We start from the raw sequence: 144,179 nt of genomic DNA, 5'->3' as shown, positions 1-144,179 counted from the left end.
TTTAGGCTCAATGAATATTAATGATCTCATGATGTGTTTAGTCGCACTGATTGAATAATTCCTATAGGCTAATCAATAAAAAAAGAATGATAATACAATTAAAAAATGCTTCTGAACTGAATCGACGGGCATAGATTTCATTTATAAAAACTAGCCTATTTTGTGGTCACATGGCTATTGTAATGTCATCAGAGTCGCATATCTCCATATTTCATATGATGCTGGAAATATGAAGTTCAATCACATCATACAGGCCAAAAGCAACCCAGTTGCAGCTGCAAAATGCAGGAGTAGCCTAGATATGAATCATCTTAATATGGGATCGCCTGTGTGCAGGTGATCCCATATTAAATTGCTTAGATGTAGTAGGCTGTATGACCATTTCAATTCCAACCCAACGTCAGTCTCAGCTCCGTTGCGCACACGGCACCGTGCGCTTTGGAGACGTTTATGTAACCTTTTTATGCCGGTTTAGTGATATTTCTCCACTCACTATTCAGCTGCAATCGATCAGCGGGGTCAAACAACGTAGGCTACTTGAGAGCACAAAAATGAATATATAAAAACATATTCCAAAGTGGTAAGTAGGGCTTATTTAAAATGTAGCCTGCAACAAGTGCAAGGCTTTAGTCCTTGATTAATTCAACATTACAATTCGTGCTCCTTCCTAGATGGGAAACTCGTCCAGAAAGGGGTTGGCCATTTTTCCAAACTGCTGATTCGATTGGTTCGTGGGCGGTGTATTTAAGGTCTAATCTTATCCTTGCAACTTAACCTGCTGCGGACCAGGTTAAGTGTGAAGCATAAGTTGCTATGGAAATATATGTCGGTAAGAAGTTAACTTGCTTTGTAGTACGGCTAAACCAGGGTTAAACCTGAAGTTACCTCGCTAAACCACTAATCTTGCTTTGTAGTACAGGCCCCTGGAGTGCCTGAGACAGGCCCAGAGTTTGTTGATCAGGTTTTAGTCTGGCCAGCTAAGCTTAACAGTGCAGCTTTTCAAGACAAAATGTCTAATAAGTTACTGAATTGCCCTAAAACTTTACATTTGATCTTCATATTTTTGTTATAACCCAGTAAACCATTTTGTTTAAACAAAAAGCATAGTTACACTGATTGAAACTTTAGTATAGCACACGGGTGGAAAATAGCATTTCTGCTATAACCTGGTACGATGCATCTCTCCCTATTTTATAGGGTTAATGTTCTTGTACACTGTCCCTGTATTAAAAATAAAGAAAATTCAAATTCAATTCAAAGCTTTATCACCCTTCCTAGAATCTGAGTGTAGTACTGACCCAAAGTCGCGCACACTTCGTAACTTTAGGCATACGAACCAAGGGATTTCATCCACCATTTATTTTTTTCATAGACTATTTGTAAAATGCTTTTTTTTTTTTTTTGCTTTGTCAAACCAAACGATTCAGCGATATTTAGAATCACAAGAGACCATAGAATATTTCACTCTCACAAAAATATATATATTTTTTTATAGATTTCCATACAGTAGTAATGTGTTGAATTTTGAGTTCCTTTTCTTTCTCCTTGTCATTCCAAACAACCTGTAGTTGTTTTCCTCCTGTTAGCCTAATTCAGGAGAAAGTAGTGAAATGCCAGATTGTGGCCATTAGCTTAATGATGTAGTAATTACCAAATGTATTGTTATGAATATTATTATTGTTGTTCTTGTTATTATGATTATTTGCTTGATAATACTACTGTATTTAGATCTGCAATATTTTCCTTTAATATTTGTATAGGGGAGGACATCCAACCATTTCAATCCACTGAGTCTTGACCAATTGGAATGGCTTCCTGGATCCTGTGTTTAAAATAAAAAAAATGTATATGCACCACATCAGATGTTCTGTGACTGTGTATTTTGAAATTCTAAATGTCTAAACTTGTGTGTATTTGCTTTTGTTCTTTTCCTGCCCTAAAAGTGTGTGCAGTAGCGCTGGAAGTACTTTTAGGTAGGGGTGCTGTAAGGAAGGGACTCTCGACGCTGCCCGCAAGAAAATTTGGAGTTTTTTGGACTTTCATCCATATTTAGAAGAATATTTAATTTTAAATTAACATTAGGATTATACTATTGTGATGTCATTATTCAGTATCTTCTCCTTTTCTCACTCACTTTCATGTAAGCACCTGTTCTCCCTTTAGTCATTTTACACCACAACAGACAGCAACACAGGCATAAACACTGAACTTATTATTATTATTATGGAAAACCAGATTATGATGAAAATCAAACACTTTTGAAGAGAGAGCGTATGAAATAAGATTAGAGCTGGAAAGCACAAACTGTTTTTTTAATGCATTTTGTTGGTGGTATAAACACAAGACAGCCAAATCCAACAATTATGACAATCCCATTTCTTGCCACCAGAGGGTGGTGCAGCACCCTCAGCACCCACCTTCCAGCTCCTTGAGTGTGTGGATCTCAGAAACCATATGCCCCACATCACCCACCTTTCCACATAGTTTCAAGACATCACCCACTACTCAGAAGAAAAAATTACACCAGATGGTAGTGCTATAACAGCCAACCACCACTACTACTACTACTGCTGCTGCTGGTACTACTATTCTTAGTACTTCTGCTGCTACTACTGCTACTATTAGTACTAGGCCTACTACTGCTACTACCACCACCACCACCACCACTACTGCTACTATTACTTGACTGACCACAACACCCTGACTGACCACAATGCCGTGACTGACCACAACGCCCTTAGTGACCACAACACCCTGACTGACCCCAACACGCTTACTGACCACTACACCCTTACTGACCATGCTTGGACCCCGCATCGCCGCTTGCGGCTATATTGTCTATTTGTTTTTCTTCTTTTTCTGCCCTAAAAGTGTGTGGATCTCAGAAACCATACCCTCCACATCACCTAAACTTTCCACATAGGTTCAAGAGGTCTCCCCCTACTCAGAAAAAAAAGAATACACCAATCCACCAGATGGTGGCGCTATAACATACCATTTCACGTTATGGTCCATATCTTCTGAACCGTGTGTCCTATACTCAAAAGTTCACTTCTCAGGGATTCCTTGGATCAAGATGCATCTATCCAGATAGGCCACGCCCATTTGCGTGTGCCTAGATTTTCCGCCATTTTGAATTTTATCAAAAACCTACTTTTGTGAGCTCCTCCTAGACCGTTTGGCCAAATCACACGAAAACTTTTCGGGGTCATCTATGGACTAACCCGACCTAAAGTTATTAAAGGATTTTGGATACTTGAATCCGTTTTGAAATGATAAATCTCTAAACTTTTAATGAAACACACCCCGACACTAAATTGCCCACAACTCATTAACCAGTCAATTACAACTAGTGCTGCTACTACTGCTACCACTCTTACTACTACTACCACTACTACTACTGCTACTACTACTACTACTACTACTACTGCTTGGAAACCATCAGGTCACCGGATCTCAACCAAACTTTGTTTACTTGCACATACCAACTCTGAATAAATGTGCACTATTCAGTGTCTATATTATCTGACATATACCCCCCAAGTCACCGGAAGCTTGGACCCCGCATCGCCGCTTGCGGCTATATTGTCTATTTGTTTTTCTTCTTTTTCTGCCCTAAAAGTGTGTGGATCTCAGAAACCATACCCTCCACATCACCTAAACTTTCCACATAGGTTCAAGAGGTCACCCCCTACTCAGAAAAAAAAGAATACACCAATCCACCAGATGGTGGCGCTATAACAGACCATTTCACGTTATGGTCCATATCTTCTGAACCGTGTGTCCTATACTCAAAAGTTCACTTCTCAGGGATTCCTTGGATCAAGACGCATCTATCCAGATAGGCCACGCCCATTTGCGTGTGCCTAGATTTTCCGCCATTTTGAATTTTATCAAAAACCTACTTTTGCGAGCTCCTCCTAGACCGTTTGGCCAAATCACACGAAAACTTTTCGGGGTCATCTATGGACTAACCCGACCTAAAGTTATTAAAGGATTTTGGATACTTGAATCCGTTTTGAAATGATAAATGTCTAAACTTGTGTGTATTTGCTTTTGTTCTTTTCCTGCCCTAAAAGTGTGTGGATCTCAGAAACCATACGCCCCACATCACCCACCTTTCCACATAGTTTCAAGACATCACCCACTACTCAGAGGAAAAAATTACACCAATCCACCAGATGGTGGCGCTATAACAGCCAACCACCACTACTACTGCTGCTGCTGCTACTACTACTACTACTATTCTTAGTACTTCTGCTGCTACTACTGCTACCACTCCCACTACTACCAACACTACTACTACTACTATTACTACTACTGCTACTACTACTACTACTAGTACTGCTTGGAAACCGTCAGGTCACCGGATCTCAACCAAACTTTGTTTACTTGTGCACATAGCAAGTCTGAATAAATGTGCACTATCTGACATATACCCCCCAAGTCACCGGAAGCTAGGACCCCGCATCGCCGCTTGCGGCTATATTTAGGGGTCCAAGCACGAAGTGCGTGGATCCCTATTGTATCTGTTCCGATTATTTATTTTTTTCTTCTTCTCCGGTAAAACTGTATGTACAGCAGAAACTGTAATGCTCAGCGTAGCCAGACTGGGCACATAGATTGTAAATGTGCCTCACTACTCAGAAACAAAAAATTACCCATATCGGCCAGATGGTGGCGCTATAACAGACCATTTCGCGTTATGGTCCATATCTTCTGAACCGTGTGTCCTATACTCAAAATTTCACTTCTCAGGGATTCCTTGGATCAATACGCATCTATCCATATAGGCCCCGCCCATTTGCGTGTGCCTAGATTTTCCGCCATTTTGAATTTTATCAAAAACCTACTTTTGCGAACTCCTCCTAGACCGTTTGGCCAAATCACAAGGGGATTTTTCTGGGACTTCTATGGACTACCCCGACCTAAAGTTATTAAAGGATTTTGGATACGTGAAACCGTTTTGAAATGATAAATGTCTAAACTTTTGTATATTTGCTTTTGTTCTTTTCCTACCCTAAAAGTGTGTGGATCTCAGAAACCATACACCCCCCATCACCCAAACTTTCCACACAGGTTCACGACATCACCCACTACTCAGAGTAAAAAAATTACACCAATCCACCAGACGGTGGCGCTATAACAGCCAATTTCACGTTTGTCGGTCCATAACTTCTGAACTGCGAGCTGTAGAATCAAAATTCCACATCTACTGGTTTCCCTGGAGCATCATGTATCTAACCCACTAGGCCACGCCCATTTCTGTGTGGTTGATTTTCCGCCATTTTGAATTTGATCAAAAACCTACTTTTGCGAGCTCCTCCTAGACCGTTTGGCCAAATCACACAAAACTTTTTCTGGGTCATCTATGGACTACCCCGACCTAAGGTTATTAAAGGGTTTTGGATACGTGAAACCGTTTTGAAATGATAAATCTCGAAACTTTTAATGAAACACACGCCAACACTAAATTGCCCACAACTCATTAACCGGTCAATTACAACTACTGCTGCTACTACTGCTACCACTCCCACTACTACCAACACTACTACTACTACTATTACTACTTCTGCTACTATTACTACTACTACTACTACTACTACTACTACTACTACTGGAAGTTGGAATGTAGCATTTTGGGTGGGGTTAATGTGTTTTGGGGTTCTGCATCTGCTGTAACATAATACACAGTTGGTTTAGATGTCACACAGTAATGCCCGATCCACAAAGACTTGACACCCACGTTTGAATAAAAACAAGTTTATGCCATAATAAGGTTACATCCGTGCCTCATCATTGCTGTGGAAGGATGGTGTAGGGGTAAAGTAGCAGACCCCAAAGCTGGAGGTCCTGGGTTCAAACCACGGCCAGGTAACTGTTTTATTTTTTGAAAATGTAGAATAAAGGTTAATCTGGATATAATTATGTATAACGCTGCTGAATACACACTGTGTACATAGCAGAATAACTGAATATGCCTATTCATGGTAATGTCATATTTCGACGTCATCTTGACATTCCTGTGTAGATGTCTAAATGATCCTCAAATCGGCTGTGATTTGGCCTAGTCCTGGACGTCACTGAAAGATGATATCAGAACATCATCATGATGTAATTGTGTTTGCTGGGAGCCTTCTTTCAGATGAGAGAGGAAAAACATTCCAATACATTATTGTGTCTTCACATGTGAAAGGTCCAAAAAGAGAATTCAATCTGAATTATCCTTGTCACTCATGTGCTCATTGTAACAGCACAACCCACACCAATTAGTTCAAACACCTCCATTCAGGGCATACTTTTAATGTAAAGTGGTGCATTATGTGTGTAATACAAAAATGTCCTTAATGGTAAATGGACTGCATGACAAGCTGCCATGCAGGGTGCTGGCTATAGTCACCAAAAGCAATTTCAGGGATAAACCCCATCAACCTTCTGTAGTGGACGCCACTACGCCCTATGGTTTGATGTGTGTGTGGGAAAGACACAATGACAACTGAAAATTCTGATTTCAGAACACAAAAGCTCCATCATGAGACAAGAACTAACCTCTCCTGTTGCAAAACACGTTCTTGAACACAGCCACGCAATCTCCAGCTAACATTTCCAAGATATTGAAAAAGTTCATGAAACACCGCAAAATAAGGAGGCAGCATGTGGGGTTTTAATTACTGTTACTGACTTACCTGTCTGAAGTTGAAAGTTTTTCATCCCACGTGGGGTTTGAACTTTGAGCAGCAATGGTCTTTAGTTAGCATAAGTGATGTGCTTTACCAAGTGAACTATCCAGACTGTTGTATTTAACTTTGTAGACCATATTATATGTATCTGCAGAGCCAGAGAAGTACTTGTCGTATTGACAGTATGTTCTACCCAAATACCACTTTCTGTCCAGATACTTAAAGGGATATTGTACACAAAAACTGCTTTCTATCCAAGTACTACTTCAAGTTTCAAGACATCACCCACTACTCAGAGGAAAAAATTACACCAATCTACCAGATGGTGGCGCTATAACAGCCAACCACCACTACTACTGCTGCTGCTGCTACTACTACTACTACTATTGGCTACTAGTGGCGGCTGTGGCTCAGGAGGTAGAGTGGGTTGTCCACTAATTAGAAGGTTGGTGGTTCGTTCCCCGGCTCCTCCAGTCCGCACGTCGAAGTGTCCTTGGGCAAGACACTGAATCCCAAATTGCTCCCGATGGCTGTGCCAGCACCCTGCGTGGCAGCTGGCCGCCTTCGGTGTGTGAATGGGTGAATGTAGGCACATTGTAAAGCGCTTTGGATAAAAGCGCTATATAAATGCAGTCCATTTACCATTTACCATTTACTATTCTTAGTACTTCTGCTGCTACTACTGCTACCACTCCCACTACTACCAACACTATTACTACTACTGCTACTACTACTACTACTAGTACTGCTTGGAAACCGTCAGGTCACCGGATCTCAACCAAACTTTGTTTACTTGTGCATATACCAAGTCTGAATAAATGTGCACTATCTGACATATACCCCCCAAGTCACCGGAAGCTTGGACCCCGCATCGCCGCTTGCGGCTATATTTAGGGGTCCAAGCACGAAGTGCGTGGATCCCTATTGTATCTGTTCCGATTATTTTTTTTTTTCTTCTTCTCCGGTAAAACTGTATGTACAGCAGAAACTGTAAGGCTCAGCATAGCCAGACTGGGCACATAGATTGTAAATGTGCCTCACTACTCAGAAACAAAAAATGACCCATATCGGCCAGATGGTGGCGCTATAACAGACCATTTCGCGTTATGGTCCATATCTTCTGAACCGTGTGTCCTATACTAAAAATTTCACTTCTCAGGGATTCCTTGGATCAATACGCATCTATCCATCTAGGCCCCGCCCATTTGCGTGTGCCTAGATTTTCCGCCATTTTGAATTTTATCAAAAACCTACTTTTGCGAACTCCTCCTAGACCGTTTGGCCAAATCACATAGGAATTATTCTGGGTCATCTATGGACTACCCCGACCCAAAGTTATTAAAGGATTTTGGATACGTGAAACCGTTTTGAAATTATAAATGTCTAAACTTTTGTGTATTTGCTTTTGTTCTTTTCCTGCCCTAAAAGTGTGTGGATGTCAGAAACCATACACCCCCCATCACCCAAACTTTCCACACAGGTTCACGACATCACCCACTACTCAGAGTAAAAAAATTACACCAATCCACCAGACGGTGGCGCTATAACAGCCAATTTCACGTTTGTCGGTCAATAACTTCTGAACCACGAGCCGTAGAATCAAAATTCCACATCTACCGGTTTCCCTGGAGCATCGTGCATCTAACCTACTAGGCCACGCCCATTTCTGTCTGTTAGATTTTCCGCCATTTTGAATTTGATCAAAAACCTACTTTTGCGAGCTCCTCTTAGACCGTTTGGCCAAATCACACGAAACTTTTTCTGGGTCATCTATAGACTACCCCGACCTAAAGTTATTAAAGGATTTTGGATACGTGAAACCGTTTTGAAATGATAAATCTCGAATCTTTTAATGAAACACACGCCAACACTAAATTGCCCACAACTCATTAACCGGTCAATTACAACTACTGCTGCTACTACTGCTACCACTCCCACTACTACCAACACTACTACTACTACTATTACTACTTCTGCTACTATTATTACTACTACTACTACTACTACTACTACTGGAAGTTGGAATGTAGCATTTTGGGTGGGGTTAATGTGTTTTGGAGTTCTGCATCTGCTGTAGCATAATACATAGTTGGTTTAGATGTCACACAGTAATGCCCGATCCACAAAGACTTGACACCCACGTTTTAATAAAAACAAGTTTATGCCATAATAAGGTTACATCCGTGCCTTGTCATTGCTGTGGAAGGATGGTCTAGGGGTAAAGTAGCAGACACCAAAGCTGGAGGTCCTGGGTTCAAACCACAGCCAGGTAACTTTTTTATTTTTTGAAAATGTAGAATAAAGGTTAATCTGGATATAATTATGTATAAAGCTGCTGAATACACACTGTGTACATAGCAGAATAACTGAATATGCCTATTCATGGTAACGTCATATTTTGACGTCATCTTGACATTCCTGTGTAGATGTCTAAATGATCCCCAAATCGGCTGTGATTTGACCTAGTCCTGGACGTCACTGAAAGATGATATCAGAACATCATCATGATGTAATTGTGTTTGCTGGGAGCCTTCTTTCAGATATATGAGAGGAAAAACATTCCAATACATTACTGTGTCTTCAGATGGGAAAGGTCCAAAAAGAGAATTCAATCTGAATTATCCTTGTCACTCATGTGCTCATTGTAACAGCACAACCCACACCAATTAGTTCAAACACCTCCATTCAGGGCAGACTTTTAATGGAAAGTGGTGCATTATGTGTGTAATACAAAAATGTCCTTAATGGTAAATGGACTGCATAACAAGCTGCCATGCAGGGTGCTGGCTATAGTCACCAAAAGCAATTTCAGGGATAAAACCCATCAACCTTCTCTAGTGGACGCCACTACGCCCTATGGTTTGATGTGTGTGTGGGAAAGACACAATGACAACTGAAAATTCTGATTTCAGAACACAAAAGCTCCATCATGAGACAAGAACTAACCTCTCCTGTTGCAAAACACGTTCTTGAACGCAGCCATCTCGAGCTAACATTTCCAAGATATTGAAAAAGTTCATGAAACACCGCAAAATAAGGAGGCAACATGTGGGGTTTTAATTACTGTTACTGACTTACCTGTCTGAAGTTGAAAGTTGTTCATCCCACGTGGGGTTTGAACTTTGAGCCACAATGGTCTTTAGTTAGCATAAGTCATGAGTTTTACCAAGTGAGCTATCCAGACTGTTGTGTTTAACTTTGTAGACCATCTTATATGTATCTGCAGAGCCAGAGAAGTACTTGTCGTATTTACAGTATGTTCTACCCAAATACCACTTTCTGTCCAGATACTTAAAGGGAAATTGTACACAAAAACTGCTTTCTATCCAAGTACTACTTCAAGTCACAAGTACTTATGTGACCACAACACCCTGACTGACCCCATAACCCTTTACTGACCACTACATCCTTACTGACCTTGCTTGGACCCCGTCATCGCCGCTTGCGGCTATATTGTCTATTTGTTTTTCTTCTTTTTCTGCCCTAAAAGTGTGTGGATCTCAGAAACCATACCCTCCACATCACCTAAACTTTCCACATAGGTTCAAGAGGTCACCCCCTACTCAGAAAAAAAAGAATACACCAATCCACCAGATGGTGGCGCTATAACAGACCATTTTGCGTTATGGTCCATATCTTCTGAACCGTTTGTCCTATACTCAAAATTTCACTTCTCAGGGATTCCTTGGATCAAGACGCATCTATCCATATAGGCCACGCCCATTTGGTGTGCCTAGATTTTCCGCCATTTTGAATTTGATCAAAAACCTACTTTTGTGAACTCCTCCTAGACCGTTTGGCCAAATCACACGGAAACTTTTCGGGGTCATCTATGGACTAACCCGACCTAAAGTTATTAAAGGATTTTGGATACTTGAATCCGTTTTGAAATGATAAATCTCTAAACTTTTAATGAAACACACCCCGACACTAAATTGCCCACAACTCATTAACCAGTCAATTACAACTAGTGCTGCTACTACTGCTACCACTCTAACTACTACCAACACTACTACTACTACTGCTACTACTAATACTACTACTACTACTGCTTGGAAACCATCAGGTCACCGGATCTCAACCAAACTTTGTTTACTTGCACATACCAACTCTGAATAAATGTGCACTACTCAGTGTCTATATTATTTGACATATACCCCCCAAGTCACCGGAAGCTTGGACCCCGCATCGCCGCTTGCGGCTATATTGTCTATTTGTTTTTCTTCTTTTTCTGCCCTAAAAGTGTGTGGATCTCAGAAACCATACCCTCCACATCACCTAAACTTTCCACATAGGTTCAAGAGGTCACCCCCTACTCGGAGAAAAAAAAATACACCAATCCACCAGATGGTGGCGCTATAACAGACCATTTCGCCTTATGGTCCATATCTTCTGAACCGTGTGTCTTATACTCAAAATTTCACTTATCCTGGATCCCTTGGATCAATACGCATCTATCCATATAGGCCACGCCCATTTGCGTGTGCCTAGATTTTCCACCATTTTGAATTTGATCAAAAACCTACTTTTGCGAGCTCCTCCTAGACTGTTTGGCCAAATCACACAAAAGTTTTTCTGGGTTATCTATGGACTACCACGACCTAAAGTTATTAAAGGATTTTGGATACGTGAAACCGTTTTGAAATGATAAATGTCTAAACTTGTGTGTATTTGCTTTTGTTCTTTTCCTGCCCTAAAAGTGTGTGGATCTCAGAAACCATACGCCCCACATCACCCACCTTTCCACATAGTTTCAAGACATCACCCACTACTCAGAGGAAAAAATTACACCAATCCACCAGATGGTGGCGCTATAACAGCCAACCACCACTACTACTGCTGCTGCTGCTACTACTACTACTACTATTCTTAGTACTTCTGCTGCTACTACTGCTACCACTCCCACTACTACCAACACTACTACTACTACTATTACTACTACTGCTACTACTACTACTACTAGTACTGCTTGGAAACCGTCAGGTCACCGGATCTCAACCAAACTTTGTTTACTTGTGCACATACCAAGTCTGAATAAATGTGCACTATCTGACATATACCCCCCAAGTCACCGGAAGCTTGGACCCCGCATCGCCGCTTGCGGCTATATTTTATTATTTATTTTTGCTTTAAAACTATTTTTTAATTTTCTGCTTAAAGTTCATGAAAAAAAGTGGCATTCTTGTTTTTTCCCACAATAATTTCATAATACCATTTGTAATGCCACCGTTGTAGTGCTGTTGTTCAAAATTAAAGTACATTTTCTCAGATTTATTGGTGTCTTTCTAGTCACACAATTTAATAGTCAGTGTTTCCCATACACTGATCTATTTGTGGTGGTACACCCTACATAGATTTTTACCCCCACAAATACTGCCACATATTAATTTCAACTAGTTGACTGCAAACTCCTGCTTTAGTGCTTACAGTATATTATTATCTTGTCGGAATATTATTCCAGCCAATAAGTTAGGAAGTTCCCTTTTGATTTAATTTTACTTTTGTTTTGCCTACAAAGCAAAATGTTACTTTACTTGAAACTTCCCTGAAGTGATTTTGGTATTATTTATGCAAGCATAATTCTACCATATAGTAACCTGTATGCAGAATATATATAGTATATATAGGGAAACAATTATTTTTTCATTGCTGTAAAACCACAGAACGGTAAAGAAGATATTGATGTGTGTAGTTCTTCATAGATCTAGTCTCTTCATTTTGATCTCAAAGTGCGCCAGTTTGATCCATTTTTACTTGAAACTGTACAAAATTTTCTTCCGGGGGGGCATGCCCCCGGACCCCCCTAGGGGTTCAGTTATTATTGCCAATATTGGAGTCAATGTCAATGTGTATCCTCTACTGAGCAATTGGCCCTGTATGCAAACTGCATGGGGTCCATAAGGCTTTGAGGTAGGAGAGGACCAGACGGTCAAATGTTTTCAGAACCACAGAGGTGAGTCCAACCGGTCTGTAGTCATTCAGGCAGGACATTTAACCACAGAGGTGAGTGTAACCGATCTGTAGTCATTCAGGCAGGAGATTTAACCACAGAGGTGAGAGCCACTGATCTGTAGTCATTCAGGCAGGACATTTAACCACAGAGGTGAGAGCCACTGATCTGTAGTCATTCAAGCAGGACATTTAACCACAGAGGTGAGAGCCACTGATCTGTAGTCATTCAGGCAGGACATTTAACCACAGAGGTGAGTGCAACCGATCTGTAGTCATTCAGGCAGGAGATTTAACCACAGAGGTGAGTGCAACCGATCTGTAGTCATTCAGGCAGGACATTTAACCACAGAGGTGAGTGCCACTGATCTGTAGTCATTCAGGCAGGAGATTTAACCACAGAGGTGAGAGCCACTGATCTGTAGTCATTCAGGCAGGAGATTTAACCACAGAGGTGAGAGCCACTGATCTGTAGTCATTCAGGCAGGACATTTAACCACAGAGGTGAGAGCCACTGGTCTGTAGTCATTCAGGCAGGACATTTAACCACAGAGGTGAGAGCCACTGATCTGTAGTCACTCAGGCAGGACATTTAACCACAGAGGTGAGAGCCACTGATCTGTAGTCATTCAGGCAGGACATTTAACCACAGAGGTGAGTGCAACCGATCTGTAGTCATTCAGGCAGGAGATTTAACCACAGAGGTGAGTGCAACCGATCTGTAGTCATTCAGGCAGGAGATTTAACCACAGAGGTGAGAGCCACTGATCTGTAGTCATTCAGGCAGGACATTTAACCACAGAGGTGCAACCGATCTGTAGTCATTCAGGCAGGAGATTTAACCACAGAGGTGAGAGCCACTGATCTGTAGTCATTCAGGCAGGACATTTAACCACAGAGGTGAGTGCCACTGATCTGTAGTCATTCAGGCAGGACATTTAACCACAGAGGTGAGAGCCACTGGTCTGTAGTCATTCAGGCAGGATATTTAAGTAAATGTAATATCAATGGCAGCTGAATTGAAGCAGGTGGGGAGTCTGCATAGGTTTAAAGACTAGCTGAAAATGTCTGTGAACACTGACTGGAACCAATATTTATATATATACACATCAACTTCACTATATACAGTATACATTCATATATATAGACATCAACTTCACTATATACAGTATAAATTCATATATATAGACATCAACTTCACTATATACAGTATAAATTCATATATATAGACATCAACTTCACTATATACAGTATACATTCATATATATAGACATCAACTTCACTATATACAGTATACATTCATATAGACATCAACTTCACTATATACAGTATAAATTCATATATATAGACATCAACTTCACTAGTCATACAGTATAAATTCATATATATAGACATCAACTTCACTATATACAGTATACATTCATATATATAGACATCAACTTCACTACAGTATAAATTAATATATATAGACATCAACTTCACTATATACAGTATTTGTCTAAGAAACCCATTTCAAGCATTTAAGCAGAAGCCTTTAGATAAAAATGGCTTCAGGGCAGGGGCGGTTCTAGGCCTTTTTTGGGTGGGCTTTAGCCCACCCAAAAATAATCTCAGCCCACCCAAAAAAATAGAGGCAAAAAAACTTTTTTTTTTTTCTCTCTCCAAATCCATGGTGCAAGACAGATATTTAAACAGCATTGTTTGTGTACAGTACCAGTGGCATGGTAGTAATAAAAAGGGATTAAGGACCAGGACCCCTGGTGGTCAGTAAGATGGGCTGGTTGAGCCAATGTTAAAATGATCTTTATTTATTATTTATTTTTGCTTTAAAACTATTTCTTAATTTTCTGCTTCAAGTTCATGAAAAAAAGTGGCATTCTTGTTTTTTCCCACAATAATTTCATAATACCATTTGTAATGCCACCGTTGTAGTGCTGTTGTTCAAAATTAAAGTACATTTTCTCAGATTTATTGGTGACTTTCTAGTCACACAATTTAATAGTCAGTGTTTCCCATACACTGATCTATTTGTGGTGGTACACCCTACATACCGTCCCTCAGCGGTGCACCGTCTAATCTCGCCATGTACAACGACAACTGCAGTGACCCCGAGTTCCTCCTAATCGGGGACTCGATTATTAGGTTCGTCAAGTTACCGAGGGGTATCACGTATTGCTTCTCTGGTGCTAAAACCTCGGACATCACGGAAAACATCTTACCGATCTTGGAGCGTCACCCCACTGTCCACACTGTCATTGTGCATGTAGGCACAAATTACACTATTCTTAGACAGTCAGTAAAACTCCAGACGGATTTAGAGTCTCTTGCCTATACCATTGAAAGTCTGGGTAAACAGTGCATTTTCTCCGGTCCAATCCCCACACTGAGGAAAGGGTGTGAGAGGTTTAGTCGCCTCTATGGTATTAACCAGTGGCTGCAGAATTTCTGTGTTGCTACTGGCTTCAACTTCATCAGTCACTTTGACACCTTCTGGACAAAGAGTGGCCTCTATAAGGCTGACAACCTTCACCCTAACAGGAAGGGCACAAACCTCCTGCAGTCTGGGCTTACTGCACATGTCACAGGGCAGAGAACTCCCTATTGTTTTTGGGAGTTTCTGCCTGGACTGCTGATTGCGCAAACTACAGACACCTGGGGCAGGGGAATGGACACGGGGGAGCCAATGGGCGAGCAGAGCGGGGCAGCATTTCCCCTTATTAGGAAGATGCAAAGGACTGGAGGGGAGAGCGAGCCACAGCAGACAGAGCCAGCCAGCAGCCGACCGAGACAGCCACGTCCCCGCCAACAGCCGACCGAGACAGCCACGTCCCGCCACTGTGACCCAGGACCCCGGCCGAGGAGGAGCAAGCAGCCGACACACTATAACCCAGGCCGGATTGCCATTCTGGACGAGGCTGGAGCCTGGTCCAGGGCAGTGTGAGTAGCTCACGATTGTTATAGTGATTGTCGGTCTAGCCGGGAGTTCCTGAAATAGAACAACAGTTACGTTAATTTGCAAGCACAGTATTATAGTGCTACTGCTGTAGGACCGCGACAACACGTACTCGCCAGCCTTTTGTCTTATAGACGCCACCTCCGAGGGAGTGGACGGCGGAGCCGAGACAGGACGGAGCGGAGCCAGAGCGCAGTGGGAAGGACTGCCTGAACGTTGGTGCGGCGCTGTTGGGCGGCTGACTGGGACCATCGAACACACGGGACTCTATCTGGACTTTTTAGTTGTACATTTTTATTCCATTTTTATTCCCTGTATTTTAGTTGGCTTTTAAAGCCCCTAACCCCATTTTTACCCCTTGTTTGAAATGCCCAGGTTTTAACACCTATTTATATTGTAGAAAATAAAAGGCATTTGTTTTGGGTACAGCTGTTTCCGTCTCTGTCCTTGGGTCTAGTTACACTGCTCTCCCTTGTATACAAAGAACCTACCTGGTACATTTGGGTCCACCTTTAATAGAGTTCCTAGGCTCTATCCAAACAAACCTAGGTGGCGTTGTCAGGCAAGCACCACCACTAAAGTCAAGCCGTTACATTTGGCGTTGGTCGGCAGGATACGAGTTGGGAGCAGTGTTTTTTACCCAAGGTTAGAACAATGATGATGCCAGTTTACCCCGGTGCACCTTGGATGCCCAAGTTTAAAGGCCCAGACAGTGATGTTAAATATGGCGAATGGAAAGAACAAATTCAGGGTTTTATAAATGCCCAGGAATTGGTAGAGGCCAGAAAAGTTGATATAATAACGGGTGCCTTAGCTGGGGAAGCAAAGCGGCAAGTTGGTGTATTGGGAGCGGAGGAGCGTGACACGGCCCGCAAAATTTTTACACATTTAAATTCCCTGTATGGCGACAACACCCCTGTTGCAGTATTGAGAACACAATTTTTTGGCTGTATGCAGAAGCCAGATGAGTCACTGAAATCATTCACCCTGCGGCTGAGGGAAATGTATTGCAGGCTACAGCGACGCAGCCCCGACGACTCTCCCTCCGAGGCCAACCTGAAAGAACAGATGCTGCTGGGGTTGCGAGAGGGGCCGCTGTCTCAGTCGCTGAGAGCCTATGTGCGTCGCAACCCAGAGGAGGAGTTTGCTGCAGTACACCGGGAGGCCTTACTGCTTGAAGAGGAACAGGGTGGACATCGAGGATTGGAAGCTACCTGCTTTGCAATGGGTGAGTCTACACACACTAAAACATCATGTGGACCTGACTGGAAAGAGGCTCTGAAAAGGGAAATTATGAACGATGTAAAGGAACAGATGAAAGGGCTTGCACAGGAAGTCATCAATGAAATTAAACCCCTCTTGCAACATACAGCTGACGCCCCTCCCCACCACCATCATCCAAGGTTTGCTCCAAGACATCCTAGTTACACTAGTAACACCTGGACTAGTGATGGTAAACCCATATGTAGACGCTGTAACCAGGCTGGACATATGGCTAGGTTTTGCCGGGGCACTGCAAACTCACAGCCGCAGTTAAACTAACTGTCCCTGCTGCTGAGGTCCAGGCAGTGGGGTTGGCCGGCGAGGCAAATAACCAAGGGCCCACCACACCATTCATCGGACAATGCCCAACAATAGAAGTTTCTATAGAGGGAGTAAAATTGGCTGGGTTGCTCGACACAGGCTCCCAGGTGACTTTAATACAGCAAACACTAATGGACACATACTTCTCCCAAGTCGACAAAGGTGGCGCCCCCTTGGTGTTTAACCTAAAAGCTGCAAATGGCCTCAGCATACCATATTCAGGGTACGCCATCATGGACTTTGACGTTGACGGGGTTAAAATCCCACAGAAAGGAGTTGTGATCGTGAAAGATGATTGTTCCACCCATCCTCTAATTTTAGGAATGAATGTCATTGGTGCATGTTGGGATGCTGTTTTTAAACATGAGAAACCAGTTTCATCTCCCCAGCATTGGAGGTCTAGACGGGCCTGGAAGGAGGCTTTTGCTGTCTGCCGGAGGACCATTGCCACCACAGCTGAAGATGGGTTTCTAGGCTACATCCGCCCCACCAGCCGGAGAAAGGTTCAGGTACCCCCAAATAGTGAGATTTTAGTGTGGGGCCGTGCCTGCAGAGGGCCTGGGGGGGCAGATTACTCTGCATTGGTGGAGGCTCTGCCAGAGGAAGAAACCTGGGGGGTGGCTAGGACTGTGGCTGTGGTGAAAGGGGGAAGGGTCCCGGTCAGAGTGTGCAATCCTCATCCCTATGCAGTTTCCATAGGACGCTACGACAAACTGGGCCGCTTATACCAAGTGGATGAGGCTGACGTCCAGGGGGCCCACGACCTTAGCCTGACCATGGACACAGATGGTGTTATTGAAGTGGGCGTGGTGGAAATCACGAACGCAGGGACGGGGAAGGAAGACGGCCCCAATGAAGAGGTGAGGAAACTAATGGGCCGCACCAATCTAACCCAACCACAACAGATGGAGCTACAGGCCTTGCTGGAGAAGTGGACAAAGGTGTTTGCGGCTGACGATGAGGATTTTGGGAGAACAGACCTGGTCCAGCACACCATCCACACAGGCGATGCAGCTCCTATCAAGGAGAGACACCGACCGTTGCCACCGCTGATGTATAAGGAGATAAAGACTTTGCTGGCAGGTATGTTGGAGAAGGGGGTTATTCGAGAGAGCTGTAGTCCCTGGGCGGCTCCCATAGTATTGGTGAGGAAGAAAGATGGCAGCTGGCGTTTTTGCGTCGATTATAGAAAACTCAATGCAGTTACTCATAAGGACGCTTTTCCCCTGCCTAGGATTGAAGAGACACTGACATGCTTAAGTAAATCTGAATGGTTCTCCACACTCGATCTTGCCAGTGGTTACTGGCAAGTAGAGATGGATCAGAGGGATAGAGAGAAGACGGCATTTACCACTCCTGTGGGACTCTTTGAATTTGAACGCATGCCCTTTGGGCTGTGTAATGCCCCCGCAACATTTCAGCGTTTAATGCAGCACTGTTTAAACGGCCAGATAGCAGATTCCCTTCTAGTATACCTCGATGACATCATCATATACTCACCTGATTTCTCCTCCCACTTGCAGCATTTGGAGGAGGTTTTCCAGAGACTTTGGCGACACGGGCTGAAGCTCAGGCTGGATAAATGTCACCTGTTTCAACACCAGGTGAAATTTCTCGGACATGTGGTTGACAAGACTGGGGTAAGACCAGACCCCGAGAAAATCTCCGCTGTCAAAGACTGGCCCATTCCTACCACTGTACGTCAGGTAAAGGCTTTTCTGGGCCTGGCCGGCTATTATAGACGTTTTGTACCTGGATTTGCTAAACTGGCCCGCCCTCTGAATGCCCTGACAACCGGTGTGCCAACCAGTAAAAGATCCGCGACGGTGAAGGTGAAATGGTCCCCTGATTCTCAGACTTCATTTGAACAGTTAAAGGCTGCCCTGACACAAACTCCTGTTTTGGCCTATGCCGATTTCGCCCTGCCTTTTGTAGTATACACTGACGCCAGTAATCAGGGCCTTGGAGCAGTTCTGGCTCAAGTGCAGGAGGGCCGTGAACATGTGATAGCCTACGCCAGCAGAAGCCTGCATCCTACAGAAAGAAATGATGCTAACTATAGCTCATTTAAATTGGAGCTTTTGGCTTTAAAGTGGGCTATAACTGAGAAATTCAAGGACTATTTAACAGGGACCAAATTCACTGTCTACACTGACAATAACCCGGTGGCGCATTTACAAACAGCCCGGCTGGGGGCAGTCGAACAGCGATGGGTCGCACAGATGGCCTCTTTCGACTTTGAGGTAAAATATCGGGCTGGTAAAGAAAATATCAATGCTGACGTCCTTTCTAGGAATCCCATATGCCCTCCCACAGTAACAGAGGCCAATTGCCAGGTGGCCCAGGTGACTGGCACAGCAGCTCCGACCCCTCAAGCCCATCTACCAGAGCCCGAACTGCATATGGAGGGCTGGAAAAATCTGCAGGAGGGCGATGTGGCCATTCAGCTCGTCAAGAGGTATGTGGGAGAGGGAGCATTACCCAGTGGGCCAATACGACAGGCTATGCCTCTAAGGGCCCGTAAACTGTTGCAGCAGTTCAAGAAGCTTCAGCTCAGTCGGGGTGTGTTGTGTAGGAAAGTGATTGACTCAAACACCCAAGAGATGCGTCTCCAAGTGCCAGGAGGTCTGGAAGAAGTACCATGAAGCGACAGCCCATGCAGGAGTCGAGAGGACCCTCTCCCGGATCCGGCAGTTCTTCTACTGGCCCAGCATGGAGGGAGAGGTGCGTCAGTTCCACCTGGGTTGTGTCGCTTGTAGCCTGCAGAATAGAGGTGAGCCTAAGGCCCCGCTGCATCCCATCACAGTGTCCTACCCCCTTGAAGTTATAGGTTTAGACTTCCTTTCACTTGGTAGACACACTGACCGATATCAAAATATCCTGGTGATGACAGACCTATTCACACGTTATGCCTGGGCAGTTCCCACTAAAGACCAGACGGCCCCAACAACAGTGCAGGCTCTATGGTCACACGTAATCCAACCATTCGGCTGCCCAGCCAGGTTACACTCCGACAGAGGTGCTAACTTTGAGTCAGCTCTAATGTATCAACTATGTGAGCGTTATGGCATAACCAAGAGTAGGACAACCCCCTACCATCCGGCTGGCAATGGTAGTGTCGAGCGGATGAATCAGACACTGCTTAACATGCTCAGATCCCTAGAAGCAGAAAAACAACATCGTTGGTCAGAATATCTACCAGAGTTGCTGCAGGCATACAACAACACTTCCCATAGTGCAACAGGCTATGCCCCCTCCTTTTTAATGTTTGGTCGACACTTGAGGCAGCCAGTAGACATGGGATTAGGTGTGGGCCCACAGCAGCCATGCTTGGACACAGGGGGGTGGGTGCGGGACCACCATCAGAAGCTTTCTTATGCCTATGGGCTAGCTAGACTCCAGATGGCCAAATCTGCAGCCCACAACAAACAGGTCTATGACCGGAAGGCTCACGCCTTGCCTTTGGCATCAGGTGAAAGGGTATGGGTAAAGGACAGGAACAGACAGGGCCAGGGTAAGCTACACCCAGGCTGGAACCCAGAACCTTATGTTGTGCTTGGACAGGTGGGTGACACTGGTGTTGTGTATAAGGTACAACCAGAGAAAGGCGGTCGTGAGAAGACACTACACAGGAACGCTCTGAAGCTCTGTATTGCCCCTGTAGCTGGAACCCCCCAGCAGACCTTGGGAGTAGACCCAGGGGCAGGGACGGAAACAGAACCCCCATTTTATTTTTTTTGGCCTACCCCTCCACATCCACCCGGTGTAGAGGAACCTAGACGTTCTACTCGAGCCAACAGAGGGCAACCCCCCAACCGGTATAGGCCGGATGACAGTTGAGGTGTCAGGGACTGCCACCCTTTAACTAGGGGGGGATGTCACAGGGCAGAGAACTCCCTATTGTTTTGATTTATTTATTTTGGTTTATTTCTATTAGATGTGTCCTTTATTATTACTTTAGATGTGGCATTTATATTACATACTTTTGCCTTAATACATTTTGCTTTAATTATTTTGCATGTTTCAATTTGGTTTGGTTTGGAGTTGGAGTGTATGTGTTTTTGGGAGTTTCTGCCTGGACTGCTGATTGCGCAAACTACAGACACCTGGGGCAGGGGAATGGACACGGGGGAGCCAATGGGCGAGCAGAGCGGGGCAGCATTTCCCCTTATTAGGAAGATGCAAAGGACTGGAGGGGAGAGCGAGCCACAGCAGACAGAGCCAGCCAGCAGCCGACCGAGACAGCCACGTCCCCGCCAACAGCCGACCGAGACAGCCACGTCCCGCCACTGTGACCCAGGACCCCGGCCGAGGAGGAGCAAGCAGCCGACACACTATAACCCAGGCCGGATTGCCATTCTGGACGAGGCTGGAGCCTGGTCCAGGGCAGTGTGAGTAGCTCACGATTGTTATAGTGATTGTCGGTCTAGCCGGGAGTTCCTGAAATAGAACAACAGTTACGTTAATTTGCAAGCACAGTATTATAGTGCTACTGCTGTAGGACCGCGACAACACGTACTCGCCAGCCTTTTGTCTTATAGACGCCACCTCCGAGGGAGTGGACGGCGGAGCCGAGACAGGACGGAGCGGAGCCAGAGCGCAGTGGGAAGGACTGCCTGAACGTTGGTGCGGCGCTGTTGGGCGGCTGACTGGGACCATCGAACACACGGGACTCTATCTGGACTTTTTAGTTGTACATTTTTATTCCATTTTTATTCCCTGTATTTTAGTTGGCTTTTAAAGCCCCTAACCCCATTTTTACCCCTTGTTTGAAATGCCCAGGTTTTAACACCTATTTATATTGTAGAAAATAAAAGGCATTTGTTTTGGGTACAGCTGTTTCCGTCTCTGTCCTTGGGTCTAGTTACACTGCTCTCCCTTGTATACAAAGAACCTACCTGGTACATTTGGGTCCACCTTTAATAGAGTTCCTAGGCTCTATCCAAACAAACCTAGGTGGCGTTGTCAGGCAAGCACCACCACTAAAGTCAAGCCGTTACACACACATCAGTAGTCCTCCATCTGATTGACTATCCATGCAATCTCCCAGTTTTCACCGTAGCAGGGGCGTAAACAGTACTTCACTTACAAAACCTATCCTCCTCGCTGCCCCCTCCCCCCAGCCGTCCGCCCTTAATGTAGGTCCCCTCTCTCCCCCACCCCCCACCTTTCATGTTCCACTAGTAGTGAGCTTATACAATGGGTCCCTCTCATACCATATTAGTTCCCAACCCACCCAACCTGCTTTTATCAATGAGCTTACTCTAGTTCACTGGAATATTAATGGCTGGACCACCCGCAACTGCGAGCTGAGGAAAAAGATTTTATTGGACCATAATCCTGATATCATTTCCCTTAATGAAACTCACTTGAAACATGACGAAACCATTGATTTACAAGCCTATACCTGGTACGGTCATAACCGAGCTAAACATGTAAAAGCAGTAAAAGGATCAGGAGGAGTAGGATTCTTATTAAATAACAATTTGTTGGTATCATATGAAATTCAGGTAAGGGATAAATCAATAGAAGGCATACTGGCATTACAACTTAAAAATATAACCTCTGGATACTGTTTTGTTATTTTCACCTGTTATTTACCGCCTGAAGGCTCCACTAGAACTGCAGGGTCCAACTCCTTTTTTGGGTCCTTAACAACCCAGTTACTGTATATAGTTTGTCTGGTGTGGATGCCGTGTTCTTATGTGGTGACTTTAATAGCCGTATTGGTAAACTTGAGGATTATATAAGGGATGTGGATAATATCCCCATTAGATCCAACTTAGATACCACAGTAAATAACTATGGGGAAACATTAATTGAATTTATGAGAGATGTAAAATGTTGTGTACTCAACGGAAGAATCCCTCTATGCAAGGATAACTTCACCTCAATCTCAGGTAAGGGAAAAGCAGTTGTAGATTATATTGTTGTACCACATGGACTAAATAATTGTGTTAGCTTTAATGTTTTCACTCCAAACGAGCTAATTGAGAGAGTGGGAGTAGAGGGTTTCTCTCTACTGGGTGACAGATGTAAACTGCCCGACCACTCTCTTTTGGTTGCAAAGGTTTTAGTAAGTCCCTATGTGGCCAAGGATGAATCACATCCACCATATAATTCAAAATCTGCACCAGTGAGGCAACTTCCAGATTCTTTTTTGGCCTCTAGCCAATACAATACCATACTGGGGGACCTCATCAAACAACTGGGCTGCACTAAAGGCAACCAAAAGGGTCTGGACACCTGGTACGATAATCTGTGCGGATGTATCTACTCTGCTTTGAACAACTGTACCAGAAAGAAAGGTAATAACCATAAGGGTTTTAGAAAAGCTTACAAACCTTACTGGAACCCCGAACTACAGAATTTGTGGGTTAATGTAAGAAAAGCTGAGAAACTGTTTTTAAAATGTAGCCTACGGATAAAAAACGGAGGGAGGAGCTGAGAGTAAATTTGAAAGAAAACCAAGCCAAATTTGATAAAAGGTTGCGCACCATAAAGCGCAAATTTGATAGAGGCCTTTCATTACAGATCGACCACCTGCAAACTCATAATCCTCAACAGTTCTGGAAGGAAATTAATAGATTAGGCCCTAGAAAAGCAAATAAGATACCTATGGAGGTAACATTAGAAAATGGTGGCTGTAGCTCTGCTTTAGGAGTGGTACTATTAAAGTGGGAGAAGGATTTTGCCGATTTGTTTTCTGTCTGTAATCATTCTTTCGACGGAACTTTTTTGTTGGAAATAACTAACAGAAAAGAAGTAATGGAAAATAATATGATTACTAATATAAACAGTTGTAATAAGTACCTAAATGTAAATTTGTCTATGGACGAGATAAAAAATGCAATAGTAAAATGCAAAACGAAAAAAGCGACCGGAATTGATGAAGTTACAAATGAGGTGCTGAAGTCGCCAAGGCTTTTTAATGTCTTATGTGAGTTATTCCAGTTTTGTTTTGATAGTGGCACCATTCCGACCCAGTGGCACAAAAGTATTATTGTACCTATTCCGAAATCATCAAAAAATGATCCCAAGCTGCCTCTTAGCTATAGGGGTATAAGTCTTCTTAGTTGCGTATATAAATTGTATTCCTCATTATTAAATAGTAGACTTACCGAGCATCTTGAGAGGACGGGGGTGCTTGTGGATGAGCAAAATGGATTTAGGAAAGCCAGAGGCTGTATTGACCATACAGTCAGCTCTATTATACGTGCACGAATTAAGGAAAGGACGTCGTCTTTTGTTTGTTTCATTGACTTTCAGAAGGCATTCGACTGGATAAATAGAGATCTTCTTCTATATAGGTTGTTAGACTGCGGGGTCAATGGGAAATTCTATAATGCCATTAAGTCTCTTTACCAAGCACCTGTAGCGCGTGTTCAACTTAACGAATATTTCACTGGATGGTTCCCCCAACAATCCGGCGTCAAACAAGGGGATGTTATGTCCCCAACCCTATTTTCAATCTTTGTCAATGATTTAGCCCTTCAAATTAAGGCATGCAACAGGGGAATTAAAATTGACGACCAGATTGTGAGCATATTACTGTACGCAGATTATATAGTCTTGCTCGCTGAGCATGAAAACGACATGCAGATCATGCTGAACATTGTTGCTGATTGGTGCAGGAAATGGAGACTTTTGGTGAACCAAGACAAAACACAAATAGTACATTTTAGACCCACATCAAAAGTGAGGAGCTCTTTTGTATTTAACTTTGGTTCTATAGTACTTTCATATACGGAACACTATAAATATCTAGGCTTGACGCTAGATGAGCATATGACCTTTAAGGAGGGAGTCAATGTCCTAGCTCAATCTGCGGGAAGAGCATTGGGTTCTGTACTAAACAAAGTTAAACACTGCGGTAATCTAGGTTTTCATACTTATACACAATTGTATACCTCATGTGTCTGTCCGGTGTCAGATTATGCTTCTGGTGTTTGGGGTTCCCGTGAACACCCAAGCTGTAACTCTATACATCACAGAGCCATCCGATATTTTCTAGGAGTCCATAAACTCAATCCAGTTTTGGCCATTAGTGGTGACATGGGTTGGGAGCCCCCAAATATCAGACACAAAGTTCAAATGCTCCGACTCTGGAATAGACTGGTGAGAATGTCTGACCAGAGATTAACTAAAAAGATCTTCAACTGGGACATTGCTCATGGTCATCCATGGGCAAATGAATTGAAAGCCTTGTTTTACTCAAACAATCTGTCATTTATTTTTCATAACAGGTTAATCTGTGACACACGTGTGACCATGGCCGTAACTAGCTATGAGGACGGGGAAATCCGGACCTCCCCTAATATTTCAGAGGGAATTTTTTTTTTTCTTTTTTCTTTTTTTTCTTTTTTTTTAAATAAAACAATCTGCATGGAAAAGCATGAAAAACACGGGATCGCTTTTATTTTGAAACGAAAGGCAGGTCAGGCAGGAAGTCATCTGATGCCGCGTCCGCGGTAACTTGATTCCGAGAGAGCAGCAGCATGGTGGTGAGTGATGACTGTCTGTCTGCCTGGCGAGATAATTGAAGGTGAGCGAGCTGCGAGACAGTGAGCGAGTGAACGACAGACAGTGAGTGACACTGACAGATTTTTTAGCAACAACCAAGAAAGTAAGTGTCTAGTCTGTCTCTTAACTCATTCATGGCCAGTTTAGGACTGCCAATATTTAGCACAGGCCAAAGATTTTCATAATTGTTGGTCATCTTTCAAGACCCACAGTAAATTATCTATTAGCACCAAAGTGATTTGCAATACCTCAAAATGAAGATGTACGTCTCTGGGTTCACCAGGAAAAAAAAGTGAGCTTTTAGCATGTTCTGTACTCTACTTATAGCCATTTATATACACCCTGTTTTCACCAAAAAGGTCTCTCTGAGAAGACAAACAGGAGAAAAGGCCATTTTTGTAAAAGACACAATCTCAGGCAGAACTCGCTCTCAATTCTTTTATTTTGAACTGTATTGACATCAGACATGTAAATATTATTCGTTATGACACAAATGACAAAAATATATATATATATATATATATATATATACATGAAGTGCTTTTTTTACATTCAACAATACAGTTTACTCAGTGTGAGTGAGTGTGCAGACAGACACACAGACAGACAGACAGACAGACAGACACACAGACACACAGACACACAGACACACACACACACACACACACACACACACACACACACACACAGAGAGAGAGTTCTGTCCACAGCTGCTGCTGGATCGCACCTCTTCCCAGGGAACACTACTGATCGCCCCGCAAATTAGCATAGGAGGGGAACACCAAACTGGTCTAAGATCAGCGTCTAGCCTCCTCTGCCTCTGCATCGTTTTCCTCCTCTCGTTCGGGCTGGGACGAATGCTGCGACACAGGAACGGGGTCGGCTTGGCTTTGGGACCAGGCGCTGGAACCGGATCGATCATGTTGGTTTGATTACCATGAACAACTCAATCCAGGTTCGCCCTGCAGCAGAGGCGACCAGCGCAGCGCGCCGAGGGGTGTTTCAATGGCGTTTCTCCTCTATGCAACAGGCAGCGTTTCTCCGTTTTCTCCTCCTCTTCCATTTCAAAACAACAGCTGCGGTATGTGTAACGTGTTGTCGCCTTGTCTTTGAGGCTAGGGACCTGATAACATGTCACAGGCTGGGGAAGTCTTTGAACTACGCGCTGTACTAATAAAAACAAAAACACGTCAAACACGTCTTTGGCGTGGATGGCTATTACTGATAACACGTCAAAGACGTCTTTGGCGGTGAATGAGTTAAGTAATGTTACCTGTGTGACACGTTGGGATGCTACTGGCTAATCATGCATGATGCCAATTGCCAAGCTCCCGAAGTCAGGTATGCAGGTGGCTATATGCATGGGTTCAGTTTCATGACCCAATAAGTAACAAAAAGAGGTGGTGTAAAGTTAAAAACAACATAATATATTTTATTTTATTTTTCAATCGTTCCTATCAGGAATAAATAAATGTCCCTCTGTATGTTTTTTTTTATTATCGATGATGACTTTGTGTGTTGTGTACGGCTTGGGTTGTGTACCTGTGTTTGTAGGTGTCATTTTGATATGAATTTGGCTAAAACAGTTTGTGTTTGTTAGTTACAATTATGTTGACAGGAGAGCTGAGCAGGTGGTGACATGAAAGAGAATATACTGAATAATGACATCACAACAGTATAATCCTAATGTTGATTTAAAATGATATATTACTCTAAATATGGCTAAAAAAGGGGGGGAAAAACCCTCAAATTTTTTCCGGCGGCACCCTTGCGGGCGCCACCGAATCCGCCTCCCCTTGCTGGACCTCCCCTATTTCGGAACCCTGGTTACGGCCCTGCGTGTGACTATGAATAACATGTTTATGCTGTACAAAGACAAATGGTCTGCCGACCTATGGCATAAACCAAAACTAAGAACCTATCGCCTCATAAAAGATAGTTACTGTGTGGAAACAGATGTGAAATTTGACTTAAACAGACGAAAAAGATCTCTGTGTGCACAGTTACGCTCGGGGACTCTTCCCTTAGCACTAGAAACTGGTAGACTCAAAGCTATCCCTGAAGAAGATAGACTTTGTCTAGTATGTGAACTACAGGAAATTGAAAACGAGATTCATTTCTTGTTCTACTGTACTGCTTATGATGAGGCAAGGGTTGTACTTTTTAGTAAAATGTCTTCAATTTATGCTGACTTTTTTGAGTTGGACGACTATGAGAAACTCGAGCTATGTTTTAAAAAAGGTATCTTTTTCACTGCAAACTTTATCTGCCAGGCATGGGAGCAAAGACAAAACATTTTGTTTGGAGAATGATGTACGGATCTGTTTTTGGGGGTCTGAGCAATATGTTGCTCCGCGTCTTATGTTGTTTTGAATGTATTGGTGCTGTGACGTTTTTATTGTATTGTTTTATACATTGTTCTTACTGCTGTATTCTCTGTGTGTCCTGCAAGCCCATGTGGGCTGGGCACAGCAATGTGTATGACACCTTAATAAATCAATCAATCAATCAATCAATCATAGATTTTGACCCCCACAAATACTGCCACATATTCATTTCAACTAGTTGACTGCAAACTCCTGCTTTAGTGCTTACAGTATATTATTATCTTGTCGGAATATTATTCCAGCCAATAAATTAGGAAGTTCCCTTTTGATTTAATTTTACTTTTGTTTTGCCTACAAAGCAAAATGTTACTTTACTTGAAACTCCCCTGAAGTGATTTTGGTATTATTTATGCAAGCATAATTCTACCATATAGTAACCTGTATGCAGAATATATATAGTATAAATCCAAACAAGTTCATTTCGTCTATCTATTATTAACTATTAGAGTTTTCTTATTGAAAGACTGTGTGTATTTTGTTATACCTGACAGTTACCCGAGAAGAATACCGTATGAAGATTTCATTTTAGCAACGGAAATAGCATGTCAAAAAATACAAGATCAGGGAAAGAAGGCAGAACTACGAAATGAAATAGCGGGCATCCTGAAATCATCAAAGCTACCACCCACCAACATGAATAAAGAAGAATGGGAGGCCATGCAGGAGATGGCGAAAGACAAATCCATCACAATCCTACCAGCAGATAAGGGCAGAACCACAGTAGTCATGAACACAGAACAATATGAGCAACAAATGGAGGCAATGTTAGGAGACAGTAGCACATTATGAAGTCCTCAAAAAGGACCCTACAGAGGAAAAGAAAAAGAAACTGAAGGCACTACTAAAACCATTAGTAGATGAAAACAAGATAGACAAGGACATGTACAACCACCTGGTACCCACAGCCAACATCACGCCCCGTATATATGGCACACCCAAAATCCATAAAACTGGAACCCCGCTTCGCCCAATCGTAGATAGCATAGGATCAGTCACATACAACCTGTCAAAAGCCCTAGTCGAGCTAATAAAACCGCTCCTAGGCCTAACTAAACAACACTGCAAGAACTCCAAACAGCTGGCACAGGACTTGAGTAACATAAAAGTAGAAACAGACGAAATCCTCATATCACACCTGAAATCTCGGCCCGAGCCCTCCCCGGCCCGTGACATGCAGGCCCGTGCCCGACCCGGCCCGGATGAGTCATGAAATTAATTGGCCCGAGCCCGTTGCGAGGCCCGACATCAATATCACGATATGACGACACATCTCTCTCTCCCTCTCTGTGCATGCTGCCGCGCTGCTGAACTCGTTGGTACAAAACGTTGCTAGACTGTGTTGCCTATGAAGACAAACACTGCAGCTTTCTCTCTGTCTCTCTCTCCCCCTCTCACACACGCTACCGTGGCCTATCAACATCCACACATGTCTCGAGAAAGAGAACGTTAGATCGTTTAATTGCCAACAGCAACAATGCCCACAAACTGAAACATTATGTCACTCAAGCATATCGAAATTAAAACAGCAGACTTACCGTTTATAGCTGCATTGAATAACGTCACATTAGTGTCCTCACAATGTATGGTAGATGGGTTCATTTTGAACAGGTTGAAATGAGCTTTCCCTACTGCAGTGGGGACTGTTTAACTCTCCCCTCGCAAACTTTGTTTTATGTCCATCGATCTTATTTCTCTCTCACGACACGGACACGGACACACGCGGCTTGTTTTGTTGTTGTTTTTTACGCTGACGGAGTGGCAGACTACGTCACGGTGAGGGTGTGTGTGTCTGTGTGTGTGTGGCTGTGGCTAGGCGAGTGTCTGTGCAGTGTGCGCTCCTCCTCTTTGTGTGACTGCTCTGCTGTGTAAAATCAAGCGAGTAATACAACGTTATTTTATTTAATTATTGAAAAACGGCCCGACCCCGGCCCGGCCCGGACCTATTAATTAAAAAAAAAGAAAAAACGAGCCCGGCCTTGGCCCGTATTGGCAGGCCCGAGGGGCCCGCGAGGGTACCCTTGGGTTTGCAGCACTCTAATAGACATCACATTAAATATAGTACAGAACCGGCTCAGAGCAGACAGGACACTACGCAAACGCACAAATCTAACAGTGGAAGACATAGCCAACCTATTAACTTTTGTAGCCAAATTCACGTATTTCCAGTTCAAGGGGACGACCTACAGGCAGAAGGAGGGTTTTGCTATGGGTGATCCATTGTCAGCCATCATGAGTGGATTCTTCATGGAAGATCTGGAAGAGAAGGCCATTGCAACTGCCCCCGGCCAATGCAGATTGTCTCTCTGGAAGAGATACGTGGACGAAATTTTGGAAAAAATAAAAACGGGACACACACAGGAACTCACGGACCATCTCAACTCTATTGACACCACTGGCAACATCAAATTTACACACGAAGAAGAGACAGAGCCATAGCCTTCCTGGACATGAAAATTCAACACACACAAGAGGGAAACATAAAAATAAAGATATACAGGAAACCAACACACACACCTACTATGGACATCAGAGCACCCCACAGCACACAAATTATCAGTAGTTAGAACCCTGTATGACCGCACCAGCATCATCACAGACCCAGAAGATAGACAGGTGGAAGAGAAACACATAAAACATGCACTCACCCAGTGTCACTACCCAGGTTGGGCCATAACAAAGGGAAAGGAAGCAGTCCAGAAGAACATAAACAAAGGGGAAACAAAGAGGAAAAACACAACCAAGCCAGAAAGCCTGGGCATGGTCACCCTTCCCTACATCAGGGGGCTCACAGAGCGAGTACAGAGGGCGATGAGAAAACACCGCATAAGCACACCGGTGAAGCCGCACACCAAGCTACACCAGATGCTGGTGCACCCCAAGGACCGCATTGATCCCACCAAGAAGTGTGACGTAATATACGAGATCCCATGCCTATCATGCAATAAGACTTACATTGGAGAAACGGGCAGAGCATTTGGCACACGCAAGGAAGAACACCAGAAAGAGTGTGAAAAGGAAACAACTGGAGCGCGGCGCGCGCACACCGTCACACGTGCAACAAAACAGAAAGCAGACCAGGAGAATCTGAAATCAGCCATCTTGGATCACTGTAAAAGAGAGAATCACATCATGGACTGGGAGAAGGCCAAGGTCATCGGATCGGAAAGCAACAAATACCACCGTTGGATCAGGGAAGCAATGGAGATACGGAAACGTGCACCCCGGACTGTGAACCGGGATGGGGGGGCCTACATGCTATCCCACACCTGGGACACAGTCCTCCTCCATAAACTACCGGCCAGCAGGGGGCATGGTCATCCTACCTATCCAGGTGGGATGGCCAACCCTTCATAAACCAGCCATACAGCACGTCACAACAACATCACGTGACGTCTCTGAGGAAGACTGCAGGAAGCAGCAGTCGAAACTGTCAGGTATGACAAAATACACACAGTCTTTCAATAAGAAAACTCTAATAGTATAGTATATATAGGGAAACAATTATTTTTTCATCTCTGTAAAACCACAGAACGGTAAAGAAGATATTGATGTGTCTAGTTCTTCATAGATCTAGTCTCTTCATTTTGATCTCAAAGTGCGCCAGTTTGATCCATTTTTACTTGAAACTGTACAAAATTTTCTTCCGGGGGGGCATGCCCCCGGACCCCCCTAGGGGTTCAGTGGTCCATGACAGCCCACCCAAAGCTCTGATGCTAAAAGGGTAATGAAAAATGAAAAAGGGTAATGAAAAATATAGTAGATTTAATCAGTTGTGTGTCAAAACGTTTGACTGGTAGTGTATGTTCATTAAAACATAAGGTTTGACTGGTAGTGTATGTTCATTAAAACATAAGGTTTGACTGGTAGTGTATGTTCATTAAAACATCACGTTTGACTGGTAGTGTATGTTCATTAAAACATAACGTTCATTAAAACATAACGTTTGACTGGTAGTGTATGTTCATTAAAACATCACGTTTGACTGGTAGTGTTAAAACATAACGTTTGACTGGTAGTTTATGTTCATTAAAACATCACGTTTGACTGGTAGTGTATGTTCATTAAAACATAACCAACCAACCAATTTACACTTGCTGGACCCTATGGCCTCCGGTGTGCACTGCCCTTTCGCTCCACATGTGTCCCTTGCCACAGCCTGTCTGAGTTGAGCCCGGGGATTTTGGCTAACGGACCGCCTGTCTTTGCTAAACAAAAAGCTCCGTCTCTAATGCATTTTAGAAGCCCTCGGCTTTTGTGGGCTTAGCCGCGTTTAATCGGAGAGCCCTGTTTGTGTTGTCTGTCCCTTCAGCTTTGGGGATCCCCTCCCCTCCTCTGTCTCGTCCACCCCTCCTCTGTCTCGTCAGGGCAGTGTTACCAAAAGATCTTTATGATTGTGACTGGGGAGCCACAGTAGATTAAATGTATGTGTGTGTGTGTGTGTGTGTGTGTGTGTGTGTGTGTGTGTGTGTGGGGAGGGTGCAGAAATGTGTGTGTGTGTGTGTGGGGGGGGGGGGGGGGTGCACAACTGTGTGTGTGTATGGGGGGGGGGGTTAGGGTGCATAAATGTGTGTGTGGGGGGGGGAGGGTACATAACTGTGTGTGTGTGGGGGGGAGGGTGCATAACTGGGTGTGTGTGTGGGGAGGGTGCATAACTGTGTGTGTGTGGGGGGGGGGGGGGTGCACAACTGTGTGTGTGTGTGTGTGTGTGTGTGTGGGGAGGGTGCATAACTGGGTGTGTGTGTGTTGGGGGGGGTGCACAACTGTGTGTGTGTGTGTGTGTGTGTGTGTGTGTGTGTGTGTGTGTGTGTGTGTGTGTGTGTGTGGGGGGAGGGTGCATAACTGTGTGTGTGTGTGTGGGGGGGGGGGTGCATAACTGTGTGTGTGTGTGTGTGTGTGTGTGTGTGGGGAGGGTGCACAACTGTGTGTGTGTGTGTGTGTGTGTGTGGGGAGGGTGCATAACTGTGTGTGGGGGGGGGGGAGGGTGCATAACTGTGTGTGTGTGTGTGTGGGGGGGGGGGGGGGGAGGGTGCATAACTGTGTGTGTGTGTGTGTGGGGAGGGTGCATAACTGTGTGTGTGTGGGGGGGGGGGGGGGAGGGTCCATAACTGTGTGTGTGTGTGTGTGGGGAGGGTGCATAACTGTGGGGGGGGGGGGGGGAGGGTGCATAACTGTGGGGGGGGGGGAGGGTGCATAACTGTGGGGGGGGGGGGGAGGGTGCATAACTGTGTGTGTGTGTGTGTGTGTGTGTGTGTGTGTGGGGAGGGTGCATAACTGTGTGTGTGTGTGTGTGTGTGTGTGTGTGTGTGGGGAGGGTGCATAACTGTGTGTGTGTGTGTGTGTGGGGAGGGTGCATAACTGTGTGTGTGTGGGGGGGAGGGTCCATAACTGTGTGTGTGTGTGTGTGTGTGTGTGGGGAGGGTGCATAACTGTGTGTGTGTGTGTGTGTGTGGGGAGGGTGCATAACTGTGTGTGTAGTAGTGCCAAGCGTCATTCAGCTGTTGCGAGGGTTTCTTTAGCACCACAGGTGTCTCATGGGAAATGTGAGAGCACATTTGGGCGAGGGTGTAAAGTCCTGACACAGCGTTCCACATCCGAGAGGCTGATTTCCACCAGGAGCCGAGAGCCCCGGAAAACAAATGATGGCCGCAAGTCTACGTGTACATTCTACAGAAATTAATAAAATAGCTAATGTGGTTGACTATTGTGGAATTACTGAATGAATAATGATTTAATGATTTATTGGCTGATTAGAAGTTGTGTATTGCTATGTGCCTATACACCCACAAGTGTACATGATGTACAAGTATGGAACCAGACAGTGTAGGTGCATGTGAAGGACCAGACAGACGCATAATGGATTCAGTATAAATATTTAAAATATTTTATACAGCATAAAAATCTCTTGACACTCAGAACAAAACCATCCATTAAAAAATCTTACAAAAGACCACCCCCCCCCCCACCCCCAGTCCGTATCAATCTCAGTATCAGCCAAAAAAAGTACAAAGACATCATTTCAAATGTTGACAATACATTTTGACTTCTAAAAGTTGCATGCAGGTTTTCTGTCCGACTCTTTCTTATTTTAATAACAGTGACCAGCCTTGTGTGCACGTGGAAGCCTTTTGTAGCGTCAGTCAGAGTATTTGTGAAAAATGTTAGTTCAACGAAGACGTAAGAATCCCTTACAGAAAGAACACTGTTAGTGACAAGAATACTGGAATCGTACTGTATTTACAAGCACAACATTTCACATCGCTCTCAGAAAATTTCTTGGCAAATTTTCATCATGGCAGTCAACACTTAGGACTATTATTGCACACAAACTACAGCATTAAGACAATAGGAAGTTAATCACTGGCAGTTTTGGCGAGGTTGATACGATTCATAAGGCTTTTGACACTTTTTTTTTTTTATTATATAGAACTGACTCCAAGAGCAGGTGTATCCTGCTGTGAGAAAGACAGACTGTAGCTAGACATTCACAGTTACAAATTAATACACCACTTTGCCTGTAGGTCATCGAGGTGGTGCAACACTAACGCTATAAAAAAAAGTTGTAAATGTGAGTTATTATCAACGTGGAGTGATATAATTGATGATGTCTATGAAGTGTAAGGATGACTCTAGATACCAATAGAGACAGTCCGCATGTCTGGGAAGGCCCATACAGGCTCTAGGAACGCCCACAATAGACGCTGGGTTAGCTGGCTCAGCCTTGCTGGGGGCGGGGTCAGGGTGGGGTAAAAACCCCCGTTCTATCCATTCAACAAAGTTAGAATTTAGCTTGATAGCCCAGCCCAGGCAGACACGATCGGGGATTTAACCACCGCAGTAAACGCACATCTGAGCAGACGTCTTGTGTTTTGCTCTAGAACCCCCAAACCTGTAGTTTAGAGCCCCAGCACCGTCTTTTGGTGAGTCAGCCCATGAGATAAATCGGCGGTTTTACCCCACTCGCACGCCAGCCGTTTAACATTTTGTGGGCATTCCAAAACATGCGGACTGTCTCTATTTCTATGTTATGTTGATTCTAATGGGCGCTACTGCCACACAAGCGCATGACGATCTCCCGCTGTGACATTGAAGGTAATGAATGATGCTGTGAGGTAACAGATGTTGAACCCTGTTGTTTACTGTAGAAGTTTTGGTTTTTCAACAAAAATAAATAAATAGTGCTGTGAGCATCTTCATCCACACAGCATTGAGGATATAGTGCCGGCTGGCTGGAGGTTAGTGGGTATCTTTCACAGAGAGAGACAAAAGCATTCACGTTGACAGTAAATACACCTAATTAGTGTAAGGGTGAGGGGTCAGGGTCTATGTAAGGGTGAGGGTCAGGGGTCAGGGTCAGGGGTCAGGGTCTATTAGCTGGTGTGAATCAGTTTCCGCCTCAGTTTGGAATCACTTACAGCAATATTATTACATAAGAGAGTATTACATCTCTCACTCAGTCTATAATACAGTGTGTGTGTGTGTGTGTGTGTGTGTGTGTGTGTGTGTGTGTGTGTGTACACGCCTTGTTCTCAAGGCCCATATTACGACATGCCTGCACTGTATCTGGGACACAGCGGGGTTTTAGTCATTGCTGAGGGATCTGTATCACATCTCATCTTCTCAGTGTCACTCACCTCTTTATTACACGATGAGAGTGGTAACCGATTACATTTCTTTGACTCCCCACTCAACCTCATGTCTTTCTTTTTCATTTTTTTCATTTCATTTTTTTTATCAACTTTATCAAAAAAAAGGTGACTCGGTCACGATAAAGGGACAGTTCACAGTTTCAGAAGGCCGCTCTGGAAGACCACTCCAACTTACATTACACAAGTTGTGAGGGGCCCTGGTGGTCAAAATGAGTCTTTTTTTGTCCGTCTCTGTTGTTTTGCTATGTGCCTCAGCAGAGAGTCTTGAGTGCACCTGAAGCACAGAGCCGTGTCTGCATGGGGTAGGGGGGCGGAGACACCACCTCCTCCACCACCTGCTCCGCCCGGAAGGTGAACGGCTGCAGCTGGACCTTCTTCTTCAGAAGCTGCCCGATCCCCATCGAGGGGAACTTGCTGCTGCGGTGCGTCGGGCTGTCGGGATCGCTGCTGCCCCCCCCGCCGGAAGAAGGCGGGCTGAACGCCGAGGAGGGGTTGAGGGGGCTGAACGCCGACTTGGGAGGACTGAACGCCGAGCAGCCTCCTCTGGGGCTTCCCACGGTGCTGGGGGGGCTGCCGCTGGTGTCGGACCAGTCCGACGAGGTGGTCTTCTTGTTGGGCTGCGGGTTGACGATGAGGACGGGGGGACTGGGGATGGTGGCCTTCTTCAAGTAGGACGAGTCGGGCTGGAAGGCGGAGACGTGGCGCGGGGGGGAGAAGGTGCCGTTTCTCAGCTTGTACCAGGGCGCGGCGGGGGCGTCTTCGATCTGCTCGGCTTTGGAGAGCGAGTCGAAGGAATGCATGCCGATCGGCGACGGCGCCGGAGGAGCGGGGATGTTGTGCTCTGGGCTGGTCGGGCTGTGGACTTGTGGCAGGGTGGCCAGGCGCCGGCGTTGCTGTGGCGTGTTGGGAAAGTGAGGATGGATCTCGAGGTACTCCATGGAGGAAGACGCCACAGTGCCGGGTGGAGCCAGAGGGGAGTTACGATGGCCACCGGTTATGGCACGGAGGAGACCTGAGGGAATACGTTAAGATAGGCATTTTTGGATATAGCCATTTGAATTTCCACTTCCCCAAAACACCAGCAATATGAGACTGAATAAAAGGTAACCATCAGCTACACAACATTTAAGACTTAGTTTGTTTTTCACTTTAAAAATCTAATCTTCCAACAGGCAAGTCTGTTATAGTATATTTGACAGTACTCAAAACCATTAACTTCACATAGAAAATGGTATGATTTCTCTCCATTTTATAATGTTTAATAACACCCCCGTCACAGTAACATCACTTGGTAGAGGGAACACAGGGACCCTGCATTGATAATTATTTCTTAAGAAGTTTATCAAGTCAGTCGGGTGAAGTCCAGCGACAGGAAGTAACCCACAGTTCGCAGGACATCAGCACCCCTGATGTTGAGGCAGGTCCTAGCACCGAGGAAAGCAGAGAGGCCAGCCAGCCAAAGAGGGAGAAGATTAGTGGTCAGAAGCCTAGAGTTAAGTGGCCAGGTGCAGCGGAAAGTAGGAAGTGGGAAGATATCAATAGTGATTTGGTTAGGATGTTAGAGAAGCTTAAAGGAACTGCTGAGAGTAAGTTGGAGAAAATGGGAGATCGTATTTATGATTATGGTAAGGAAAGGTTTGGCGTCTTTGAGAAAAGGAAGAAACTAGTGGGTGAGGTAGTTAAATCTAGGCGCCAACAAGAGATAGATAGACTTATCCAGGAGAGAAGACAGCTTAAGAGGCAGTGGAGGAAAGCTACAGAGGTTGAGAAGGAAGGCATTGATTGCTTGCAGTCAGATGTGAGGGAGCGGTTGGCAGTTTTAAGAAGAGCAGAGAGCATTAGGAAAAATAGGAAAAAGAAAGAGAGAGCTAGAATAGCATTCTATAAGGATCCATTTAGATTTGTGAAGTCATTGTTTAGTAAGGAGAAGAATGGTAGCCTTATGGTACCTAAGCAGAATCTTGAGGAATATTTGGAGGAGGTTCACAAATATAGGGAAAGGTTTAGAGAGATGACAGTCCCAGCTGATATTCCACCTATCGGTGAAATAGAGAGCCAGTGTGATGATAGCCCACCAAGGTGGAAAGAAGTTCAAGAAGTAGTGAGACGTGCAAGGGCCTCTTCAGCCCCGGGTCCTAATGGAGTCCCCTACCGGCTGTATAAGAGTGCTCCAGATGTGTTGCAGTTTCTATGGAAGCTGATGAAGGTAGTCTGGAAGAAGCAGGTTATTCCTAAGGCGTGTCGTAGAGCAGGGGGTTATCTTCATTCCTAAAGAAAGGGACTCGTTAGAGATAAGTCAGTTTAGACCTATCAGTCTACTTAATGTTGAAGGGAAGGTTTTCTTTAGTGTTGTGGCACAGAGGCTGTCTAGTTACCTAGAAAAGAATAGGCTAATAGATACTTCGGTGCAAAAGGCTGGAATTCCCGGCTTCTCCGGGTGCTTAGAGCACACCAGCATGATCTGGCACCAAATCCAGTCAGCTAGGCGTGAGAAGAGAGACCTGCATGTAGTATTCTTGGACCTGGCTAATGCTTTCGGGTCAGTGCCGCATAGTCTGTTATGGGAGGCCTTTGATTTCTTTAGAGTGCCAGGTAGTATAAAGAGCTTAGTTAAAGCTTACTTCTTAGATTTTCAACTCTGCTTTACCACAGCAGAGTACACTACAGCTTGGCAGCAGCTGGAGATAGGCATTATGGCAGGGTGTACAATTTCCCCATTAGCTTTTAACATGGCAATGGAGATCATTATTATGGCTTCAAAATGGGTAGTGGGTGGAGAAAGGCTGCAGGGAGGGCTGCGGCTCCCTCCAATTAGGGCATACATGGATGACATGACGACTATGACGTCAACCGCTCCATGTACTAGCAGATTGTTGGATAAGTTAAATAGTAATCTGCAGTGGGCTAGAATGAAAGTGAAGCCAAGTAAGTCCAGGAGTAGTTCAATCATTAAAGGGAGGGTAGTAGGTAAGAAGTTTGTTATAAATGATGAGGTGGTGCCTACAGTGTTAGAGAAACCAGTCAAGAGTTTGGGAAGATGGTATGCTGCAAGTTTCAGTGATAAGGGACAGTTTGAGGAGGTGAGGCAGGAAATGATTCAAGGTATTTCAAGTATAGACAAGTCAGGGCTCCCAGGAAAGTTAAAGTTGTGGTGTTTGCAGTTTGGATTGTTGCCTCGGTTGATGTGGCCACTGACAGTGTATGAGGTTCCCCTTTCAAAGGTAGAAAAGCTAGAAAGGATGATTAACTCATTCATTAGAAAATGGCTCGGAGTCCCACGCTGCCTAAGCAGTGTAGCCTTATATGGGAAAGGCATATTGGAATTGCCATTATCTAGCCTGACAGAGGAGTTCAAGGTTAGACTGGAAATGACTCTGACTCAGTCAAAGGATCCAGTGGTTAGGAGTGTCACACCCACAGTTAAAACAGGGAGGAAGTGGAACCCAAAGGAGGCAGTACAGCAAGCAGTCAGCTCTTAGGTGCAGCATGGGCGTGGAGGCTTAGGGTTGTGCATAGGGAAACCTGTGTGGAACAAGGCATCAGTAATAGAAAAGAGGAAGATGGTAGTTGAAGAAGTACATAGGCAAGAGGAGGCAGTAAGATGTACTAAGGCAGTGTCGCAGGCAAAGCAAGGACAGTGGGTGAACTGGGAGAGTGTAGAGAAGAGAAAGTTGAAGTGGAGAGAGTTGTGGAGCATGGAGGCCAGCAGAATTAGATTAATTCTAGGGGCTACTTATGATGTGCTGCCATCTCCCCAGAACTTAAATCAGTGGTTGGGCGAGGATGGTGCCTGCCCGTTGTGTTCTAGTGTATGTACACTGAGGCATATACTGTCAGGGTGTAAGGTCAGTCTCTCCCAGGGGCGATACACCTGGCGTCACAACCAGGTGTTGAAATGTTTGGCAGCTGCAGTTGAGGAAAAGCGGCTAGAAGTAAATTCTCTAGTTGCTAGCAAAGAGACTAGACAGATCAAATTTGTACGTGAGGGAGAAAAGATTAGACCAATTAAGGTCAGGCACAAGTTAGGGCAGCTAAGTGTAGGTGGAGCCTGGGAAATGAGGGTTGACTTGAATGAACAGCTAGTCATCCCAGCATATATAGTTAGCACCCGGCTACGTCCGGACTTGTTACTGTGGTCTGAGGTAGAGAAGATAGTTTATTTTATCGAACTCACAGTCTCGTGGGAAAATCGAGTTGAGGAGGCTTATGAGCGCAAGAAAGCTAGGTATGCTGAAATGGCAGCAGAGCAGAGCAGCGAGGTTGGAGGGCTCGAGTGCGGCCTGTAGAGGTGGGCTGCCGTGGTTTTGTGGCAAAGTCCGTTATTGCCCTACTAACTGAGTTGGGCATTCGGGGACGGAGCCTGAAACTTGCGGTTAGCAACATGTCTCAGGCAGCAGAACGAGCAAGTGAATGGCTGTGGCTAAGGAGGAAACATGCTAGCTGGGGAGCTCGCTAAGGTAAGATTGATTGTTTGTTGTTGGTCATGATTGACGGTCCGCATCAACAGGGCTGAATCATTGACAGTGGTGGTGTAGTTAGGAAGGGGTCATCCCTATGTTCCCCGGGTCCTATGTTCCCCGGGTCCTATGTTCCCCGTTTTTAACACTCTCCGTAACATTTGGGGTGTCTATCCGCTATGCCGACCACCCGCAATGCCGACCTTAGGTTTAGGCGTGAGGGGTGGGAGAGGTTAGGTTTTGGGTTAGGGTCTGGGGGAGGTTAGGAAGGGTTCTATGTTCCCCGGTCCCACAAAAACGGGGAACATAGGACCCGGGGAATATAGGACCCGGGGAACATAGGTACGCTCCCGTTAGGAATGTCATACCAAACCGACCTGGATAGCTAGGCTTAGATAGTGAGGTAATATGCAGTTGTGCGTTGGTAGCATGGAGGGGGGTGTTTCCAGGACACTGGATTACACCGTTAAGCCTTCTTGAGGTGTCGTGGGCCTAACTTAACGAAACATCGGTGTAGGAAGGTGCCCACTTGAAAACCCCAATGACATGCTTCATACTGCTGTTGGCTAGGGTAGGTAACTGGTGATTTGTGTCTTGTTTATTGGTTTGTTAGCCTGTTAGCTTGTTTTATTCTGGATTGGGCTTCTAAATGTGTTTTTCCTCGGATTTTGGCACAAGGGATAGTAACATCTTGTCCTGTGTATTAATTAATACTTGAAGGCCGGAAATCAGGCATGGTGCCTGAGAACTTTAATAACTCATTATGTCTAAAATATTGCTGATCCATACTGCATAGGGTTAGCATCTGTGTCATAGCTGATTCCTCACCTGTCCTGTGTTTCTTCTCCTTGCTGGGGCCCTTGCTGACAGCCAGGTAGACGGGCGTCTGTTTGGGAGGGATTGTGACCTTGTCGACATGCTTCCTCCACTGGGTCTGGAAGTATTCATTTTTCTCACTCTTTTTCTCCTGGTACTGCATCTCCTGAAACAGCCACAGGGGAACACAACTATGTTACAACAGCTCTTGGCATTAGAAAAGCTTGTGGTGTTTAACCTCTTTTTCAGCCAATAAAACAAATTCAAGTTTGCCTTATTCCCCCCAAAATGTCTCATTGCTCTTTCTTGCTTGGTGTCTTTTTATAGAGCAGATTGAATCTTTATTTCAACAAACTCTTTGGAATGTTTTAAAGCACGCTGCTCCCTTTGGTCTTTGTATTTTAAATTGGGTTTCTTGTAGAGCCCGACCGATACTGGATTTTTGAGACCGATACCGATATTAGGGAGTAAAAGAAATTCTGATATCGATATATCGGAAGATATTCTTTTGTAGTATATCATACATAAACACATTTTTTGCAATGATCCCTCAAATATCAAACACTTGTGACAAAGACATGGAGGCAGGATATTTTACAGTTCAATAAAATAAGCAAAAATAAATAAACATTATCATCCAAAATTACATCAGTGCACTGAAACAGTAAATGTCACTAAGAATTAAAAAATTATATATATATATATATATATATATATATATATATATATATATATATATATATACTGTATATGTATATGTATATGTATATATATATATATATATATATGTGTGTGTGTGTGTGTGTGTGTGTGTGTGTGTGTGTGTGTGTGTGTGTGTGTGTGTGTGTGTGTGTGTGTGTGTGCAGGGGTTTTGAATGAGGTGCTGTAGTTGTCAGCTGGGATCCCCTCCCCTCACCCTGTATTCCTTGGAGAGTCTCTTCATCTTGTTGTTGAGCAGGAAGTAGACGGCCAGGGTGTGACAGGCACGGTTGGTGAGAACAGCACTCAGCACCTCGCTGTGCTTATAGCCCATCCTCTCCGTCATATGGAGCAGCACCATGTGGTTGATCTCCTCAATGTGGATCCTGAACACAGACAGGGGAGATGGAAGGAGAGACCGGGGGGTTAAAAAGCGCTTTGAAATGCTTTTATAGACCTTTTTTGGTCAGCTGACAGAAACCGGGCTCTCAGCTGTCAACTGTCAAACCTCCTGTTTACAACTTGCAGCAACCAGCAGCCAGGCGCTCTGGGAGAGCGCGCGCTGCCTCTTATCACTGATACAAATCAAGGGGTCCACCCGCTATGCACAAATCAAGTCAAAGAGGAAAAAGACGAGATCAACAAAAAGAAAACAACGCAATGGGCAGTTAACAGCAACACACTGAGAGACGTCCTTGTACAAAACATACCTGGACTCCAACATACTGAAAGCAGATAGTTTTCACTCTACTCCTGCCTCGCGCCATTTACGTCTTAAAGACCCGCAGACGTTAACGCAGAGAGTTCTCTCTGCATGTCACCACATACAGCCCCCGCTGCTCTGTGTTACTTCCTGAAACTCGATCGCTCTTAAATGTTAATATACTTGGCCAATACGTATCTATCATACAAAATAAAGCAAGCTGCCAAACGGTAATGTCTTCATTTAATGTAGAACGCAAAACATCGTTAAACCCGCATTCCTGTGATAAAGTTAACGTTTGAGTCGGCTTTAAAACGGAGGGTGGTGGAATAGTGGGAGGGACTATTTTATTTCGTGGAAGACTGATTTACAGTATGAATAACAGACATTTAGCCATTTAGATTGCTTTATTTATTACACATGGAAATATAAATGACTGGTCTTATTGTTTTGTTGGCAAGTGACCATGGTATAAGCGGGTTAATGCACTTCGAGGTGTACATTATCACTTTTTAAGGGACTTCGCGGAGGCAACCATCCTCGGCTTCGCCTCGGACGGTTCACGCCTCTCGCGTCGTCCCTTAAAAAGTGATAATGTACACCTCGTCGTACATTAACCCTTACATAAATGGTCGGGTGTCGGAGGGCACACTGTCCCATGCTTTTTGGTTTTGCCCTTCACTATCAGGATTCTGGGCCAAAATATTTGACTGGTACTCTAAGGCCTACAAAATAACCCTCCAACTGGAGGCGGAACTCGCCATCTTCGGCTGCTCGGAGTCCTCTTTGCTCCTCCCAACGGCCGTGCAGCAATCTCTGACACAGGGAATGACAGTTGCCAAGAAACTAATTTTGAAGGAATGGAAGTCCTCCTCCACCTTCTTTTCAGCTGTGGCTGACAGACATGATCTCAGTTATACATATGGAGAGACTCAGATTCCAGAGGACAAATTCTTTAAGGAAATTTTTTATTTGGGACCCGTTCCTGATCTATTTCGATCAGGCTAAAAGCGGTAATTGAGTTTCTTTTGGATCCTTTGCACACTATTTCTTTTTTTTATCGTTTTGTAAGCCATTTTTTTTATGACTGGTAGCACCATTTTTTAGCATTGTAATGTTGAATGTATGTATATACCGTATGTTTTTTATTTTCTTTTTTCCTGTTCTTGTTTTATTTTCTTTATGTTCTGAAAAAGTAAAATAAAATATAAAAAAACAACAACAAATCATCTATAAATGGACAATGAGATTTTCTTTCTCCTCTAGAAAACACAGCATACATTTCTCACATGATTCACAACCGGTGTCACTTTTAGTCTAGAATAGGCTATTAAAGAAAAGATTTGTTTTGGAATTATTTTGTGTTCTTTTTTTCTTGGGCAGCCCTCAATCCAATGTTGGGTCCCTAAATTGGCCCTCAGTCATCAAACCTTACATACTGTATAAACCCCTGCTTTATGGAAAGCCTCACATAACACAGTGCTGTTCAGAAAAGGACAAAGAAAAATACTGTTCAGTCTTTGCAGTAATATGTAGCTGATGGCTAACAACACCATTTGTATCCTTAAATGTCCTTCTGCGATGTTGATCCTCTAAGTTTATTATCGCGTATGATTTATTAAGTTCAATTCAAGTGTTTTGTGTGTGTGTGTGTGTGTGTGTGTGTGTGTGTGTGTGTGTGTGCGTCCTCACCTGTTCAGGTACGGCGCGCCTGTGTTTTTGTTGGCCAACTGTAGCCAGGAGTCGGCCATCACCTGGTGGATATTGGGCCGCTTGTTGGGGTCAGGCTCAAGAAGCTTCTTCAGGAGACAAATGGCAGCTGAAAAAGAAACAGAGAGGGAATACATAATAAACATTTGAAACAAATATTATAAAATATATGTTGACATACTGTAGGCTGCATTGAAACATTCTTATTACATTATACGTCTTTTATTTCATAAGTGTAACTGCTCTTTTATAGGACCGGATATGAAGCGTTTGCTCATCACAAAATGATTTATGAGTGCCACTTCCATGGAAGCGTGGGTGTGATGACAACTTGTTGTGGATTCAGCTTCAGGCAAAAAAATAATCCCAACAACAGAAGTGTAGCCAAACTGCCTGGGGGGTTGGCCTGTACTTTTCCACTGCTCTTTACTATCGGTACAGTGAATAGGAGTGGGACGCAAATGATTCAATTGCAGTCTTGATTACTTAGAGGCACAGAGTTTTATCTCACTGACTCATACTGGTCTATAGAGGCTATGTAGAATCAATAACCTGTCCCAATGCTAAATATTCAGTTAGTCTTGTGAATCTGTTGTAAATCTGCATGTGCATGTATATCGTTAGCCTACATAACTACAGATTCTATGCCTATAGAATGTAAACTGAAATTAAAGCTTGAACGTAAGTCTTGTCTTTTCTTTCTTTTTTTTCATAGTCATAAGCAACCTGATAGTGACTGACAGGTTCTATTACGTGTACATTTTGGCAAGATCCATTTGAGGCAAATGTCACTGTCAATTATGGATTAACAACCAACTGAATTCTTATGCTTGATTGACACGGAATGCTACCAAAGCCAGTTTAGTCAGTATGCCTCTTTGTACGTTCCATTTTGCACGTTTCCTTATTCCATGTGCACAATACATCTTTCCTCTCTCTGTTTTATCTGGCATATCTTGTGCCCAGTGCACGTACATAAGAGGGTCTAGTATTCGTATGGAGATTTAAATAAATAAATAAAAAATAAATAAAATAAAATAAAATAAAATAAAATAAAATAAAATAAAATAAAATAAAATAAAATAAAATTAAATGAAAATCTACAAATCAATCAATGAATATCCTGTTTTGAACTGTTTATACACCTTGTAGGGGAATTATTACCATAGGTTTGTCATTTAGTATCTCTAAAATATTAATGATGGACTTGTGTTACATAGAGAGCCAAAGTGAAACATCACGTCCTGCTTTCTACCTGTACCAGCGCTGCGAAAAATAGGAATGGCGGTGGACGGAGAATAAGGTTACATTTTTGATCCCGTTTGAATTGTGTCACGGGGTGCCAACGCTAATTTTGTAAATTTAAAACGTAACTTTGCATGTCAAGAAAGTCGCAGTCTGTCGCCAAACTGTTGCACTAGAAGTTATAAATCAGAAAGACTACATACACTGTCGCCTAAGTGATGTCACTTTCTCTACCGGCAAAGCTGAAGACCGGCGACATGCCACGAGCTTCCACGAGCTATGTAGTTTTTATACGAAACTAACCCCTACGTTTCAGTTTGACGACAAACTGTGACTTTCTTGACATGCAAAGTTATGTTTTAAATTGACAAAATTAGCGTTGGCACCCCGTGGCCCAATTCAAATGGAATCAAAAAAGTAACCTTATTCTCCGTCCACCGCCATTCATATTTTTCGCAGCGCTGGTACAGGGAGAAAGCAGGAAGTGACGTTTCACTTTGGCTCTCTATACAATTCATTACAAAGTACCTAAATACGTTTTTAATTTTCATCAAATTTAGTTTCATGTTATCAAAGTATTTGGCAACCCCCTCCCCCCCAAAATGGCTTGTTCAAAGGATTCTTGTTTTTTCCTCTCCTGCTTGGATACTGAGGGTCTAGAATTTGTACTGTACCATGCTACAATTACACCACTTAGCTCTTCCTTTAATGTTGCACATTCATTTATATGCCGTAGATCTGAGCATGAATGGTGTGATCTGTTTGATGTAGCGCTACTACAACAGTTCAAATTAGGCTTTTTTTTGTTGTTGTCTGCGAGGCACACGCCAATGCAGTAAGGGATCATTTGCATATAAGGTTTGAAAGGCATGATGAAACATAAACCTGTTTGCCAAAATGCGGTGAAGATGTTCCTCACAGAGGTGGTTGTGGTGGCTGGCACTGAACTGAACATGACACAGTCAACAGATGATCTGTTGCTCACACATGTTTATCACCATTGAGCCTTTTGATGTGCTGCATATGACTTGGACTGCACTGACTGCCTCATTTCTCACTGAACTCACTGTGCTGTTTGCTTGATTTCAGCTAAGGGTGATGTGTCTTTGTTCAAAAGTCAAAATGATCGAATAAAGACACAATTATTCCTTCATATAGGAACCCCTCACCAAAACATGCAATATCCTGGTTGCTAATGTGGTTCCTCCTCTGGTCGTTAAGGGCGCCTGTTCGGAAGGGAGGGAAACTGGTTGGAATAGCGTGAACCTCCCACGGGCTATGTCCTTCCCCTGTCAGGTGAAAAGAAGCGGCTGGCTAAAGGTCTCATTATGCTTTCCGCATCAGCAAGGAACGCAAGTGTCCGCGCGGAAAAGTGACGTCAAATCAGCAGACACGCCCGCAAGGCTCCGTGCGGATGGTTTTCGACCGGCCGTGCGCACGCCGAATTTTGTAACTACGCGGACGCGGATGGGCGGACAAAGTGGAGTTTTCAAGACTCGCGCTCAATTCCGCCTGTAGAAACCCACACAGAGTATACAAGCTCCACACGTTTCCTCGTCGGATTCCGTGTCTCTCATTTCCGTGCGGCCGGCCAAAGCGTCAAGCATATTCCAGGCTTAACTGCCCATGTCTCGGAAGAAGCATGGAGCCAGTTTCGGCTCTCCCCAGATCGGCAGATGGTGGAGTAGCAACCAGGGTAAATGAATTAAATTAGCACTAATGGGGGATAAAAATGGGATAAAAAAATCGAGAGAAAAAAAATACAATTATTATTATTATTTTTACGTGGCTGCCTATTCTTTATGTCGAGCTGCACGTCCAGTCTTTTTTAAGGTGGAATTGACCAAACAGCTCCTAAACTGTACTGCTGAAACAAGACAGTGAATGCAGTGAGAGCCATGTTCAGAGACAGGCAGCCAGCCAGTTGGACGGACAGACAGAAAGTCATGAGACAGTAATAAGGAAACAAACAAGGGCGTCCTTGATGAGTGATTAACGGGGAGTACTTGACACTGGTATTCAATTCTTCCCTGAGGGACGATCGTGTGCTGCTGTGCACGTGAATGAGTCGGTGTAAGTGCTTTGGAGGGTGTTTCTGTACAGCACATAGGCATTTGAATACTGTAGGTCATTGGAATGAATAAGCAGGTGTACAGGTGTTCCTAATAAAGTGCTCGGTGAGGGTAGTATTTACCTATATAAAGACAGGTGTGTGTTTGTGTGTGTATGTACCTGTAGAGAGGGAGGGAGGTAGAGGGTTCATCTCCTTGTCCACCATCTTCTGGTGCAGGGCTCGGAGACTGAAGGGTTCCACAGTGAAAGGCAGGTTTCCCGTCAACATGGCGTACATGTTCACCCCACTGGATAAGCAAAATACATACACACTTCAGATTCACTGGATAACCAAAATACATACACACTTCAGATTCACTGGATAAGCAAAATACATACACACTTCAGATTCACTGGATAAGCAAAATACATACACACTCCAGATTCACTGGATAACCAAAATACATACACACTTCAGATTCATGGATAACCAAAATACATACACACTTCAGATTCATGGATAACCAAAATACATACACACTTCAGATTCACTGGATAACCAAAATACATACACACTTCAGATTCACTGGATAACCAAAATACATACACACTTCAGATTCACTGGATAAGCAAAATACATACACACTTCAGATTCACTAGATAACCAAAATACATACACACTTCAGATTCACTGGATAACCAAAATACATACACACTTCAGATTCACTGGATAAGCAAAATACATACACACTTCAGATTCACTAGATAACCAAAATACATACACACTTCAGATTCATGGATAACCAAAATACATACACACTTCAGATTCACTGGATAACCAAAATACATACACACTTCAGATTCACTGGATAACCAAAATACATACACACTTCAGATTCACTGGATAACCAAAATACATACACACTTCAGATTCACTGGATAACCAAAATACATACACACTAGGGGTGTCACAATATATCGTCCCACGAAATTTCGCGATAGTAAAACGTCACGATATGTATCGTTGAGATGAAATCTCATATCGTGAAAAAAAAAAAAAAAAAAAAAAAAAAAAAAGTTTTTTTTTTTTTTTTTTTTCAAAAGTAGACAAAGAAACGTCTTTGTTTGTTGAAGTTCAATGTGCGGAAAGTAGTTCAGTTGAACAAGTCTCTGAAGAGACACATGAGAAGTTATACAGGAGAGAAACCATTCAATTGAGTTTCTGGCAAAACTGTTTACTTGACAGGAAAAACTGAAGATGCATAAAAAATAGACTAAGAAAAGTCTTGTTGTTTGAGTTTGAAGAAAAACTGAAGATGCATAATGAGAATTTATACTGCTGAGAAACCTTTTAGTTCAAAGTAAATCTAAGTGACGGTGTAACTCATTCTATTTCAAGATAAGCCTTATCTCCAATCTCATGTTTTTTCTAGTTGTTATTGTAATAACAATTTCCCACAACAGCATGTTTTGTATTTGTGCATTTCAAATAAAATACTACTTTTCCAGTCATATATTGTCATTATTCAAGTTTAAAAAAATATTGTTAAAATCGTATCGTATCGTATCGTTATCGTGAACCCAGTATCGTGATACGTATCGTATCGTGAACTGAGTGTATCGTGACACCCCTAATACACACTTCAGATTCACTGGATAACCAAAATACATACACACTTCAGATTCACTGGATAACCAAAATACATACACACTTCAGATTCACTAGATAACCAAAATACATACACACTTCAGATTCACTGGATAACCAAAATACATACACACTTCAGATTCACTAGATAACCAAAATACATACACACTTCAGATTCATGGATAACCAAAATACATACACACTTCAGATTCACTGGATAACCAAAATACATACACACTTCAGATTCACTGGATAACCAAAATACATACACACTTCAGATTCACTGGATAACCAAAATACATACACACTTCAGATTCACTGGATAACCAAAATACATACACACTTCAGATTCACTGGATAACCAAAATACATACACACTTCAGATTCACTGGATAACCAAAATACATACACACTTCAGATTCACTAGATAACCAAAATACATACACACTTCAGATTCACTGGATAACCAAAATACATACACACTTCAGATTCACTGGATAACCAAAATACATACACACTTCAGATTCACTGGATAACCAAAATACATACACACTTCAGATTCACTGGATAACCAAAATACATACACACTTCAGATTCACTGAATAACCAAAATACATACACACTTCAGATTCACTGGATAAGCAAAATACATACACACTCCAGATTCACTGGATAAGCAAAATACATACACACTTCAGATTCATGGATAACCAAAATACATACACACTTCAGATTCACTGGATAAGCAAAATACATACACACTTCAGATTCACTGGATAAGCAAAATACATACACACTCCAGATTCACTGGATAAGCAAAATACATACACACTTCAGATTCATGGATAACCAAAATACATACACACTTCAGATTCATGGATAACCAAAATACATACACACTTCAGATTCACTGGATAAGCAAAATACATACACACTCCAGATTCACTGAATAACCAAAATACATACACACTTCAGATTCACTGGATAAGCAAAATACATACACACTTCAGATTCACTGGATAACCAAAATACATACACACTTCAGATTCACTGGATAACCAAAATACATACACACTTCAGATTCACTGGATAACCAAAATACATACACACTTCAGATTCACTGGATAAGCAAAATACATACACACTTCAGATTCATGGATAACCAAAATACATACACACTTCAGATTCACTGAATAACCAAAATACATGCACACTTCAGATTCATGGATAGCCAAAATACATACACACTTCAGATTCACTGGATAACCAAAATACATACACACTTCAGATTCACTGGATAACCAAAATACATACACACTTCAGATTCACTGGATAACCAAAATACATACACACTTCAGATTCACTGGATAACCAAAATACATACACACTTCAGATTGGGATGCACTCAAATCACTATGAAAAAACATAAGATATCCAAATATGGTGATGCCACTGATATAATTCAAGAGGGGGAACTCACATGGACCAGACGTCCACCTTTGGCCCGTACTTCTTCCTGGACAGTAGTTCTGGGGCGGCGTAGGCCGGGCTGCCACACTGGGTGCTGAACGGGTCCGAATAACCCAGGATGCCGGCACAGTTACTCAGGCCAAAATCTGAAGGACAGGAGAGGCAGGGTGAGTGTTTGTGTCTGGGTTTATGGCCTTCGTATCTGCCTGATTGAAATACGCTCTTTCAACAAAGAGCATTTCTTTCTATTTTCACACAACTAGAGGTCTGAATCAAGAGTATGAGATCTAACATGGTCGCCGGTGCTAGAATGGATCTGCCGGAGGGACGCCTCTGCCTCTGATTGACAGCCTGATATTTTACCCTAACCTTAACTAATCGTCAACTCAGCCAATCATGACTCTTTGTGCCTAAATCCAACCTCCTCCGGCCGATCCATTCTAGAACCAACCATCAAACATTTTCTCGAAAATAAAATAAAATGTAGTATCATGATGGCTCTCCCTACATTTATAGGTCTTTTTTTCTAGTCCCTGACCTACATTTGTCAAAAATAAATGTTTAATTATATAAATACAACAGCCGTGTATTTTTCCTTATTGCGATTTGATCTAGCTGACTTTTTCTCGAAGGGTGTTAAGACCCAATTTCTGCACATGAATTAAGATTTCTTCTGTTTTCCCCCTCTAGCTTAATACAATATTTTTGAATGTAGGTGATGTAGATTCTGATATATGGGATGTTGTATCTGATATTATGTTTATACATGTATGTATGTTTGATATTTTTGAACTATGGCTTTTGTATTACTGCCCCCCCTTCCCCAATGTACCTGTTTCTATGTACTTTATCGAACTGTTAATTATTTTTGGATGTTTATCACCCTGAGTGGTTTGGATGGTTAACCACACCTGGCATCATAGAGCTCATCAGCCTATGGGTGCATGATGTATGAATAATATGGGTGTTGTTTCCATTTTTCAAACATTTTGACTTGACGAAGATCCAAGTAGGATCGAAACGTTAAAGTCATTATTGCACTTTTGTGGCATGGAGCAAGTGTGCAGGCATTACCCCTTCTTTCTTCATCTCTGCCTACCCATCACACTTAAGGTCATTAAGTGAATGGCCTCGCCACACAAACAGAAGCAGATCGACACTATGGTGAGAGCTCGTTAGGGTCTTAACGGGATATTGGATTTCGCTTAACTCCGCACCACATGTGTGGGACAACGTGACACTCTACCTTCCTGCTCTCCTTGTCCTACTCGCTCTGCTCTAACCAGTGTTGGTTGGGAGGGTTACTTTTAAAACATATTCCACTTACAGATTACTGAATACATGCCCTGAAAATGTCATTTGTAACATATTATTCTAAATACTTTGGAATACGTTTGGAAATCTTCAAAATCGTCATGCTGAGCCAATTTATCTGTGTGACTGACACTCTGAATGTAATTAACACTTTGCTTACATGGATGGATTACTAAATGGGCCAACCGGGCACAGGTCCAGGGGCCCCTGAGCCAAAGCCTGATACATGATGATGCTGCAACTAACTTTACATTTACCCTTTAGCAGTAGCCTAAAGCTCTGTATTATTGTCCAAAGGCTTTGTGATGCTTTACCAAGACCCCAAAATGTTGTTTTCCACTCCTGATCTGTCAGACTAGGGCCCACTGACTCATACACCATGCAGCTGCGGTGTGGCTATACGTCGATTTTGGAGCATTGCAGGCAATCGGAGGCATTTTGCACTTTAAAATATGTGTTTTAGAATAATGTGAATTTTAGAGCAAATAAAACAAAACAAACAAAGTAATCCCTTAAACTAAGCTATTTTTAAAGACAGTAAGGGCCCTATCGTCGCAACGGCGGTAATTTTGCGTCAGCGCCCGTTTTGCGCTGGAATAGCGCCGCGCAAAGCCCTAATTGTGGGCGTGTCGGCCCGCTGCGCTTCACCTCGTCATCTCGGCGCAAACCTCCATAGGCGTGTTTATGCCCATAATAACAGGATTCACAAGGTGAGATCACTCCCCTTAAAAGCCAAAGCGTCACCGCCTTCTTTCTTGCTGAGAGCAAGCAGAGAAACAGAGAGAGAGAGAAAAGAGAGAGAGAGAGAGAGAGAGAGAGAGAGAGAGAGAGGAGGGGGGGAGAGAACGAGAGAGGGAAGAGAGAGAGGGCCGCCGCGCAATTACGCAGTGATGTCCCATGGGTCGGTGCCCTGGGTGTTTTGGGGCGGCCATGGGGCTCACAGGGTGGGGAGAGCCAACTTGGCACAACACCGTCACAACTTTCTCAAAAGCAATCTACTGTTACCTCACACCACAAAGCTGTATGGTCGGGAATTATGTAGCCTAATAAAACCATGACAAACTCATTCTAATTTTTAAATCAAGGTGTGTTTTTTCTGCAATGTAGGCTATAGTTGAAAATCAACGTGGCATTCCGAGGAGAGAAGAGTGTGTGCAGGCGTCCATGCCGTGCGTAAAATGTATCCAAGCAAGGGGCACGGTGGCTCAGTGGTAGAGCTGTCGCCTCACAGTCAGAAGGTCCTGAGTTCGATTCTCGCCTGGGACACTGTGGGCGCTGTGGTTGTGTTCCCCCCATATCTTCAGTGCCTACTGCCCAGGTGGGGTATCTCGTCGTAAGGGCCTTTCTCTCTGTGTGGAGTTTGCATGTTCTCCCCGTGCTCCCCCAGGGGGTTCCTCCGTATATAACCCCCCCACCAAAAACATGCAGAAGATCAGATCGTCATCGTCATCCGACCAGTGACGACAACACCCGAAGTTGGTCCCCGGGCGCTGTACGAGAAAGCGACCACTGCTCCTGGCCTGCCCTCCGGAGGAAAGGACATGCCTGGATGGGTTAAATGCAGAGGACACTTTTCACCGGCCACCGTCAGCATGAGTGTGTTGTGGCCGCATGCATGTGTTGTGGTGTTCGTGTGACAATAAAAGACGGGGCTTGTCCCGTTACGAGAGTTTTTTTATTTTTTATTTCCTGCACTGCCCGGAGAATACTGTCTGCGCTCAGGCGTACGCCTGGTGTAGTGGGGGGGGTTTTGCGCTAAGACCAGCTATTTGGTGGCGTTAAAATTGAGAGCACCCAAGGCTATTTTTTCTAACCCATTGCGCTGGAACGCCTATTTTGGCATGGTCAACGCCCAAACCTCTCTTTGCGCTCGGAACATACCAACGGTATCTTCATCAGAGTGCAAAATGACACTTGCGGGAGGGAGATGATAGGCTAGAGCAGTGATACTCAACTTGCGGCCCCGGGGCCAGATGCGGCCCTCGATAGGGTGTAGAGTGGCCCTCCGACCATTTTCTAATTCACAATGAAAACTAATAAAGTCTGACTCGGCTCCAGCAAAACTTTCAAATATCGCAGCCTGCTTTGCTTGCCACCCAGGCACTTATAGGTTATACTTAACTAACTTAACCTAACTAATCTAAGTATCCTGTGTGCACAAAGTAGACCTGTTTGGTTACTTTTCTTTTTGAGAGAGATCCTTTATTGATTTGTTTGGCAAGAGGGTTTACTCTGAACATCATTTGAGAACTGAACTCAATTGAAGTGAAGAGCCTGAATGTCTAACTTTTGTTATTTATTGTTTTCATTATACAGGCACCTGCAATACACTGGATATTGTGTTTGCTTTCTCACTCTGATTATTGCTTGTTTACATTCTGCTTGGTGGTTCAGATTTATGCTATGTGGTTTCATTCCGGTTGGCACCCCAAAAACCTACAATCCACTAAAGAAAAATTATTAATATTATTAAGGTTAATTTATTAACTGGACCCTGGCATCCTGTCACTTTGCAAAAGTGGCCCCCGGGCAAAGCAAGTTGAGTACCCCTGGGCTAGAGGGCCACGGACACGCCTGGGCCACGCCTACACCTGTGTCTGGACGGTGGAGGCAGATGATAGCTTAAGACGCTGGGAAGATAGCAATAAGAGGCGCGCAAACGGCAGCGCAAACGATAGCGCCGTACGACAATAGGGCCCTAAGTGTATTCAGAATACATATTTTCTTGTATTTTAAATAGATGTTACTCTGTTACTCCCTGAGCCTTTTTTTCTCAGTTCACTGGTTAAATCCTTATCTCGCTCTCTGCTGTGGGAATGGACCCCTGTGGATCGACTATCCTTCAGAAAGCCGATGTGAGCTGGGCGAATGCGAGGGGCTATTGAGTTACCTATGAGCTTGATGTTGTCCTGTGCATCCAGCAGAAGGTTTTCAATCTTCAGGTCCCTGCAAGACACAAGAGACAGAGATATGTCAATGCTCTGCACTGCTTTACATTAGATCACTTATCAAACCACTCATCATCATACAATGCACAAGCAGGGTGGGAGGGTGAAGGGGAGGTTAGTGGGTGACCACCCCCCCGACAAAATTGGGAGGGGTGGAGTCCACCCCCGCCACCCCCCCAATGCATACACACACACACACACACACACACACACACACACACACACACCCTTGCAATGTGGGTCACGCTGGCTGATTTTCAGGATCTATTGTGTGCCTCACATGTCCCCAGTCTTATAAATCCTGTTATACAGTTATCTCCATGGGCCATCTCACCATCTCACCATGCATCGCTCTCAATACCACACAAACTGAGTTCCCAGGCTTTGAGCGTGACGGAGAATAGCAAAGCTCTTGGGAAAGCTTTGTGAATTGAAATAAAAGGGTTATTTTAGTCTAGGAAATTGACTGAGAGATACAGCATTATTTTGTTTTCCTCGAAGTCAAAGTTGATGACATTTGATGATAGTGCTGAAGTATTTCTGAGAAACAAATGTATTTGCTTAAATGTATTTGCTCAGTGAAGGGTAAGCCAAACCCCTTCCATCAAATAGTATAATATTAGTCATGAAATAATAATGTAAGTGTTCTGTGGGAAAGCACATCAGACTCATCAGACTCATCAGCCATTGAGTCCATGGCTCCGGACATGTGGATTAGTAATGTGCACAATAAGGGCTTAACCCACACTTGTGTGAAAGGGGATCATGTCTGCCTCAGAGATCTTCTAGTCAGCTTGACCCTACAAACAGCTAGACATGGCATATGTCAATCCTTTGCTGAGACGTTTAAACTAATGATACTGGTAAGCACTGGAGATCAGAGTGTGTGTGTACTGTATGTTTGTTTGTTTGCGTCTGTCTGCCTTCGGCATTTGTCAGCCTTAAAGTCAAACTGAACCCAAAAATGACTTTTCTTTTCTTTTAGTTCAAATACCTGGGTATGCAGTGCACCTATTTAATAATGTATGCAAAAAAAAATCACAAAAATCTAATTTCTTTAGTTTTTCACACTTTTTCACATCAAAAGTTCATTTTTCAAGATTTCATTGATAACAGTAATCTACAGTTTGCTGACGTCACCTAGTACAATCAAATTTCTACCCCATTTCAACCAATCATATCACGACATGCAGCTGTCAATCAAATCTTCATTTTAGGATAATTTTCTCTTCCAAATGAAGTAGAAAATGGCACCTAGTGCCTGTCATCTGGCAGAATTCCTATCCCATAAACTAACTAGTAACTTGGCCAATTGTTAGAAACATGAACAAAAAACAAAAACTATAATCTCTAAGAATGCAAAGAAATGTAACTGGCTCGTTAAAACGCGCATTCCAGGGATATCGTATTTACAGAAATAGTGTAAAAGGCGCACTTTTGAGAGCGTGGTTGTCAGGGGTCTGCCCTCGGAGATTCCAGGCGGGCGGGCAGCACCCATGCATCTGATTGTCCGCTCGCTCCGCACGAAGCAGCTGGCTCCCTGGTACTCCGCGTAGCACGACAACACGCTGAATCCCACTCGATTTGTGGGTGGAACACGCCATGATTGACCAATGCCAAAGCCAGTCGACAGAATTGTCAAATCAAATCATGATGCCTAGTCCAATGTCCTCAGTGCCTACGGCAGTGCCTTTCTGTGTGGAGTTTGCATGTTCTCCCCGTGCTCCTCTGGGGTTTCCTCCAGATAAGAACCCACACTAAAAACATCATGTAGATGTGGAGATAACAGGAGAGAGTGAAAGCTATGACCAAGTATATGCACTACATTCTCTCCTTGGGCTAACTTCCAGTCATTGAAATCATAGTGAAATTGTTGAGGATAATTTATAATAATTAATTTGATAATTTGATAAATTATCCTCAACAAAATCACACAATGTCTCATTTTGCTGGGGGCTCCCCTAGGGACCTCCTCGTCAAGCTGACGTTCGAGTATGTATGTCTAGCCTCAACTGGTATGTTGTAGTATGTTTCAGCCTCTAGTATGTTTGTGCCCCCTCCTCCTCACCTGTGCACCACCCCGGCCCTGTGCAAGTGCTCCACGGCCATCACCAGCTGCCGCACGTGCTTCTGCGTCTCCCTCTCGTCCAGGCGCTTCTTGTCGTAGATGCGGTTCATGAGGTTCCCGCCGGGACACAGCTCCATCACCAGGTAGTAGCTGTTCTCCGTCTCCAGGATGTCCAGCAGCTGCGTGATGTTGGGATGACGGATCATCTGCTGGATGTGGCCCTCCCGTCGCAGGTTCTTGGTCACGTACGAGTCCTTCTTGGCCTTTCGCTTGTCGATCACTTTCACCGCCACCTTGGGAGGATTCGGGGAGGAAAGACGAGAGAGAACAGAGGAGATGGGGGAGAGAGAATAAAAGAGAGTGAAGGAGGAGAGGGTGTTATTTTAGCCAGCAAGAGTTTGACTTTTGAACCTTGTGAGATATGATATTGTGAAGAATCCCCCAGTGGAGAATAGAGCACTGCTGTAGCTCAGTGGGATGTATGGGAGGGAGAGGGAGAGTTGTAGTGGAACAGGTGATGGGCTGGTCAGTCTTCATTGCGAGGGAGTCGACACTGACCTCTCCCTCGCAGCTGCTCCCAATGTGGAGCAAACCCAGGCGCTCTCAGTCACTATAGGACCCTACGGCTATGTGTGTGTGTGTGTGTGTGTGTGTGTGTGTGTGCATAGCCAAGTGTGTGTTGGAGGGGTTTACTGAACTGAACCACCATAAACCGGGGGGAAAGCAAATGTTACCCTATCTCTCACGCAGGCACTGAGGCCAAATGGGCCGTTAATATCCCCCCTCCCCCCATTTGCCACATAGTCGCCGTTATAACAAGACAAACACAGTCGAGGAGCGGCGACAAATGTACGCCAGAGTGAGTGTGAGGTGGAGTGAGTGTGAGGCGGAGTGAGTGTGAGGTGGAGTGAGTGTGAGGCGGAGTGAGTGTGAGGCGGAGTGAGTGTGAGGTGGAGTGAGTGTGAGGTGGAGTGAGTGTGAGGCGGAGTGAGTGTGAGGCGGAGTGAGTGTGAGGCGGAGTGAGTGTGAGGCGGGCTAAATTAGCGCTAGGCGTGGGCCGGTTTCTGCTTTCACGGTATATTTGAAAAAGTCACGGTTCTGAAACCACCTAATATGTCTCGCCGTACCATTCCGATGGTATCGGCTGCTTTTGACTGGCATTACTTTTTCTTTTTTACCCAGAGATTTTTACAATAACACATTTTAGAGGTGCGCGATAATGTGATACCATGAAACCATGAGGTTCTCAGTTCTCACACCGGCACATGCCTAATTATGGCCCGGCCCGCTCATTTTCCACCGACAGATTCCCTCAACTTTCATATCCCAGCTTCACAGAAGAAGAAACTCATATCCCAGCTTCACAGAAGAAGAAACTCATATCCCAGCTTCACAGAAGAAGAAACTCATATCCCAGCTTCACAGAAGAAGAAACTCACAGAATCTCCACATAAGTCGCAATTCATCTAATCTGTACCCCCCCCCCCCCCCCCCCCCCCCCGCCCCACTCCCTGATTCACACAAATTCACCTGACAAACTTTATGTCCTCTGCACACACACATCTCAAACACCTGACGTCCCTCTTTAGCTGATTACACTTGAATAGATAGCAGCGATGTAGCCGGCGTCGTCCGTCGCACGCATCGCCTTCCCTTCCATTAATGTGAGTTCAAGAGCATGGCTTCCCTAGCTCGCAAATCATCTCAAGGAGAGAGCACAGACACAATAAGGCATAAGCAGTCGAACTCATCACCATATCCATTAGAGTAATGATGAGGGACAGAGTGGGTGTGATGATGGTGGTGTGCATGTTCTCCTCTCTTCCCTGTCCTTCACCCTCCTTTCAGCTCTAATAATTCATTCATGCCTAAAAAGCCTTTTTTGCACTAGCTAATTCATATCAGTGTGTGTGTGTGTGTGTGTGTGTGTGTGTGTGTGTGTGTGTGGGTTAGGGCTAGCACTAGCTAATTCATATCAGTGTGTGTGTGTGTGTGTGTGTGTGTGTGTGTGTGTGTGTGTGGGTTAGGGCTAGCACTAGCTAATTCATATCAGTGGCTGTGTGTGGGTTAGGGCTAGCACTAGCTAATTCATATCAGTGGCTGTGTGTTAGGGCTAGCACTAGCTAATTCATATCAGTGGCTGTGTGTGGGTTAGGGCTAGCACTAGCTAATTCATATCAGTGTGTGTGTGTGTGTGTGGGTTAGGGCTAGCACTAGCTAATTCATATCAGTGGCTGTGTGTGGGTTAGGGCTAGCACTAGCTAATTCATATCAGTGGCTGTGTGTTAGGGCTAGCACTAGCTAATTCATATCAGTGGCTGTGTGTGGGTTAGGGCTAGCACTAGCTAATTCATATCAGTGTGTGTGTGTGTGTGTGGGTTAGGGCTAGCACTAGCTAATTCATATCAGTGGCTGTGTGTATGGGTTAGGGCTATAGGGATGGGGATCATTACATTTGATTTATATTGATAGGCTACTGCTTAACAATCCGAGTCTTTTCTACTATTGGAAAGACGAGGCAACAATAAATTCTTAAAGTCGAAGTGAACCGGAGGCGAATGCAATAGCACGAGCGTCGGAGACTGAAAACAAATTGAGAGGCGGACCATATATGGTTTGATTTGACAATTCTGTCAACTGGCTTTGGCATTGGTCAATCATGGCGTGTTCCACCCCCAAATCAAGTGGGATTCACCGTGTTGTCGTGCTACGCGAGTGGGATCCGCGGAGTACCAGGCAGCCACTTGCTTCGTGCGGAGCGAGCGGACAATCCGATGCATGGGTGCTGCCCACCCGCCGGAAATCTCCGAGGGGAGAACCCTGACTACCACGCTCTCAAGCGCGCGCCTTTTACGCTATTTCTGTAAATACGATATCCCTGGAATGCGTGTTTTAACGAGCCAGTTACATTTCTTTGCATTCTTAGAGATTATAGTTTTTGTTTTTTGTTCATGTTTCATGCAATTGGCCAAGTTAGTAGTTAGTTTATGGGATAGGAATTCTACCAGATGACAGGCACTAGGCGCCATTTTCTACTTCATTTGGAAGAGAAAATTATCCTGAAATGAAGATTTGATTGACAGCTGCATGTCGTGATTGGTTGAAATGGGGTAGAAATTTGATATTACTAGGTGATGTCAGCAAACTGTACATTACTGTTATCAATGAAATCTTGAAAAATGAACTTTTGATGTGAAAAAGTGTGAAAAACTAAAGGAATTAGATTTTTGTGATTTTGTTTGCATACATTATTAAATAGGTGCACTGAATACCCAGGTATTTGAACTAAAAGAAAAGAAAAGTCATTTTTGGGTTCAGCTCGACTTTAACAGAACCTGTATTGCTTTTATTGCTTAACTGTGAGTCTGTGACTGTTTGAGTTCTGAACAGAATGAAATGTACCCAGCCTGGTGAGGCAATTCAATCCAATTCTTCTTCGTTTAGTTTAACGGCGGTTGGCAGACAATTCAATTGAATTCAAACACTTTATTAGACAATTGATGTATGTTTGTGTGCATCAGTCATTTGAGGTCAATGACATGACTCTCATCCCTCGAGACATAACGTTACGTTATAGGACCCCGCTAGTCTCAATAGCAGTATCGCTTTAGATTTTCACGTTTTTGAGAAATGATTGATCGATACCAAGTGATTACCAGGTCTCGATCCCCACCCCCTCGATAGGGCTGGACGATAATTCAATATTATCATTTAGTGGGACTATATTGTGATGATATGGTGATTTTAGCATATCGAGACAATTCTGCTGTCTGAACTGATGAGAAGAAGCAAATTTAATTTAGAAACTCAGACAACATGAAGTACGGTAGGAATATTATGTGAAAATTGCAGTTTAGTTTGACGTCACACTAAACATTGCCATTCAGTTCAATATGATGAACTTGATTATTTCATGTGATTTTGCTGATGTGATCCATATCGTCATATACTGTATATATATCGATATAAAGAAAAATCCTTATCGTGATATTGATTTCAACCATATTATCGTCCAGCCCTAGTGAGTGTGCGCTGAGCAGTCACAATAGACGACCCCTGTTTACGCCAGGCGGTGTGGGTGAGAGAAGGGGGAGCACTGTATTTACAGTATAGGCTATATGAGGATAGGGGGGGGTGGGGCTCCAGAGGGGGGAGGGGTGCGCCCAGCCGGGGGGGGGGGGGGGGGGGGGGGGGGTTTCTGGGGGATTCAGTTGTTTATCAGGCTCTCCTCAGACAGAAAGGGGGGGGGGGTGTTTACGGGGGGAAAGTGGGTTACAGACATCAAAACACGTCCATATGACCTCCCCGGGACACCCCTTCAATCCCCTGCATCGCTCGCCTCCAATTATCTCTACAACACCCCCCTGCCCCATCCCACTGCCCACTGCTCTCAGTCAGGCAGGCTGACTTTCTAGTGATGCTAAAAAAGATCTGTGTCCTCTATTTCTTTGCCCCCCTACCTACCTACCTACCTACCCTATTGCTTGAATAAACTCACTGCTGCCTCCTCTCTCCCCTAGTGCCTGTTGGGTTGAACCATGTAGCACATGGAGAGGAGAGGAGGGGGGGGGGGGTTGTCAGAGGCATGTGCTGTGCTCCGCTGCCTGTGTGATTGCCCAGGGTTTGCATCATCCTCCACAAAGAGAGTGAAGAGGGAAGGATTGGGAAGAGGAGTGCTTTCTATTCGCTTCACAGCAACAGTGGTGGGGCAAATGGAGGAATGTGGGGGGGTAGACGTAAGATGAGCTAATCCTTAAATTATGTGAAATAAGAATTTCAAGTCACACATACACAGTGACACACATATGAACAGACAGACAGACGGACGGACAGACAGACAGACAGACAGACAGACAGACAGACAGACAGACAGACAGGTATGAACACATAGGGAATAAGGGGGGTGCTTGTTTTTCCCATATGCAAATGTACTGGCTACTCCTCAAAAAGCCTGGAGAGAGAGAGACAAAGGCAAACAGTGGCCAATGGCGGCTGATATCAAAGCCCTGTGCTGGCGGAATCATAATGAGACTGGAGAGCCCATTTATCAAAGACATCATTTCATATGCAAGTAGCGGCTCTGCTCTCTCATAGGCCGAGCAATTTTCTCTCTGGCCCTATCACAGGCTTGACACCCACAGCGGTGAGATCACCGCCAGTAGACAAAGAGGCAGTTCAGAGTACACAACTACTCATCAAACACATGGTTCAGTATGTCTCTCTCTCTCTCTCTCTCTCTCTCTCTCTCACACACATACACACACACACACACACACACACACACACACACACACACACACACACACACACACACACACACACACACACACACACACACACACGCACACACACACACACAGATAGGTGTACCCTTAATTAACAGTTAATGCTCAATAAGCATTCAGGTTAGTTAATGCTTAATAAGCCGGTTAAGCATGAACTAACCCTTATTAACAGCCTTGAGCTTGCTCAACCCAACCACAATACCAGTGAACATGAACACCATTAGTAAATGATTAGGCTACTAGACACATTAGTTAAGTAAGGTGTAGTTAATTATCTTACTTATCTTAGTTAAGTTAACTCACTTGTCGAGCTTTCATGGCTATGAAACCACACTATCCTGCTCTGCAAAGTTGACTTCAACACCTGATGCGTTTCTTCTTATGGTTGACATTCAAAAAATAATGCATCCCCAATTTAAAGAGCCGGCGACTGACAGCTGACATTCCCAAGTTGAAATGTAAAACCATGTCACAGCACAGCTGAAAATGCATTTTATTTTTTAAATGATAGGCCGACATTGATTGCAAAGTGTTACACTGAAATGAAAATGGTCTACTTTGATCAGATTACAGACAGTATAGCCTACTGATTATTTATAGGCTATAAGTAAAGCCCGAAATCAGGCTGGAAATCCCGAGGACTAAAATAGGATAAATTGGATAATGCAGGTCCCATGTGCAAAGCAGGCATTGATGACCAAAATGGTGTATGAGAGACCGCATTTTAACTTCGTTATCCTGTTGTTGCGTGTTTCTACTCTTGTGACTCCGAAGTGCGCTTTACCTTTTCTCCAGTCAGTGCGTGGAGACCTTCTCTCACTTTGGCGAATGATCCTTCTCCCAGCTTCCGTCCAATAAGATAGTTCCCAACCCGCTTGGTGTGGTAAAAGTTCCTCAGGATGTCCGCTGCGGGGCTGCATAGTGAGGCCGGGAGGCTGCTGTCGTTCCCGGCGGTGGCAGAAGAAGTTGGGCTTTTCCCCTCGTACAACCCGTGGCTGTTGTCTACCACCATGTCGCTGCTGTCAGCTACTGGCATAACACAGCCTGCCCGTCAGGTTTGAACCAAGGGACACACACACAAATCTTCTCTCGCCCTCCTCCTTTTGTGGTGGATTTCAATTGCTCAGCGTCCCACGCACATTTGAAGCCTATCTAGAGCCAATCTGACGATGTGTCGACTTGCCCCTCCTCGTCCCTTAATGATCAATTACGCGTACCACCAGGGAACCGGAGCCTGCGCCACCTGTTCACCCAAAACATCCAGAGAGCGCAATTGGCCGTTTCCAAGACACCGTTTGATTAGTATCAGCTTAGGCAGAAAAATGGCAGGCATAATCATTGAAAATGACGGAAATTGTCTAAACAGCCGAATATGCGATTTATTTAAAAACGAAAGAAAGCGGCTGCGGTCCGCAGAGCTTCTCCACACGCATGAGCAAGGAGCATCTCCTTTAACAGTCTGTTGCAGGCAGCGTGTTCTTCAGTTTGAAGCGACTTTCCCGGTTATCTGGTGGGCGTTTCTCAGCAGTGTGTGTGTGTGTGTGTGTGTGTGTGTGTGTGTGTGTGTGTGTGTGTGTGTGTGTGTGTGTGTGTGTGTGTGTGTGTGTGTGTGTGTGTGTGTGTGTGTGTGTGTGTGTGTGTGTGTGTGTGTGTGTGTGTGTGTGTGTGGGGGGGGGGGGGGGGGGGGGGGGGGGCTCACTCGGTGGTGGGTGGCTGGGGATAATTTCTAATCCAATCATCGCGCCGGCGGGCGGAGCACTTGAGAGGACAAGGGGGCCAACTCCGCCCGGTTTGCTGCTCCGTCGTCTCGCATGGTGCGGTCAAAGCCCTCATGTCTAGAACAAAGAATTCACACCGAAACAGAGATACATACATACAGCAACTGAGCAACACACTGTAGGCTACTTTAGAGTCCTCCGTGACTTGTTTTTCACGGTATGATGTTTAGGTTCCCTATTATTAAAAGACTGGCATTTTGGCATGTTGTTTATTATGCGTAAAAGCGCCTATGCGCTGAGTAGTTCAACAGCGTCAGGAGGACACAGGGATATGGCAATACATTGATTGCGTTCAGCTGTGAGATAGACCCGAGTCACCCGACAGTAGGCTATTTATTGTCAGATGAATTGATGTCCAGGGGTGGGCTATTTGCTGGGATATCAGGATGAAGTTGGGGTGTCAACCATGTCATACCAACAATGGAAAGGTGTCCAGCTCAACAGATGAAGCTGAAATAAATATTTGCCCTAATTGATTGCCCTAATTAAAACGGTGTTCATTCCGGTTCTGTTGCGTTATAAAACGGATGCAATGAATGAATAGACTGTCCTTGGACTGTGTTCATGGAAAGAGAAGAAATGGTGTTTCACACTGCACCTATCTATTCTACAGTCTACTGTTGCTTACCGGGCCATGCATCCTAGACACTAAACCAGACACCCCGACGGGGAGTCATATACCACCATCTATTGGAATTATGTTTGTACTACATGAACATGCGAGTAAAAGTGCAGCTTACAAAGTACCAGACCAGATATCGGTACCATATGGGTGGGCAAAACTTTACCTATACTAAATTGTTTATAAGGTCAATATAAGTAAATTAATATATGATAGCCTTTCCACAGGAGTAGCTTTTCATATTTATTGGACATTTTCTTATTTTCCCCTATTTAGTCCATGGGCCAAACACAAAAATTGCACATATCGGTACCACTCAAGTGGACAAATTCTAATCATGATTTTTGAACAGGTACATTATATATCCATAGATGATATTTTAGTATGATAGCCTTTGCAGAATGGCAGCTTTGTCACAGTTATCGGGTCATGAAGTTAGCCAGCCCCTACAATAAATTCCATTCTAGGTGCTGATGCATAACCTATTTTAGGCTCAGGGCCTTTAACCATGTTCTATGATAACATGTTTGACAACATTGTAAAGGGTAGCTTCTTAGCTTTCATTTGAGCTCAGTTGTGTGTCTGTCTGACAAATAAAGAGCTCACATGGGCTCTTCAAAGTGTCAGTGACATTCATTTTTCCACAGTTTTTGCCTAAATTATAGTCTTTATTTCAGCACTGTGGCGGCATCTAGGAACATCAGAGACACAAACAACAAACACTGGAATACTCATATAGGACTATAAGGATTCAGAAAAGGTATAATGAACCCATACTATCCCATCGTGAGGGGTGAATTTTGCCTAATTTGGTAGAAGAATGCCTTCTTGAGGGAAATGGGCCAGAACCCAAAATGTAAGATATCGGTACCATCCGGGTGGAGAAATTCTACTTGTGATTTTTTTAAATTCCTATGACCATGGTAGCTTATTAGTGCTTAACCACCCCTCTTAAATTATGGACTTATGGGAATTATGGGAAATCATCTTTCTTTCATTATATCCTCTCCCTGGGGTGTCTGGACTACTGACTGTTAATATTACATGTCTAGATATAGGCATGCTATCCTATGATACTATACATACCATACCATACTATACTATACTAGATAGATATATATGCTATACTTAATTGTCTACTAAATTGGCACATTTCCCAGTCAAAAAGAGGGTAAATTGGCACGCTTTTCAGTCAGAAATTGTTTTATTTGTGTTACGGTATATGTACAGCTACATTCAAAATGTTTCCAGTCTTTCAACACAATATTAGGACAATCTACCCTTCCTGAGACCATGTCATCCACGAGGGCAACACCATCATCGTCATTCACACCTGAGTCTGTCAGCTGTGCAGCAAGCTCTTCTTCACTGTGTTGGTTGGCACATGCTTGTAGTGTGCACAGGTTTGTGCATTTCAGACCGTTATTGAGACATGTGCACTCTGGTGGTTTGCACGACCTCACACACTTGCAGGAGAGCAACTGCAAGACGGCACCTGGTGCTGGGGAACCGTGCATCCACTGGATTTCAAGCTGCCCCTCATCATCTGTGGTCCACCTATGGTCCTTAAAGTACAGTCCATTGTTGATATCATGGGAAACTCCTTTGTGAATCCACTCAGTCCAGATCAATATGAGTTTGTCAGCTTGTCAACTGCAACTGTTGCCCCGCCAGATGTAGCCAACCTGCATGATTCCAGCCACAACATCCAGCACTGGAGGAAACTGCTCTACAGCGCTGCCAGCAAAGTCAGTCTGATCAAATTCTTGTTTGAGGAATGGAAAGGACCCAAACACAGATAGAAACTACAAGACAAGGCCTTATATGTTACCTGTGAAGTAGTCTGCTTCAAAATCAACAGGAACCAATGGGAGGAGGTAACACAGCTCAAATCCTCTCAGGAAGAAGCTGACACCTGCATGCTAATGCATGCTCTCCATGTAGCAGAGTCTGGCTTCAAGGCAGTGATCATCATGGCAGACACAGATGTCCTGCTACTGACTCTGGGTTGGAGCAAGGACATCCCATGCCCAATGTACCAAAAATGTGGAACACAGAACAAGACAATGTTCCAGGACATCACCAAACTATGCAAATCACACGGCGATAGTATTACTGGCGCCTTGATTGGCATGCACACGTTCACTGGCTGCAACACTGTCAGCGTATTTGCAGGACACGGAAAAGTGGGCACCCTGAACAGACAGGACATATCAAGAAGCCTTCCTTGAGCTCGGCCGTGCTTGGGATGTCTCTAATGAGCTCTTCAAGAAGCTGCTGGAAATCATGTGCCACATGTATTACGTATATGTACCCTCTACACACATTATAGATGTCAACCTCCTCCGACACCAACTTTTCTGCACCAGACGTGGGGAGGTCGAGTCCAGCCAGCTTCCACCATTTGAGGATTGGCTATTAATGCATTCCATTCATGCAAAAGATCAGACTGCAATCTCTAGACGGTCTCTTCAAACCCAGCCATCTGTACCAAGCCCCAAGGACCATGGGTGGACCACAGACGATGAGGGGCAGCTTGAAATCCAGTGGATGTGCGGTTCCCCAGCACCAGACCGTTTTGCAGTTGCTCTCCTGCAAGTGTGTGAGGTCGTGCAAACCACCAGAGTGCACAGGTCTCAATAATGGTCTGAAGTGCACAAACCTGTGCAAACTACAAAAATGTGCCAACCAGCACACTCAGATGTGAATGACGATGATGGTGTTGCCCTCGTGGGTGGCATGGTGTCTCAGGAAGGGTAGATTGTCCTAATATTGTCCTGAAAGACTGGAAACATTTTGAATGTGGCTGTTCATATAATGTAACACAAATAAAACTATTTTTGACTGAGAAACGTGTCAATTTACTCTGTTTTTGACTGAGAAATGTGCCACTTTAGTAGACAAGCATAGTATATCTAGTATAGTATAGTATGTACAATATCATAGGATAGTTTGCCTATATCTATGTAATATTAACAGTAGTCCAGACACACCCTAGGAAACGGATAATGAAAGAAAGATGATTTCCAGGGAGGGCACTTTCCTAGTTTTGAACGACAGCAGTCCATAATTTAAGAGGGGATAAGCAATAATAAGCTACCAGTCATCAAGGTCTATCATATAAAAACATAATCTAGGGATGTATATGAATTTAAAAAAATCACAAGTAAAATTTGCCCACCTGGCTGGTACCGATTTGTTAAATTTAGGGCTCTGGCTCATTTCCCTTGAGAAGTCATTCTTCTACCTTAAGGGCCACATTCACCCCTCACGATGGGATAGTATGGGCACATGATACCTTTTCTGAATCCTTATAGTCCTGTGAGTATTCCAGTGTTTGTTGTTTGTATCTCTGATGTTCCTAGATGCCACAGTGCTGAAATAAATCTATAGTTTAGACGAAAATTGTGGAAAAACGAATGTCACTGACAGTTTGAGGAGCTCCTGTGACCTCTGTATTTGTCAGAGAGACACAAAACTGAGCTTAAATGAAAGCTAGGAAGCTACCCTTTAAAATTCTATCAAAGATATTCTCATCAAACATGAGTAAAGGTCCTAAAAAGAGCCTAGAATAGGATATGCATCAGCACCTAGAATCCAAATTATTGTAGGGGCTGGCTAACTTCATGAGCTGATAACCGTGAGAAAGCTACCATTCTGGAAAGGCTATCATACTAAAATATCATCTATGGATATATACATGTTCAAAAATCATGATTAGAATTTGCCCACTTGAGTGGTACCGATATGTGAAATTTTGGTGTTTGGCCCATGGACTAAAGTTATGGATGAGCCAACCAAGCTAGGAGGACTTGAACCGTCAAGATGCAGATGTGTGCCATACTAAATTCGAAAACCTTATCAATGGCTATTAAATGTGATGGCCTAAAATGGCCTAAAAACGACAATGTGAAAGGCAATGTGCATAATTACTAATATAATAGGGCGGTCACGGTGTGGCGTCCCATAGGAACACCTCCTATATTATATAAACGAACACAATCCATCAAATGAGCATGCAAATGCCACCAACTCGATGTCATGCCCCACCATCGTTGAGTGGTGGCCAGAGAGATGATGTCATTGTCATCATTGTCAAGTGGTGGCCAGTGTGGTGACTGATAATGTCATGTCCCGAGTAGGCCAGTGGTAAATTATGATGTCATACCCACTCATAGACATTGTCGTAGACATTGTGACATTATCAGTGATGTCATAGACATTTTGACATCATCAGTGTTGTCATTTGTCAATTGTGATGAACCCATGCCCAGCCCCACAATCATCAAGTGAGGCCAGAACGATGGCATCATTGTTGTCATTGTCAAGTGGTGGCCAATAGTGACTGATTATGTCACACACCCACTGATGATATCATGTCCCACAATCGTCGAGTGGCCAGAGCATGCTCAGCCTGAACACTCAACGATAATGACGGTGACTGGTGATGTCTGGTGCGGGGGGAAATGGGAAAATGCACCCATGGGCTGCACTACAGTTTTACGCCTTCACACTCACATAGACATTGTGACATCATCTGTGCTCGAGTGACATCACTGACTGACGACAAGAAATTGGCTTCAGCCAGAGAAACTCCGGTTGGGCGCGCTAAGCGCATGAGTTGGCATGAATTTGGACAACCCCCCCCCTCCCTCTCCCCAAAAAAGTGTGCCCATGGCGCATCATCTCCAGAGTCTCCACCAGCGTGTGGAACGTGCAACATTTCTAGTTATTTTAATTCAGCTGTATTTGTCATTGAAACCAAAAAAATAATTTCCCCTCAAAATGTTAGAAGTGAAGTCTTGACTACACACCACCTCATGGTACAAAGTCCACTGCACAATCACACTAACGACAGTCGGCCACCCAGTGGTCAGATGTAGAATACCACACTCAATCCCATCCTGCTTTGCGCCGTGCCCGCCGACCCGAGTACCAGCAAAGAGCGTGGAAGGAAAGAACCGACTATCTAATGCATTTTTGGAAACAGACGCTAGAGGCGCTGCAGTCATGCCAAAGCAGCACCGCCGCCATATTGGCCCCTCAAATCAGCCTCCCTTGGATAATGTTGTAGTCAGTGACTTTTTACAGCAAATGTAAGCTTTATATGGACACTTGGAGCCAAACTTTCATGTATGTTTTTTTTAATAAATAAATAATAAATTAAATTGTATAGGACAAATCAGCGTGACGTCACAACCACCCATAAATGTGGAACCCCACGGCAGTTAACTAGTATGAGTTGTGCCAAACAAAGGTTAATAGCCTATCTCAAAAACATATAGGCTAGCGTTTGATGTAGGCTATGCATGTCGTGTTAAAGTTGTGTGAACTGTCGCAGTTTTTAAAATGTAGGGTCAGCCGGCTAGAGTCAGACGAGTCAGATCCCTCGTCTATTTGTTATTTAATAAATTAAATTCATAATTAATGTTTACAAACATGTTTTAGCCTACTGTTTTTATTCTTTCATACACTGAATAAATAATTACGTAAATAACGCTAGTTAGAACAGTATGCATATTTATTACATTTCTTCATTGTTCAACTGGCAGAGGGTACTTTTGTATGCGGGACGTTTTACTGGATGCTGTTTTTTTTTAAATCATAAACAGACAGGTTTCACTACATGTTACCCCTGGGTCAGATCATGGCAAAACATAACATCTCCTTCCATTGTTACGCCGACGACGTCCAGGTCTACCTTCCCCTAAAAGGGGTAACTCAAATCCAGCCCCTGCTAGACTGTCTGGCCGACATAAAGGGCTGGATGTCCAAAAATTTCCTGACCCTAAACGAAAAGAAAACTGAGGTCATTGTCTTTAACAAGGTCCCCCCAGCCCCCCTCGTCGAAGCTCTCGGCCCCTTGGGCTCAAACCTCTCGACCTCAGTAAAAAACCTTGGAGTCATTTTTGACAGTGTTTTTAAATTCGAAAAGCAAGTCAGCGCTGTGGTAAAAAGCAGTTTTTATCATCTTAGGCTCCTGGCAAAGACGAAGGACTATCTCTCCCAGAAAAACCTGGAGACGGTGATACATGCTTTTATTACCACCCGCTTAGACTACTGCAACGCACTTTATGCGGGGATCGACCAGTCCCTGCTCCGCCGCCTCCAGATGGTCCAAAACGCGGCTGCGCGCCTCCTCACGGGCACCAAAAAACGTGAGCACATCAGCCCGGTTCTGTCCTCATTACACTGGCTGCCTGTGCGCTTCCGCATTGATTTTAAATTAGCTCTCACCGTTTTTAAAGCACTAAACGGAACGGCCCCTCCTTACATCTCTGAGCTGCTGCACCGCCACACCCCTTCCAGATCCCTTAGATCAGCAGACCAGTCCCTGCTGGTAGTGCCCAGAACCAGGCTGAAAACTAGGGGGGACAGAGCCTTCTCGGCTGCTGCTCCCAAGCTCTGGAACAGCCTCCCCCTCCATGTAAGAGCCGCCCAGACACTCGAGGTTTTTAAATCTCAACTAAAAACCCACCTGTTCTCCCTGGCCTTCCCCCCCACTTAGCCCTCAATAGGTCCCTGGCTTTACCGTTTATTGCTTTTATTGTTTTATTGTTCTATTGTCTTATTGTCTTATTGCCTCTAGTCCTTCTCCCCCATTTTTAAATTGCCATTATTTCTTGTATTGTGTTATATTTTATTTAGTACTTTGCACTCATCTGTTTATTTGTACCTGCCTATACCTGTGAAGCACTTTGGTTCCAGCTGCCGCTGTATGGAAATGTGCTATATAAATAAAGCTGACTTGACTTGACTTGACTTGACTAGTCTCCTTAGGGGCCAAAATGGCGGAAGTGCAGCGCAGCTCTGCTGCTGCGCGCTGATGTTGCAATGAAGCGATTAATTTGTATGTCACATCTTATCAATGTACATTCTTTGGTACCAGCGACCAAGACCACAGCTCAGCTACTGATGCTAGGCTAGCTAGCTAACTGTTAGCCATTCGGAGCGGACATGTTGTACCCGGCCCTGCCCTAAATAAACATCGCTTTGAACGGGGAATTTGGCGTATAGGGAAAGTCTCGCGTCGTCGGGCAATCATGGATGCCGTCAACGCATTTAACCATGAGGTAAGCCACGTTCCCGGCTCGCTGGGAGCCTGAACACACCGAGTGTGTCTGCCCGGTGGAGGCTAGTGCTCATGGAGCTAACGTTGTGTGGCAGCGGAACAGGCCGAGCAGGCAGCAGAGACAGAGTAGACAAGCTAGCTTCATCATACACTTTACTTAGCTCAGGCCAGGCTAGCGTTTAGTGCAGTTAGCGCTGCTGTTGAACAGTTGCTTGCAACATATGTGTAGCTCGTGAAAGAAATGACTTGATTTGCTGCAAAGTTAGCTAGGTACGTTAGCCAGCGAATTCACGTTGTTGCACTTAACCCGGCATAAAGTTCTCAAGCAAGCCAACAGATTAGCTACAATAGTGGAAGCTAGCGTTAGCTTAATTGGGTTATTCATTTTAGTAAAGCAGCCCGCCGTGAGATAGCAAACTATCCTCATTGTCACACGAGTAGTAGGCCGCAAATAAACAGTGGAGGCTTGCAACCGAAAACATTAAGAACTGTTTTCCATGGTTTTTGCACTGGTGGTTTACCAGTGCCTCGGCCCATAATCAGTTGCAAACAATCCTGACATTGCTTGTTGAGCTGATTGATGCATAGGTTATTGACTGTGAATGTCGATTTGGTGAATAATGTCTCAATGTTTTTCCTTTTAATCAGTCTTGGACGACCCACATTATTGCCTTTTTCACACAAGCCAAGTATTTCTCCTTTCCTCTTTGGTTACAGCTGTAAATCACTGTCCCATATGACCCAATTATTTGTGGTTAACTGAATACTTGGCCATACTGTAAATGGACAGTGGTTGAAACAGTAAACATGTTGTATTTCAATGCTGTAACTCACTCAGATTGTCAGACATTTGCGTCTGACCACTTTCACTTCTAACTTGTCATGTACTGTCTATTCCAAAAAAAGAACTATTATCGAATTGTAGCCAATGTTTCACATTGACAGGGAAGTACCTCTGCCTCCTCCATGGGGTGGCTGTGGCTAAGGAGGTAAAGCGGGTCATCCACTAATCAGAAGGCCGGTGGTTCGATCCCCGGCTCCTCCAGTCCGCATGTCGAAGTGTCCTTGGGCAAGACACTGAACCCCAAATTGCTCCCGATGGCTGTGCTAGCACCCTGCGTGGCAGCTTGCCGCCTTCGGTGTGTGAATGGGTGAATGTAGGCACATTGTAAAGTGCTTTGGATAAAAGCGCTATATAAATGCAGTCCATTTACCATTTTACCATTTGCTCCTACTGGAGTCTGGGACCAGAACCAAACAGGATTTCTGGGTCAGTGGCTGTAATTAGAGATGCTGCGATCGAGATTTTTCAATTCCGATCCGATTCCGATATTTTAGCCTCAAAACCGATCCGATTCCGATCAAATTTCGATACCCGATTCGATACCGATTTCGATCCGATACCGATACAGCACATATTTAAGCCTCTCTATGCTGTCTGATAGCTAGCAGGCAACAACCATTTTTAGCTTTACTTTTTAGTACTGATTTTGTAGTCTGGAATGTTAAATAAAAGATTAATCAATTGATATTACTCAAACAGAGAACATACATTACAGCTGTGTGTGAACCTCTGAACTTGCGTGCATGTAACACCGCTCTCCTCAGAGTGAAGTCAGGATCCTGGTCAACCCAGTGCGCAGTCAGACTCAGTAAAGACATTGGACTAACGTCTGAACTCCAGATGTCGGTCATGCATTACTAACTGCATTTGCACTTCCCAAATATGTAGACAGGAAACTTCTCACCTCTTTATAAATCTGCTACGGCTGGGCATATCGTAGCGGGGCTCCAGCTGCTCTACTAAGCGTCTAAACCCGACATTATTAACCACCGACAGTGGCTGGTCATCGAGCACTATAAACTGGGCAATGTGCTCTGTTATTGCTTTGGCTTTTTTGCTCTCTCTTGGGAGTTTTTCACGGGTTGCAAGACTCGCTGTCAACGTGGATTGTCTGAGGGAACCACCAGGTTGTTGACGCTTTTTATTTTCAGTGGCTTTCACAAATTCCCCATGCAGCTCGTTGTGATACTTTTTCAGGTGGTTTATTTGGTTCGTTGTGTTGTACCTACTACTGGCGCTGCCACCGTGTGTAATATTCCCACACGGCGGGCATCGTTGGGTTTTTTCGCTCGCTCTCTATGCCGTTGCCGTGTTCCGTGTAATGCTACGGTGATACCAGTTGGCTAGCTGCCTGCTACTAGAAGCCCTGTTGTAACTTGTGATCACGTGGCCTCTGTGTGCTGCTGCTGCATGCTGGATAGAAATCCTGGAGTGGAGTCATGGAATGGAGTGCTTATATCGGAGCCTTGGATCGGTCATTTTCGCTGGAATCCGATCCGATCCGATCCATGTTTTTTGGCTGATATCGCGCCGATATCCGATCACATGATCGGATCGCAGCATCTCTAGCTGTAATCAGGGAGGAATATGACCGATATCTGATACTGTATATCTGCCAATACTGACACATTGACTACTGAAATGGATTGCTGCTATATTACAAATTATGCTAATCAACCTCTCAAGACTGGTTTGTAAGACACTTCACCAAGGTTTGCAAGGAATTGTTAAGAGTGCTTTTTAGCTGCGACCAGCAGCTCTGCCACTCTGTTGGTTGGTTTGGTTAGTTTTAGGGATGGGCATCGAATTTCGAATTTTCGAATAATCGTTGTTATTATCAAGGTCGACTTTTATTATTGAAATTCGAAATTCGTTTATTGAATTTTTTTTTTTTTTTTTTTTGGTCAGTGAAATGTTGCATTGTCTCCCCTGATTCTAAGTATAGTCGAATCGCTTGGTTTGAGCAAGTACCGTAAATTCCGGACTATAAGCCGTGGCTTTTTTCCCGTTTTTTGGCCTTTTTTGGCCCCTGCGGCTTATATAACGGTGCGGCTTATCTATGGATTTTTTCCAAAAAAAAAAAAAAATCTCTCTTTTTTAGCACTCTTTCTAACTATAAATCCACTTCTGTTTTAATTTCCTCTCTTGCCCTCTTTTAACAACATAACATAACATAACATAACACAACACAGGTAAGCAGAAAGAAAAAGACGAAGCAATCACGCCATGAATGAGGAAATGACTCACCTGCTGGAGGCTGGAGATACACGGCTTGGGCTAAACTTTTACTCCGTGAAACACTATCGATTAAGTCCGACATCGCTCAGAGGTTTTGAGCAGCTTGAAAACAAGTTTGAAAACGTGCAGAAGTCCATCCACTCACTCACTAAAGAAACTAAGGCAACCGTGAACAGAGTTTATAATGCGGAAAAGCGCATCAGCGCACTGGAGGACAAAAACAACACAGTGAGTCCGAAAATGGATAAAATGCAAAATCGAAACCCTGCACACGCAGGTTGATGACTTAATCAGCAGGAGTAAAAGAAATAACATTCGCCTGATCAATGTAAAAGAGGGAGCTGAGATTGGTGACATGGACGCTTTCGTGGCAAAATCCTGTGTTACATCCTGGACCTGAAGGAAGGCGAGAAACCACCAGAGGTGGACAGGGCACACCGGGCGCCTCGGCCACGTCCAGACCCCGGCCTGCCACCGAGGGCCATCTTCATCTGCCTACTCCGCTGGCCCGACCGTCAACTCATCCTCCAGGCTGCGGGGAAGAAGCCCCTCACCTGGGAGGGTACGCGCTTTTTCGTCCGGCAGGACCTCTCCGCGTTGGTGCAACAGAAACGCGCAACATACAACAGCATCATCGAGTCAATGGATATCGCTTTGGCGTACTGTACCCAGCGAGACTCGACATAACCATTGATGGACAGCGGCGGAACAAGAGCTCAAAGTGAAACTGCCGAATATCTTTTGAGTTGGACTGGTCAATAGTACTGTGAGTAACTAAAATAAAAAAATAAAAAACGGAATTCTCTCTTCTTTAGCACTCTTTCTAACTATAAATCCACTTCTGTTTTAATTTCCTCTCTTGCCCTCTTTTCACCACACCGCGGACACTGTGTGCACTGTAAAAAAAACAAAAAATACCATTAAAACACCCGCGGCTTATAGTCCGGTGCGGCTTATATAAGAAAAAAATAGTCAACTTTGAAGGTGCGGCTTATAGACCGGTGCGCCTTATAGTCCGGAATTTACGGTAAAACAATTTTTATAAGCAACCTCTCCCTCTTCATGGGATTTCATCCGCCATTCATTTTTCCATAAACCTTGCTTAAAATGCTTATAAAAATTGTTTTCCTTGCTCAAACCAAGCGATTCAACTATACTTAGAATCAGGGGAGACAATGCAACATTTCACTAACAAAAAAAAAAAAAAATTACATTTTTAATTTTTTTTACATTTTATTTTTATTTTCGAATTTCGATTAAAAGTCGACTTTGGCCAGCGAATTTCGAATAGTGTTTTTGCTAGAAATGCCCATCCCTAGTTAGTTTGTCAGTCCACAAAAAGTTCACCACGCTTTAGTGTAGAGATGCACCGATCCACTTTTTTTCAGTTCCCATCCGATTCCGATATCCGAATTTGGATATCTGCCGATATCGATATTATTCTGATATCATCGCTATTTTTTCTTGACTATACAGTACAGACAAAAAATTGGCCTTCTTTCATAACATTAGTTGTTAGGTACCGGGTTCATAATATCCCACAATAACAATTGGGTCATTGGATATTTCCAAAGCAATTTGAATTGATTCGTGAAAAGCAATAAATATACATTTATTTGCCAAGATATGTCTTGTGTGTCTTTATTTTTACTGAAATGTTTTGTGCAAATGAGTACAACCATGACTGTGTTGCTATGTATGTGAGGCTATTGGCATTAACGTTACAATACTGCTATGATTTGATGCTGACATCAGAGAGGGCGAGAGAGAGAGAGAGAGCAAACGCTAACAGCCAGGGCAACACGGACAGCTTCACAGTAATCCCTTTAGCCTTCATGTTGTCTGCTGGAAGTTTGTTCTGCTTCTGGAATGTTTCTCCAAACACCAAAAAGCAAGACAGCAACGTATAATGTTTGCAAAGCTGTCGTTCTGAGTAGAGGTCGACCGATATTGCTTTTTCAATGGCCGATGCCGATGCCGATCTTTAGAGAGCAGGGCGGCCGATGGCCGATATATAATGCCGATTATTTTAGTTTTTTTCATTCGATAAAATACGATTAAAATAAACTCCTCAAAAAAAGTTCGGAAACGTTATTTTCGCTCAATTATTTCTCCCCTTTAATAATACCAATTGGTATTGTATTTTATATCGTTGGAAAGCCTGATTAGTCACCTTTACAACGGGGTACAACTTGTAAGGATTGTGCATTCGTGGAATGAGAAACACACAGCTAAACGTGTGGGTAGCGCCCCCAAAAAATGTGCCAAAATCTCCTGCAATATTCTTCTGTTGGTATTTTTTTTAAATAAATCTAGTAGCCTAGATTTCCATTATCCATTCATGCACATTGAAAATCGAATATAACATTATAGCCTACTGTAGGCCTACATCTAATATAAGATGTTATCTTAGCCAATAGCCAGTACAGTAACATGTTTCTGATTATTCTTTTTATTAAATAGAAAAATACATTGGGTTATGCGGTATAGATTTCAGTAGTGACTGGTAGGCTATAGTGAGAGAGCAGTATGTCAGAGAATTCATTCATGCACTGTTATATACATTAACAATAATAATAATAATGTAACTGTTTAGATTTGCTGTCATTTGATGGGAGAAGTGTGTTTGCAAAAGATGATGGTGAGGTGAGTGAGGAAACCATTACAGTAGGCTCATGAGTGCATGAGAAGACTCACATTCCTAGCTTTCAAAGCTCGATAGCCTATATACTCTCACTAACTCTTATACGTTTACTGTCTGTAACGATATGATTGCAGCCAGGGGGGATGCATGTAGCCTACTGTGAAACGCTCGGGTTGATAAGAATGACAACATAACGTAGACGCAAGCCAGTCCAATCGTCCGTCTGCGACGAGTCAATCCAACATTATTTACAGCAGGTTGCATGAGCTCAAAACGTTTTCACGCATTAAATAACAACTGTCCCAAGACATGTTTTCGTATGTTACGTTTGTATGAACGTTTGACAGGCTCGGGTAGACTGTATAGGAGGAATGCTACGCTATCTCATTAAACAGTAAACACACATGCAAGCACGCACGCACACACACACGGAGCTATTTAGCCTACTACTAGGAAGCTGTTCCTTCAGCAAAACACTGTTGACAAGTAGCGTTAACGCTAGCTTTTGGACTCCCCCTTGTTGAATCTCTAACCCACATTAATGCAACCTGCTGTAAACGAATGACTCGTCGCTTGAACTGGCTTGCGTCTGGTTGTTTCAGTTTCTAATGACATGCGTCCCCCCGCAAATTGCGGACCGCAATCAATGTTAACGTTACAGACAGTAAACTTATAAGAGTGAGTGAGAGTATATGTTGAGCTTTGAAAGCTAGGAGTGTGAATCTTACCATAGTTTTCTTAGTTTAAGATCTAGCAAGCATGTATCAGAGTAAGTGAGGACTCCCAACTCCTTCTTTGAACAGACCGACCGCAGCTATCCCAAAGCCAAGGAAGGGGGAGGGGTGAAAGGGGAGGGGTGAGCAGCCACACTGTAAATACTTGTAAACCGGCCTTTCTCCGTGGAGTTTAACACTACAATGTTAGTTTCTTCCAGATAGGAACTCCCGCTAAATAATAATAATAACAATAACAATAATAAATATAGCCGCAAGCGGCGATGGGCGGGGTTCAAGCCTTGCGCAGATGACAAACCTTCTGATTCTGACTAGGACATCCTCCTTGATATATCTGCCAAGTTTCGCGATCATTGGACAAACAGGTGTGGAGTTACAGCCTTTTTTATGTTAAGCCACGCCCATTTCTGGCGTTTATGGCGCCCCCTTTTGGTGGAATTGCACCAAATTTGACACACATGGTCTGGGATGGTCTCCGAAGACCTCCTGCAAGTTTCGTGAAGATTCCTTAATCGGTCATGAAGTTATGACAATTTAGCTGTGAGGCCACGCCCCTCTCAACTTTAACGATCAATATCTCCAAAACTAAAGTAGCTTTCAAAAATCCACCAATCACGATTGTAGAGCTTGCTCCATAGATGCTTCCTGGCGATGGTGGTGCAAATCGGTCCAACGGTCTAGGAGGAGATGTCAAAAATGTGTTTTCCAAACTTTTCCAAATATCTCAAAAACTTTCCAGGCGGACATTGAGGGTCCTTATGGCAAATTTGTAGAGCAGGTCCACCTGAACATCTGGAAAAAAAAAGTTTGAAAATCGGACCAACGGCGTGGAAGTTATGGCCTTTAACGTAAAACCGTCGATTATAGCGCCACCTTCAGGCCGATTCGAAAAATCTTTCTTGAGCAGCTACCAGCCAACAATATCTGTCATTGGGCCAAATGTCAGGTCTCTACCATTTACCAACTCACGGGAATTTGCGTCGGGGCAGATGAACAATAATAACGAGAATAATAATAAACCGGGTGAAAAACAATAGGGTTTCAGCCCCTTCAGGGCTTGAACCCCTAATAATAATAATAATAATAATAATAATAATAATAATAACAATAATTGTAATAAAAAATCGGCCTTGTGAGCAAGGCAGAGGGCGATGACGATTAATTAAAAATGCCAATAATCGGCCCCAATTAATCGGCCGGCCGATTAATCGGTCGACCTCTAGTTCTGAGGGGCGGACGCTCCGTTGTGTTGTCTGAAAACCAGCAGCCAAAGAGACAGACAACACAAGCCGAAAGGAGACACTCGAGGAGTGACTCCGGGATGCAGAGTAAACTTCCGGCGGTCAACACGAAGGCTAAATGGATTAGTGAGAAGTTGTCCGTGTATCTACTATTTCATATCTCCACGCCACGGGCATATTACGTTAGCCCAGTGGGCTCAGCTGAGCTCTGTGTACAGCCAGACACAGTGCTGCAGCCGGCCTGGCTGCTACTAGCTACAGGCTAGCGATCTGCAACTGTGGAATGGATTTTTTGGAGACTGGAACAGAGGCGTGCCTCATGTTACTTGGGCTCATTCAGCGCGAGCGCGAGCCATGTAAAAACTGGATCGGGCAGCACATGGCACGTGGATCGGCAAAATCAGATCCATGAATTACGTCAGTATCGGCACCCGATATCGGATCGGTCCCATCCCTAATTTAGCAGGCACAGTTTCCACCCCAGGAGGCTGAAATTTGCCGTAGAGGTCGTGTGTGTGTGTGTGTGTGTGTGAGTGAGTGAGTGTGAAGGAAGGTTTGTGTTTGTGTTCATGCCAATTGGCTAAAAAGGGGAGGGGGAGGCAAGTTTCACAATGGAGTGGATGACATCACACTCTGACATCACATATCTGGTGGCAGCTATTGCGAGTTGTGCTCGTTTCTCTAAAGTGTTAATGTGATTGTACAAAACGTCGAGTTCTGCTAGTTTTGTTCTAGCCCCCCACTGTGTGTGGGTGTGTGTGTGTGTGTGTGTGTTTGTGTGCGTGTGCTAGTGCCACCAAAGCATTCGGTTCAAGCTGGTCATGTGAATGTGTTGCTCTTGAATATGGATAAGAGGTTGGAAACAAACCAGATAGAGAAGACTGCCATCAACTCATTCAAATCTGCCAAATCTAATGTCTGCTCTCTCTCCCCTCACCTCTTGACTGTCCATCTCACTCTTTTTTTCCTTTCTCTGTAGTTATTCTCATTGATGGACTCCAAGCCGCCCATCTCTCGGGCGAAGATGATCTCCATCACCAAATCAGCCATAAAAGCTATGAAAGTAAGAATGACTTGTTTGTTATACCTTTGTGTCAAGGGGCAGTTCATCACATATACTTTTCAACTAGGGCTGGGTATTGGCAAGCACCTCACGATACGATGCGATACGTATCACGATACATGGGTCACGATACGATTGTATCACGATACATTGCGATACAATACATATTGCGATATATTGCAATACTCTACATAATTTACTGAACATTTTAAAATCGAGCTAAAATACAACACGCTGTGTACCACGCAGGTAGTGTAATAATATGTACCGGTACATCACTTTATATTGATAACTGAGTGGTGAGAAAAAACTACTGAGTGTTGAGTGTGTTACTGAACGCACTGAAATAAAAAGTATTCTTATTGTGTCACTGAACACACGGATGTGCAAAAAATCGATATGGCGATATATCACGATATCTTTCTGAAATATCGATACAGTATTGCAGAAGAAAGGATTGCGATATATTGCCGTATCGATTTTATTGCACAGCCCTATTTTCAACTGGGGACAATCTTTTTGATGTTTGATTTTATTGATGTGATCAGTTTGTTTAGAGTTTATTCTAGAGACAGAGCGATGTATCGGCACCAATATTTGGCGTTAAACGTCATATCGGTATCGGCTTCAATGTTTGCCGATATGCGCCATTATGATTTTTTTTTTACTGGATATAATAACGTGCTTGGGTCGATCAGAGCAGGCTCTGGCATTCATCGTTTACAATACTCTCAACTAGGGATGCACACAATTAATCGAAGCTCGATTACTCGCTCGTTAAGGATTTACTCGAGCATATGAAAATTTACGCAAACAAAACAAAGCAACGTGCGTTCACTGTGACCTCTCGAATGCCATTTTCAAGCTTGTTAACGCCATATCTCAGGAATGTCTTGATGGAATTTCTTCGAATTTGCCTCAAACGTCCACTTGGACTCAAGGATGAACTGATTACATTTTGGTGGTCAAAGTTCAAGGTCATTGTGACCTCACACACCCAATTTCCAAGCTCTGGAACGCAACATCTCAGAAGCGCCTTGACGTAATTTCTTCCAATTTGCCTCAAATGGCGATTTGGACTCAAAAATGAACTAATGGCGGAGGCATAAGTCCGCGTTGCGGTCGTTCTAGTTGAGGAAAAAACGCATTTGGTATGGTTTGGAAAATTTATTTTTAATTACAATTACTCGATTGATTGCTCGTTAACTCATTCTCTGCCAGGGTCATTTCGGTCTGTGTGCTCCCAGTGCCAGGATTTTGAGCATATTTCCTGATCTTCCAGGACCCACAGAATATTCTGTGCTAGGAATAAAATTACACAACATATCTCACAATAAAGCAGAGACTCTCTTCTTACCCCTTGTAAAAAACTGAAACTCTCCCATGTTTCCTTGTTTAGTTACAAGCAGTGGAAGTTAGCTTGTTTTCACTAAAAATGCCCTCCTTCGGACAGAAATATGAGAAAAAGAGGTTTTTAGTGAAGGACACCGTTTCAAGCAGAACTCTCTTTTGAGCCTTTTATTTTTTGCCTCAGTGACACATCAGACATATACAGTATTTGTTTTCCCAAATAAATAAATAAAAAATAAGAGAATGTATTTTACAGTTGCCATGTGGATTTTTAGCTTAGCTTGATAAAAGCATAAACAAATGGAACGAACCCTTATGTGGTCACACTCACACACTCTCTCTCTCTCTCTCTCTCTCATACACACACACACACACACACACACACACACACACAGGAATAACGAGTGCTGTAACGTTACCTGCTGTCACGTTACCTCTCATAACTAACGTTAGCACAGAAGATCACACAATAGCTACGTTAGTGCTGTAAACTTTGAAATGTTTATGTGACACATGTTTTGCCTTGGTTGCTGGGGACGGGTGTGTGACGCGGTTTGACGCGTTTGACGTATCCATGTGATTCCCCCTCCCTTGAGTGTGGCAGAGCTCTCCAGAGGGAGAGCTGGCAAGAGGAAACGTGAAGCGAGTCATGCCGGCGGCATAAGTTATAAACAATGCGTGACAATTATACTCGAATGTTGTGTGTGTGATCATTTCATCTCAAACGCGATACAAAAAATAGGCTACTTTTTACCATCGTCATCGCTCTCTCCAAGTGGCACCCATTTCTCCTCCTCCGATTCATCTGTGTCTGTGAAGGGGAGCCTAGTCGCCATGGCGCTCCGTCGTGGAGCAATAACAAAAACGCTGGCGTCTTCCTCGCCATCGTCGCCAGCCGAGAACTCTGGATCGGACTCTGTTTCGACCACAGGCTCCAACCATAAATACTAAACTAGCGGGTTCCTTTTATCAGTTTGACTTGAAACAATGTCACAGGCTGGGAAAGTGTCTGATGTAATGTAAACAGCCAAAACATGAAAGTACGTCCGAGTACGTCTTTGGCACAGAACGCCATTGTTAAAAGTACGTCCGGGTACGTCTTTGGCAGAGAATGAGTTAACGTTACCAATGATCAATTTCGGAATTTGTGGAAAATGTGCATCCCTACTCTCGACATTGCAGCACAGCTCTGTTAAGCCAGCTATAGTTTGTCATACAGTCTAAACATGCTCAAAAACCATCAGAAACCAGTGCTCTCACCCTGTAACGTTACTTTGAGGAGTACGACAGCACCGAGGTAGGATGAAAGCAGACTATCTTCACATGCAGCAATGTATCCTCAGATGTAAATAACTGAACCAAAAGTCTGTTTACAAATGCATCTAGTCCTTTTAGCAAGCGATACGTCCACGCTCCTCCATGGCCGTAAGTAGCTATGAGGACGGGGAGGTCCGGACCTCCCCTAATATTTAAGAGAAAAAAATAAAACAATCTGCATGGAAAATAATGAAAAACACGGGATCGCTTTTATTTTGAAACGAAAGGCAGGTCAGGCAGGAAGTCATCTGATGCCGCGTCCGCGGTAACTTGATTCCGAGAGAGCAGCAGCATGGTGGTGAGTGATGACTGTCTGTCTGCCTGGCGAGATAATTGAGGGTGAGCGAGCTGCGAGACAGTGAGCGAGTGAACGACAGACAGTGAGTGACACTGACAGATTTTTTAGCAACAACCAAGAAAGTAAGTGTCTAGTCTGTCTCTTAAGTAATGTTACCTGTGTGACACGTTGGGATGCTACTGGCTAATCATGCATGATGCCAATTGCCAAGCTCCCGAAGTCAGGTATGCAGGTGGCTATATGCATGGTTTCAGTTTCATGACCCAATAAGTAACAAAAAGAGGTGGTGTAAAGTTAACACGTTGACTGCCACTGACGTATTAATACGTCGTTTTTTTTTTTTGACGGTGCTACGTGGATCAATGCCCCCCGCGTCTCCTATGGAGATATTGGAAGTATTGAATGTGTATAATCTATTTTACCGACCAGCTAGGTGGCGACGGTCCTCTCCCGACAGAGAGAAAGTCAACCAAAAGCAGCCGCCTCCCGCGGCTGCTTCCTCCATTCTCAAGGAAATGGCTTGGCGATTTTACAGTCAGAAACGAACGAGCCTCATTCTCATACTGTAGGCGGGGACGCTTTCGCGCTGCTGCGGTGGGGGGTTCCAGAAATGGACTGTGTGGGCAGCATAAAGCCTAGAGTCGCACGGGGCTTCATCGGGGCTCTCAAACCCAAGAGACGAGTGAGACCTATCCACACTCGCTGCCAGGGAGGGAGGCTGCTCAAACTCCCAGCAGCAGAGCACTCGCTTGTGACAAACGCAGGCTGAAAGCCACTAGACACGCCCACGGAGGGAGGAGTTGAAGGAGAGGGCGTTCGGAACTATATTGTTTGGATGTCTGATCTCTCACTGATGCCAAAAATAAATGGTTAAAGTGACTGTTCTGCCTGTTTGATTGAATTTCACAAAACTGCGATTATCTCAGCTTTCACTCTCAGACGCTAAAACCATGCTGTACTCAACGGCTAATATCTACATAACTACTAACTCTACAAACTAACTCTTTTAGACAGAGAAAGCACACATTCTATTAGTACTTTTGTGAACTTTGTGTTGACAAACTCCAAGCAGAAAAGAATCCTCGGCTCTTGTAAAATGAGCCAGAATCCTCAAAAAAACGGCTTGGCAAAAGCTACCTACAGCAAAAAAAAAACGGCTGGCAGTCAATGTGTTAAAAACAACATAATATACTTTATTTTATTTTTCAATCGTTCCTATCAGGAATAAATAAATGTCCCTCTGTATGTTTTTTTTTATTATCGATGATGACTTTGTGTGTTGTGTACGGCTTTGGTTGTGTACCTGTGTTTGTAGGTGTCATTTTGATATGAATTTGGCTAAAACAGTTTGTGTTTGTTAGTTACAATTATGTTGACAGGAGAGCTGAGCAGGTGGTGACATGAAAGAGAATATACTGAATAATGACATCACAACAGTATAATCCTAATGTTGATTTAAAATGATATATTAATCTAAATATGGCTAAAAAAGGGGAAAAAAACCCCTAAAATCTTTTTCCCTAGAATCCGCCTCCCTTTGCTGGACCTCCCCTATTTCGGAACCCTGGTTACGGCCCTGCGCTCCTCCAAACTGCAAATGTCCCACTGCATACGTCCACGGTGCTCTGATTTAAAACTGCAAAATGTCCGACTGAATCCAGTTACCCTGTTCAAATAGTTTCCAATGCTGTCCATATTAATAAGCCATGTGCTTCGGCTGCCTAATGTTTTCTTTCACTCCATGATGATACGTTACGCAGCGTAGGTTAACTGCAGCTCTTCACAGGTTTGGTCAACTATTTACGGGCAAACATAGTGCATACCGTAACCGAGCATCTTTGGGTTCGCCTATTAACTTGTAACTTCATAATAAAACAACAAAAGAGATGAGAATCAGATGACACCGCCCGTAGCTTATAGCTTAGCCTAGGTAGGAATGGCTTCCACAATATTCTCAGAATGAAGCAACGTAAACAGCCGAAAGGTACTGGGAGAGCTAAAGTTGGCGTCACTTCCAGCTTCATGCGCCGCATGCACACCCAAGAGATTTCATCCGCCATTTATTTTCCCACCCACCTTATTTCTAGCTGCCATGATGCCTTACGTGAAATATGGCCGCTATCTTCTGGTGTAATCCTCCCAGCCCCCTTCCTCCGTTACGTTGCTGACACGGACACAACACAGCCCGTCTGTAAACAACGTTTCAAAGCTGCAGGCGAAGGGAGCCAATCACGTCCAGCTTGGCCAAACATCTCGCCGATAAATATCCGACTTGTTCAAAGAGCAACAGGTTAGCGGATGTGATAGAATAAGTCGTCAAACAAGTGTTATTTCATTGTGACAAGCAACTTTTTTGAAATGCGCTGAGTACTCTGCCAACAAGTAACATTAACCAGCTGCAACAATCAGTCACGTTCTAGACCGGACCTTGTACCCATAATCATTTTACAGCGGGGCATTCAAAAATAAGGTGGATAGACATTTCGAAAAATGCTTATAAAATTGTTTTACTTAGTCAAACCAAACGATTCAGCTATATTTAGAAACAGGAGAGACAATAGAACATTTAAACTCTGACCAAAACTAGAAAAAAAAACTGATTTTAGTTTTGGTCTGAGTGAAATGTTCTATGGTCTCTCCTGTTTCTAAATATAGCTGAATCGCTTGGTTTCACAAAGTAAAATTATTTGTATAAGCATTTTACGAAATGTCTATGGGAAAATAAATGGCGAAAAGATGAAATCTCTTGGTGCGTATGCCTAAACCGGAAGTGAATACCTGAGCATGGCAACACCGAAGGGACACACAGAGCCTCACAGACTACATAGGTTCATAGACTGTAACATAGGCTACAGAGTAAATACAGTGTTACAATACAAACTGTCAGTATATAGACCCCTTATACGCCTACGTCACAATGACAACAAGCAGCGTCAGATGCGCAAGACGGAGGCAGAAAGACAGACTCCGCGCAGCCCTGTCAAGTAGTTTCCCAGTGGCCCGAAAACTATTCGAGCAAGACATGTCTTCGTGTTGTACAGTGGGATGCCAGAATCGGAAAGCTATTGTAGCAGAGTATTCGGGTCCGCCTATTCACACTTGGTTAATAAAATAATAAACGATAGAGCCAGGCTGTAACGTTATAACAAGCTTCTCCCCAAATATCCTGTTCTACGCAACTCGAGGGAACATACACAGCCTCACACACACGCAATAGAACACAACACAACACTGAACAGTCTGTTACACTATCAACAAAGCAAGGACTAAAGTTTTACCGAATCCCGTCAACTCATACTGTTTTTAATGCTAACCGTAGGTGTCTTTGGTTGCAAGCCGAAAGAGGAAATCGTTAAAAATGCCCGACTTTGCAGTGCTCGCTTATTTCATATCAGGTAAGCTGTAGTAGGCTGCTAGTAACAGCCACATCGCTCGGTTAGTTAACAACCAAGTAACGTTAAATAATGTCATTATTGAGTTGAACTGATTGGAACGAGGACATCATTAAAAATGCCCGACTTTGTAGTGCTCTTCATAATCAGGTAAGCTGCCTGAAACTGTAGGCTGCTCAGCCACATCACTCGGTTAGAACGACCAAGTAACGTTACATAATGTCATTATTGAGTTGTGTGCATTATCAACATAACAATATAACTTTGCAAGTTACAGAATAATTATCTACGCTATCCCCAGTTATAAAGGAATGCACGATATGTATTGCTGGCCACTAGGCTTGGCCAATTGACAGCGCCAGTGCGTATGGGTCTGTAAGACATATCCCATTAAACAACGTTAATTTTGATGCATAACATTGCTTATCACTAGGCGATAAGCTGTGGTAGTAAGCCGAGAAGTGCATTTTAAAACTAAAATCTAACTGTGTGTCGCAGATGGGCACAGAGCAGTCCTGACAGCGGGGCTTTTACACAGTTCTCAGTCTCTGTCAATGCTGGCCTCATGGCTTTTTGCCTACACGATGTGCGCGCAGCTCCAATGTTGACAGCTGTATAAGGGGTCTATACTATCAGTATATGAAAAGTAGCCTAATTAAGGACAAATGGCTTTTAATAATGTCACAATAAAATGCTGATGATGATTTTATGATTATGTTTGTTTATTTGCACATAGATACATAACATACAGTAATCATTTAAAAAAAATTGCTCATTGTGCAGGAGAGGTTGGAAGCCAAAAATGGCTTATAAAGGTACCTCCCCCATATCAATTTCAACAGATATATTTTAAAAAGGAAAAAAAGAAAAAGAAAGAACAGAAAAAATATTAAATGATAGTACGGTTTATAGACTAAACAATAAAATTAACAAAATCTAGAATTATCAAGGAAATTATACAACAAGTTAGTCAGGTGAGGAGTCATATTTTGCCAGAGAAGCAGACATGATTATATTTTGGCAAAAGCTGTCTCTGTCTGTCTGTCTGTCTGTCTGTCTGTCTGTCTGTCTGTCTGTCTGTCTTTCTGTCTGTCTGTCTGTCTGTCTGTCTGTCTACCTGCCTGCCTGTCTGTCTGATGTTTATTTAGCATTTTTTTGTATTCTTTATTTTCTCAGTGTTCATTTCTATAATCCATTGACAATGTTTAATAATTTTAACTATTCTTTAATAGTCATTTGTTTAAGAAAGCAGCCTTCTGTATTGTTACTGTACCTTTGCATAGTCATATCTGTGCACAATCCACATAGAAAAAGGTCTGTTTTCATTCCAGCTCAAAAATTCACTATATCGGCCGCCATATCAATTATCAGTGGTTTTCCCCCCTCTCTAAAATTGGTAATTGGTATCAGTCACAAAAAAACCTTATCAGTCGATCTCTAGTTTATTCCATGTATGAATAAGCCTGCTTGCTTAAATGCTCACCTGCCTCTTCTCTTCCTCAGCTATACAAGCATGTCGTCCAGATTGTTGAAAAGTTTGTCAAAAAGGTGAGCAGCAGCCTCTTAATTCCTTTGTCAGCCCATTTCTCCTCACAAATCCCCTAACAGTTGCACTTGCACGCTCTGAGTATAATATGCTTTCCTGCTCCTCTCTCTCCAGTGTAAGCCTGAGTACAAGGTGGCAGGCCTGTACGTGGTGGACTCCATCGTTAGACAGTCCAGACACCAGTTCGGTATAGACAAGGACGTGTTCGGCCCAAGGTTCACCAAAAACATTACTGGAACCTTTGAGAACCTCTGCCTCTGCCCCATGGAGGATAAGGTAAGAATAAAGTGTCCATGCAGACCACGTGATGATGTATTTGGCATGATTTATTAGGCATGGGCATTTCTAGCAAAAACACTACCGTAGTCGCAATTCGCTGGGCCAAAGTCGACTTTTCGTTGAAATTCGAAATTATTTTTATAAGCATTTTACGCCAGGTCTATGGTAAAATGAATGGCGGATGAAATCCGATGGACAGGGAGAGGGGGTGACTTTGCCACGCTTATTGTCATTAGGCAGCCAGACCTACGTTAGCCGTTAGCAATGTTAGCATTAGCGTAGCGCCGAGATGGCCATGGAACAGTAGACAGAATATCAGCTTTTCTTCATGCAATAACAAGCCTTGAAACCTTTTCCTTGTGGCTGAGTGTTGCTGTAATATAGACAGTTGAAGACTATAAACGGAGCAGTTTATGGTAACTGAGCACCGGTGAGCAGCCAGGGTGCTGCTCACTGGTGCTACTACTGTCAGAGCTGTGCTGCTCCAGTGCGCACTGTAGACACATAGACAAACGGTGTCATTCTTAAAGAGACAGGCGCGGGTAAAAAATAAAATGTATATAAAAAATAAAAAAAAGATTTTCGACTTTCAATAATAAACGTCGATCTTAATAATAAAAACGATTATTCGAAAATTTGAAATTCGTTGCCCGTCCCTATGATTTATGTTGTTGACTGTACTGTTGTCGTAACAAATACTGCCAATGTTTGCTTTGAAGTATTTGCCCCTTCTGATGCCAATAGTGATCTTACCTAAATCACGCCCTGTTGCCCCCTTCTTCTACCTCCTTGCCCCTCTTCCTGTGCAGAGTAAGATAGTGCGTGTGTTGAACCTCTGGCAGAAAAATGGGGTGTTCAAGATTGAGGTAATCCAGCCTCTCCTGGACATGGCAGCTGCTGGCTGCAGTAGTGCTGCTGCAGCAGCATACGCAAGTGCAGACGAGCCTGAGCCAGGTAACTCGATGTGTGTGTGTGTGTGTGTGTGTGTGTGTGTGTGTGTGTGTGTGTGTGTGTTTTTGTACACAAGAGGCAATGCTGATAACTGTCATGTCCATTTAAATGGAGTTTTACAGTACAGCATAACAATACACATTTGTTCAACTTCCCCCTATAAACTCTTTGAAGACAAGTTGATAAATGATGCTACCTAAAACCTACACCTGCTGTACTGTTAAACTAGCAACGAGCTCTGACTGATTGCATTAATACATTTGTTGTTGCATTCACAAATGATATTTGTAGTTGGTTAAGAAATTTTGAAGGTTTTAAGTACAAAACAATTGACGACAAAGCACACTCACCCCTCAGTTATGGTGCTGAATCCCCCTAAATGTGCAAGGAAATACTACAGGACAGCTGCTGCAATGAGTTAATTAGGGCTGGGAATCACCAGATGCCCACGATACGATACTAAAACGATACTTGAGTCACGATACGATAGTATTGCGATATCGCCGATATTGCCATATATTGAATGTTGCGATATTTCTATATATTGTCTAACTCCTTTTCCTACCTTTTCCTTGACCTCACCGGAAGTAAAACATGCAGTGTTTTTTTGTTTTGTTTTGGCCCCACAGCTTCTCTGGACTCAATACGCCACTGCAGGCGCGGACTGCAACATCGGGCACTTCGGGCAGATGCCCGGTGGTCTGGCATGGCATGGCCTGCACGCATTTTTTTTTTTTTTTTTTTTTTTATATCGATACAATATCGTCAAGCAAAATATCGCGATACTATGGTATATCGATTTTTCCCCCCACCCCTAGAGTTAATGAATGTATACTGTATGTGTTGAGGCACAGACGTTTGGGGCGAGATGCCCTTCTTCAATACACACCAAGTCCATCAAACTTCAGGGATATCAATCTGTCCATTTAGGAAGCACAAGTGATTATGAATCAGTTTCACCTGCTTTGGTGCAAATTAAAGTGAGAACAGGTGCGAATGGCGAAGGTCAAAGCAAGACAACCCCCCAAAACAGGGAATGGTTTTGCATGTGGTGGCCACAGACCATTGCTCCTCTCCTTATCCTTCCTGACTGATTCTTCTCGAGTTTTGTGTTCTGCTAGTGTCCTTCTATGGTAGCATGAGGTGGTACCTGCAGCCCAATCGGGTTGCACAGGTAATCCAGCTGGGTATTGGTTAAAATTTCAAGAATCGATTAGATTCCGATTCACAAGGTTCCGAATCGATTAATCCCTATTCGATTCGATTCCGATTCGATTAATTTCAATATCGATTTGGTTAGTGATACTAAAACATGTTTTTTGAGCTGTAACCTGAATTACATGACTGTCTACGGTAGTTATGTAACACAGGGGTTCCCAACCTTTTTTGCGCCAAGGACCGGTAGATACATGGGGGGGAAAAGTTGCGGACCGGTTGTCAATTTGAATGGTTTTAGTTACACATAGGGCTGGGCGATATGACGATATATTTCGTCTGGACGATAGAAAATGTATTTCGTATGATATGATGCTCTATCGTTTATATCGTGTTGCAAATCACACTCTTTACGGCAATATTGTCCGGCATTTGGATGACGCTGTGCTTTCTTCATTCCGTTTTCTTTTTGACTCACGTCCACAGTCCACACACGCACCACGCTGTGTTAAGTCCGCGTTTGATCCATATTTGCGTGTGTCCTAACGTTAAACCTGGCAAAACATCTCCTCTCATCATCCCAAGGAAATCCCTTGAGGGCTGACAAGAAAACGTCTATCGTTAGCTTTAGCTTTTAGCTTTCCCTGTGTGAGTTGTGTTGGTTAACGTTGTTGTTCTTCTTCTACCGTTTTATTCTTCTTCTACTGAACATGTAGGTATTTTGACGTTGACTAAAGAAATACTGCCGCCTAGTGTCAGCTTTTAGATATGATTCCAAATTAGTGCTTAAATCAAACACATCAAATGCTAGTGTCCTCTTTGAAAATCGAACTGGTGGCGTGGTTCAGTTTGTGTTTCATTCTACTGCCCTGCAACTAATTATTATTATTTGTTTTGTAAAGAATAGCCATGCTTATCTGTATTCTGAATGCATGTATCCTTTGTGAGGTTTGACAACATTTTAACTGGTTCAACTGCTACATAAATAAATGGCCATGTGGTCATTTTATATAAACTATAAATAGAATTTACAGAAAATATGCTATATCGTGATATATATCGGTATCGGGATATGAAATGACTTATATCGGGATATGAGATTTTGGTCATATCGCCCAGCCCTAGTTACACATATATTTACTCACCAGGTAAGGGTAAATAACAGCCTTTTCATCTGTCAATAAAGACGCTTTCACAATTATGCACAGTGATTTGATTTCAGCCTATATAATTTCTAAAAGTAGTAATGATCAAACATTTCCATTTATGTAGCCTACAGTATTTATGTTTTTGTTTCAACTTCAGAAAAAACATAAATAAACGTCAACTTGAAACTATGTTTCAACTACCACACAGCCTATAATATTATAGCCTATGTTTATTTTATTTTTTTTATTTTTTTTACTTTTAACACATTCACTGCCAACAGTTTTTTTTTTACTGTAGGTAGCTTCTGCCAAGTTTTTTTTTTGAGGATTCTGGCTCATCTTTCAAGAGCCGAGGATTCTTTTCTGTTAGGATTTTGTGAACACAAAATATCTCAAAAGAACTAATAGAATGTGTGCTTTCTCTGTCTAAAAGAGTTAGTTTGTAGAGTTAGTAGTTATGTAGGCATTAGCAGTTGAATACAGCATGGTTTCAGCGTCTGAAAATGAAAGGTGAGAAAAATGCCTTTTTGTGAAATTCGATAGAACAGTCACTTTAACCATTTATTTTTGGCATCAGTAAGACGTCAGACATCTAAACAATAGTTTTGAACAGTAATTTCCTCCATAACAGCAGGAAACCCCCCTCTCCTTCAAACTCCTCCCTCCGTTTGTGTTCTCCTCCTCCCTCCGTGGCTGCAGCGGGCGGGTGTGTCACAAGCGACTTTCTGCTGTCTGTGCTGCCTGGCTGCCCCTCGTCGGGCGAGTCTGGATGGGCTCGCTCGTTTCTTGGGTTTTCGGTTGAGAGCTTTGATGAAGCTTTTGCGATTCTGGGCTTTATGCTGCGTGTTTCAAAGTGTGTTCCACCCAGTCTATTTTTGGAACCCCCCACCGTTGTGCGCCAGCGCGAAAGCGTTTTCGCCAAACCATTCTACAGTATGAGAATGGTTTCCTCACGCTTTTCCCTGCAGTTTTGGCTCGCTTTCTCTAGTCTGGAGAGCACTGTCGCCACTTAATGGGTCGGTGGAATGGGTTGTACACGTTCGGTGGCTCCCATATTTTTATAGGAGACGTAGGGGGCTTGGATCCACGTCCCACCGTCAAAATTTTTTTTTTTTTTTTGACGAGTTAACTCGTCGACGGCAGTCAACGGTTGGTTTCTGTTTGACGAGTTAACTCGTCAAAAATAATCCATTTTCGGATTTTCGGTGTGATTTTCGGTGTGATTTTGTATCCAACCCTCAATGGGTTGATTCTTTTGGTTTCCATTGACCATTTTCATTCAGTCATTTTGTTCTGAACAAATTATACATTGTACATCAGTAAAGATTTTCAACTTGAATAATTCGTTCATCAAGATCTGATGATCTGTGATTTATGTGTTTCCTTAATTTTTTTGAGCAGTGTATTTATGTAGTTCTATACATAAGTGGTTATCAAGCTTTTTCACATCAAGGACCTCTAAACTGACACAAAACCCATGACCAAAATACTCATACATTCATTGTGTAGTCTAGCTTGGCCAGAGTATCTCCACACTTCATTCACTCCACATCAACATTGTTACTTATGGATGGAATTATAGTGAAAATAAATTGTCCTTTTTTGCTGGGGACCCCCTGGAACTCCCTCGAGGACACCTGTTCGTGCCTTGACCCCACTTTGAGAACCGTTGCTATACATTGCCAAAAAGCATACTGACAAATCAGTGGTTCTCGACCTTTTCCAACTCAGGACCCACTTGAAAATCTCAAAACTTTTCACCGTCCATAAAAAATACGGAGGACCATGAATGCATTCTCAGAGCACTTGCTATCTTCCACAGTCACTAACACAACATCTGAAACATGTTGCAGCATTTTCACTGTTTTCAAGGAGCTGTCCATCAGCAAGTTTTTTCCCCGAAAATTATTTGGCGGCCCACTTGAAATACCTCCGCGGACCACATGTTGGGAATCGCTGGCATAATTAATTGAAGTGAGGGTGGATGGTAGGGGGTGTTGTTTTTTTGCATTTTTCTTTTTCTTTGTTGCATTTTTTGTTGTCACATTTTTGCATTTATTTACATAGGTACATAGGACAGTAGGCAGACAGGAAAGGTGGGGCGAGATAGAGGGAATGACATGCGGCAAAGGACCTCTGGTCGGATTCGAACTCGCGAAGGACCGAGCCTCCGGCATACGCGTGCTACCACGCGAGCCACCTGGCGGATGGTAGTTTTAGTTTAGTTATAGTTTTGAGTACACCACAGCTAGGTTAGTAACTAATAATAATAATAGCTTGGATTTATATAGCGCCTTTCAAGGAACCCAAGGCCGCTTTACAAAAGTACAAAAAGATGACGGACACACATAGAAGATAACAAAGAACAACAAAGAACAGAAGAGACTAGATGCTGAAGGCTGTGTTGAACAGATGAGTTTTGAGTAGAGTTTTGAAGGTAGCCAGTGATGGGGCGTTGCGGATTTCAGCTGGGAGAGGGTTCCAAAGGGTGGGGGCCGCCACGCTGAAGGCTCTGGCCCCAAAGGTCCGCAGGCAGGAGTGGGGGATGGAGAGGAGACCTGAGTTGGAGGACCTCAGGTTCCGGGACGGGGTGTAGGCTTGCAGGAGGTCAGACAGGTACTGGGGGGCGAGGGCGTGGAGGGATTTGAAGGTGAGGAGTAGGATTTTGTACAAGATGCGGGACTTGACCGGGAGCCAGTGGAGGTGGATGAGGGTGGGAGTGATGTGCTGCCAGGGTTTGTGTGCGCGTCAGAACCCTGGCATCTGAGTTTTGTACATATTGGAGCCTGTCCAGGGTTTTGTTGGGAACCCCGAACAGGACTCCGTTACAGTAGTCCGGGCGGGAGGTGATGAAGGCGTGTATGAGGGTTTCAGCAACGGAGTCAGAAAGTAAATACTGATATGCTGAATCATCAACAGAAGATCTGCGTGTTTGAATGCATCTGTGTTAAGAGTTATGTTAATAGGTGTGTCTTTATCCTTCCAGGTTCTCCCCCATCTCCAGCCAAAGAGGCAGTTGATGCAGTAACGGCAAACTCCACCATGACATCTGTTCCTCCGCTGGAGAACTCTGATGCCTTTGCTGCTGTGGCACAGCTCTTCCAGTCTTCACAGGGTCAACAGGTGCGTGTGTGTGTGTGTCTTGCTTGCCTTGCTGTTGCTGGCGTGTCTTCGATGTTTTTTTACTGCCTTCTCTAATGCACCTTTTTCTCTTTCTCATGTCGCTGACATCTGCTAGCTTCAACAGATGCTCCAGAACTTTCAGCAGCAGCCAGTTAAGACCCAGACCCAACCCCCTGCCCACCCCCAACCCCCTGCCCACCCCCTCCAAACCCACCCCCAACCCCCTGCCCACCCCCTCCAAACCCACCACCAACCCCCTGTCCACCCCTTCCAAACCCACTCCCAACCCCCTGTCCACCCCCTCCAAACCCACTCCCAACCCCCTGTCCACCCACTCCAAACCCACTCCCAACCCCCTGTTCACCCACTCCAAACCCAGACCCAACCCCCTGTCCACCCCCTCCAAACCCACTCCCAACCCCCTGTCCACCCCCTCCAAACCCAGACCCAACCCCCTGTCCACCCCCTCCAAACCCACTCCCAACCCCCTGTCCACCCCCTCCAAACCCACTCCCAACCCCCTGCCCACCCCCTCCACACCCAACCCCCTGCCCAGACCAACCCCCAACCCCCTGCCCACCCCCTCCAGACCCAGACCAAACCCCAGGCCCAGAGCATCACCCCGGGCCTGGGCATGGGTGCCCCACATCCTCCCTTGCCCACCCAGCCCATCCAGCAGAAGACGGCCTTTGACAAGGTGGTAGTAAGTTTATTTTATTTGCCTATGCCATCTGCAACAGAAACGTGATCTTTACAACTATGGCACAGGTCAGTCACTGTTTAGACCTAACTGAACACAGCAGTGGGATGATTCTCAGTGGAGGACAATGAATTTGTAATGCCACTGTGAATGACAAGCTGTTGCAGAATGTTGAAAACATACACATTTTGTATATTCTGTGCTCCCTTGACATTTGTACATCTCCGTCTTAGAAATTACTCGACCGGTTTGACTACGATGACGAGCCAGAAGGTGGAGATGACACAAAGAAGGATGAGAATTCACAGCTTTCTTTGTAAGTCCACCATTCATTCCAAACACAACAAGTCCGTAATGCAGAGACAGAATCTGTGTACATAAAAAGAAGTGTGAAGCTGATAAAAGTGTATTTTTATTGTTACAGTATGCAGCAGCCCCCAGCCTTCCCACAGCACATGGAGCACTTTAAACCACAAATGGTAAGCATTGGTCACATGAGTTGTTGACAAATGGTAATAGGAATAAAGGTTCTTTGATTTTTTTTCTGACAAGTCTAGCGTACTTCTAACATTGGTTTTGGAAGTGCTATTGAATTGAAGTTTCTTGTCACCGTTATTACCAGCCGCGACAGCGTGTGACTGGTATAGAGTACCGCAGGGATGACGTATTTTTGTAGGCTTAATCAGAAATCGCTGCCATTTTGGTTCGTCAGGGAAAAATTCTATGGGGATTTCACTTCAATGCATAAAATAAGGTCTGTGGTTAACAAAAGTATATGGGAACGTGAATTTGTGTTCAGCAGGATCATCTTCATGAGCGTTAATCACTTCTATGCCCTTTGAAGCGTTTTCTAAAAAAACGTGTTTAAAAAACACATTCCAAAAGTCATAAAAGTTATTCACGTTTGTGAAGATTATCCTGCTGAACCAGTGTAGGAAATTGAAAAAACTAGGGATCTCGCGCACTACGCGTGCTCGATTCCTATGATCGCCCGTCCTGCAACTCGCCAAGCTGGCCCTGCAGCTCGGCAAACCTTGTCCCCACGGTCTAAAAAATGGGGGCATTTACAAAGGTTTGGGGGCACTTTAAAAAGTAATTACTGCATAAAGTTGCTAAAGCGTTTTGTGGACAACAGCGCACTGTTTGTGTGAGTGTGTTTTTCCTCGTCTTCTTCTGGCAACCAGCTTGCAGGTGTTGAGTGTGTGTTAGAGACGGGAATGAAATGAATTGAATGAAAATAAAATTATAGAAATCTTGGGGGCAATTTTTGCCCCATGATCATGGTTTTTAGGGGCATTCTGAGATTTCTTGGGTGCATTTTTGCCCTTGCCCCTGGCTAAATTCCTACACTGTGCTGAACCCAAGTTAGCGTTCCCATAAACCTTTGTTAACCACAGACCTTATTTTATGCATTTAAGTGAAATCCCCATTCTAAAAGCCCATTCAAAAAGCCCATTCACTTTTCCTCTTACGAACCCGGAAGTATACTTTCCGGACTTCCTGCGGTTCTCTATTGTTTTCACCTTTTACCGTTTCTCAAAGTCAAGGAAGGATCCTCATTTGGCTGAATTTCAAGGATGTTACGTTATTGGAGCACACCAGAGTTCTGTCCCAATCCTACAAAGGACTGTTCCAATGTCCCAATCCTACAAATGACTGTTCCAATGTCCCAATCCTACAAATGACTGTTACAATGTCCCAATCCTACAAAGGACTGTTACAATGTCCCAATCCTACAAAGGACTGTTCCAATGTCCCAATCCTACAAAGAACTGTCCCAATGTCCCAATCCTACAAAGGACTGTTCCAATGTCCCAATCCTACAAAGGACTGTCCCAATGTCCCAATCCTACAAAGGACTGTTCCAATGTCCCAATCCTACAAAGGACTGTTCCAATGTCCCAATCCTACAAATGACTGTTCCAATGTCCCAATCCTACAAAGGACTGTCCCAATGTCCCAATCCTACAAAGGACGGCGTCCTCAGAAGCGAGACATTTCGAGGATGCCCATGGGTACACTGACTCGGCACACGTGAATTACCCCAAATTCTATGCGCACAAATGAAATGATTGCTGCCAGCTGGGTCTTTTAAAAATGGCAATCAGCAAAACATCGCCAGCTGTGCAAATTCATACATTTAAATGCAATAAGTATCTTCTGTCATTCGTGAATGTTATCATCGTAGTGTGCCAGCAAATGTTTTAATGCCCAATTGCTTCTTAATAAGCTAGAAATGTATTTATTTATTATTTATGTTATTAAAAGCACCTGTGACCATGATGCAATCGCACACTCACTAGCCTGTTCCAAATGTTTGCTCTTCCAATGTGAGGAAGGACTCTTGCCTACAGAGGTAGGAGGACGTGACTAGGAAGGACAAGTCCTGCGGAGGAAGCATCCTTGACTTTGAGAAACGATCTCTGTGTGTCATCAAGGCAAAATGTGATGCGGAGGAAGGATCCTTGACATTGAGAAACAGCGTCTGTGTGTCATCAAGGCAAAATGTGGTCCTGGTGACACCTATAGGGCTTTTCCACTGACACCTGGTGTCCACGCCATGCCATTCCACGCCGATTTCACTTTCCATTACATCTTTTCATTTGCCGTGCTGTGCTCGGGATGGACCTACTCCAGAGTAGGGCCAAAGCGCGCCGGAGCCACCTCCAAGCGGGCTGCCCAACCACGCCCCCCCCCCCCCTTCTCCCCCTCAGCTGTGCTGCGAGCACAGTGCACTGCCAAACTAATGAAAGGCATTTATTTTGAAGGGATTAAAAGGAAATGCAATGTTTATCCACCGTTTTAGTCACGACTTTTGACACGTCCATATCGATGCTGCTTTGCGACTCGAGACAAGCGCCTCATTAAAGACACCCCCCAGGCGTTTGAGCAGTCTTAGGCCGTTCATCACGTCACTGTCCTCTTGCACTTGGTTTCATGTTTGTATATTGTTTTTAAGTTTTTATTCTATTTTCCTGTCATGCTATGCTTTGTTATTATTATGCCTTAGTGCCATATTGGCCTAATTGTTTTGACTGCTATATTTTGTACAGCACTCTGTGCATTCGTGCTGGGAGGGGTGCTTTAGAAATAAACTTTTACTTACTTACTTACTTACGTTGCCTTCCACCTCACGGCCCTGGCCCATATTAACTATACAGTAAGTCACTGGTGTGATCCCATCACAAGTTGCTCTCTAGTTATTCTAGCTTGTGCCACACAATATGCTCCTTTGTGTGCTATCTGTTAGGGGTGTCACTATCTGTTAGGGGTGTCACTATCTGTTAGGGGTGTCACTATCTGTTAGGGGTGTCACTATCTGTTAGGGGTGTCACTATCTGTAGGGGTGTCACGGTACACAAAAGTCACGGTTCGGTACGTACCTCGGTTTCGGGGTCACGGTTCGGTATGAATCGATACAACGGAGAAAAAAAGCAACAAATCCCAAATTCTGTGTTTTGCTTTTTACGCTAATTTTACCATCAGAAATAGTGTTTGTAAGTGGGAATGAATAAATGTCCACAATTTAATAAGATCTAGGCAATCCACACAAAAAGGTTTTACTCTAGAGCAGCGATTTTCAAAGTGTGGGGTGCGCCTCCCTCTCAGATGTCTGTATTCCAGCTGTTTGACAGGGCAAAGGCATTTCCCCCCACTTTAAATCTTTATTGTACACAAGTTTGTAAACAGAGCGCATGTGTGGAGTAACCTAATACTCCCACCCACCCCTCCCCCACTGTCTGACAGACAGCGGGGTGGGATTCACTTTCCCAAATAAGTACGCTAACGTTATTGGATGCGAGTTTTGTTTACCATAATGATTACGTTCAGTCATCGTAATGGATTATTGGAACATGACAAGGAGTCATCCCCTCTTCCTCACCGCATCTTGCTTGTCATCCCACGCGATGTAAGTTGCTTGTTTACAAGTTAACACTAACAGCTTTGTCAGTGTTATGTAACGTTTAGCCGCAACGCGCAACTATAAAGGACTTTGCCGCGGCTACTTAACGTTACATTAGCATTTAGCAAGCTTACCTCGTTGGCTTGATGTTGACAGAATTCGCAAAACAGCTTATCGCCTGAGTCATAAAAGTCATTAGGATACTGCTATGCACTTTTTTGACGACGGTAAAGGGAGAGCAGCTGGATGCGTCAATATTGTTGTGGTTTTGTGAAGTAGCATGGAAGCTACGGCTTGTAAACACGCTGGAGCAACCCCTGGTAATGTTTCCTCTCCACAAAACGTTCCATTCAGTGAACGCGGATTTCTATATGTAGGTATTTAGGTATTTCTATGGTCCTTGTGTTGTTTTGGTGTGTCTTCTTCTGTGGCATTTAATTAAATTTAATTTAATGGCGTTCAAACAGCGTTTAGGTGCTTTACCCCCACCTTCTGGATTTGACGTATTCGTCGTATTCGTCGTGTCGCTTCGCGCCCCGAACCGTGACGCCCATACCGTGAATTCACGGGACAAATACACGTACTGCAACACCCCTACTATCTGTACGTTCACAATGGTTACCACAGCCATGCGTCTCCCAGGGTCCTCTGCCTCCTAACGGCCAGCTGCAGGGCTATGGGATGCTGCCAGGACAAGGCTTTCCAGGTATGATACATCCTTTGGGGCAGGCTCTGCCAGGCCAGCTCCTGCCTGGCTCCACTGGGGCACCAGGCTTCCCAGGTGGATACCCGCCTCACAACGCAGTCCAGCAACAACAGGTAAGGCTTAACAATATAGTACAAAGGCTATTATGACAGTGGGGCATTTAACAAGCTGTTTTCAGGGGAACAGTAAGCAGACACAATGCTGCCGTCTTTTTTTTTTTTTACACTTTAGTTTTTATTGAGTTTCGTTTTCTGAACAAGTATACATATAAAGGACAAGACTTATACAAAAAGGACATACATAATTATAAGAAAAAGAAAATGACAAAGAAAATTACTGTTTGGGTGCTACTTTCATTTTTTCCTTTTCATCCAGTAAGTCCGTCAATCGTCTGCTTGTTTTATCAGTTATCTTCGTCGCTGTTTTGTGATTTGAATATTGTCCATTTCTCCCATTTTTCTTCCAGCTGTTGTTCCTGTAGTCTTAGTCGATAAGTCAGTTTCTCCATGCTATAGATTTCTTCTATTATACCTCTCCATTGCCCTTGAGTAGGAGGTTCTACTTTTCCCCACTTCCTTGTGACATCTTTTTTCCTAGCTATTAACAAGATTTTGGTCAGATATCTATCTCGTAATCGTACATTTTCTTCAGTGAAGTTACACAGATATAGTACACTGTAACTCTTAGGGATATCATATCTTAGTATCTTCTGTACAAACTTATGAATCTCAGTCCAATACAATGTTAACTTGTAACAATTCCAAAATATATGTGTATGATTTGCATCTGATGATCCACATTCTCTCCAACATTGTACATTTATATTTGAATATTTACTCTTAACCTTGGGCGTGATAAAAAAACGTATCAAGTTTTTCCAAGAGAACTCTCTCCATACCCGTGAACTGGTGGATGTTTGGTGTATTGTCCACATGTTTTGCCAATCCTCTTCAGAGATTTTTATATTGAGCTCTGACTCCCATTTCTCTATATTCAGTTGAGTTCTTATTTGTCTTCAATGCTTGGTATAACGCAGATATAATTCTGCTGTTATTATTATTATTATATGAATTAATTATAATTTTGATCACACCAAACACTTCTATGGAGGGATCTCCCTTGATTTCCTTGATATAATAATCCATTAGTTGTAGATATCTGTAAAATTCGTTTTTCTCCAAATTGTATTTATCTTTTATATTCTGAAAACTCTCCAGCTGCCCATCATTCACTAACGTACACCATGCTGTGATTCCCTTCGTTACCCACTGTTTAAATCCTCTATCGTAATCGGCCGGTTTGAAACTACTATCAAATGATAACCATTTTAGCAAATTTATATCTTTTTTTTATCCTATATTTTTTAATTATTCTAAACCATATTTCCAATGTGAATGATGTAATTGAGTCAATTTGGTTTCCATTTTTTTTTATAAACTCCCTTATCTCCAATAATGGTCTGGATAGGGACTCCCCCAAACTCATTTTCCATTTCCTTCCATTTTGCTGTATAATTTGGCTTGCACCAACAAACTATATATCTTACCTGGGCTGCATAAAAATATTCTTTTAAGTTTGGGAGAGTCATGCCTCCTTTATCTTTCGGCAGCTGGAGAGTTTCATATCTCACTCTGGGTTTTTAATGCTGCCGTCTTTTAATGATTTGTTAAAAGACAAATACACAATGTATTTCAAAACCGATCTAATGTAGCTCGTGTGCCAATGAGCACTGATTAGTTTAAGGCACTTCATCACCTTTCAACACTACAGTTCCTCCCAGGTTTCTCATGTACATTGAATGTTGTCAGATTGTAAAGATAAGATAGTTACATTCTGTTGTATTGGAGTTTTCATCATGGTGTATTTGGTGCTAGTCAAATTAAGGGGAATTATGGGCTATATGTGATAGTAGTACAGGGCTTAAAATTCGGCACGGGATTGCGGGAATCCCCCACATTTTACAGAATTCCCGCATATTTTCAATTTATAAAGGGGGAGTAATCCCGCAATGTTTTGCGCAGGCCGATCTATGCAAGCGAAACGGCTGTCTGTCTGTCTGACCCACTGAGCGCAGACTGTAGAAAGAGATGCAGGATAGCCAAGCGAATGTGATTGGATGAATGTTTGACACTAGGCCAATCAGAGGCAGAGAGGGGCGGGTCATGGCTTCGCCTAGCCTTCGCCATCATGGGGAAAAAAGGAAAAAAATACTCTGTTGACATCAACACACCTCTGCTGATTTCTCGGTGGGTAGACAGCTGCTTGCAAAAAACACGACAAAAGCCATAGTAATTTAGACTCAGGTGTGCATAAACTACTTCCTTTTTTAAATACAAAAATGTGAAATGACCGTATTATCGCTTATTGGACAGGAGAAGCAGGTATTTGTCGGTTATAGTATCGCCTGAAAAAATCCCCCCCAAAGTCTATAAATCCCCCCCATCTGAAGAACATAAGGGGGGAATCCCCCCCTAGTTTGCAAAGTGAATTTTAAGCCCTGTATTAGTTTGTATGTATAGTGATCATATCGTGTCCTTACCATATCAGGATATATCTATGGACGTGGACCGCTCGGCTATGAGGGATGGTAGACACAGCCGTGGGTCACACTCGGGGTCTAGGTAAGCATCTGAAATGGGGTGCATCAATATCAAATGATAATCACAAGTTGGTCAGAAAGTTTTAGATGGCACTTCCTAGTTTCATTGTCATTCATTCTTTTCCATCTTTTGTTTTCTTGCAGATGAGCTGCTCAGTGCTCATTTTTGGTGAACCTGTCGTGAGTTACAATGCACTTTTTTTTTTTTTACTGCAGGTCTCCAAAGAGGAGGAGGTCACGCTCCAATTCCCGTACCCGGCGATCCAGGCACCGGCGGTCCCGCTCACGCTCCAGAGAGCGGAGGCACCATACCCCACGCTCCCGCTCGCAGGAGCGCAGGGACAAAGAGAAAGAGAGGGAGCGACAAGAGAAAGAGAGGGAGCGACGGCACAAAGGCCTCCAACAGCCCAAGAACGATACACTAAGTGGTGAGCAATCTGTGCACCCAGAGGCTATCGGTCTGACGATGTAGAGGAGGACGTCCGTGCCAACAACACTTCCAGGCTTCTCAAGCCGGCTGCGAGCTGCCAACTAAAGCTTCGAGAGCCGCCAGCTTCTCGCGAGCCGCGCAAAGAGGATCTAGGATGGAGATGATCAATGAATGTCCACTCTTTTTTTTAATTTTTACATCCCTGAGTTCTTCAAATTATTGTCCGCCTATTCTCAGTATTGTGTTCATGCATTCCAGTTTCCTCAGTGATTTATTTTCATCTCGGTGTTTGGTGCGTGCTGTCTTGTGTTTCTCCCTTCAGTTTGCAGTACAACTCTCTGGGTGGGCCAGTTGGACAAGAGAACACAACAGCAGGATGTTGCCTGTCTGCTGGAGGAGTTTGGCCAGATCGACTCCATCAATGTAAGTGCACCGACATAGATCCGTTACACTGATCCTAGATTGACCACATCCTATGTTGGCATCACAATAGAAAGACAGTGGCAAAAGTATAGGGCCAGTTTCTGACCTTTCTTTTTCCTTTTCCCTTTCCTTGTGTGTGTGTGTACTCATGAAATGTCTATTTCTCACCCAAAGATGTTAAAACAAGATTTTTTTGTCCCCAGCTTATACTCAGCCGAAACTAGGGGGACTGGCAAGGAAAAAAAGTCCTGTGTTAGCGATATAAAATCAATGAATGGCTGACAGCCTCTGCTTTTATCTCACTCAGTATTGAATATTAAAGAAAAATAATAATAATCAGACAACTGTTACAGAGCTGTAGTTTTGCCAAACACAGCACCTGATGCTGAACAACATCTTTGAGACTTTGAGGCTGTAATAGCATAATTAATTCTTGGATAATCCTGATTGTTCTCACCACCATATTAGTGATGGTGGGAGCGTTTGCTCTTCTTGGTTGTTGCATCATCCCATGTGTGAGAAGACTGCTTAGTGAGATGCATAGAGAAGTCCGTCTCCACCCAAATGACTCTGCAAGCTGAAGTGGACCCCACTTATTACAAAGGGCAGTGATTGCATTAGAATTCTCAGCTAACGATTTGACCGATCCAATTGTCTTTGTAATTTTTACTGAAGCAGAGGTTCCAAAACCGTTGAATAAACTCGACCGAGTTGGACAGCAGAAAATAGCACACTGACCCTGAGCATTACTCAAACATGAATATATAGAGAAAAAACTAGAGCACGACCGATATATCGGTTCGCCGATATTATCGGCCGATTACCGATATATCGTATCGGCCGATATGGTGTGCCGATATTGCCGATTTTTATGCCTCCGCCGGCGATAGCCAGGCCGGAGGCATTATGGATCCGGGTTGTCCGTCCGTACGTACGTACGTACGTCCGTCCGTACGGCTGTCCGTACGGCTGTCCGTCCGTCCGTACGATGTTTGTTAACGCGATATCTGAGGAACGCCTGGACGGAATTTCATCAAATTTGCCTCAAACATCGACTTAGACTCAAGGGATGATCTGATTAGATTTTGGTGGTCAAAGGTCAAGGTCACTGTGACCTCTCGAACGCCATTTTCAAGCTTGTTAACGCGATATCTGAGGAACGCCTGGACGGAATTTCATCAAATTTGCCTCAAACATCGACTTAGACTCAAGGATGATCTGATTAGATTTTGGTGGTCAAAGGTCAAAGGTCAAGGTCACTGTGACCTCTCGAACGCCATTTTCAAGCTTGTTAACGCGATATCTGAGGAACGCCTGGACGGAATTTCATCAAATTTGCCTCAAACATCGACTTAGACTCAAGGATGATCTGATTAGATTTTGGTGGTCAAAGGTCAAGGTCACTGTGACCTCTCGAACGCCATTTTCAAGCTTGTTAACGCGATATCTGAGGAACGCCTGGACGGAATTTCATCAAATTTGCCTCAAACATCGACTTAGACTCAAGGATGATCTGATTAGATTTTGGTGGTCAAAGGTCAAAGGTCAAGGTCACTTTGACCTCTCGAACGCCATTTTCAAGCTTGTTAACGCGATATCTGAGGAACGCCTGGACGGAATTTCATAAAATTTGCCTCAAACATCGACTTAGACTCAAAGATGATCTGATTAGATTTTGGTGGTCAAAGATCAAAGGTCAAGGTCACTGTGACCTCTCGAACGCCATTTTCAAGCTTGTTAACGCGATATCTGAGGAACGCCTGGACGGAATTTCATCAAATTTGCCTCAAACATCGACTTAGACTCAAGGATGATCTGATTAGATTTTGGTGGTCAAAGGTCAAAGGTCAAGGTCACTGTGACCTCTCGAACGCCATTTTCAAGCTTGTTAACGCGATATCTCAGGAATGCCTTGACGGAATTTAATCAAACTTGTCTCAAACATCGACTTGGACTCAAGGATGAACTGATTACATTTTGGTGGTCAAAGTTCAAGGTCACTGTGACCTCTCACACACCCAATTTCCAAGCTCTGTAACGCAACATCACAGAAGCGCCTTGACGGAATCTCTTCCAATTTGCCTCAAATGGCGATTTGGACTCCAGAATGAACTAATGGCGGAGGCATAAGTCCGCGTTGCGGTCGTTCTAGTTTATAGACAGCATGTTGTGTATATTTGATATTTTTTCTTAACTATTTGTTCTATTGTGTTTTTGTATTTCTAGTTATTTATAATTATTAAATTCCCAGTTAAGTTTACTGTTTCATTGCATTGAGTTTATTAATAAGCTGTAAAATATCCTGCCTACATTACATATTTCAATTCATGTCAACTCATATCTTTGTCAAGTGTTTGATATTTGAGGGTTGCTGATGTGGTGCCTCCTCTGGTCGTTAACTCACTCACTTTTGGAGAACGGACGCTCCCAGTGCCAGAGTTTCAGAGCGTTTTCAGTGATTTCTCGAGGCCCACAGAATATTGTGGGATATTACTATGTAAACACCGAACACGCACAAAGAACGATGAGACTCTATTGTATCAGCAGCAAAAAAAAGTTTATTGATATCATTTTCCGTTCTTTAGTTATCAGCCGGAGAAGATAGGTCAAAAACAGGCGTTTCCATCTAGAAGCTGAGATATTGAGCCTTTTGTGAAATTAAGCATTTCAAGCAAATCACTGACTCTGAAACTAATATTTTCTGACCTGAAACATCTGAACAGTAATTTCCTTCAATATAACAGCACCCCCACCCCCCTCTACTGCAAACTCCTCCATGGGTGTGTCTCTGGTGGCTCTGCTCCCTCTGCTGCTTGTCAGGCGAGTCTCTGCTGCTTGCGGATCCACGTTCGGATGGCAGCTGCTCGTCGGGGGAGTCTGGATCGGGCTCGCTCGTTTCTGGGGTTTCGGTTGTGAGCTAGGATGAAGCTGCGTCCGTTTCTGGGCTTTCTGCTGCGCGTTTCAAAGTGTGCTGCACCCAGAGTCTATTTTCGGAGCCCCCCACCGTTGTGCGCCGGCTCCCAGCGCGACAGCGAAAAGCCAAACCATTCTCATGAGAATGGTTTCATCACGGCTTTTTCTGCTGTTTTTACTCAACTTTCTCTAATCTGGAGAGCACTGTCGCCACCTAATGGGTCGGTAAAATAGGTTATACACATTCAACATGCCCCAAAATTTTACAGGAGATGTATTAGGCATTGATCCACGTCCCACCGTCAAAAAACGCAATTGATGACAATCGTCGTCATTGGCACTCTACGTTAGTAATCGAATTGACGACGATTGTCGTCATTGGCACTCAATGAGTTAAGGGCGCCTGTTCGGAGGGAGGGGAACTCGTTGGAATAGCGTGATCCTCCCACGTGCTATGTCCTACCGGTGACCCCTGTCAGGTGAAAAGAAGCGGCTGGCTAACTGCCCATGTGGAAGCATGGATTTCGGCTCTCCCCAGATCGGCAGAGGGTGGAGCAGCAACCAGGATAAAAAATTTTTTTTAGCACTAATGGGGGATAAAAATTTGATTAAAAACAAACAAAAAAACAAAAACAATATCGGCCGATATTATCGGTATCGGAATTTTTTTACTCCCTAATATCGGTATCGGCATCGGCCTCAAAAATCCAGTATCGGTCGGGCTCTAGAAAAAACATTCCCTTCTCCCCAGGCAGAAGCAAATACATTTACAATACAAGGGGGAATATGTGATGTGGTTAGTGCTGCTGTCCAAAGCGTTTGCCAAATCTTCAGAAGATTTCACTAAAAGGTGTGTGGTCTGCCTAGCCAACAATCACCAAGGCCCTCCTAGTCATCCATCTGAACATCTGATGATGGACTTAATAGAGCTCCCACACAGTGTGATACCTTGGAATGATGCACAAGATGAGGGCTTTAACCACCGATTGTGCCTCTGCCTTGTCTCAAGGAAAAACTTCTATCCACAAGTGGACAATTCTTCTGCAACAGAGGCCAAATAAATGGAAGGTACAATCCCATTTCCCTCACCTGTCCGCTATTCCCTCTCTCCTCTCTTATTCAGATGATTCCACCACGTGGATGTGCCTACATTGTTATGGTGCACAGGCAGGATGCCTTCAGGGCTCTGCAGAAGCTCAGCAGAGGGAGTCACAAAGTTAACCAGAAAGCCATCAAGGTGAGGGAGCCACACATCTTTCCACAGCAATGTGCAGCAAAACACAAAAGTCAGCTATTCAAAGAGAAAATGGGAAGATTCCTGTTTTAATCGAGGATTGTTGTTTGGCTCATTTTGCCAGATTGCTTGGGCTTTGAACAAGGGCATCAAGCCCGAGTTGAAACAGTACTGGGACGTGGAGCTGGGCGTCACCTACATCCCCTGGTCCAAGATCAAAGAAGACCAGCTGGAGGAGCTAAAGGAAGGAGGAATGCTGGACATAGACACATTATCTCCAGGTAAAAACACAGACAAGCTGACACGCATTAAGGAATCACATATACCGGTACACAGTAGGGCATTCACGACTAGTGAATTTTACCAGTCGACTACCGGTAGTTGTCCATAAAGGTAGTCGACTAGTCTTGAGTTTTTTTTCTCCCCCAATAAAAACAACTCAACTCATGTCAAAAGGTCTCAAATACAACCAGGAAGCAGGGCTATTGAGATGCTGGCATAACTAATGTAGTAGGCGGGACCAACCTGGGGAAAAGCAGAGCCCTCGCTTGGCTCCGAGAGGTTGTTTACAAATTAACCGCGGGAAAAAGTGTGCACACTCCAAAAAATATATATATAACCTCGGTGCAGGGCACAAACACTATATCAAGTCACAGCAGGAAACGCCAGCACACACAAAAGTCTTTTTGAAGGTTTAATACCTGTAGTGTGGGTAGGGCAGCAGCACAGCACAAACAAATGAACCGCGATCTGATTGGACTAAACCCAGCACGCTTGTCTGAGCTGGATTTGCTGATTGCAGTGGGCATTTCAGCCTGCCTATTTTTGAGGCCTATGCGGAAATTGCATTCTTTCCAAATGGCCAGTGGGGGTCGCAGCTTGTGTAGCACACTCCCGGGAACATCCATTCAACTATATGGGAAACGAGACAACTCGGTCTATGTATTAAATAAACACTTTCCAAATTAGTGTATGGTCTGAAAAAACAATTTCAAGTCTTTTTCATGCTCTTAACGCGCTCCGTTTTCCAAATCATAGCCCCATTTCGAGGAAAATTGACGACAAACATTGGATAAAAAGAACAGTAATACTTCCGACCGGTAGAGGCAGCAATGTGCCGCAAGGCATCAGGTTGAGCAAATTATCAGAAAATAGCGTTACTTTATGATATTTTAATAATGTTAGTAGACACACGTAACTATATAGATACCATACATCTAACGTCCATAACATGGCGGACCATTTAACGTTATTTATACCGTTAGATAAAGCCTTAAGCCTTCTCTGTATTCAGACCATTGGATTCAGCACAGAAAACGGAGTACGTTAAGGTTTTAAATAGAGTCACGTTATAAACAACTAACCAACGCTGGGGGTCCGTATGGAAACAGTGTTACTCGAAATGGTTCAAAGTTAAATCAATTTGGTCATTCAGTGCCGTTTTACTGCAATGTAAAGTAAGTAGCGTTAGCGGCTACATTAGCCACAGTAGCTGACTACCCATAATGCATTACGGCGATAAGGGAGACGGAGCAAATTCGGAAACTCCCCCGGCAGCCGCCCCTTCTCCTCGTACTTCCGTGTAGCATTAATCCATTCAACCAATCAAACGAAATCAAACAATATCCGGAAGTGAGCTTCATTTTGCTGTGTCAAAGTCAATGAGCTATGTTGGTCCATTATATATAGGTCAATGGCTGATTGAGTGACTGCAGTAACAACTCCACTAATTTCTCCAAATAGTTAAAATTCTGTTTAGTTAACATGGCATAATGTAGAAAATGATTGTTAAAACAAATCTATGTTCAACAACAACGAACGTTATGTCCACCTTCGGTCGCATGCGCTATTCAGACTGATGAACTAAAGTAACGTTATGACCAAACAGATCAACTTCAGATATAACTTGTGAAACTACTATAGCAATCTCGACAATTAACATGCATGTCCATAGATTGCATAATGTTTACGAATGGTTTATTGAAATAAACATGAAGTGACTGATACATTCATTACTGCCAACGCGGAATGAGCACAAGATTGACACATCTTACCTGTGCGTGAAACACAAGAACCTGTGTCCAACAGTGCCATCTCTATTATAATGGCTTTAATAAATAGTGGCTATTGTAAGAAAAAGTATAAAGGGAAATGCATTGCAAACAGTAATGCAAAACGTACTAACATGAAACGCCATAATAAAATGCATGATGGTGGTAAACGTTATTCCATTATGATACTCCACAAAGTAGTCACGGCACCGGGTGTAGCGATGGTTATACATAGCGCTGGTACTGCTGTTGTAGCCTTACATATCTTGCAGGTGACGGTTTTATCTGCTGCTTAGGTAAACTAGTATTACTATTTCCAAACTATGAGTCTGCCATGTTTGTAGCGTTAAAATGCTCTCTTCTTCCTCTACTATCCCATTTCTGCTACTTTGGCAGTCAACACACCCCCCCAGCGCCCCCCAGTGGCATGTCTGCTGTACTGCACTGCACTATGGAAACAGGGAAAACCAAGAATGACGACTAGTCGACTACTATGCACAGTGTCGACTAGTGGTTTGGTGAATGTAGCCCTAGTAAGAGAAAAGTTCAGAACACGCACATCCAGGTGGAATCCGGCAGGTGCAGAGCTGGAGAGAAGCTGGAACAGTGAATGAATAAAACAGCTCGCACACTGCAAGGGCTCCCGTGAATGAATTTATTGCACCGTACTTGGTAGCGTTTCGAGCAGACTGCTCTTCATCAGACAAAAGGACAGAGTGAGACGCCATCTTAAATACCCGCATGGTCAAGTCACATGACTCAGTCACATGAGTTGACAGTCGTGTGACAGTGGAGTATACAAAGTAGAGAGTAGAAAAATGCATATAACATCACAGTACACGTGAAGTGAATGCAACACTAACGGTGTCAAATCAAGTGGAGAGAGCAAAGAAGAAGACTGTGTCCACAAAACACACAGTCCCTGAAGCAGGGAAGTGTGCACAGATAAACAAGTTAGCTGCTCCATACATGTAGCAATTAGAGCGTCTTCTTCTTTGCTCATTCATTCACTGGAGCCCTTACAGTGTGTGAATGCCCTAGTACACAGTAGCAGAGACAGGACAGAGAGACAGAGAAATCACATTATAAATAAATTGATGTTATTACTTTCTGTGGTTTGACTGGTGCCCTTTTAATTCATAATTTGAATCTGTGTATCTTGTTCCCTAGAGTGGAGAGGAGTGAGGAACAGTCTGGAGAACCCAGAGGAACTCGCCCACAATGGCCGCTCCGAACCACAGCAGCCCGAGGAGGCAAAAATACTACGTGTGCCCGCTGTGGCTGGTCCTCCTGCGCAGGTAAATGCATTGCCTGTCTGACGTAACCTGAACATAAAACTCTTGTATATAGAGTAGAGATGTGCTGATCTAGCCCAACGGCCTCAAGATGTCACTGTTCTCTTGATAGAAAATATGTGAAATTGTATGTAAATTTCATATACATTGAATGTAAACTCTTATTTTACTCCGACTGTAAATTCATGTAAATCTACTGCCTATTTAACGTCTATTTAACGCAGTCTGTAAATCTCATGTAAATCCAACGTAAATTCATATTTATCATCCACAGAACACTTCACCACTCATGTACATATTGTATATATTTACTCGATTTGATTCGATTTGATTGCACTTGCAACTTTGCGATTGTCTTTAGTTATCTTCCTACTTCTTATCTCTGTATATTGATGTGACCGCTATGCTGCATACAGACACTAAGACAAACTCCTCGTCCTCGTATGTAACTTGCATACTGTGGCAATAAAAATGATTCTGATTCTCATTCTCATTCTGAAAAGTGTCCCCCAACATGAAAATTATGTTATAGACGGTTTTCACCAGAGCGTAACCCCACAGCACTTCCTTTTTCTCAGCATTCGGCAAACTGCAGAAATATTCACTCGACATAGTTACTTTTGTTTTCGCCGCTCAGCTGTACGGACGGTTTTCACGGAATGGTCAGTCCTCCACTTGAATGTGTTTTTTTCGTTTATGTCCATAGCAAACACTGCAACAGGAAGTGAGCGCGGGTTCAATTTAGAATGTTTTTGTTGTCAAGTTAAAACCGTCTATACTGCTGCTCATTCCTCCTGCCGGCCCTCAAGGGAGCCAGCGAGAGTGCAGGTGGCAGCCTTCCACAGCTGGCCCCCTGAGTCCGCCACAACATCTATGAAAGCCAGCAAAAATGATGCCAGAATTTAACGATCATTTGTTTTTAATCATTTTAATGTTATTTGATGATGGTTATATCTTAATCGGTGTGTCAGGGAGTGTCACTGTAGTTATGGACCTGCTCTCTGCTTGCACATGTATTGACATGTATGCTTTGTAAATCTTCTCCCCAGGTTCCTCCAATGCAGCAGCCAATGGTGAGTGTTGGTTCTCTCCAGCCTCCGGTCTTCCCTGGTCCAATGGGCTTGCCTCCGCCAACCTTTCCCCCTGGCGTCCTCCCTCCACCCTTCATGAGACCTGGCTTCAACCCCATGCAGATGCCACCAGGTAACACCTTCCATCCACAACTGCTGTCAGGCAGTCTTCAACCATTTCCCACTCTTTTTTCTCTTTCCATCTTTTGCCCATTCTTGATGGCTGTCCATCATATTGTCCAACACAGAATAACTCATTCTGTCTCTCTACCATCCTTTCAGGTTTCCCTCCTCCCCCAGGTGCCATGCCACTGGGACTCCCACCTCCTTCCAAAGCTGGCGTTGAGGACCCATCTCTGAACCCAGCAGGTCTGGGTAACAGAAAAAAGGATGAGGTCCCAGAGGGGCCCAATCTCTTCAACAACCAGATGGGACCCATGGGTCAGTTGATCACCCACTCCTCTAACTTTCCACCATACTCATAATGTGCTTCCTAAGTTCTATCATCTGTAGTGTCTTATTGTAGTGCTAACGGACTCACTTCCTGAGGTTTGATGGTTGACAGCGGCCGTGCCCTTCATCCGATCTAGCTAGTTTGAAGACCGTTTGTGTATCTGAAGCTCCTTATGCCGTCTGACCATTTTGATTTTGATTGGAAAAAAGCCTTATGGGAAAAAAAACTGTTTTGCATAAAATGTGAAATGGCAGCATTTCATTGGGTGGGCCATGGGTGGTCTCATGGAAAAGTTGTACGCATAATGTGTATTACATTTCATGTCAGTAGGACCTAAGGTGTGGGAATGATGGTCTTTTTAGTGTGACTTGATGTTATAGCGCGATCTGGTCGACATGGGTGAGTGGCCTTGCCTGAGTAGTGGGGGGGGGGGGGGGACCATAGGACCCCACCTGCCAAATGTGTTTGCGCTGGCCTGGGACTTAAGCCTTTGGTATAGTCTTTGCGCCCAGCCAAGCGCATAGGGCGCGCGGCGATTTTGACGCCATCGCACCGGGGCGTGTCGGGGGGGCGAGGCCTGAGCGCGGCGTGGCGCGTCCATGGAGATTTTTCTATCAGCGCGTCGGGTTTTGGCACATTTCAACATGGACGCTTTTAACACATTGACTGCCAGCCGTTTTTTTTTGCTGTAGGTAGCTTCTGCCAAGCCGTTTTTTGAGGATTCTGGCTCATTTTACAAGAGCCGAGGATTCGTTTCAGCTTGGACTTTGTGAACATACAATATCTCAAAAGTACTAATAGAATGTGTACTTTCTCTGTCTAAAAGAGTTAGTTTGTAGAGTTAGTAGTTATGTAAGCATTAGCAGTTGAATACAGCATGGTTTTAGCGTCAGAAAAAATATTCAGAGATAAACGGCTTTTTGTGAAATTGGATAGAACAGTCACTTTAACCATTCATTTTTGGCTCTCTCTCTCTCTCTCTCCCTCCCCCTCTCGCTCTCTCTCTCTCTCTCTCCCTCCCTCTCGCTCTCCCTCCCTCTCTCTCTCTCTCTCTCTCTCTCTCTCTCCCTCCCTCTCGCTCTCCCTCCCTCTCTCTCTCTCTCCCTCCCTCTCGGGAGGGAGACGCACTAGGTTTAATCCTAGTGAGAGGGGGAGAGGGAGAGAGAGAGAGAGAGAGAGAGAGGGAGGGAGGGAGAGAGAGAGAGAGAGAGAGAGAGAGGGAGAGAGCGAGAGGGAGAGTTGCTTCAACTCCTCCCTCCGTGGGCGTTCTTCTTGGCTGCAGCGCCGTGTAACAAGCACTTTCCTACCTGTGCAAATTCACTTTCTCATACTCTCGACCTCTCAAATAAATTTCTGAATAGAAATTAAATTACTCTAAATTAGAGCGAAAAAGAAACAAAAAAGAATGGGTTGAAAATCCCATTCTAAAAGCCTTTTATGGCTGTTTCCAATTTGGTGCTATTTTGCAAGGCAAAATGGCCTGCTGCTTGTCACCAGCCTCACTGCCCCGCTGCTGCTGTGCCTGGCTGTGCCTGTCTGCGTGGCCGCTCCCCGAGGAAGCCCGGCTGGACTCGCCCGCCTCCCGGAGCCCTGGCCGAGAGCTCCGATGAAGCCCCTGCGACTCTGGTCATATTTACGCTGCGTGCCTCAAAGTGTGCTCCATCCGCAATCCACGATGCAAGTTTGCAATCCCGCACCGCCAGCAATCAACGCGAAAACGAAAGCGCCTCCGCCAATCCATTTTCATGAGAATGGAAATGGATCACACTGCTTTTTGCTTGCCTTCCTACTTCCTTGTCGCCACTTAGTGGGTCGGTGGAATGGGTTGTACACGTTGTACACGTCCAATACTTATATAAGATATGTAAAAGGGTTAGATGCACAACCCCCCGTTAAAAAAAAAAAATCGATGCCAAGGACGTGTTTACACGTTGTTGGCAGTCAACAGCTGGATTCTGAAAACGTGTTTACACGTTGTTGGCAGTGAATGTGTTAAGGGAAGACTGTCAGAGCAAGTCCGCCTCTACCCGCATCTCTATGACACAACACGAAGAGACCACAAGGACCAGCAGAAGTCCACCAATTCCTGGCGAGAAATCGCCAGCACACTCGGAGCTGAGGAAGCTGATATCATGTCAGCGGATATCTGCTGTGATTGAGTCCTCACCGTCCTCATCGTCGTAAAGTCGCCTTCGAAGCATGACGTTCGATTATAACGAACTAGTTGTGTGGCTTAGCCTTCCCAAATGTTGAGGGTCGTTTTTTAGAATTGAATACATAGAATTGGGAACGTTACATTCAATTTCATGCACACTGCCGGGCACTAATCGCCGCCATTTTCCCCTGGAGCTTCCACAGGAGGAGGGGGGTGGGAGGAGCGAGCTGCGCACTGACTATGTTCTGTTTTGGCCCGCGCAGAGCGCGCGCGCCCTCCGCGGAGCCCCGCCTCCAGCGCGTGCGCGAAGAGTATGCCAGACGCTTTACGGTTTCTGAGCTGCATATAGTTTTATTGGAGAAAAATAAGAAGATATACATACTCTATTTTGACTTTTACATGATTAAGAAATCTCAAATGTGTAAAATTTAAGGCTGTACTCAATATTTGTTTCCCCTCCAGGTAACCAGGTGGGCGGACATCCAGGGGGTCCTCCAGGAATTATCCAGCCCCCATCTGGTGGCCTGCTTGGGGCCCGGCCCGGCATAATCCCCCTCCAGCGTCCTCCGGTTCTCCCCCCTCCACACATGCAGCGTTTCCCTCCGCCCCATGGCCCACGACCCCCACACCCCAACATGACCGCTATGCCGCCGCAGATGCTCCACAGGGGACCACACCCTCAAATGATGCACCACGAAGCCCCTCCACCTCCAGCAGGCTTTGGGATGCCCCCTCCCCACCACACTCTGAGGGGTCCTTTCCCTCCGCATGGGCGTGGCCCTCCTCCTTCTTCCGGCCCTCCACCCCCTTTCGGCAGACTGGGGGCCCCTCGAGGACAGGAGGGGCCGGAGGAAATGGACGACAGACCGTTCAGGGGAGACAGGCCCGGATTCAGGGAAGAAAGACCTGGCTTCAGGGAAGACTTGCCTGGATTCAGGGAAGACGGGCCTGGATTCAGGGAAGACGGGCCTGGATTCAGGGAAGAAAGACCTGGATTCATGGAGGAAAGACCTGGATTCAGGGAAGACGGGCCTGGCTTCAGGGAAGAAAGGCCTGGATTCAGGGAGGAAAGACCTGGATTCAGGGAAGACAGACCTGGATTCAGGGAAGACAGACCTGGATTCAGGGAAGACAGGCCTGGATTCAGGGAAGACGGGCCTGGATTCAGAGAGCGAGACCCAGAGAGGGACAGAGATTGGGACCGAGACAGGGATAGAGAGAGGGATCGAGGTTTCGGAAGAGGGAGGCGTCCGTTTGGTGACGGGAGGAGAGGAGGAGGGAGAGGAGGAGGCAGTGATAGAATGGACGGGAGGGACCGGCTCGGAGGCTGGCAGGAAGATGGTGGCGAACATCGGGGAGGAGGATGGGAGAGAGACAGAGACCGCGACCGTGACCGGGAGAAAGACAGAGACAGGGAGAGACGGGACTGGAGGGAGAGGCGAAGCAGCCTGGAGGGCGACCGGGAACGAGGGAGGGGCGAGGACGGGGAGAAGGAGCGAGGGAGGGGGGAGGTAGCAGGAGAACGAGGGAGGGGCGAGGATGGGGAGAAGGAGCGAGGGAGGGGGGAGGGAGCAGGAGAACGAGGGAGGGGCGAGGATGGGGAGAAGGAGCGAGGGAGGGGGGAGGGAGCAGGAGAACGAGGGAGGGGCGAGGACGGGGAGAAGGAGCGAGGGAGGGGGGAGGGAGCAGGAGAACGAGGGAGGGGCGAGGACGGGGAGAAGGAGCGAGGGAGGGGGGAGGGAGCAGGAGAACGAGGGAGGGGCGAGGACGGGGAGAAGGAGCGAGGGAGGGGGGAGGGAGGGAGCAAAGAAAGGGGAAAAGGAGCTGAAGGAAAAGAAGGGGACAGGCCGAAGCGGGAAAGACGGAGCACGCGGTGGGACAAGGATGACCGACTGGTGGAATTGGAAAACATGGACAAATTGCGGACCGCTGACAGCGCGGAACAACCTCGTCCGGCTCCTGCTGCTGTAGCCGCGGAGACTAGTAAAGAACCTAGTACAGAACCTTCCGGACAGAAGGCCGAATCGGAACCTTTATCTCCGGCCCGTGAAGTAACTCCCGCCGCAGAGCCTGCTCCTTCTGAGCCGCCACGCCCAGCTCAAAGTGACCCCACTGAAACGACAAAGGAGGCAGAGTCATAGGCTGACTCACTCACTCCTTCAGCCAGAGACCGCTCGGAACCACAGATGATACAAAGAAAGATAGAAACAGAAAGATAAAACAAGACAATATTCACGACTCAACCCCCTGGCACATTCAGAGGCTTGGCATGTGATAAATTGATGGTTCCTAGCCAGTTAAAACGACAAGTCTGGAAAATCAACAGCCTCCAGACATTGTCTAGCAGAAGGAAAACAATGGTTTACAGGCGACACAGCCTATTGTTGAATTATATGGCAGTAGATAAATATTAGCTGTCAATTGGATTCCATCTCGCTGTAAGCTAAGCTATAGCTGGGCACTAACTAATGGATGGATGGATCGAATGCATGCCTGTTACTCGGGTCGGTCCCTGAAACTAGGTTACCTTTTGAGTTTTGTTTTCACTGTCGAGTTGCTTTGCAGATGGAGAGAGCACTTTTCTGAGAGAGAAAATTCTTTTTTTACTCAATGAACCCCATCTGTGGTATGGCAGGCAGGCGGGACAGGTACTCTCCAATTTTCCAACAAGGTAAATCTGTCTATTTTAATCAATTTTTAGAAATGCGCTAAAATCCCATGTCCAACATTAAATATCTTGCCAAACATTTATGCTCGATTCCTTTGCGGTATGATATCCAGAAGCCTTAGGGTCCCCCTTAATTTTCTTTTTTCCTTCTCATCTGATGTTTCATGTAGGCTCCCCTCATGCCTGTCGCTCTGCAGTATCGCAGCCAACAAGGCAGAGCTTCAAAAGGAATAATGTGACCTCGAAATCCATACGCCATGTTTTTTTTTTACCAGTATAAATTGTCAGAAACTCGAATGCTTTATTTCACCTCTTTCCTTTTTTTAAAGAAAGGCGTCAGATTTTTCCTTTAAGGAACATTTTAGAAAAACACATCCCTCTGAATTGGCGTGAAAATATCACCTACAATTACTCGAGTCACTTGCTCACAAAATCTTGCTGCTCATTCCCTTTTGCTCAATGCAAGTCCTGAGTTCACACCGTTTTGGTGCCATGCTTGTTGATTAAAAATGCTTTTGCCTTCCAATCCGCCCACTCCACCCAGGTCCTGATAGAGTGTAACGAGTTGACAATTCAGTCTATTAGGCTGCAAAAAGGCAAGAGGCTAAGGGAAATGTTGACTATTTTGCCTAAACCTTGGTGGAACAACTGGTAAATCAGAAAGACTTGCACAAACATTTACTGTCCAATGTCTTAATATCATTTAAAAAAAATGCACCCTCATTGTTCAGTATTACAGAATAATAAAAAATTATGTATTTCACACTGGGATTTATTGCCACAATAGTGATTAGTAACCTTGGGAGAGAAGGCTGGATTGGTGTGAGAACGCGATCACACGACAAATCCATCTTGCCACGCTCCGATCTATTGGTTTGAATCCAAAACCACCGGTGGTTCTCACCAATCAGCGGGCTTTGTGGTGTGACACCAGTGAGAAGCGAGCCTGTGACAGACGTAATAGACAGATGATTCATCCAATCACCTGCCAGGTATTTTGTCAAAGTGCCTGCTCTTTGAAACGGATTCCCCGTGCAACTCGTTCACAGATTATGTGAAAACAAACCATCTGGCAGCATCAGGTTAAGTGATTTAGAAGTTGAACTCATTCTCACAAGTTTTCTAAATCTAACTGGGATAATTGGTAGCCATATTTTTACTCATAATAGCCATTAAAGCCCCTTCCTTGTCGGCGGGGGGGGGGGGGGCAATCCTGTGGTTCTAATAAAATTCAGAAAATCAAGACAGCATTGAAGTCTTTGATCATATTGTACTCTTCCAGAATTTACTTTGGAGGGAAATTGTCAACTGCGGAAAAACATAGTTCTTTTTAATTATTTGTGTCTGCATATAACTCACGAGCAGTGGCAGCTGCCTCCCCATTGATGAAACACGCATGCGTGAAGCTTAGTTAAGCCAGACCCGGACTGCTGCTGCTGCTCAACGCTCATGCCGCTCATGCATGTGTGTTTCAACAGTGGGCAGTCAGTCAGTCAGTCAGTCAGTAAGCTCCTGACACCTTTTCTGGCCAGCAACGTTATGGCAAGACTAAGAGGCATTTCAAATGTGACATTATCCATCATAACATTATATGTGCACAAAATTTAAGAATGGGCACTTCCGGATGTATCATGGTAGATCTCCTTTGGTCCACTTAGGAAGTCTTTCACAAAATTGTATAATATTATAGAACTCTGCATTGTTGTGGCAAGCAAAAATCATGCACGACAAATGGAGCTACTGAGCTTCAACGAATCTAGTTCTCAAGCTTCTGACCGTAGCCTCGTTTGCTACTTTTGATTTGTGAAGTAATTCAACTTGTACCCAGATGAGTTCAAGAAGGGCAAACGTGTACCTTTCTCTGTGGTAGGGTGCATTTCCGCTAACAAGTTTTCAAAGGAAAATTACAAAAACAAACTCTTAAAAACAATATCGTAAATTGATCTGAAATCTGGAACAGAATTCTATTGAGTTCAAATCAAAATAAACAAGGAATCGATGTGTATACAATTACAAAGTTGATTCTTATTGTGTTTTTTTTGTGTGTTTACGCCTTCACATAAATTATGTAGAATATCCTTTGCCGTTAGAAATAACAGTGTACCTTGTATGGATCAAACACAAAAAGCCCAAACAAAGTGCATTTCACAATTTTACACCACAGAAAAAGCCATGTTATGGCTCATTTCCACCGCAGGTAGTAGCGCGATCCCGCTCCGCTCGACTCGATAAATTGTCTCATCCCACCGGTTTAAACTGTCCCAGCCCGGGTTGTATTGGGGTCGAGTCGTGCTACTTTTCGTACCTGCTTCGTCGAGGTTCTATTCTGTCAACCCGGGTTCATACGGTGACGTGAAAACATTGTAGACGACTGATTGGCCAGGCAGAATCGTGTTTACTCTATCTACTGACTGTCAATGCGCTGCATACCAGTTTAGTGGGCTTACATTCTCTTCTGTTATGTTATTTCCATCAGTCTTTGTGTTGCTGCCTTCGCCTCTGGTTAAATAAAGTCGTGGCGGTGGTTTCAATTGTTTTCAGAGTGAAAAAAGTCTGCTGCTCAGCAAGCTCCTGTAGTTAGTTGAGCTGCAGCGCTCCGCTAGGCCGCAGCGGGTGTTTGGTGAAGCCGCGGTCTTGCCTGGTGAGAGGCCGCGGGGTACAGGGCAGGCTTCACTCTGTTGCGCCTCTTCCGTCCGCGCGCAGCGCAGCGCATGCCTGAGTTTGACTAACTACAAAGTGATATCCATTCTCCTGGCTGATTGTCACATTCGCCCATGTACACTGTAGGTCATTTAGAGGCACCAGTATTTCATAAACAGTTTAAAAGTTCTGTGGATGGATTTAATTGTAACGTTATGTTATAGCCTACTCCGACTATAAGCGAAGGACAGATATGCGGGGGCGGGGGTGGGTGGGGGCAGATGATCCGCGGTGGAAGCAAAACGTCCATCGAGCCGAAACGATTAGAGCCGAGTGGGGACGAGCTGTGCAGGGCTGTTAAATGTGGTGGAATTGAGCCATAAGTGGGGGACTACAGGGCTTTCTCTTGAGTCTCTCTCTCTCCCTGTCTGTCTGTTTCTCTCTCTCTTAGCGTCTGTACAAACAGGCAGCATAGATAGCTGCTCGTTCTGTTGCTAGTGTTTTATTAATGGAAGGGGACAGTGTATTGCCTCAGTCATGAAGAAGAGGCTGAATTAGTCTCATTTCATGTCATGTAGTCAGTATTCAGAATCATGTCACCTTGACCGTGCCCCGTTAAAGTATGGAATTGACCCCTGTAGCTGAATTCAAATTGCAATCGGACATTTTCTTGGATACACACAGCTTGCAAACGTATAGTGCGTATTTCACTGAAAACATACTGTAACTGGCTGACACGAATCAAGGTGTTAATATATGACGATGCCCAAATTCTACAAGCCCCGCCCCCGCTCTGGTGCAAAAGTAACGTGATGAAATGAAGAGTGTCGCTTCACACACACTGCTGTAAATATGCTTTTGTCACGGAAGACTCCAAGGTGTAATGATAATTGTTGTGTATAACCCCTTGTTCATTTATCAAAGAGAAGAATTTGGAAGGAACAACCAAGAGGCCCCTTTGCTTTAACGTTTTTAACTCCTAATTGTTTGAAAGTTGAGAAATGTTTCTATGATTTGTGAAAAGTACAAAAGACATGGACATGAAATCTTCAATATTTCAGCTATAGGAAATTGTTTTTAATAAACTATTTTTGTACCAAATCCTTTTGCATGTAGTCATGTTCAGTGTTTAACCCGTTTTCAACTGCCAGACAGATGCTGCAAGATAAAGATTGTACATTATTATCTGGTATTGCATATAATGGTAGCAATTTCAATTATATCTGCCTTATTTATGTAGTTACGGTGTCATTACAGTACAGGGGATTTTCAGGTACTATCCCTCGCCCCGCTCTGGAAGAGTTAAGAGTTCATGTGAGATCTCAGGAATGCCCCTTTGGGAATTTCTTCAAATTTGGCTCAAACATCCACTTGGACTCAAGGTGATGGACTGATTAGATTTTGGTGGGTGGTCAAAGTTCAAGGCCACTGACCTCACGACCGCCCCTTTCATGCTCGTTAACGTGTTCTCTCAGAAACACCTTGAGGGAATTTCTTCAAATTTGGCTCAAACATCCACTTGGACTCGAGGATGGACTGGTTAGATTTTGGTGGATTGAAGGTCAAAGTTCAATGTCATTGTGGCCGCAAGTCGGTCCGCTTTATCAAGGGAGGGGGCAGGGCTAGGTAAAGGGGGCCATAGTTGGGGATAGGAAGGTCGTAGAGAGTTGGGATTCGAGAGGTGGGTACGGGGTGTGGTGAGGGAAAGGGGCAGTAGGGAAAATACGCTGTGGGTAGGGGGAGTGGCCACGATGTGGGTGGTAGGAGGGGTGTGGCTAGGGAAAAGGGGCCATAGCTAGGCTAGGGGGATGTGGGTCAAGGAAGGGGACGGGGCTGGGGACATATTAGAGGGGGGCTGTTTGGGTGAATCTCTAGGGGGATGGTGGAAGGGGGCGTTATCAATCAATAAGGGGGCGGGATAGGAAAAATGGGCCGTAACTGGAAGGTCGTAGATGGAGTGGGTGGTGGGAAGGGCTATGAGGGAGAGGGGTGGGGCTAGGGATAGGAAGGTCATAGAGACAAGGGGTGGGTTGGGGGGGATGTGGATGGTTTTTAGGTAGGATCACTTTCCATGTTGGAAAATTTAGAGCCATGTTGTTGAGGTAGTATGTACTCATGATTAGCCATGTTGTTGAGGTAGTAGCTACTCATGATTAGCCATGTTGTTGAGGTAGTAGGTACTCATGATTAGCCATGTTGTTGAGGTAGTAGGTACTCTCAAACATTGCCTAAAGTGACATAAGGCTGAATGGCCACACTGCATTGTGGGCTTCAATGTATTTGTGCCTGTATGAGTCTGGACAGACATGGATGTAGACTGCTGACTTATTGTCGGAGGCATACAACCGTGAGCCAGTATTTCTAGTTTTCATATACTTTTGACTGTTGCATATTTCCATACTACAGTGAGTAATATAAGGTAATCAAACTGTGAGTATTGAACCACAACACTAGATCATGTCTGGTGCTGACTATCTCTTGTGGAACTTTAAGTTGCTGGTTTAATGTCTGCTCACATCCGCCAGTCCAACTGTTGTCCCATTGTCTCCACTGCATACCTACATGCCTACATGTTTTTGTTTACTGAATTATTCACATTCATATAAAAAGCCAGTTTGATGCTTAAGGCTTCAAATTGTGTTTGTACATTGGTTAAATGATGAGCTCTCTAGTCTAGAATGTGGAAGAAACTGAGCTGGGTTTTATGCATTTTGGCATGGCATCGAATCCAACAATATAGCCAGATATATTTAAATGTGATCGTTATTGGTTACTTTCAACCAACCTAGTAAGTCTTACAGCCTAGCTAGCAACTGTTTTTAGTGTTTCTGGTGGCTACATATGGCAGCATGCACAATTGAAACCTTGTGAGCCAGACGCTGCCCCCTGATTACATATCTTTGCTGAGCCATTGCCTGCTCCAGCTCTTGTTGCCTCTGATTCGTATTTGGCCTTGGTTATCAGAACTGGTCTGACTGACTAGGGCTACGGCCCAGAGTATGCAGGTTTTCATTCCAACCAAATATTAACTTACACCAGATGATTTCTGATTGGCACACCTTCAGGCAGATGTGGAGAACCTAAGTTAAGTCATCCTGGTGTAGTGTTTGGTTGCAATGAACCTGCCCATGGCACATTATTTCACCTCTAAAGAATGTGGCCATCCAAATAGTTGTGACTGAATGAGGTGATAAGGTTAAGGTTGCCATACTTAGTTGACAGCAATATACTGTTATGTTCCACTGTCCTAATGTGCCTACACAATTTGTTGTAGTTTACTGAATTATTCGTGTTTATATAAAAATCCAGTTTGATTCTTCAGGCTTCAAATTGTGTTTGCACATGTTGGTTAAGCAAATGATGAGCTCTACAGAATATGTAAGAAAGTCAACTGAGATGGGTTCTCTGTATTTGGCATAGCATCAAATCCAACAATATAGCCAGATATAAATTAAACTAACAATACCATACTGATAACATATCTCTGTCCGTCTGTCTGTCTGTCTCTCTCTCTATATATATACACAGTATATACATCATATATATATGATGTACCCTGACCCCAGGGTACATCATATATATATATATCGTATATGATGTACCCTGACCCCAGGGTACATCATATATATATATATCGTATATGATGTACCATGACCCCAGGGTACATCACTGTGATATGTCCCATTTGCATCCATGTGATGTTTTTCTTTATATATATATATATATATATATATATATATATATATATATATACTGTATACGCAGCACAGTGAACATTACCACACACATTTTAATTATTAGTTTGTTTTGGATATGAGGGCAGACAGATCTTTGATGTGGGAAAAGTTGACTGTAATTTGACCTGATGGGAGGGCTGACGTGTACAGTAATGTGGTGAGTGGCCAATTCTCGCCGAGAAGAGCCTGATGACGCGAGGTTAGTGGCCAATCAAACCGCCGATCATTTTGTTGTTGGCACTGATTGGATAGCGGAACTGTAAGTCCGCCCACCCAGCAGTTTTGTAATCGTTGGTTATCTCATCTCCAGTCTCCACAGCACACGACAAAAAACTTGGGTGTCCTCCTGTCAAACTGCTGCAAAAATGGTGCTGAAAGCAGTCTGCGTGTTGAAGGGAACGGGAGATGTCACTGGGGCTGTCTTTTTTGAGCAGGAGGTAATGTGTCTCATCTTATTGTTACTTTAACATAAGAAAATAATCAAAATCCTCGTAACACGTACTTGGCACGCACCTTCAGTGACGTTAGCTCCCCGCTAAGCTAAGTTCTCCATTCATAACAAACCGGTGTAACGTTAGTCGCTTTCAGGAAATATTAGATACCGTTATTATAGCTATAACGTTATGCAATCTGTATTGTAGTCGAGCGGTAAACTAACGTTAACTGTAGTCAATTAGCGAATGAACCATAGACTGTAAATAGTAAGCTCAAAGAGCTTGAACGATCCACTTCTTTTAAACACCTTAGTTACGTATGATGCTAGCGTTAGCTAGCACATTGCAAAAATCCCATCAATTAACGGTAACGTAACCCCTTACGTATTGTGCTAGCTAGCTTAGCTAACGTTAGCACGTTGCAAAACTCAATTAACCTACGTTAACATTTAGCTTTAGCAAGTGCAAGCAGCAACTTTTAACGTTAGCCATTTCATTCAACAAAACTGCTAAACAGTAGCGTATGGCCAACCGCCTAACGTTAGCTTGCTTAATTTAATGTGTGTGTGTATATACATATTTTTTTACAATAAAGTCGTAGCCTTTGAACATTCATTCACCCTTGATCCGATTCGTTAATAATCGACAGCGCGTATAGTCGCCTGTTGGATGGTGTTTGCCGAGCTAGCAAGCCTGGTCAGCCTATGGAATATTTCCGCCTGTATAGCTAGCAACTATTTTAGCGTTTGCTACATATGGTAGCATGCAGCCACAACAATGCACAGAAGTTGATCCAATTGAAACCTCGTAAGCCAGATGCTGGCAGTGACTCAGCAAATGTGACCAGTGGGTTACATATCTTTGCTGAGTCATTGCCTCTGCTCCAGCTGGCAATGACTTCTTCGAATTTGCCCTTGCAACCAACGACAGGACTGCTCTGACTACAACCCAGAGTATACTGTATGTGCAGGTTTTCATTCCAACCAACTCTGGTGTTTTATGATGGCCACACCTTCTGCCAGACACAGGATCTAATCAGTAAAGTGACTAAGTGTCTTTAGCCTTAGTGGCTAAAGAATGTAGGCTAAATAGAGGTTATTCTATTACAGAGGTGTGTTTTATTTATGCATGGTTTATCTTGTCAGTCTGACTATCTGTCAAAGCCATGTGGCAAGGAGGTGCTTGAGGATTAGATCTGCCTACGGATGAGGAGTATATCTGCCCTGTTCCCCAGGACAGATATACTCCTCAAGCCCTTCTTGCCACACGGCTTTGACAGGTCTTTTGTGTGTCATTTTCTGCGTGTTTTTTGTTCAATCTCAAATTGTGTTCATGTTATCTTGATCTACTAGGGTGACTCGGACCCAGTGAAGCTGACGGGAGAAATCAAAGGACTTGCTCCTGGAGAGCATGGCTTCCATGTTCATGTTTTTGGGGACAACACTAACGGTGAGCTTCTGACTGGAAGTTGTGTGCGAATGGATCAGTCCTCCGATTTGCAGACTGGTGGTAAATGAAGCCTTCACTGCATTGCTGGGTCTTCGCTTACCTAATCTTTTTTGTTGCACAACTATTCCTCACTGCTGTGTTCATAGACTGGTCGTGTTTCATAATATAGGTGTCCTGATTTCTTTATTTCCCAGGGTGCATCAGCGCAGGCCCTCACTTCAACCCCCACAACAAGACGCATGCTGGTCCTACGGATGAAGTGAGGTGAGTCCAGTCTGAGCTCACCCTTTAGTAGGGCTGCACGATATGAGGAAAAGCTGCGATGTGCGATAACACTGTTCAATATTGCGATGACGATATGACCTGCGATAAATAAATAAATGCTATAAACAAAAATATTAATGGGTAGGGGTGCTCTGATCCGGCTAAGCCACGATCCGATCCGATTCCGATTCCTGGAGTCACGATCCGATTCCAGAATCGATTCTCGATTCCAACGATTCTCGATTCCAGAATCTAGAATCGATTCTCAATTATGTAGTTTTATATTGCAATAACACACAAAGGTAAATCTAAGACAAAAAATGACAAATGTATTAATGCTGAACTTCAAATTCAACTTCTGAAGTATTACAGTGAGGGCCTAAATTCATTTTGCAATATGAGTGTGTTCATTTAAGCATACGTATCAGTAAGTGGCACGGGATTCTCAAAGCCTGTGTTGAGGGTCATACGAACAAAAATGCACTCTTGAAGCTAAAAAAAATCCAAAACCAACAAGTTAATTATTTACATTTTTACTTCAATGTAGAACAGTCATTTCTTACACATGAGATTACTTTTAGCCTTTTAGTCATAACGATTATTGAAAGATATTCCATATTCCAGACTGAAATGTTATAACAGAAGTGGAGTATTGGCCAGAATGACATGAACATTTGGACACTTATTCAGCCGGTATCTTGCATGTTGCGTTCAGGTGCACTGTAAAAAAAAAAAAAAAAAAAAGATTTTTTTTTTTTTTTGTGATAACACGTGACGTTTGCGATGTGTTCATCGCGCATTTTCATATCGCGATGACGATGAAAATACGATTAATCGTGCAGCCCTACCCTTTAGTCTTATGAGGCGTTGTAATCTTCAGCAAATCATATGCCCTGTGATCCCCTATTTGCAGGTTGTCTGTGGTAGTGAAAATTGAATCAGAAGAAATCATTGATTAGGTTGTAGATGTAAAGCTCCCTTAGATGAGACTATAATTGTGTTGAATCATTATAGACCTTATTCGATTGACGTCACTCACGTACTGGCACGCCCACCGCCGCCATATTGTCGACATAACGCAGCAGCTCTCAAGTGACAGCCTATGTAAGAGCAGCGTTTATAGGAAGCTAGGCGCTGTTAGCGTTACCTGTATCGTTCCAAATGTGTTCGGACGGTGACCTGCGTTAGGCACGGCTGTAGTAATGACAGCAATAAAGTCCCCGTGGTTTGTTTCTATCTCTACCGTCCTCAGACGTAAAGGGAGCGAGACTGGGGATACGTCAGCAGCACAGGAGAGGTGTGTGGATAGTTAGTTGAGACAGGTGAAACTTTCTGACAGCTCCTCACAGCAAAGTCTGTTCACCTCGTTCTTTTGTTTATTTATTACAGGCATTAACGGCAGCATACAAATAACACCTGTGGGGTTTTTATTGGTGTCATTAGCATCGCTATTTTGTAATGGAACAGAAACGACAATAAGGCTGTTACTAGTTGTCAGCTGCAGCGCTGTGTGCGCGCAGGACGGTATGTCAACAATATGGTGCCGTCCAGGGTTAGCAAGTAAGGTCTATAGTACCTTTTTGACTAATAAAGTGAATTTGGGAACAAAGGGAGCAGCGTTTGAATTTGGGAACAGCGTTTCACAGTCTGCGACAGTGAAACGCTGTGGGCGGTTCCAGCGGCAGGGGGCGCGAGGTAAATGGACCAATCAGACACGGAAATAGAGCAAGACAGCCTATCAAGATGCAGCGTCAAAGCGGCTTTCACAGGAGGCAAGCCGCCGAGCGTTTCATGATGTGCACGTACCGTCAGAGGGGAGGGGGGAAATCGGCTGTGTTTATTACGCTGGCTTGACGCTGCTCTTGTCAAACGAGTGTGATTTATTGTGTGGCAAGTTTTGCTGACCCCCCAAATAAGCTCCCCCCTCCCCCCAACATACCGGCTATTTGACGACTAGATTCCCACATGCGCGCGCTAAGGTGTGAAGGGAAATTCAGGGAAATGTCCAATATTGACTTACAGGTAATTTTCCGGTACGCATGTGGGAAAACGGCTTTAGTGTTTCTGTCTGTAGTGGTTACAAAATGTATATATCTTTTTTAATACATATTCAGTGTTTCTCCTAGGATGGAGCTGTAGCAGCGGTGGTGAATTTTTGCACACACAAAATAATTGTGCTTGCAGAGCGTGCCCTGCCTAGTCCTAAGTTAAGTTAAGTTATCCTTTATTTATCCCCTTGGGGAAATTCATCCTCTGCATTTGACCCATCCTCTACTAGGAACCTTCCTAGAACTAGGAGCAGTGGGCAGCCACTGTGCAGCGCCCGGGGACCAACTCCAGTTCTTTTTGCCAGTACCTTGGTCAGGGGCACTGACAGGAGTATTAACCCTAACATACATGTCTTTCTTGATGGTGGGAGGAAACCGGAGCACCCGGAGAAAACCCACACGGACACGGGGAGAACATGCAAACTCCACACAGAAAGGACCTGGGACGGACCGGGGTTCGAACCCGGGACCTTCTTGCTGTGAGGCAACAGTGTTAACCACTGAGCCACCGTGCCGTCCTGTCCTGTCTAGTAGGAGATCATAAAATTGTATTTGGCAATAGGGATCTAGTATTCCTAAAATATATATATATATATTTTATCAAGTTTGGTCAGCCAGATACTCTTCACCAAATCGCAATTCCCAGAAAACGCTTAAAAAATAATAAAAAATGATTTTCCATTTGTGAAGATGATCTTGCTGAACACAAAGATCTCTTTGATCAATCTTTGTTGAGCACAGGCCTTACTTCACTACTTTACTTACTTCAGGCACACACACACGAGTTCAGAGAATCCTTTATGCCGTCGCAGCACAGGCCTTACTTCAGGCACACACACACGAGTTCAGAGAATCCTTTATGCCGTCACCAAAGACTCACGTCATGTCAGCACTTTTTTAGGATTATTTTTGACAAAGTGAAGTGGAAAGAGATGTTTATTTGTATAGCCCTAATTCACAAGCATGTCTCAGAGGACTTCACAGAAAATATGTCTAGCTAATTCTAGCTAGTAAAATAGAAAAAGGGCTCGCGACAGGGTCTCTGTCTATTAAATGTTGTCCACGAGAGCAGAAATAAACTTTGTGTCGCAAAGCCCTTTTTCTATTTTGATTTTCTGTCATACAGTTTGGCTCAGCGCCAAGAAGTGGATGTGTGTAAGTTCCTTATCACTAGCTAAATCTGGCTGACACAACAGTAGCAATTACAGTAATAATAATAACAAGATTGAACAATCATATGATAGATAAAGGCAGAGAGAAAGCCATGTCCAAAGTCCAGCCCGGGGACCAATTGTGGCCCTCAGACTGATTTTAAACGGCTCGCAGTTTGTCTCTCAAAATATACTATATGTGGCCCTCCACACAGTATTGGTTAAGCAAGCAAGTTCACTCTGTTTTTTCCAGTCACCTAATGAGGACAGCACTATCATACCGTTTGTAGACAAGCACCAAGTAGGAACTAATGTTTTCAAAACGATTACCTACCAACAGACATTTCCCACTGGTCCCACTGGGTGGCAGTCATGGCCAGAGCAAAGAAGCGAGAAGTTGACAGTGAACTCTTGATATTGATTCATATTGTGGCACTGAAAAAAGAATCCCACAATTGTATTGTGTGATGAACCCATATCAGAATCAGAATCAGAAAGACTTTAATGATCCCCAGGGGGAAATTGGGACAAGTTGCAGTTGCTCGCACTCAGGCATGAAATATCCACATAACACAACATAGCATAACACAGTATCGCACAGTATCTCCCTAAACGTAAAAAAAAAAACAGTCAATAAAATAAAATAAAATAAAATAGGTGCTTACTGGAATTAAATTAAATAAAATTGCGTGAAGCAGCTGGCCCCCAGCTATTTTCACATAATCGAATCTGGCTCCCATTTAAAAAAAAAAAAAAAAAATTGATCACCCCTGCTACAACATAGTTCAGAGAATCCCTTAAGTTGGAGGAGAGCGACTGAATGCAACCTGAGGTAAGAATAGGACAATGTAAGACCTGTAGTTAAGCCCACAACAAGTAGTATCTTATATTTGAGGGACAGATTTGCTTCTCTGGGTTTATCTATTCTTACCTTTATTCTTTTTATTCTTTTTTATTGTCTCAACTTTTATCCATCTTTATTACTTGTTTGATTGCACTTTGTACTGCACCTTGCTTCTGATTAGTGCATTTGTACCTGCTTTATGTTTGTGTATGTACTGTCAATGGTTTTTACCTGTAAAGCACTTTGATCGGCCTGTGTCGTTGTAAATGTGCTCTATAAATGAAGTTGACTTGACTTGACTTACCTGACCTTTAGACTTAAAACTAGTTAATCATTCAATTTGAGCTGCACAAGGCTGCTTGCTTCTCCTACCAGCAACATTCAAAAGTTAATTTCTTTCCGTTTTGTCCTTGCTTGCTGAAGCCATGTGCAGCTGTGGATATAAACAGAAACAAATGTGCTGTATGCTGTGTGCGCTCCTAAGATGTAACTGGCCTCAGTGCTCATTGTTGATAGCAGGGGAACATTCATGGGACACGTGTTCTATTTAGTACTGTGTGAACTCATTGCATGTTTACATATTAACTGGAAAATAAAAGCACAATATGATTATAACCATTATTAATGCTGCAGCCTCCAACGGCAACCATTTTTGCTTGTGCCTTTGAGTGCAACTGTTCTGGTGTATTGATTACAGCAGAGCACCTCAGTCTCAAAGCTTTCAGTCTTTCCAGGCCTGTTTAAATCTCCATTTGTTTCACGCAAATCATTTTCTCTATTGTGAAACAGGCATGTTGGAGACCTGGGGAACGTCACTGCGGGAGCAGATAATGTCGCCAAGATAAACATCACAGACAAGATGCTCACCCTCAATGGCCCTCTCTCCATCGTCGGCAGAACCATGGTGGTAAGGAAGAAGGGCTCGTCTCATTTCTATCAGCCTACAGAGTAGGATGTCTTTGCTGTCATTGTTGTACAGTGGTGGTCCTCTTGCTCTCACTTAGGGCTGGGTTAAAAAAATAGATTCTCAGATTTTTTATCGATTTTTATTTTAATCCTTTGATATCGATTCATATGTCCAGAGATCGATTTTTTATTTATTTATATATATATTTTTTTTTTTATAAACATAGGCTATAATATTATAGGCTGTGTGGTAGTTGAAACATAGTTTCAAGTTGACGTTTATTTATGTTTGTAGTTGAAACAAAAACATAAATACTGTAGGCTACATGAATGGAAATGTTTGATCATTAATATCTACTTTTAGAAATTATATAGGCTGAAATCAAATCACTGTGCATAATTGTGAAAGTGTCTTTATTGACAGATGAAAAGGCTGTTATTTACCCTTTGTCACCACCTGGCAGACAATTGAACTCGAGTCATAGGGACTCGGACTCGAGTCGACTCGAGTCGCAAATTTGACGACTTCCGACTCGACTCGGACTTGGAAGGTAAATACTTGAAACTCGACTCGGACTTGGAAGAAAATGACTCGAAACTCGACTCGGACTTGTGACAAGATCAGCCGAGTGCACCAGCTGGGCGTACGCCTAGGTTTACACGCTACGTCCGATGTAGAACTCAAAGTTACGACTAACTTAATTTTATGACTAGTGCACCTTGTATGCGCTGCGTCTGTGTATGGAGCAGGCGTAAAAGTTACACCCAAATGCGTAGCTACTCACTGACAGCTGTCTCATCTTGATCTGCGCGTGATGCGGCCGGAATCTTCTCCAAAAATATCGATCGATAAATAGACGTTTTGGTCGCAGGACCTCCGCTCGTCGGCGGGTTTTTAAAAGCTGATATGCGTCGGAAGATCTTTCAATTTCTTCCTGACTTCGTCAACTGCCCGCAATGCGCAGTCTGCCATCGCATTCAGTACTGATTGCACTTGTGATCAAACTGCTTGTGTTGGCGCTGTTAAATTGAGCTGTGAGAACGTTTCTATGCTTTGAATACAACTATATAAGTTTGAGCTGAGTTGGAGCTGTCTGTCAGCTGTCTCGAGCTCATCTGAGAGAAGTATGTTGCTTGGCAACTAGGGGTGGGACAAAATATCGATACCCACGTTATCGCGATATTTCCACCTGCGATACGTTATCGATACACTGGCGCCAAGTATCGATATGTTTATTATTATTTTTTATTTTTATTTTTTATTTTTTTTATGTTTGTAGTTGAAACAAAAACATAACTACTGTAGGCTACATGAATGGAAATGTTTGATCATTAATATCTACTTTTAGAAATTATATAGGTAGGTAGGTAGGTTATATAGGTTTTCTTGTTTTAATAGTAATAATAAAAAGACTTAATGTGTAACTTTTCCTCCGTGGTATCGAAAATGGTATGAGTGAGTGAGTGAACTCAGAGAGTTCATGTCAATTCTGCTAATAAATGCATAATACATGATTTTTTGCCTTCAGAGGTATTTTTTTCACTTGTTACACAGGTATCGTGATGTATCGTCTTCCAATATATCGCAGTATCGCAGTATCGTGATATATCGTTATCGAGGGCCAAGTATCGTGACGATATCGTATCGTGAGCTACTCAGCGATTCCCACCCCTATTGGCAACAAGCACGTATTAACGTGAACGCGCACGTCTGCAGCCTAAATAATCTCTGCCTTGTCATTTTTTCTAACCTGTGACTCGACTTGACATAACCTGTGACTCGACTCGAGACTTGACTTGAAATAACATTGTGACTTGACTTGACTTGCCGACAAAAGGAAAGACTTGGGACTTGCTTGAGACTCGGGATCAATTGACTTGAGACTCGCTTGGGACTCGGATCAGAGGGACTTGGACAATTGTCTGCCACCTGGTGAGTAAATCTATGTGTAACTAAAACCATTAAAATTGACAACCGGTCCGCAACTTTTTTCCCCATGCATCTACCGGTCCTTGGCGCAAAAAAGGTTGGGAACCCCTGTGTTACATAACTGGACAATCATGTAATTCAGGTTACAGCTCAAAAAACATGTTTTAGTATCACTAACCAAATCGATATTGAAATTAATCGAATCAGAATCAAATCGAATCGGGATTAATCGATTCGGAACCTTGTGAATCGGAATCAAATCGATTCTTGAAATTTGAACCAATACCCAGCCCTACTTACAGCAGTGGTCCTCTTGCTCTCACTTAGTAGGCTGTACTTGCCCTGTGTTGTTCCATTCACACATGTGACTGAATTTGAGCTCAGAATCTAAATGTTAATCGCTCTTAAAAGTATAGACCGTTTGTGGAACCCAAAACCCTATCTGACTGCGCCCTCCTTCCTGTCTGTAGATCCACGAGAAGGCTGATGACCTGGGAAAAGGAGGCGATGACGAGAGTCTGAAGACTGGCAACGCTGGTAGCCGTCTGGCCTGCGGGGTCATCGGCATCACCCAGTAAAGTCCTCCATCATGCCTTCCCACCTGCCAATCTGCCACACGAGGAACACTGGAAACAAAACGTTGCCCCCCAAACTTAGAAGACCCAATATATATGGTTTGTTCAAATGCTCTGGCTTTTTATTGACCATGCCGGGGGGTAAAAGCACTTAAGAGATTAGTTCAGTTGAGTCTTGCTTTATCCTGTCTGTTCTTGGACATTTGTCTATATGAGTGTTTGTAAGGCTGCTTATCAATTTTGTCCAAAGAATTGGTAATGCACTCAGTGAAGTTGTATACAGGTGTTAGCAGATTTACAGAGTTAACCAATAAATTGTTCGCTGATCTGGATGATGTCTGATTTTTCTCTTAAGTCATAACGTGTATACAGGTTGTTGTTTTTTTACAGGCCACTGGAAAACATGGAGTAGAGATGGAATTTAAACACTTCTTTTCCAGGCCTTGAAGAGATTACGGTATACATAACCAAAAGCCTAAGACCATTTTTGAAAGGAATAACGCAAATGTCCAACTTACTGAAGTGTTAAATGCAGTCTAGTCTCACAAGGTCAAATCATGCACACAAAGTGGCGACAAGCCTCTGATTGGCTGGGCTGTAATGCAAGTCTGGTTGTCTGCATGCATTGGTACATCGTTCAAAATCTACACCCCACAAGTTATGTCACGCAAATAAGGAGGGCTGTGGTTGGTCAATTCCTATGTCACATATTTTGTTTTGGTCCTAGGTCCTTTAACCACTTGATGCAGTTTGAATATGAGGCTACTTTTCAAGAGTGGTGCCCCAGACATTTATCTAAGGCTGGCTACTACGAGACTAAATGCGATCAGACCAGTTCCAGTTGATAGCTAAGTGGGTGAATTCTGTTTAAAACCATTATAAGATGCAAAATTACTGATCATACAAGTTTAAAGAGCTTTTCTCAATTTCAGATTTTGATGTTAATCTACTCTGTGTACAATTTCTTTACTGACCTTTGGCTGCCTCCCTCATACAGCTCTGTCAAGCTTATTAATGCATATATTGCAACACACACACCAGGAAGATGACACTGCTGAAGAGTGGTAAAAGAAGTATGAGCCTACTAAAGTTTCATATTCCTGAGGAAAGTATCTATTTGTTGGATTTTATTCGGTGACATGCTGCACAATTTTTTTTTGATCTTCCAACACTTCGATAATAGATATTCAAATCAGACAGTCATCAAAAATCAGCTTCCCAATATAGCATTGGAGCAAATGGAACCTGATCTGATCATAGTAGTTGGTGCTCTGTGTCATGGAATAGCCTTCAATGCCTGGTCACATTGCATAATTATCTGTGTGGATAATTTGCTGTGGTTTGGGAATGAGTCATATTTTGAAATGCTGTTGAGCTGCAGGCCCCCCTGGAGGATCAGTGTTCATAGGGATGGTGTGTTAAACCGTATCTTCCTCTAGAGGGCATTGCAACTCTTTGTAACTGATTGCATGGCTCTGATGGTCTGTATCATGGATCTGATCAGATTTTTGTTCACCTTCACATATCAAAACACAAATGCTCTCTTAAGGTTTTTAAACCATTGCTCTTTTGACTAACATTGTAGGTGTATCACAGTGCAAGTGTTCCTTGTGAAAGTGTGCAGCAGGATGTGGATCTGGTAGAGTTGGACATATAAATCTTATAACACATTTGAAGGGAATTATTTCATTTTAAATATTCATTGAAACTAAGCATACATAAAAAAACATGACATTTCATGAACATCTCAAGTAGGCCAGTGACTGGGACCAAACCTACTGAAAAATACATAGCGTTTTTTGATTGGAAAATTTGGTGTAGAAATTGGAATCATGTGCCTCTGCGCTGCATCCATGATATTAGACTAAACAGCTGTGGCCTGCACTGGCCAACACAAACGCGTGCATGTGCACACACACACATACACTTACTGATACATACACACAAATACACACCCTTGCACACAGATGGCCAGCGCATGGCTGCTGAAATTACATGCTCTAAAAGCCCTCTCCTTTTCATGGGAATGGTGAATGGTGCTCACATGTGTGGCAATGGCACTCTCTCTCCCCGCTCTTCTCCCGGGGAAATGAGACATTGGAGGCTCTTCAATGGATACAGAGCCTCAGGGAGCGATGCAATGGATACAGAGTCTCAGGGAGCGATGCAGAGGATACAGAGTCTCAGGGAGCGATGCAGAGGATACAGAGTCTCAGGGAGCGATGCAGAGGAGAGACTGCAGAGCCTCAGGGAGTGATGCAGAGGATACAGAGTCTCAGGGAGCGATGCAGAGGATACAGAGTCTCAGGGAGCGATGCAGAGGATACAGAGTCTCAGGGAGCGATGCAGAGGATACAGAGCCTCAGGGAGCGATGCAGAGGATTCAGAGTCTCAGGGAGCGATGCAGAGGATACAGAGTCTCAGGGAGCGATGCAGAGGATACAGAGTCTCAGGGAGCGATGCAGAGGATACAGAGTCTCAGAGCGATGCAGAGGATACAGAGCCTCAGGGAGCGATGCAGAGGATACAGAGTCTCAGGGAGCGATGCAGAGGATACAGAGTCTCAGGGAGCGATGCAGAGGATACAGAGCCTCAGGGAGTGATGCAGAGAATACAGAGCCTCAGGGAGCGATGCAGAGGATACAGAGTCTCAGGGAGCGATGCAGAGGATACAGAGCCTCAGGGAGTGATGCAGAGGATACAGAGCCTCAGGGAGCGATGCAGAGGATACAGAGCCTCAGGGAGTGATGCAGAGGATACAGAGCCTCAGGGAGTGATACAGAGGATACATAGTCTCAGGGAGCGATTCAGAGGATACAGAGTCTCAGGGAGCGATGCACAGGATACAGAGCCTCAGGGAGCGATGCAGAGGATACAGAGCCTCAGGGAGCGATGCAGAGGATACAGAGTCTCAGGGAGCGATGCAGAGGATACAGAGCCTCAGGGAGTGATGCAGACGATACAGAGCCTCAGGGAGCGATGCAGAGGATACAGAGTCTCAGGGAGCGATGCAGAGGATACAGAGGATACAGAGTCTCAGGGAGCGATGCAGAGGATACAGAGCCTCAGGGAGTGATGCAGAGAATACAGAGCCTCAGGGAGCGATGCAGAGGATACAGAGCCTCAGGGAGTGATGCAGAGGATACAGAGCCTCAGGGAGCGATGCAGAGGATACAGAGCCTCAGGGAGTGATGCAGAGGATACAGAGCCTCAGGGAGTGATGCAGAGGATACAGAGGATACATAGTCTCAGGGAGCGATTCAGAGGATACAGAGTCTCAGGGAGCGATGCACAGGATACAGAGCCTCAGGGAGCGATGCAGAGGATACAGAGCCTCAGGGAGCGATGCAGAGGATACAGAGTCTCAGGGAGCGATGCAGAGGATACAGAGCCTCAGGGAGTGATGCAGACGATACAGAGCCTCAGGGAGCGATGCAGAGGATACAGAGTCTCAGGGAGTGATGCAGAGGATACAGAGTCTCAGGGAGCGATGCAGAGGAGACTGTGCAGAGCCTCAGGGAGCGATGCAGAGGATACAGTCTTAAGTCTTGGCTTAAGGTCAAAGCAAAGTCTAGATTTAGGTTTGCTGACAAATAGAGTCATGTTAGAGGTAGAACACTTCACCAAAATGTGTGGTTTTTACTATGCTATAATCTATGAGGTGTTGGAGCATAATTTTGAACTTGATCTGAAAAGTTCAAAAACCAGGCATGTAGCTATGTCCAAGAGGATAAACGAGATTCAGAAAAAGACGATGCTAAATATGAAGCGTGGTACTACCGAATCAAACACTTGGCTTGAAAGTAAGGTCGTTCTATTTGAGACAACTTTTCAAATGAAAGTAAGAAAGAAAACAAAGAAAAGACAGGGCCCCGCCCCTAAATCTCAATTCACGGAAGTAACCAAAAGAAGACAATCTGATTCAAAGAATAAGCAAAAAAAAACATGTCTCTTTCAAAAGCAAAAGAAAGAAAGTAGCTGCATTAGTGTGAACAGACACAGTCAGTGGAGCATAAAGACAGACTGACTGTAAAGTAGCTGCATTAGTGTGAACAGACACAGTCAGTGGAGTGTAAAGACAGACTGACTGTAAAGTAGCTGCATTAGTGTGAACAGACACAGTCAGTGGAGCATAAAGACAGACTGACTGTAAAGTAGCTGCATTAGTGTGAACAGACACAGTCAGTGGAGCATAAAGACAGACTGACTGTAAAGTAGCTGCATTAGTGTGAACAGACACAGTCAGTGGAGCATAAAGACAGACTGACTGTAAAGTAGCTGCATTAGTGTGAACAGACACAGTCAGTGGAGCGTAAAGACAGACTGACTGTAAAAGCTGCTATAAATAACCTGGGAGTGGACGTGATGAATAATAGAGATGACTAATAGTGCTGCCATAGAGGAGGAGATGCCATGACAGCAGGACAGACAGACCAACACAACGACTACTGATTCTGACTGGGAGCCAGTAGAAGAATAGAATCAATCAATCAATCAATCAATCAGTTTAATACATGTCCCAGAAGGGCACTTTGGTTCACATCAGACAGTAGCGGATAATTACAACATCATTACTAGTTTGAGATGAGTAATAACGGCACACTTCAGAATTGAGATACATTATTACTAGTTTTAAAGTAATAAAGGCGCACTTCAATATTATACAATACATACACATTTATTGCATTATGTACAGATTCCAAAGGACCATCTACTGCCCTCAGCCGGGTCGCCGCGTGCGCAGCGCCACCGTTGCACTAGCTCCTCAAACAACGCAAGTGGCTCGCTGTCATCAGCGCCAGATGGATGAATGTATCGGAGGAAGAGGGGGTGGGAGGGGTGGGTGGATGATGCAAGAGCTGTCAGGGAACAAGATGGGGGGTTTGGGGGGGAAGAGCTCAGTTGCAGACGAAATATCAGGAGAGCTGCGTCCTTGGCAGTACGAGAGTCCAGATTAGGATAAAATGTTTTGGTTGCCTGGAATTCCTTTCGGTCACACAGACCAGGGTCACACAGACCAGAAAGTCAACAGCAGGTGTCAAGTCTCTGATTCCCAACTTAGTTCATATTCTCCTTATTGCAGATCAGTGGAATTTCTATGATATATCCAGATATAATCCATTTTTCACAGTTCAAATTCACAGTTCAAATTCACTGACCGCCCATCTCAATTTTCATGACGTCACAGCCTAGGGTCAATCGCTGTTGTCTTCCCATATCCCGCAGCGAAAGATCCGTCTGGGCAGAGGGTGGGGGTTCCCCGGACCCCGCATTCCTCAAAGTTTAGTTGATTTGCGTTGAGAGACCAGCTTAGTAAATCCAATAAATCCATATTTGTCATTTCGAGTAGACGAGTGCAAGTTTGCTCTGGGTGTTGTTGCAGGCAGAGGGAAAGAAGGGAGATAAGGGAGAGCGAGAAATAAAGCGACTGCCCTGTTCAAGTGCTGGATGCTAGAATAACCAACTCTACATTTCTTGACATTACAGGAAAAAAAGACTAAAAGATAGCTGGTAAACATGGTTTTACACTAGTAACTCTAGTTTGGCTTTAACACGTTAAAATATGAACTAGGGTTTGTGCAATAATATCAGTTTGCTATATCCACTCAATATTGGCTTTTTATTAAAACGGTCATCTGAATGGTCTCTATTTTCACCACTCTAATGCTGTGAAGATGATAATGTGTCTCTCAATGTATTTGTACTTTTGTCTCTTTATTATCGTATTTACTCTTTTTTTTGGTTTGTCTTGTATTGTGAACGTTTTTGTACCGTCATTGAACAAGGGCAACTTCGGCCCAGGATCACGTGCATCATGTAGCGACCAGGCGACCTCATGCAAGCCCATTCAAGGAAACGACATCATTCAACAGCCCAAGTTTGGCACTGATGACATCATCACTGATGACATCATCACTGAGTAGGAAGGCCCGTCGAGGAGAGAGGGCGTGTGTGTGGTCGAAGGTGAACAAAGCCGCTGGCGAATAAAAGATGAGAGCCAAGTGGAAGAAGAAGCGGAAGCTAGAGGAGATCAGGAAGCGGCCGGACGGAGAAGAAGAAGCAGCAGGAGCGTGCAGGAGCACGAGGTGGAGTCGCCCAGGTGCACAAGCCCCCCTGGGGATTTGGCAGACAGAGAAAGGGGGAATGAGAAGTAAGAAGAAGAGCCGACTGTTGACGGGGGAAGAGGAAGAAAATTTGAATCAGAGGAGAAAGGATACTAGCCTGGGTAAACCCAGCCGCCACGTGACCTGCTCTCAGCAGGGTCTGTCTGAGAGCAGGTCACGTGGGGGCTGGGTTTACCCAGGCTAAGAGGATACGAGAGGAAGGACGGGATCGCAGGCAGGAGAGGAGGAGAATGGGGGTGACATGGAGGATGCGAGAGGCCTTGGTAGCAAGGATGGGAAAAGGAAATGGAAGGATGTGAGTGATTCTGATGATTCAGTGGGGGGGGGGGGTGTTGGTGTAAATAACGAGACGGGAGATGGTAGTGTGTATCTAGTATGGTTCTGTATTCCAACTGGGCGCCTGTACAACGTACACACACTTCCTGTTTGCTGCTGGGACGTACCATTACAACATGACTCTAGAGGGGGGTTTAACCCCATAACAGGGGGGATTGCCTTTTATGGTTGGAATGGTCCAGGGTAATTGAGCGAGGGAATTTCTTTTTTTTATCCACACGAGGTTGTGAAGCTTATTGTAAGAAAAGTCGGAGGTGTTCACTTGATTAGGATCTCTAGAAGTGCTATGGTTTGTGATCTCTAGAAGTGCTATGGTTTGTGATTGGGTGTGTGTCTGAGAGTCAGAGGAAGAAAGTCTTGAGGATTGATGAGTTTGAGTATTGCTGTGAGATGTTTCCCGCTCAGGTCAGGAGCCAGAAGGAAAGGAGTGATAAGTGACGTGCCGAGGTCAGTAGATGATGAAACATTTCTGGGGGTGGATGGTGTGTGTGAGGCGAGGAGAATGATGAGATTTCAGGAAGGGGTGAAGGAGGAGTGTAAATCTGTGTGTTTAACGTTTGAAGGAGAACTGCCGCTGAGAGTGATGCTTGATTATGTGTGTTATAAAGTGAGGCCCTTTGAGAGAGCTCCTCTCAGGTGTTTCTGCTGTCAGGACTACCAAAAGCAAGATATGTAGGAGATGTGGGAAGACTGACTGTGTGGTAGCTATGTGGGGTAGAGAGTTGGAAATGTGCGGTGTAAAGAAGGAGGAAGCCAAGTGCCTACACTGTGGGGGGAATCATGATCCGGGGTCTGCTCAGTGTCCACGAAGAAAGAAGGAAAGGGAAGTGAACAAGATCAGAGAAGAACGGAAGTGATCATAATGCTGAGGCTGTTAAGAAGTGGGAAAGAAACGAAGAAAGGATGGAAGTGCACAAGGCTCCAGAGAGGAAGGAGGACGGACCTAGTCAGAGTAACGTGATCTGCATGGACAAGAAGCAATCGCGTACCACAGGAATGAGTCCGGAAACCATGGATGCTAACACTTCCGGTTTCTTCGCTGTTTCTGCCTATGGGATTTTTGAATGGGTTTTTTGGCACGATGCTTTAAATAAGATCTGTGGTTAACGCAAGCTTATTCAAACGCAAACCTGTGTTCAGCAGCAGGATAATCTTCACACATGAGGACCACTTTTATGAGTTTTGAAGCTTTTACGTGCCGTTAAAAGGGCGGCTAGCTAGCAAACGGCTAAATGAGACTACACTTTCCACTGGGATATTATACGTCATCTCGCCGAAGGGTGAACAGGGAAATTATCTTTCCCTCGCCGTTCAGTCACACAGCTATGGCCCACTCACTCTTTCAAACTAGATTCATTCGTATTTTCCAATTGTAGTATTTTCTAATTGTAGTATTTTCCAATTGTAGTGACCGTAGTCGTATACATTCTCTAGAATAACAAATGATCTAACGTTAGTTTGTTCGCAATGGTTTGGTGGAGAGAATCCCCTCTTCACCTGTAGAGACCACAGTAGTGGTGGGTTTCATATTAGTTTGTTCGTTTCATGCCAGTACTGTTTATCATTCATGTTAATAGTGTGTAGTGTGTAGTGTGTAGTGTGTAGTGTGTAGTGTGTTAATAGTGTGTAGCATAGTTTTGTCTGTGAACACACTCATGGGCATTGTGTCCGTCTAATTATGCTCCGAGCTTTGTGTTCCACAACACTGCTGACAGGAACCAGAGTGTGGAGGCATTAGTGGAGGTGGCTTCCTTCTGGTTCCCTCTCAAGGGGCTGCAGAAGAAGACGTAAGGCCCAGGCTCAGCTAATCATTCTGGACAGGCTTTGACTTGTCTGACAGCGGCGTGATATTCACACTGCACACAGCCACTCATCTTGTATCTTTATAGGTCATTTAACATTTCTCCTTCCCAGGGATCGAACATAGGTGCGTAGCTGTTGAACAGATGTGATCGCGGGGGAATGTGTGACTGTCACTCAACAGCTGGAATTAGATTGCGGTCATAAACAGGCGGTTAGCTCAGGCGGCTGTGGTGGCTCAGGAGGTAGAGCGGGTCGTCCACAAATCAGAAGGTCGGTGGTTCGATCCCCGGCTCCTGCATGTCGAAGTGTCCCTGAGCAAGACACTGAACCCCAAATTGCTCCCCATGGCTGTGCCAGCACCCTGTGTGTGTGGCAGCTGGCCGCCTTCGGTGTGTGAATGGGTGAATGTAGACACATTGTAAAGCGCTTTGGATAAAAGCACTATATACTGTAAATGCAGTCGTCCATTTACCATTGTATGAGCATTGGACTGTTTGATTCAGGGTACGACTGTCATTTTGTTGGCGATTCGGCTTACAGTATATCTCAGTAACTGCATGTGCACACACACACACACACATGCTTCTATTGAAGTGTTGGTGCCTATTTTCCCCAATGACCCTCCTCTCTCCGGGGTGAAAGTTCACCTTCCGCTGCGCCGTCCTCCACTGACATTGTCGGGATATTTTAGAGACATAGGTCAGGGGTGAGATGCCATAAATGGTGCCCATCCTGTGAGACATGGCTGGTTGGGTAGACAGACTAATTCCAAGGCCCCTGTGACCTAACCTCTGACCCCTCAGAGCCCAGTCATGTGATCTTGAGAGCGGAGCCCCCCCCCCCCGGATATCCCAGTCCCCTTAAAATGGACTGCTGGTGTCTTTGTTGATTACCCCGAAAAATCTGATTTGCCACCTCAAAATCCTGAGGGTGCTGGCATCTGTGGCCGACATGACTGTCTTTCAGAGGCTGTAGGGGGCTCTTTTTTAAAGCTAGCCTAACCTAACTAGCCCTAACCTACTGCATCTGCTGCTACCAACCATGTCCTACTAGCTGGTTGGGAAGGGGGCTACATAACGCTCAAAAGGTAGGCTACATTTTGGCAAGGGAAAACCTTTCTACATCCTTCCTAAATGCCGCACTCAGTGCCACCCTTGCTTTGAGTGCACCACCTGGGTCACCCCAGTCAAAATGGCCTGGACACACCACTGGCGGTAAATACCATACCATTTTAAACAATGTAACAGTTGTAAATATCACAAATGTGCACCAGAGATATCCATTAGGTCCAACATAATGCTTTATGTTGTCATTTACCCCAGAAGACATAGTCTAGAGTCTAGACGTAGACGTAGACGTCTACGAAAGCTTCACTCCTAGACCCCTTTGAAAGCCATCGATAACCATTTAGACGTCTTTTAAATGGCTAATCAATCAATCAATTTGTTCAGGATTCTAAACACTCTCCCCTTCTATTTGCTCTGGACTCCTATTTGTTCAGAAGGGGTCACGTGTAGCTGTAGGACGGCACGCTGTGTGTGCAGAAATAACCCCAGAGGGACTCATAGGCCTATTGAACCCATTACAATTCCCTCTCATATCTGTTGTCAAACAGCAGTCGAGGGGTCTGACCTTTGAACTCTGTGAAACCGTCGAACCTGCACGACCCATAACTCTCTCTCACTTTTACACACCAACACACTTACCAGTATGTGATTTTCTTCTGGTTTGAGCGGCTGTGGCTGTGATTGACCCAAGCTGTTGTGTAGATTTCTGAATGAAGGGAAGCAGACAGACAGAGATGAGTGGATATTTTGGAAATGGAGTCTCTTGCCCAGACCCTGACCTTGTGTGCAGCATTCCAGAGACGTACAGTAGAGTAGCTACAAGCTGCTACGTCTCATTTCTGAACGGTCACCGGCAGACGTATCGCATAGTGATCACAAGCAAGTGAAGGCATAGCATTAGAACTGCCTCATCCCTCTCTTTTGAACTGCCCCCCCCTCCTCCTCTCCTCTCCAGAGTTTTTTTTATTTGTTATTTTTTTGTCATGCAGACAGTTATGTAAATTCATTCCCCCCCCCATTCAGATGTTATCAAAGCAAATATTGAGCAGGGAGTTGCAGGAAGAGGAAGTCCCGTGAAAGATAGAGAGATAGAAAGAGATGGAGAGTGTGCTGTCCGTTATTGTTGACTGTTTTTGCATGTTTGAGTTTTTCTTTGATCCCCTCCGCTTTCCCCCAAGAGATAGCCCTCTTGCCAATTCATCCATGTACATATGAATTTGCTCATAAGTGACCTGGCTGTTTTTTATTATCATTATGATGATGATGATGATGATGATGATGATGATGATGATGATGATGATGATTGTTTGTTTGTTTGTTTATTGATTGATTGATT

General features: G+C 44.1%; 3 protein-coding genes across 3 annotated transcripts; 2 read left to right on the top strand and 1 right to left on the bottom strand.

The window, feature by feature from the left end:
• Positions 1 to 34,062: 34,062 nt before the first annotated feature.
• On the bottom strand, positions 34,063 to 63,490 carry hunk (hormonally up-regulated Neu-associated kinase). The gene is made up of 9 exons (XM_083634782.1): positions 62,922 to 63,490; positions 56,853 to 57,145; positions 54,727 to 54,782; positions 50,533 to 50,668; positions 47,585 to 47,712; positions 44,090 to 44,216; positions 41,912 to 42,080; positions 41,008 to 41,161; positions 34,063 to 36,734 (listed from the first exon to the last, which is right to left on the bottom strand). The coding sequence occupies exons 1-9, from the start codon at positions 63,171 to 63,173 to the stop codon at positions 35,974 to 35,976; spliced, it is 2,076 nt and encodes a 691-aa protein (XP_083490908.1). The 5' UTR covers positions 63,174 to 63,490; the 3' UTR covers positions 34,063 to 35,973.
• A 7,990-nt stretch (positions 63,491 to 71,480) lies between these two features.
• scaf4a (SR-related CTD-associated factor 4a) lies at positions 71,481 to 117,007 on the top strand (the record flags this gene model as incomplete). The annotated part of the gene is made up of 19 exons (XM_083656489.1): positions 71,481 to 71,610; positions 80,290 to 80,373; positions 88,234 to 88,278; positions 88,391 to 88,552; positions 89,365 to 89,509; positions 94,796 to 94,932; positions 95,048 to 95,635; positions 95,866 to 95,948; positions 96,057 to 96,111; positions 100,179 to 100,355; positions 102,790 to 102,863; positions 103,058 to 103,269; positions 103,594 to 103,694; positions 107,731 to 107,844; positions 107,966 to 108,122; positions 111,063 to 111,190; positions 112,237 to 112,390; positions 112,540 to 112,698; positions 115,329 to 117,007. The coding sequence occupies exons 1-19, from the start codon at positions 71,581 to 71,583 to the stop codon at positions 117,005 to 117,007; spliced, it is 4,284 nt and encodes a 1,427-aa protein (XP_083512615.1). The 5' UTR covers positions 71,481 to 71,580.
• A 7,208-nt stretch (positions 117,008 to 124,215) lies between these two features.
• On the top strand, positions 124,216 to 133,844 carry sod1 (superoxide dismutase 1, soluble). The gene is made up of 5 exons (XM_083643697.1): positions 124,216 to 124,348; positions 125,698 to 125,794; positions 125,989 to 126,058; positions 130,891 to 131,008; positions 133,408 to 133,844. Exons 1-5 carry the CDS (start codon positions 124,277 to 124,279, stop codon positions 133,513 to 133,515), a joined length of 465 nt encoding a protein of 154 aa, XP_083499823.1. The 5' UTR covers positions 124,216 to 124,276; the 3' UTR covers positions 133,516 to 133,844.
• Positions 133,845 to 144,179: the final 10,335 nt, after the last annotated feature.

Source organism: Poromitra crassiceps (genome assembly GCF_964638095.1).
Source record: "Poromitra crassiceps genome assembly, chromosome: 1".
Taxonomy (NCBI): domain Eukaryota; kingdom Metazoa; phylum Chordata; class Actinopteri; order Beryciformes; family Melamphaidae; genus Poromitra; species Poromitra crassiceps.
Note: the sequence above shows the minus strand (reverse complement) of the source record. Positions and strands in the feature narration are given on the sequence as shown.

What these genes read in the sequence shown, in the direction of transcription:
- hunk (XM_083634782.1), bottom strand. Translation starts at nt 63,173, where the DNA reads ATGCCAGTAGCTGACAGCAGCGACATGGTGGTAGACAACAGCCACGGG. An exon ending in ACCTCCCTCCCTCTCTACAG is followed by an intron (nt 44,217 to 47,584) that starts GTACATACACAC and finishes TTTCTTTTTCAG; the next exon opens with CTGCCATTTGTCTCCTGAAG. An exon ending in GACTCTCCAAGGAATACAGG is followed by an intron (nt 41,162 to 41,911) that starts GTGAGGGGAGGG and finishes TGGCTGTTTCAG; the next exon opens with GAGATGCAGTACCAGGAGAA.
- sod1 (XM_083643697.1), top strand. Translation starts at nt 124,277, where the DNA reads ATGGTGCTGAAAGCAGTCTGCGTGTTGAAGGGAACGGGAGATGTCACT. An exon ending in TTTTGGGGACAACACTAACG is followed by an intron (nt 125,795 to 125,988) that starts GTGAGCTTCTGA and finishes TTTATTTCCCAG; the next exon opens with GGTGCATCAGCGCAGGCCCT. An exon ending in GGTCCTACGGATGAAGTGAG is followed by an intron (nt 126,059 to 130,890) that starts GTGAGTCCAGTC and finishes ATTGTGAAACAG; the next exon opens with GCATGTTGGAGACCTGGGGA.